Here is a 144,179-nt window from a genome sequence, read left to right on the forward strand (position 1 = left end):
ACCTCTATCTGCTTCTCAGTGACCAAGAAGGCAGCTCTAGGTGGAAAAATTTTCAACAAGGGAATATTCTCTCTTTTGGGAATGTCCCTTATTTAGCTGCCAGGCTTTCATAGCTTTTACTGAGTGAGAAACCTCCCATCATTTATTCAGCGGGATTTGCAAAACCAAAATGACACTCAGAGTTTGAACAACTAAAAGGGTCAAAAGCTTCTTTAAAATAGTAAAGGAAGTCTGAGCAGAAAGCCAGAAATCGATACAGAATTATCTGTTACAAGCAGAAGATGTGAGACCTCTGCTAATTCCAGAACACCTGGAGGAGCACCTGTGTTCCCTCATCTCCAGTATATCCAGTATATTCAGATATCTACATCTTTATGGCAAAAATCACTTCCAAAAGAAGAAGAAGGAAGCAGAGAAGAAAATTTCTCACACTCTACACATGCTGCAGTCAGAAACCAACTTTCCCTTTCCAATAATTCCCACTTTGCTTCATTCCCCATAGTTTTCAACTGCCACCAGAGTTTTAAAATATTTTTGCTATTTAAAAATTTAAAACCTGAAATTGCTGTATTGTCTTCTTCTGTGATTGCTGGTACCAGCTCCAAGGGCAGGACTGCTGGTACTAACAAGCCCTACTTAACTGCCAGCAGCCAGCCTTTGGAGGGGTCCATAAACACAGATAGGAAAGATGACTTCAGTCCTCTGCAGCCAGAGGGAAGATGCACTTGCTACCATATGAGCCATCATCCCCCTACATGCTGGAGGAATTAGTCTGACTGTTTGCAGCTATAAAATTTTTTTCCAACAGAAAAATTATCTGATATCATAGTATTTGGTGTCCTTGCTATATCTAGCATACATAATCAGTTGCTTTATTAACTAGTTATTAACAAGTTCAGTGATAGACACCCCTTACCCAGAATACAGAGTATCAAAGAAATTAGGACAAAGATGTTCAATTTGCCATGGTGTGATTTTTGAAGTGAGGCATGCAGAGGACAGGTATCCTGCTGGCACAGAGAGACCAATACTGTACTGGGAGGGGCTGTAGTAGGAAAAAGAGCAAGAAGTGGAAGATGGATGATGATACGGCTTATGAGGGAGGAGCGAAATCATGAGCCTTGCTAAGAAAAAAGTACCACAGGGCCAAACCAATAGATTCTCTGTAATATTCCCCAAGGAGTAATCTGATCTGTCTATTCAGCTGGCTCACTATGGAGATAGACATGGTAAAAGAAACACAGCCCCTAAAAATGCAGGTTTTTTGCTGATCCCACATGAGGAACATCGTGGTCAGGAAAGTTATATTCTAATTTCATCTCAGAGGGAATCACTTAATGAATTATTCCCAATCAGCTCAGCTGTGCTGCTCCATACATCACAAATGACTGAGTCATGATAGCTTGAACAAATAAACAAATAACAGTTGAGGAGAGAAATCAAAGGCACAATGCACTAATGAAAGTCAAGTTTCTAATTGTTTTTCATAGAAATCATCAGATGCTAAAAAAAGCCTAAAAAAAGGATTAAACTTTTTTTTTCCAGGTCTTGGATTAACTTTTGTGTGATATGCTAATTATGCTTCTTTTTGGTTTTTTTTAACAACAAATTTCAAATAATTTGCTATAAGCAGAGAGCAAGGAAAACATCTTGATTTTGCAGGTTATTTTATTTTGAAGGCAAATGAGCTAGTGGCATTTTACAAGAAGTGTTTACATTGTCTTTTTTTTTTTTAGGACCTTTTTCTCTAACTTGGCACTGCTGCCCTGCTTTCTTTCACAAGGGTTTTACTTCTCTCCATGGATGGCTTTGATACTGCAACAGCCTAAGAAACCCTTTCTTTAAGAAATTATTTTGACAAGAAACATGTAAGTGTATTCTTTCTGCATACTAATCTGGAAACTGTTCTTTTGACTTTGAGGTACAAGAAAACAAAGAAAATGTCAATTAAAAAAAAAAAAATTGTCCTAAAGCCAGTCCAGCCTGTTCAAGTAACCTTCTAGAATCATCAAGTCATTAAAGAAATGGTGTCAACAGATTAAAAAGCAAGCACAGCTTCCCTGCATGTCTTCCAACATGTACACAGGGATTTTTACTGCAATACCACTAGCAGGAAAACAAAAATCAAGCAGTTACTGCTATATTTCTTATAGAAAATTAGCTGCACAATTAACACAGAAAAGTAGATAGAAAGTTCCCATGTGTGTAGCACTATAGAAATATAGCTTGAAGTATTACTTTGCAAATAACAACTTTTTCAAACTTTTTCAAAAAGCCTAATGGTTGCATTAGGAAATTCAGGTCCAATTATGCTCCCATTAGTCAATACAAACTATAGGGTGAATGGAAAAGGATCCAGGATTTGCTTTGATGGACAGTTTTCAGTTAAAAGGATTTTACTGTCAACATTTGTGGCTGGAACAATTTAAATGAAGTTTTCATGACAGAAAAAAAAGAGTCAAACATTTGGGAAAGAGAACTAATTTTATTCTGCATTTTGGCAAAAAGCAGCCACAGAACCCGCTGAAAACTCGTCACTCACCTCTAGGTTAATAAAGGGTAGAATAAATGTTGCAGCAATAAGTTCACCAAAAATATATTACTGTTAAGCAGGCCAAAAAGTTTATTCCCTTTTTGTGAAGGTTAGTTCATTGAGTATCCTGTTCCAAACTGCATTAGAGCTCCAATTTCTAAACCAAATAGTTTTGCCTGGCAACAAGATCCTTAAAATGCATTTTTCCCAAATGTCTGCTTTAGATTCACATCCCATCCTTTTCCCTTAAGGCATCTGAAACCAGATTTCAACTTCTCTTGTATACACCTAGCCCATAAACAAAAGGGGTCGTGCACAGGATTCTGCAGCAAACACAAGGATCCCTTCCTCCTTCTGCCATGTCAAGATAACATCCCCACAGCACCCAGAGTATAATAGCATCACCTGGGATCAGCAACAAGAGGATAAAACTAAGTGTTTAAGAACACGCAACTTCCAGCAGAGATGGAGATGAGAACTAATTATCTCATTTAATTCCCATCATATTCCTCGGGATTCATTTGTAGTTGTTCTGTATGCAGACATCTGTAATCTTATATCTATAGTTTGTCTCCAAGTTGCCCAGGAATGCAATGTAGTGTTATATGAGGACTTCATTGTTGCTGAACCTTTGATGACCACAACAAAAAAAAGATTTAAGTTTATTGAACTGGTTTTGTTATAAACCTTTGCTTTCATCTCTACTGAGCATTCTATAGCTTTTACCTTTCAGTCAGAAATTTTCCAGGCTTGTCTTTTGACATAGTACTACATACTTAGAAAATTTGTTGGAGGAAGTAAATAGAAGAAAGTCTTCCCACATGCTTTAGAATGAAAAGGAAGTAGAAAACTATGCATTTGCCTCAATCACATGCAACAGTCATGGATTCATTTTTCACAGTTTCTGACTGGGAAGGTTAAAAATAAAAAAAAAAAAGAAAAAGAAAACCGAAATAGTATAAAAGGCCAAAAGTCAACATTTATCAGAGAGGAACTTAAATAAATGGTATCATGCCTGGGTGAACGTTAGTTTAGTTCTATGGAAAAAAACAAACACTCAAACTTCCCCTAGAGGACTCATATTTCAGGCATGAGATGTTACTCTTCTTCCTCTATCAGGTTTCAGGAGAGCAAAACAGAGCAAATCCCAGCTCTTTCAGCTCCCCACCCTGGCCCCAGGGGCACTTCATTGTGGCTCAGTCTCCCAGAGGATTGTCCCTCAATCTCCCAGGGGACAGCCACCACATCACCTTCCCAGTGGACTCTTGGACTTTGCTTTCCTTTCCTACAGACAGCCCTGTTTTGGTAGTGATGCCATGCAGTAAATTCACTTCCAAGGACAATCCCATTGATAGCAGCTCCCCAGGAAAGAGGGGTCCTCTCATCCAAGAGGGGGGTCTCCTGGCCCACTTGCAGCTCTGCTGGCTAAAGGTGCCAGGGTACTGCAGTTTGTCTGTTGGATTTCATCACTGCAGCCCTTTTAACTGGTGTTTGACTTGAAACTACCAATTTGCTTCCCAGCAAGGGATCACGAACAAGCCAATGGGTTATAACAACTCTTCATAATTGCCGAAAATGGCCAGCTGTCCAAACCAAGGAACTACATAAAAAGTGTTTTAGTCCAAAACAAATCCTTGACCTACCCAGACAACTTCTTTTGCTATGCCTGAGCTAATGAAAAGATGGCACAGCTCACAAAACAGTGGGATATTTGATTTTTAATGAAGGATGTTGTAATTCTTCCCTGCAGAGATGCAGCTCATTTGCATAGGAAAAACACTGCCTGGTTTACAGCATTGGCAAAATTTTTCTTGGCCTGAAAAGTTACTCAGTATTACATTGGAGAAGACTGAGCAGACAATCAACATGAATTAACTAGCAATTAAGTAAAATAATTAGTAAAATAAAAACTGGACCAAATATTGTCTCCAAATCACACCTGAATAAAAATTCTTCCTTCAGCTGATAAATACTTACATGGCATCCCACAAGCTGCCACTTCTCATGTGCAGATCCTACTGTTTAGAGATGATCAAAAATTTACCAACAGTGTTTTCCCTCCCACTCCACTGAAGTTATCAATTGCTTAAAACAACAACATTTTGTGGAAATATTCAGTACTAACATCAGCTCTCATGAAAAAAAGAAAGGGAAAGTATTTCCATTAACATTTTGTTGGACAAGTCCAGAATGGAGTAATTTAGTTTTCCATTTTGAAAATAAGTTTATATTAGGCTCACTTCAAAAATTTATTTGCATAGTGTTGACATATCATTTTGATTACCATAAAGAATTTTTTCATTATATTTATTTTCAAAACTTTCTGTTAAACTTGTAAAATTTGCTGCCAAATAGAAAGTCTGGTTCCTGTACAGTCACTGTCACTGAGTCTATTTTCTGCTCCACAAGGAATCTTCCCATGAAGGAGTGAACTGGATCTCAATCCATGGCTGGAAACATAGATAAAGTAACATAAATATTCTACAAACACTGTATTATTGTGATAATGTGATTATTTTCATGTTAGATGCAAACTCCTGTGATTTTAATTTTTTCTGCTTTATTAATAAAGTTCTGCAACTATTTATTTGTTGCTATATTTCATTGAATCAAATTAGTATGTTAGTTTGTGCCTGTAAGACATCCTAGCAAGTTAAAACACTGCTTCTATGAATCTTCTTGAAGAACAGAGTAATAGGAGCCTGCAGGGAAACTTCATGTCCATAAAAATTTTAAAGTCAAAGAAACATACTGCTGGGCATATCTCAGCAACATTTTAAAACACAGTACTTGCACAGAAGGATTTTTTTTATTCACTGATTTGGTAAAACATCCTAAATAATCTCTGAAGAACATGGTGAAGAAAGTCACAGATCTGCAGTACAAGGGCTATCTGTTGGTCTCTGCAGAGGTGGCTTATATGCAATTCTGACATTTTTTTCTCAAGTATTTGAGGGAATTTTTTGGCTTCTGTTTGCCATAAAATTAACAAAAATAATTCTAGGCCTATAGCCTGATGAGGACGTGGTTGGCCCTCCTGGCTGCCACAGCACTGCTGACTCATATTCAACTTGTCATTGACCAGGACTCCCAGGTACCTTTCCGTGGCATTGCTTTCCAGCATCTCATTCCCCAGTCTGTAGGTACATCCCAGGTGCAGAACCTGGCACTTCCCCTTGTTGAAGCTCATCTGGTTGGTGATTGCCCAGTCCTCTCATTTGTCGAGGTCTCTCTGCAGGGCCTCCCTGCCTTCGAGGGAGTCAGCAGCTCCTCCCAGTTTTGTGTCATCTGCAAACTTGCTTAGTGTCCCTTCCAGTCCTGTGTCCAAGTCATTTATGAAGATGTTGAAGAGCAGAGGGCCCAAGGTGGAGCCCTGTGGAACCCCAGTACTGACAGGTCACCAGCCTGATGTTACCCCATTCACTGTTACCCTCTGTGCTCGACCTGTGAGCCAATTGCTCACCCAGTACATGATGTGTTTATCCAGCTGTGTGCTGGACGTTTTGTCCAGAAGGATCCTGTGAGAGACAGTATTGAAAGCTTTGCTAAAGTCAAAAATTATTACGTCAACTGGCTTCCCTTGATCAACCAGGTGGATGACCTTGTCTTAAAAGGAAGTCAGGTTTGACAAGCAGGACTTTCCTCTCATGAAGCTGTGCTGGCTGTGACCAATGACTGCATTGTCTTTCAGGTGTTTTTCAATACCTCCCAGAAAAACCTTCTCCATAACTTTAGCAGACACTGAAGTGAGACTGACAGGCCTGTAGTTTCCAGGGTCCTCCTTCTTGCCCTTCTTAAAAATTGGGACAATGTTCACCAGCTTCCAGTGAGCTGGGACCTCTCCAGATTCCCAAGTCCGCTCAGAAATCATCAATAGAGGTTTTGTGATGACATCAGCTGGCTCTTTGAGGATTCTGGAATAAATCCAATCAGGGCTCATAGATTTGTAGGGATCCAACTGGAGCAGCAGATTCTGCACAGGTTCAGGATCAATTGGGAGTTGGTCATTCTCACAGTCATGGTCCTTCAGCTCAGGGCACTGAGACCCCCTTGGTCCATCATCTGTGTTGAAGACAGAGGCAAAGAAAGATTTGAACACTTCTGTCTTGTCTCCATCCCTGTTTGGGAGGTGACCATCCCCATCCTGTAATGAGATGATATTTGTATGATATTTCTATGCTCCCTATTGCCATTAATGTATTTTAAAAACCTCTTTATTGTCCCCCACATTTCTGCCCAGCTTTAACTCCAGCTGAGCTTTGGCTTCATGAATTTTCTCCCTACAGTGTTAGGCAGCATCTCTGAATTCTTCCCATGTCACTTGACATTGTTTCCACCAGGCATACACCTTCTTTTTTAGCCTTATTTCGAAGAGAAGATTCCTGTTCAGCCAAGCTGGCCTTCTGCCTCACCTGCTTGATTTCCGGCATTTGGGAATTGCCTGCTCCTGTGCCCTTAGAAGATGATGTTCAAAAAGTGACCAGCCCTGATTGACCCCAACATCTGCAAAAACGTTTTCCCAGGGGACCTTATTTACTAGTTCCCTGAGCAGCCTGAGCTGAGGTTTTGTTGGCACTTTTCCTCCTATCAGTAGAGGTTTTAAACTCAATCACTTTGTGGACACTGTGGCCAAGAAGGCCACCAATCTTCACTTCACTCATGAGATTCACTCTGTTGACAAGAAGCAGACCAAGGGGAGCATCTTACCCAGAGGCTCTCAACTGTGCAATTGCTCACTGTGAGCTCCATACATTCTAACCCCTCTATTACATACAGTGCCACCTCTCCACCTCTTCTGCCTTGCCTATCCCTCCTGAAGAGCCTGTAACCATCCAACAGAGCACTCCAGTCACAGGTCTCATCCGACCAGGTTTCACTTATGCTAATGATGTCGAATCTCTGGGGCTGGGCCAAAGCTTTGAGCTCCCTTTATTTGTTCTTCATGCTTTGTGCACTGGTGTAGAAACATTTCAGGTGTGGTACATTGTAGCCAATAAGCTGTGAAGCAGATTGACGGATCCCATTAGCGCTGCTTTTCTCAAGTTTTGGCACACTGTCCCACTGCTTATCACTGGCAAGCCTGGGTTTGTCCCTTTTCTCCTCCCAAGGTAGTTTAAAGCACCATCAATGAGCCCCACCAGCTCCTACACTAGAACTCTTTATCCCCTCCGAAAAAGGAGCATCCTGTCAGGAGTCAGTAGACCAAGTGTTGAGTAGATCATCCCATGGTCAAAAAACACAAAATTTTTCCTCTTACACCAGCCTTGGAGCCAGTCATTGACCTGATGGATCTGCCAATTAATACCAACATTATTCCTTATTACCAGAAGAATTGAGGAAATCACGACCTGTGCTCCTGATCCTTCTACAATCATCCCTGAAATCTCTTTTGGTTGACCTCAGACCTCTCTTTGTTGTTTCATTGCTGCCAGTTTGAACAACTAATAGTGGATAGTAATCAGAGGGCTTTATTAGATTGGAGAGTTTTCCAGCAATGTCCCTTACCTGAGCCCCTGGGAGTTAGCAGATGTCCCTTTGGGTCCAGTCTGCATAGTGGGCTCTTCATTCCCCTGAAAAGGGATCTGCTAAATGAGGGACAGAGCCTTACCACCCCCCACATTATCCGTCACAGATAATTACATTGTTGCCTGTAAATGAATAAGGTTTTTATCTTTTTCATTGCTTTTTCAAAAGCTTACAGCTGCGATGTCATAATCTTAATCTGCGACTTTCCTCTATTTACTACTAGATTAGAACAGCAATCCTGCACAAGTTAGTCAGGAGAAGAAACATTATTAAAGAGAATATTAAACACATACAGCCAGAATAATATGAAAGTGAAGACAGAGAATAATGAGAATATACATGTCCTAAGTGTTACACACTCTATGTTATGCATGGTTTATGAAACCCTGTGAAATAGAAAAAATGAGATTCCATAGACCTACAAAAGCTGTGGTAACCTTGATAAACCTTTTTAAAATACAAATACTTTCAGCAAGCCCTGAAATATGTTTTCTTAGTGAGTCTGGAGCAAACTGAAGCAGCTCTCAATTTGCAGCACATTGCAAATAACTGGTGCTGTTTTCCTCGCTGTATGGAGTTGTTTCATGAATTATGACTGACATGGTACAGTGCCTGTTAACTCATAGTAAAATAAATTCTGCTCTCATGAGAAAGCTTAGTGTAGCACAGTAGGGTTACAATATATTTGTCAGGCCCAGGGCATGTTCCATTATGCAATATAATTGACCTCAAACTTCTGAATTTTCTTCATATGCTTTATTATCCAGCATTTATAATAAGGTTCATTTCTCAGGTAGCATGTCTAGCAGTTTACTACATTAACCAGTCTTTCAGCAGTGTCCTTTCTAGTCAATTAGTGACACTGAAATTCTTATCAGCTACCTATGTCTCTGGCCATGGTATTGTTCATGCCTTAGCTGTACACAGGTTTCACTGTGGTGTTCTCCCCACTACAATGCTAATGTCCAGCAGGTGCTGGACATTGTTGTCCTGAATAAAGTACTAAAGGAACCTGTCAATTACAAAATAAAAGATTTGTTAGTATTTAATGCACAGATGTTTAGATGTTACACTTCCTTATATTTCATCTGTAATATGGTATGACAGAATTTATCACTGCTGCTATACTCCCTATACTCCTGCAATTGTAATAAAAACTGCAATTAAAAAATTGGAAGCCATAATATAAAATCAGATTATAAAACTTCAAAATTAAAGACTGCAGCAATGATAAAGAGGAGCAACAATGATTAATACCAATGGCTTCTTTAAGTGTTTATGCCATGATTTTTATAAATTTTCAAGAAAATAACATATCTAATAGGACAGAATGGGTTATAAAGTTTATTTTTTAGCAAAGCCTAGGCTGTACTGTTAACTCATAACATGCAATCATATGGTGATACTGTTTCTTACAAAGTTGTTATAGTAGAAATAATTTGTAAGAACAGTTCAAAGCAAAGAGGAAATATTTTTTATATGATAATCCTCCTCATCATCATCATGGCTGGGCTTCGCGAACGAAGATTTGGGAAGGCTCTATCCACATTTGCTACAGGCACGCTGGTGGCTTATGAGGCCAATACGTGACAGACATATCCGATTGCAAAAGGCACAGCAGAAAGACTCCTTAGATGGTGTATTCTGCAATACACGGTTCTTTCTGTGTTGCCTTTTTTCCTCGAGAGTGATCCTGCGTGTGTTCTCAAAGGAGACAGCTGCGTTATAGATGGTGTGTCTCCAGGCCTCCCGATTGGAGGCCAGAGTATGGCCAAGTTATAGTGACCAGTTGTAGACCAGTTATGGTGATCAATATGGCCAAGGCTAAGATGTTGTTTCAGGGAGTCCTTGTATCTTCTCTTTGGGGCTCCTCTCATGCGGCAGCCAGTGGCAAGTTCACCATAAAGCAGGATCTTAGGGAGGTGGTGGTCCTTCATCCTGGAGATGTGCCCTGCCCAGTGCAGCTGTGTTCTCAGCAACATGGCCTCAATACTTGTGACTGCTGCTTGTTCTAGAACAGATGTATTGGTCACATAATCTGACCAGTGGATGTTTAGGATTGAACAGAGGCAGCATTGATGGAAGTGTTCTAGGAGACGCAAGTGGTGGCGGTAAATGACCCATGATTCGGAACCATATAAAAGAGTAGACAGCACTATGGCTCTGTAAACACTGATCTTGGTGCTTTTCTTCAAGTGTTTATTACGCCATACTCTTTTGTGGAGTTTTCCAAAAGCACTATATGCCTTTGCCAACCTGTTGTCTATCTCTCCGTCAATCTTACCATCTGAGGAGATGAGGCTACCAAGGTAATTAAACTGTTGGACTGATTTGAGCTCTGATTGGCCAATGGTGATGTGAATGATAATCCTAATTCTGAGATAAAACTGCTCCAACTGTATAAACAATTCTCCCCTGGCAGATTAAAACCCAGAGTCTTATCAAAGAGTTTGGAATAACATCTATTTGCCTGCCAGCTTCTTAGCACCAATAGGTAAGGACAGCAAGGCTAGTAGCAAGCAGTCAGGCAATCTCTTAGTTCAGCTCATGGTTTTAAAACATAAACACAAAACTAAAATATAAGATGCTTCTTTTTTGTGAACAAAAATGACGGCTAGATTACTATGGAAATAAATTTAAAAGTTCTGACCTTGCCCTTTCCAGGAGAAGTTTCTTGTGGTAAATCAGAATCATCAGTAGGGTTATGCTTCCAAACCACAGCATCTTTCTTGATTTCCTTCAGATTAAAATTAGTTAATTAGTTTAATGAGAATCCTCCAATCTAAAGAAACAGAAAAAGAAACATAGAGCTAAACATCATATGAACTTTAAATCTTACCCCCACTTCCTATGACAGTAAGAGAGAACAGAGCAAAGTTCAAAAATAGCTGTTACAGGTCTAGAATATGCCCCAATCTGTTTCTCTCTTCTCCACATACTTGTCTACAAAAAGCTCTCCAGAGCTCAGTGCTTTTGGAAGAGTGTGCATGTGTCATGGAACCTTATCTTTGCACGTTATGCAATCATAAAGAAAAGAGACACACTAAGACACACATAAACAGAAGAGACACACTTGTTTGTCCCCAAACAAGTAATTTTTTTGTAAGAATGCTGAAGAAGATTGCACGAGAGTGAATATGAATTCTTCCTGATCCTGAGGAATGTGGTATGAACCCATGAGACCCCCTGAGTGCGGCCTGGCCTGCCCTGGCCGCTTTCTGCCTGCCTGCCTGCAGAGCCTTGTCCTGCTCTGCTTCCCCCCATTCCACTGTGTGCCTGGGGCATGCTGGACCTTGATATGGGAAGCTTGCCATCTCCAAAGTTCTTATCCAAGCCCCCAGGACATTCTTTCCCAAGACCTCTCTCTCTCTTGATGCCTGAAAAGCCAGAAAATAACTCTCTAAAACTCTTTTTGAGTATTAGAAAGCAAAAGCACATATTTATTACAGCATGCTGGATACACAGAAATATTTTCCAAAGTGTACATTCCAAACCACATAGGTGGTACAACTTTATACTATCATCTAATTACAATATTTGGACATTACCTCATCTGTTACACCAACTTCCAAAACCACCCCTTCCATAGTACCATCCTCAAACCACATCCCAGATTTGAGCTGGAGGTCCCAAAGACTCCTTATCTTCATCTTCTTCATCTTGCTTCTCATCTCCTCTGACTCTTCTGGAATGGTTGCAAGGCTTCTGAACAATTTTGATAGAGATAGAGAACTCTTCACCTCATTACAATCCCTTGCCTGTTGAAATTCTTAACAAAGAATGTTAAACGGTATTTTTAGGAATTTTGTACAAAGGTACTAGCAGGCTAATGGTACTAGCAAGCTATACTAAAATCTATATAATATAGATTTTAAGTCATCAATCCACATGCCCAGTTTGCTGTGCATGGCCCTGACTATGGGCAGGCAGCATTTGCCTGCTGTGCTGTGTTCTGCACATTACAGACCCCCAACTCCTGCGTCCTCTCCTGAGAGGGGATAGCATAGTTGTGACTGTCATCCCTCAGCCAGGGGAATCTGCTTTCTTCCTCTTTCTCTCTCCCTCTCTCTCTCTTTTTTTTTTTTTTTTTTTTTTTTTAAATCAAGGAAGAACCAAATTAAGTATTTTAAAGGAGCGAACTTGGTCAAGGGAACATCTACCCTCTGGAAAGCAGGCTTCACAAATTCCATTTCAATTCTCACCTTCTGTACTAGGTTGTTTGTATTACCATAGCATGATTTGGGTTGGAAAAGACCTTAAAGATCATGTAGTTCCAACTGCCCTGCCATGGGCAGGACACCTTCCACTGGACCATGTTGCTCAAAGCCCCATCCAACCTGGCCTTGAACAATTCAAGGAATAGGGAGTCCACAAAATCTCTGGGTGACCTGTTCCAGTGTCTCACCATCCTCACAGTAAAGAATTTCTCCTCACAGTAAAGAATCTAAACCTCCCTTCTTTTATTTTAAAAACATTCCCCATGTGAAAATCTTTTAAGTCTCAGAAGATACGGTAAGTAAAGCGAGAGCTATTTTTAAAAACTGAATTTTTAAAGTTCTGGCCAGGACCTAAATTCAGGACTAACAGCTTATTCTGCTTCCACTCAGAACACCTTTAACAGGATGTTGTATCCTCTGCAAAACTGAGAAAAGATGAGGACAGCAATTTCTTTGGCTTTTTGTTATAAAGCTACCAATGATCCCAGTCTTTGTTTTCAGCCATGATGAATGATCAAAAAGCACTGTTTCATATTTGTATATCTTCTGTATTTCTCTGGTATTTTTAGCAATTACTGTAGGGAAAAAATAAATGACAGACAGGAATTTCATTTTGCATGTTTGCATTACAGATATCCCAAGATTAATTCTTTCTGTGGTCCATTTCTAGGCTAATGAGGACCTAAATTACTTTTTTTTTAAACTATTTGTGACAGTCAAGAGAGCTTCTTGATGCTTCATAACTTCAATTATGATATCAAACAACAAAGACAGACTTCAAGTTTGCAATCTTCCTTCTGTTTTTTTGAACTTTGTATCTCCCAGAGTCTGTAGAACAAAAGAGCAATTATCCCTTTTTGCTTTAATATAAAAAGCAAACAAGAGTTTGACTAACAGCTTATTTAAAAACCTTTAAAATAAAAGCAATTTTTATTCAGAACAAATGAGGGATTTAACACTGGAAGTAAGTTTGCTTTTTGCAATTTTTTATTCTGCTTTAAACATAATTATTTTGCATTCTTGCCTTTGAAAATAAACACAAGATAAAAAGAATTGAATTCTTGCATGCAGATATTTTAGGAAACCTTGAGCTTTTTATTACACAAATAAACTAATTATATTTTACCATTATCCTGTCAAATTTTCTACATTCTCTACATATGTTAGTGTGGAGATGAAAAAGTTCCTGTGAGATTTTTTTATTCTTTCTTCAACACATATAAATTGATGAAATCATTTGAAGACAGTGAGACTGAAACAGCATTTACTGGTTGCTAGAATGCAGTGAAAGACTTGACTCTATGCTGCACATAAAATTACATTATTGTAATAATAAAACTGCATTCAAGAACTCCAAAAGTCCCTATACTGACTCTGTTCAGCACCCATATACTTGTAAATTATGATGCAATTTTAGCTATGAAGGTTTTTTGCCTTGTATCTGTGCCTTGTTCACTGCATGAAAGAGCCTCTGTACACTTAATGAGTGACTATTCAATATGTTGTTTTATACCTATTGTTCAGTGCAAAAGTTAATAGTTATTAACTTCACACTATTCACGGTATTCTGAAACCAAAATCCTTAAGTTCCTCACGGGACTCTTAGAAACATTTTTTTTTAAAATGGTGATGCTCATCATTGTTATTTTTATATAGCCAACTCAAAATGTTTAAGTAACAGAGTGCTTCTTTCCTGCTCTTCCATTGTTTAGATTCCTACCTGTTAATTCTGAATTCCCAGTAATAGTTTAATGGCATCGTTAGCACACCAATTAAGTGGATTTTCACTGGCTTGAGGCTTGTAGCCATTTCCACCTAGAAATACAAGAGGATTGTGGCCACCTACAGTCTCAGATAGAGCAAACAGATATTATTTAATAGGACAAAAAAACCTGTAGCACAAGAGTTTCACAGGGATAAAACTGTCACAGCACTTCATTGAAGTGAAGATATTAAACATTATTGAAAATAATGACATTGGCATACACTGGATAAGTACAGTCAATTAATGAAGGAAAACAAAACAAAGATCTTTTGCTGCAGGGTCTTAAATAACCTCTGTCTGCTAGATGCAATTATATTGTGGCTATATTAGCCAATAAGTGGCTCCTCATATCTTTCCTAGAGCTGTCGACACTTGCTGATGGCAGAGGTGAGGTTACAAACCCTTTCCCTGTTTCAGTATCACAGGTCCTGTATCTTTTCCAGACTGTGAGAAAAGAAAAATATTAACTGGAAATTGTGCCAATATATAGAAACATACTGGATATTTTTGCCATAATATAGATACCTCTTGTATCACCTCATTCATAGGTTAATCACAGATTATTAAATACAACAGCATTAATTGAAACAAACCAGAGGAAGAAGGTACAGGAAAAAAATATTGTAATGATTTCTGGTAGCATTTTGTGGTCAAAACCTATTGAAGGATACCTCCTTTACCACTCCATCAGGCTAAGGCTTGCCTCATCATTAAAGACACCCACTCAAAAAGAAGGTCACCAGGGAAACACAACATAAATATGACGTTTAGTTGCCATTCATAGGGCTGCCTGGAAAGTCCCCTGTCCATAAATGTGGTTTTCTCCTCCAACACTTCCACAGTTCTTGTGTGCGGTTTTCTGCTGTTTATTTTGTTCTAAGATATTTAACTGGCAGCCAGGTGTATATGGTGAAAATAATGAAATTTAAGAAGCATAGACAGGAACTCTGTATAAAAATAAGATACAGATTCTCCTCAGAACAGTCTTGCAGCTTTGAAACATTCTACACTCTGCAGAATGCTGTGTGGGCAGCTTTTTCACTTTTTTACAAGTTTTCTCAAGAGATTATTTTAATAACTGGCATCATGTGGGGATGAGAATCTTTTACATATGTAATACTATCAGGGTTCTCCCTCAAGAAGAACAAAGACTGGTTTGATGAAAACAATCAAGAAATCCAGGACTTGCTGAGGAAGAAGAGAACCACCCACCAAGCACACCTTGCACTGCCATCCTGTCACACAAGGAAAACAGCCTTTCGTCTTGCATGCAGCAAGCTCCAGCAGAAACTCCATGACATCCAGAACAAGTGGTGGATCAATCTAGCTGTAAGAACTCAACTATGCGCAGATACAGGTGATCATAAAGGATTCTATGAGGCCCTGAAAACAGCATACGGGCCTACATACCAGGTACAAAGCCCTCTACTCAGCACTGATGGCCAAACGCTTCTAACAGATAAAACCTCCATTCTGAATCGATGGTCTGAACATTTTCAGACTCTTTTCAGTACCAACCATGTAGTCCAAGACTCAGCAATTCAGTCCATCACACAACAACCAGTAAAGTATGATTTAGATACTGCCCCCACTTTAGGAGAAACCCTCAAGGCCATACAGCAGGTGACAATCAGCAAGGCAGCTGGGGTTGATGGAATTCCACCTGAAGTCTGGAAACATGGGGGCCAAGCACTCCATACCAAATTTCATGAGTTTGTGGTGCGCTGTTGGGAACTAGGTGAACTACCATCAGACCTTTGTGATGTAGTCATCATCACTTTGTATAAGAAGAAAGGAATTAAATCAGATTGCTCAAATTACCATGGTATTACTCTGCTCTCCATTGCTGACAAAATCCTGGCAAGAATACTCTTGAACAGACTAATACCCGCTACAGCAGAAGGAATTCTACCTGAAAGTCAGTGTGGTTTCAGAGCCAACAGGAGTACCACAGACATGGTATTTGTTCTCAGACAACTGCAAGAGAAGTGTAGGGAACAGAACAAAGGTCTCTATGTAACATTTGTCGACCTCACCAAGGCTTTTGATACTGTGAGCAGAAAAGGTCTGTGGCAGATTTTGGAACGTTTAGGTTGTCCCCCCAAGTTCCTAAAAATGATCATCTTACTTCATGAGGATCAGCACAGCCAAGTCAGATATGGCAACACACTTTCTGAACCTTTTCTAATTAAGAATGGTGTGAAACAAGGCTGCGTTCTTGCTCCAACCCTGTTCACAGTCTTTTTTAGCATGATGCTCCAAAGGGCCACAGCAGACCTCAATGATCAGGATGGTATCTACATTCGATATCGTACTGATGGAAGCCTTTTCAACCTGAGGCGACTGAAGGCCCACACTAAGACCTCAAACCATCTTGTCCGGGAGCTGCTTTGTGCTGATGACGCTGCCCTTGTTGCCCACACAGAAGTAGCTCTGCAGCGTTTAACATCCTGCTTTGCAGACGCTGCTGAGCTCTTTGGGCTGGAAGTCAGTTTAAAGAAGGCAGAAGTTCTCCATCAGCCTGCACCTCAGGAAGTCCCCCATCATCCCCACATCACCATTGGCCAATCAGAGCTCAAATCAGTCCAGCAGTTTAATTACCTCGGCAGCCTCATCTCCTTGGATGGTAAGATTGACGGGGAGATAGACAACAGGTTGGCAAAGGCATATAGTGCTTTCAGAAAGCTTCACAAGAGTTTGGCGAAATAAACACTTGAAGAAAAGTACGAAGATCAGTGTTTACAGAGCCATAGTGCTGTCGACTCTCTTATACAGTTCCGAATCATGGGTCATCTACCGCCACCACCTGAGTCTCCTAGAATGCTTCCATCAACGCTGCCTCTGTTCAATCCTAAACATCCACTGGTCAGATTATGTGACCGATACATCTGTTCTTGAACAAGCAGCAGTCACAAGCATTGAGGCCATGTTGATGAGAACGCAGCTGTGATGGGCAGGGCACGTCTCCAGGATGAAGGACCACTGCCTCCCTAAGATCTTGCTTTATGGTGAACTTGCCACTGGCTGCCGCAAGAGAGGAGCCCCAAAGAGAAGATACAAGGACTCCCTGAAACAACATCTCAACCTGGGCCATATTGATCATCATAACTGGTCTACTCTGGCCTCCAATCGGGAGGTCTGGAGACACACCATCTATAATGCTGCTGATGCCTTTGAGAACGCACGCAGGATCACTCTTGAGGAGAAAAGACAACGCAGAAAGAATCGTGTCCTGCAGAATATACCACCTGAGGAGTCTTTCTGTTGTGCCTTTTGCAATCGGACATGCCAATCTCGTATTGGCCTTTTTAGCCACCAACGCGCTTGTAACAAACGTGGGTAGTGCCTTCCTAAATCTTCGTTCGCGAAGCCCAGCCATGATGACTATCAGGCAATGCATTCTAAGTGTACTAACAGTCATCATAGCTTTTATTAGAGCAATCAATATTTTATATCCTTACATGATGTAATATAAATGCCCGTCCTAATTTACAAACCTTGGGCTTGAAAATGGTATGTTTCTTTCATAGTATTGGCCTATATTATGAATGTATTATGAAGTTTTAAAGGATGTCACTAAAAAGAAACATTAAAAGTGGGCTAGAGTTCATACTATACATGGCTGTAGCCTTGAAGTGGTAGGTGATCTTTTGTAGGAAACAGAACTGCTGCTTCTCTCAGCATACCAGGAAAAAAGTTTTTTCCTATCAAGACAATACTGAAATTTATTTAGCTTAAAAAATCATTGAGAAACTGAATTTTGGAAATTCAGAATTTTAGTGATTGCATAAATTGTACTGAATTTGCTGTACTTAAACTGTGGCATGTCCCACTCTTCGTCTTGTTTTTGGGCACTGAAAATAAGTACATTTAAGCTATTTGAAAATCCTTTACCATCTTCTTGCTTTGCCGTACCATAACCTTTTCTCTTCCTCTTTTGGCATAGTTTAAATCCTTAGCACTTAGAGGCATATAAAGACTTTCAGCTGGGAATGAGAAAATGTCTTTCCAAATTTCCTGAGGGTTAATCAGTCTCCAGCAGACACATTTGGCTTAAATGTCTCTCCCTGCAAACCCCATAGCTCAATAAATGCATAAGGCCTCCCACACATAAAGCTGGGATCTCAGACATATTCTTTCCACCCACAAATTTGAAAATGCTTCTAAAGTTTTGTTGACAGACTCCAGTTGCATTATTCCATTCATGTGTGCACCTTCTAAGGGTGAACATAAATCCTTGTGATGTAAATCATTAAATTTAACAGGATGACTTTGTAGATAGATCCTGGTTTCAAGGTGATGATTTTAAGTTACAAGGGAAGGCTTATATCCAATTTTCTTAGAAAATAATTGTTTTCTCAGATAGCTATTAATACAGCTGCCAGTAGTTAAAAATCTGCATGAATATAGAGGGACTATGGTAGAAATAGAATATGCTAGTGATAACCTAGATATATCCAATTACTTGGGATCCCTGGCCCTCCTGCTTACAGAACCATAAGCCCAAGGATCTTACATATGCAGACTGGTGGGTCTGTTCCTGAAGGGAAGATTCACCTAAGTGGGTTGTTCAGGTGTTGTATTATGACCCTTCTTTTGGGTCCATTTGTTCACACATCTTATTCTGTGTGCAAGAGACACTGCAAGCAGGATACACAGCTTAAAAGCCAATTACTCCCAGTCCTGTTTAATATGTTGTCTCAGTTTAATGAGACTGAAGTCTTTTGCTACGGAGGATGAGTTATGAGGGAAATCAAACTCCTCTTTCTGAGCAATTGTAAATCCAAAATTAAGAGATTCCAATTGAGGAAGTATGGAGAAAGGAAAAATAAAAGCCCTTTATTAAAGGATATATGTGTATTGGCAGAACAACAAAAGAACACCAAAAGCAGCCAAACAATAATCCTGTACCCAAAAATCCCCTTCAAAAAGGGAAACAGTTCAGTTCTTTTTGCTTTTTGGCGCAATTCCAACCACGGCCGGCAGGGGGCGCTGTTGGATGACTGGAGGAGCAGAGCCTGCAGTTGCTCAGCGTTGGCCGGCAGGGGGCGCTGTTGGGCTCTGGCGGTCGCTGTGTGAGGCCCGGGCGCGGGAGAAGCCGAAAATGGAGATGTCCCCCACACCGAGAAGGGGAAGGGGAAAAGGGGAAAAAAAACCTCTCCCCACAAAGCTCACTCTGTCTGCAGCTGGCTGTGACCGGGAATTCCCCCTTTGCGTCGATGAACACACACTGCTGCCACCACGGGAGCGGAGGAGGGAGAGGACGACCTCCTCCCAAAGAGTTCCTGTGCAGGAGGGTCAAACCTTTTGATGAAGATTGAATAGATCTGGGCTGGGGGCAGAACACGGCGCAGGCAAGCTGGGGCCAGAAAACAGCCAAATGACTAGGCTGAGAACAAAACAACCTCAGACCTTTCCCAACACATACCTTGCCTGAGTTAAGGCAAAAAGGGAGAGTCTCCTGTTTCCAAGGAGCGAAGAAAAAAACCTCATCACCCCTCCCCATCAGTCTTAGGAAGGGCCATCAGCTCGGAATGCAGGCCTGCTAGTTAGTTCTTTTGTAGGCAAAAGCCCTTCCCCCTCCCTCGTTCAGCATCTTTCTTTTAGAGCAGGCAGGGGAAAGAAAAAATTCCCTGCTTGTTTTTTTAGAACAAGTAAACCTATGATATATGTTTATCAGTGATCTGGACAAGAGGATCAAGTGTGCCCTCAGTAAGTTTGCAGTTTGCAGTTTGCAGATGACCCCAGGCTGGGTGGGAGTGTTGAGCTACTGGAGGGTAGAAATTCTCCACAGATGGATCTGAACAATGGGCTGAGACCACTTGCATGGGGTTCAACAAGTGAAGCACTGGATCCTGCCCTTGGGTCACAACAACCTCATGCACACTACAGGCTTGGGGAAGAACAGCTGGAAAGCTACCTGGCAGAAAAGTACCTGGGGATGCTGTTCGACAGCAGCTGAACATGAGCCAGCAGTGCCCAGGTAGCCAAGAAGGCCAATGGCATCCTGGCTTGTATCAGCAATAGTGTGGCCAGCAGGACCAGGACAGGGAACCTGTACTTGGGACTAGTGAGGCCACACCTCAAATCCTCTGTCCAGTTCTGGGCCCCTCACTACAAGAAGGGGTGCTGGAGTGTGTCCAAAGAAGGGCAACGGAGCTGGGGAAGGGTCTGGAGCACAAGTCCTATGAGGAGTGGCTGAGGGAGTTGGGGATGTTTAGTCTGGAGAAAAGGATGCTCAGGGGGTACCACCTTGCTCTCTATAACTACCTGAAAGGAGAGTGTAGCCAGTTGAGGGTATGAGAAATAAATAACCTGGTTTTATTATAAGTAAATGAATTTAGTAGGAGGATAGAAGGGGGTGGGGTTTTTCTTTTTTTTTTTTGGTTCCAAGAGCCTTTTTAGGCATACTGTGGAAGTTGTAAGGTGGACGGTCCTATCTGGACCTGACGCCAGGGAACCTTTTGTGGCCGGGAATAGGGGAAAATACAAAAATGCAGCCCATGGAGGAGCCAATGCTGGAGCAGGTGGATACATGAAGGAGGCTGTGACCCTGTGGGAGGCCCAAGATGCAGCTGGAGTCCTGCTGGAGACTTGCAGCCCGTGGAGAGGGAAGCCCATACTGGAGCAAGTTTTTCCTGGGTAGGACTTGTGGCTGCTGTGGGGGACCCACAGTGGAGCAGCTCATTCATTAAGGACTGCACCCCATGGAGGAGTGACCCATGGGACAGCAGTTTGGGAAGAACTGTTGCCCATGGGATGGACTCACGTTCAAGAGGTCCATCAAAGACTGTCTCCCGTGGGAGACGGGAAGGACTCCTCTCCCTGAGCAGTGGCAGAAACAACAACTGACTGTAACCCCCATTCCCTGTCTCCCTGCACTGCTGGAGGGGGAGGAGGTAGAGTTTGGAAGGAAGGAGGGGTGGGGGAAAGGTATTTTTAAGATTATTTTACTTCTCACTCTTTTGCTATGATCCTGTTTGTAATAAATTCAATTAATATCTTCAATTCTTTTGCCTGTGATGGAGACCTCTCCCAGCTCTTAACTCATGAATCCTTCATTGTTTTTTTTCTCTCCTCTGTCCAGTTGCAGATGGGAGTGAGCAGCTGTAGTGAGTACCTAGCACCCAGCCAGGGTCAAACGACTACACCTGTATAAAATTGTGCAGATCCTTTTGTACATTTATTATCTTACCTTTGTAAATCTGGAGGGACAGTGTATAGACGAGTCCTGTTTCAGGTTGTTATAAGTCAATCTCCCCTCTCCATGTTAACAGCAGCATTTCATGTATGGAAGTACTATTGTGGAATTTTATTAGAATTAGTCAGGTTCTTTTATTAGTTAGCATTCAGTCCAGTGAAAATTTACAGTAGTGCTATGTGGTGCTGCTAGTATATATCCTTCCAATCTACCATGAAAAATGATGCACGCTGAATAACCCCTTGCCAGAAAGAAGGGCAAACACTAAGCACAAACATCTTGTGGCAAGAATGTCGCAGAGGCAACAAAACAGAGCAGCTGGTTGGCATTTGGTAACCACATAATTTGGATCAACAAATCCTATGGTGTGCTGTTTTCTTTGTTGATAAACCCATATCTTCAAAAGTTGTATTAAGAATATTGTGCTTTTTTTTAAAGAAGTCATAAGGGAAGGCTTTTGTCCAGTTTTCTTAGAAAATAATTGTTTTCTTAGACTGAGACATTAGCACAGTTGTCAGCAGTTAAAGATCTGTTAAAAAAATATAAAAGGTAAAAAAATATAGCAGCTAACTTTTTCTAATAACGGAAGAAATAATGGGGTGTGTTTCATAGTTATGAGGTATATTACAGGGACTAAATAAATTCCTTATATGATACTGTTAAAAAGCCAAGACCTCCATAATTTAGGATAAGGTATTCTTTACTAGGTGTCAAAGCTGTTTGGCATTTTGTATTTAAAACCCATCTTTCAAAGCAATCTAGAGTTAGTTTACTTAAGCAAACAAGATGCAGGGTCACATCTCAAGTGCTTTGTATCCTGATGACCTTAGAAACTGTTGAGATGAAAGAAAGGCATCCTTAGACTGATTTAGGAATAAGTGTAACTCTTCTACAGCCTAAAAGAGTTTGGATAACAGAGCTTGTGAAGGAATTTGTTCATCTTGAAGTAACATGACAGGTATAGTTAAATAAACTGCAAATGTATTTGCAAATGTTACATTGATGATTCCTAGTAATCACTTGTTCTTTTCAAACAGCTGCACAGAACAAGATCTACCTAAAGTTTTCCCTCCAAAAATTGCTGAATTTTAAAATTGCTACTGCAAAAATATAAATAGTAAAAATAACTTAGTTCTCTACTGCAGTCTGAGTTGAATTGTAAAGTGGTGACTTATTGAGAATAAACTTATGCCTTTCATAGATCAGATTAATATTCTATTAGCTGTGTAGGAGGGAAAAACTCTCACCACCAGGCTCTTCTGTGTGCTCTGCAATGACCTTCATTGTGTTTCATCCAAAGCCTTCATAAGTTTTACAAACATTGATAAATATTAAACTTTTTAAGATAGTTATAATTCAGTCAATTAATATGCAAATGCTACTCTAAGCCTGCAGCACACTGACTTTGTTTTGACAGAGAACAAAAATATTCTCCTTTTAAAAATGCTAGGCACACTCCCATCCTTGTGGGTAGATACACTACTGCATATGCAATGATGAGAAATCCTTTAATCATTACTAACCAATAATAGGGAAGCAAAAGATTGTATTTAATTCTTTATTAAGCATTTTTATTAATAAGTATTGTTATTTGGGGCATGCATAACACTGCAAGAATTATATCTATCATAGCATTACAATAAGAAACTATCTGAAACCTTGCATTTTTGCATTTTGTGAGCAGTGTTTACTGCTTCTGCAGTCTTACTTGGGATTCAAACCAATTCTCCCTGGTAAGTCAGGCTGATAAAACAATACACCTTGAAAAATGACCAGGCAAGATTTTGGCACAAACTGCTGTAAGCTACATTACACCAGGGGATGTCACCAGTGAAGACACAATACCAAAATTTGTGCTGCAATTGGAATTACACCTGGAAAAGAAATAGCAATTATTTGGAAACAAGACAGTAAATAACACCGATATAATTATTGTTTATAATCTTATTTGTTGTTATTACTGGAGGAAGATATACAGATATGTTCTTTGCCTATACAGAACCAGTCATACTTATAGTAAACAGCATCATTTAAAAACAGAAACCTATTGAAATGCCAGTGCATAGAATAAAGACAGACAATTGTCTGGGACAAACCATGCTAGATGACTGATTTGTGACAGTCCAAGACGCTGCCATTCTTTGCTGTAATTCTACCCATTTATTTGGGGTAAATGCCACAGCAGCAGAATGGAGTGTGTGCTTAAGTGTTAGCTATTCCATTTTCAGCTAAACACCAGACTTCCCACCAAAACACATATATGCGGGCACCAGCATGTGTCTGCCAACACTGCTGCAACAATAGCAACATGTAGCAGAGAAGGGATAAACAGTGTGAAGCAGTTATCACTGCAGCAGTTCTTCCCGTGGACTGGCATCCCCGCAAGTACGAGTTGAGACTATATCTTTGGAAAGGCAAGTGCCGCAAAACATGTAAGAGGTAACAACCTTTGCATTTTCAGCAATGTGTAAGATAAGGACAAAGTTTCACCTCTTTTATTGGAACTGCACTGGTAGAAGCTCAGACCAGCAGCTGCCAGACTGACATCTAATGCATAAGTGAATTCTAATGCATAACTGCATCAGAATCTAATGTATAAACACATTATCCTGAGACGTTATATAAGCCATTCATAACTCTTTCTTTGCACAGACTAAAAGCTGTAGAAAACATGAGAAGAACATATATGCGTATTTACTGAGGAGGAAAAGATGATTTTGTACCACCAAGCCACAAGTCTTTCTAAATGGATGAAGTATATTTCTAGTCTTGCTTGTAGTATAAAAATGGTGTTTGGTAACACAAATTCAAATGAAAACTAAGAAAAAATGCACAATGGAGTTAACTAACATGGGCACCCTGCACTCCCTGAAATTTAAGTCAAATTATTTCTGAATAATTTTATTTTTGAATACTACTCCTACTGAAGTAGGACCCCTTAAGGATGAAAACCTATTTATATAGATAACTAGTATAAGACTGACAGGGCAATATGACCAATCTGAACTGCTGTCATTGGACTGACTTACGGATAATTCAAATTCCTCTACTTTCAATGCAGAGAGCTCCTGTTCAATGGGGTATTAAATGAATTTTCTTACAGTATGTAGTTCACAGAACACAAGGAAAGATAATTTTTACTAGAGAGAAAAACTTATAAAAGGACAAGAATGTAAATATTTCCATCTTTTCCACCTGTACATCTCAATATTGCATGTGTATTAATATAAATTTAAGCCTTTAAACAGAAACACAGTAGTGTATCAAAAGGGATCTAAAACCCTTCCCCAGTTTCAGAATCAGGGTGGTATGGACAGGCATTACCAAACAATGCTGCATTTGAAACAGCAGATCCTGGTGAAAATCTGTCTCCTGGCTCAAAATCATTGATACAGTTAATTCTCTTAAATTTTATCCTTTTTAAATCCTTCTATCAAAAGCAACCTTCCCCTCCAAAATACTTATTTGCAAGAGTAAACATACACAAAGTTCTCATCAGTTAAAAACCTGCTATAACTTAGAAATGTTATTCTTCATGCTTTTAAAGCCCTTGCACATGCAGCAGAAAATGAATGCTACAACTGGGTCACGTCACTCAAAAATAATGTTGGAAAAGTATTTTTCATTGCAAAACATGTCAATTCTGTAAACAACAGAGTACAACTTCATTTCTCTGTTAGGTCTGATCTTAAGCAGAAGCAAGAAGCAGTAAGAATTAGCAGACGATAGGAGAGAATGAAGTATCAACTCCGTATTTGACAGTTTGACTTTAAACATGAAAAATACAAAATCACAGAATAATTTTTCTGGCTGGAAGAGACCTCAGGAAGTTACAGTCCAATCTCCTTCTCAGAGCAGAGTTAACACTACACTGTGATCAGGCAAAAAAGGTTTAAACCAAAATGCACCTTCCCTATTAAAGCAATTGAACTGGGTATATAGTTATGTGACGCCAGTAAAATGAATACTTTTTAACTACGTGCATATTCAACAAGAAAAATTGAGCATCTGGGTAGCTGAACATACATAGTGTACATACCTAACCTCTTCTTGCAGTCATGTACACTTAATGAGAAAACTTCTTCAAATTAAACATGCCTATTCTATGGGAAAGTTTTATACAAGAGTCTATAGCTTTTCTAAGCACAGGCTGCATTGGTCACTGTGCAAAATTCCAGAACTCTGAAAAGATATTACATATTTTCACCTAATACTGTGGCAAAACCATATAATCATCAGAAGCAAGAAACAAGTGTGAAAATTCATACATCAAGTTCTCATTTTTAATTTAGTAATTATTGAATGTTTTCAGAGCAGGCACTACATTGCTTCAAACACAATCAAGTATCTTTGAAATAATGTTGAAAAATAACCTCTTCACCTCAGTATACACACGCGCATATACACACAAGTACACAAATTAATTTATAAAATCTGTACATACGTATTTTTTAGGAAGCAACTCAAAGAACCATACCACAAAAAATTACCTTCTGTACTCTGACACAGCATAAATTATAATCCATTTTTCTTAAGATAGGGTTTAAGGACACAAAATGCCATGCAGTACTATTTAGTAAAAAATGAACTAATAAATAAATTTATCTATTCAGTGCTAAAAGAAAACACAGAATTCCTTAAATAAAACAAATGGAAATTTGTCAGAAATAGTTATTATCCTTGAGCTAGGCAGGCCTCAGTTATTTGCATAAACTGAAGCTTTATCCCCTTTGTAGAAAACAGCAAGGAAGTGTCTGACTATGGAAATCCAGGATACTTTATTTCCTATTACTGGAGGCAAAGCTGGTTCAAGAAAGGAGTATCCTTGTTGAATCTGAGTCTGAAAGTCCATCATCTTGATTAGTTGCTTCATAATCACCCACATTATCAGCTAATTCAACATCTTGATCGTCATTGCTCTCTGCGCTGTAATCAACTTCTTCAAGGAAGCGAGGCTCATCTTCATCCAGAATGTAAGTAGTGGGGCTATAATGAACAAGAAGTTCAACATGAATCATGTTGGAAGTTTTACCTGGAGTAATGCATTCAGACTATGCCCTGTCCCTTTCCTGACATACAATAATACAAAAATTATCTCAGGAAAGCAGCAGTTTACCTGAAATAGTATTGATTTTTTAATTGTGTGCAAAACAACTGGGAGCCAAAGCCATGTTTGTAAGACCTTGAATTAATTAATCAGTCATATACAACTTGTTATTCAAATGTGCCATGACAAATTAGCTACACTAATGGCCGGTAAGAACTTGATGTAAATACAGCACTATCAGAAGTTGCTGCAGAAGCATATAACTACATAAAGACACAGCCATTGGTATAGAATATATAGCAAATTTAAAAACAGCCTAAAAATTCAATTGTGAAACCTTTGTATTAAAACATACATTTTACTGAAAAGCATTGTGAGCAATTACTTTATAAATATCAGAGATGACAAAATAAGGAGTCGTGGTTATAACTAATGTTAAGTTCCCACATGAATCCCTTAACTCATATCAGGTTCTCACACATATGCATGCAGGTAAAACTTAAAATTTGTTAAGCCTTGTAACTCTGAGGCAATGAACTAAGGAACTGAGCTACCACCTACAGAATGGTCTACGGCCTTAACTAATGGCCTACAAGAATAAGAGGATTAACACCTTTAGTGTTAACTGGAAAAAGGTTAGAATACAACTTCATGATGCTCTCACCTGCCTAGAACAGAAGTGGGGAAAAAGAAAAAGGGAAAAAAGTGTTTTCCAGACCCAGTTTTACTAACCTCACTTAGCACATAAAAAGCTATCTGCTTAAAAGCACTATAGTGCCTTCGGAAAGCTTCATAAAAGAGTTTGGCGAAATAAACACTTGAAGAAAAGCACCAAGATCAGTGTTTACAGAGCCATTGTGCTGTCTACTCTCTTATATGGATCTGAATCATGGGTCATCTACCACCACCACCTGAGTCTCCTAGAACGCTTCCATCAACACTGTCTCCGTACAATCCTAAACATCCACTGGTCAGATTATGTGACCAATACATCTGTTCTAGAACAAGCAGCAGTCACAAGTATTGAGGCCATGTTGATGAGAACACAGCTGCGCTGGGCAGGACACGTCTCCAGGATGAAGGACCATCGCCTCCCTAAGATCTTGCTTTATGGTGAACTTGCCACCGGCTGCCGCAAGAGAGGAAAACCCCAAAGAGAAGATACAAGGACTCCCTGAAACAACATCTCAGCCTGGGCCATATTGATCATCATAACTGGTCTACTCTGGCTTCCAATCGGGAGGTCTGGAGACACCATCTATAATGCTGCTGATGCCTTTGAGAATGCACGCAGGATCACTCTTGAGGAGAAAAGACAACGCAGAAAGAATCGTGTCCTGCAGAATATACCACCTAAGGAGTCTTTCTGCTGTGCCTTTTGCAACTGGACATGCCTGTCTTGTATTGGCCTTTTTAGCCACCAACGCACTTGCAACAAATGTGGGTAGAGCCCTTCCCAAATTTTCATTCACAAAGCCTAGCCATGATTCCTAAATACTTCGTAAGTATTTTTGTATTCAGATTAAGGCCTAAGAAGGTTTTGTAGTGCATTTTACCTAATAAACAAATCATACAGAACTCATACAAACAGTGAGGATGTTCTTATTGAAGAACATCACACAGAACTTGTAGAAATGCTTGCATATTAATTTTGATGAATTTTCTCTTAAGGCATACAAAAACCTAGCTTGGCTGTGGCTTTATAATTAAAAGGACTAATCACTGCTTCTTTCTAAACCTTAAGGAGCTTAAATGCACCACTTGAAATCTGCAATGCAATCTCTGTTGAATATAAATATATTTCACAGTATTCTTCCTCTACCTGTAGCCTCAATGACATGCACACTGTAATGTTCTGTGATGTCAATAGTTAATTCAAATATCAGGACAAGAATTGTCTCCTATCTTAGAGGAAAAAAAAATTATGTTCAAAACAATCTGTATCATGGTTCACTAAATAAGCTTGTACTCAATAAGCTATGCAAAAAGGAAAGCTCCACAAAACTAAATACTTTACAGATTATTTAAGCTGTACTAGGGCAACAACCCATTATGCTGGTTAACGAACTGGATGTTTAAAATAAAATTATTTCCATTTAGAAGAGACAAAGAATGAAGAAAATAATCAGAATCTTTGCTGAGTCTCTTTAATTTCACAAATGGGGAACCCAGCATACACTAAGGGTACATGCTTTGCATGAGGAATGTGTGGTAGAATCAGCAAAGGAATACAATTTTTCTGTGCTTTCATCCTGTGACACTTTCTGCCCTACGAAGTCACTACCTACCAACACTTTCTCTAAGGAAAAAAGAAGCTGGGAAAATAAAAAGTTTAAATGTTTCATTTGTTAAAAGAAACAAATGATAGGGACTTCACCAGATGTATCACAGTCTGACAAATCAACAGGTTTTTTGCAATTTCTGCTTCTAATCCCTTAACACAGGTATGGATTCATTAGCTTTTGTATGCAAGGAATTCACACTGCAGTTGGAGAACAGATTGTGTAATTCAACTGACAGGAAATAGAGCATTTAAATCTGAATGTTGGCCCAATATTAGTAATAATTCTGAACACTGAAACAGAAAACTACAATGAGCTATGAGAAGGACAAACATTTTACTAACCACTGACAATGGGATGTTTAATGCATTACTGTCATCACTTCTAAAAATTCATGCTAGTGAGGTATAATATAGGATATAAAGTTCTTAAAAATTCTATCCACTCTTTTTAATAAATGTCATTATTTGGATATTGAACTAACATAGCTGATTCAGTTAAAAGAGAGCAACCAACAAAGCCTACCTTAAGGAAAAAAACCTGGATGCAGAAGCAAACCACACAGTTTATCTCTTCAGTGTCCTGTCAGTTCATATAATATATCCTATGTTATACTGTCTTGAAAAACACACAGGTATATTTATTCAATACAACTTTTTTTATACTTGTATAAATTTATTTTACATACTTATGCATGTGTAAGCATGTAGGCATGCCCCTAACTTCTAGAAATTCAGGCACTTAGAACAGTTATAAAGTCAGAATGTCTGCTGTAACACATTTTAGACATTCACTCTGGCACATGTACATCCAAAACCGAGGGATGCTTTTGTTGTCATTTTACATTTAATAAAATAAAGATCATTATTATAGTTTATTTTCCTTCTTCAAGAAAAGTAGCATTAGAACAGATCAAAGATTAGAACGGATACTATTTAGAAAGCTAAATAAATCTTTAAAATAAAAACTGGCTCTTAAGTCTGCTTCATAATAATCCTACCTTTCTACTACCATATAAAGCAATACACCATGACTTCTCGATCATTTATTTCAGAAAATAAATGTTACCATAATATTTATTACGATTATTTTTCCATCGTCCCTTTCTTGAATTTTCATTCCTCACAAAATTGTATCCAAGTACTTTCTATATAAAGGAAAAACCTGTGTCACATACCACTCATGTATGTTTGCTTTCCTATGACGCATTTTCTTCTGATGTAGCAAATGTTAACCTTACATATTTAACTTTTGTGCAATCTCTATTCTAAAGGTTAGTATAAATCTGCAAAGTGTAATTATTACTCCGCTATTTTACTGAGGCTGGGTCACAAGAAATGCAGCAATCAAAACACCTGAAAAAATTTCTTGCTGTTTAATCAAATTCTTTATCTGTTTCCCTGCTGCTCCCCATCCTCACCATATCTTGTTACAATATATTTTTAGCTGCTATCATGCTGATTCTATGGGTTTTAATTTCCTAACCCTTCCCTTGGGGTCCTTCTAATTAACTTGCTCTATAATCCTTCTTCCTCTACCACTACACCTCCCGCTTTTCCTTTTAAAATGAAACTATTATTTTTCTCGGATTAGCAGAGGTTGTTTATCCCATAACTACAGTACTGTAATGTAAGGGATGCCACAATCTCTGTATTTTCTTTGAAGTCATGGCTGTTAAAAGAGAATACTATATGAAATTCTGAAGTTCTGCATATCTTAACTAAACAATATTTTATGGGTAAAAAGATGAACTCCTAAATACCTAACATATCAGATATAATACTACAGTCTTCATGCTTATGAAGAACGTTAAGAATACCCCTTTCATTTAAAAGAGTACTTTCTCTATCACCTGCCGTTGAATACACCAAGAATTAATATAACTGTTTTCTAAAATGTATTTTAATTATTAATTAAAACATACTTTAGTTATTAAGGTCAGTGAGGGACACAGAAACAGCAGTGACAGCGGTAACAGCAGCAGCAGCTGTAGTACGTTCTGGAGGCTGAGCGCTAGAACAAGCTGGGCAGGGCATTCCTGCAGTCAGGGAAATGTGATTAAGAGCTGAGAGACCCAAGAGGAACTGTCAGCTCTCAAGAGGCTGATGTGGCACGAGTGTTGCCAGCAGATTTAAATGGCCTCAGAGAGTGGCAGAAGTCAATGCTGCAGCAGTCAGAGCATGGCACAGCAGTTCTCAAGGAAGGGCATGTTGGAAGTGCCACTTAATCCTATTCAGGAAGGAAGAGGAAGGAGCCTTCTTCTGTAACAGAAATGGCACCTACATGTCACAGCTGCCAGGCTGGAGATGAAACCCAGAGAAACCACGGCCACCTTGGTACAAGTCTAGACCCAAACAGACTTGAAGACCAAAAGACTCAGCTGCAGGGAACTCCAGAATCTGAAAGTCCCCTGGCACCTGAAGGCAGAGATGGGTATCATGGGTGCAAGTGTGCCCAGACAGATCACATGCTTTTGAGCAGGTTGACGTGTTGTGTGAGGAGCTCGCCAGGCAGCATACTATCTGGGAATCCAATGACACTGACAGTGAGACCAAGTCCATGCTCAGCAAGTTTGCAGATGACACAAATCTGAGCAGTGCAGTTGACACAACAGAAGGATGAGACGCCATCTAGAGGGACTCAGAAAGTTTGAGAATTGGGCCCATGAGAACCTCATGAAGTCTAACAAGTCCAAGTGCAAGATGCTGCACTGGGGACAGGTGAGGCACTGGAACAGGTTGACCAGAGAAGCTGTAAATGCCTCATCCCTGGAAGTGTTCAAGGCCAGGCTGGATGAGGCTTTGAGCAACCTGATCTAGTGGGTTGCATCCCTGTCCATGGCAGGGGGGTTGGAACTAGATGATTTTTAATGTCCCTTCCAATTCAAACCATCCTATGACTCTATGATTTTTTATATTACAATACCTTCCTATGTGTTTTCTTATTTACATTAATGCTCCAAACATACTAAAATTTAATAAACCTGTTCACTAACATAAGTATGATCTTTCAAAGTAAAATTTTAATTGTCCCTTAAAAGATATAGTTGGGTTTTTCATTATCCATATGACTCAATTACAGAGAAATTAATCCACAAGGAAGACACAACCATTACCAACTTCAATCCCCATGCAGTCCAGAAGTTTTCTGAAACTACAGGGGATGTGTCTACATTTTAAAACTTTGGAACAAAAGATTAAGAAATATTCCCTATCAAAGTACGGAGAGTTGCAGCTACCTGGGGAGTTGGGAAAGGAAGGAGAGAAAAATCTGAAGAACAAATGATTCCTTTTGAAACTATATTGTCAGGGAGAAAAAAATCTTAGATGAGAAAGAAAGTTAGGACGTATCACAAAGGAATTGTTTCTCCATACTCTCCCTTTCAATTTCTTTTTAGGGTCTATATTCTCCTTTAGGGATCAGCAATGCTGCTACAGTAGGCAACATCACACATGCAATTGCATGTGCTGTCCCCTTCAGCAGCTCTCCTCCATGTGTTTTTCATAAGTAGTAAGGATATTTTCTCAAGGGAATTTCCAAGGCTAAAGAGGAGAACATATGCAACTCTTTTCTAAGCCCTAAGAAACTAGATATCCAAATCCCATTTAAGTTGTATTTTTAAGTATCTTCACTTTTAGAGTTACAAAATTTTACTCCACACTTTCTTTGTGCTGTCACTCTGAAATACATTTTTTGATACTAAATACTGAATCAAATTAGTTGGGATTCATCAATCACTGAACATAGCCTATAGTAATATCTGGATCATACCACCAGGAGTAAAAGAAAAGCTTAAAGAATGGTATGAAGAATATACAACCTGTTCATCATACTTACTTTTTTTTATTTGTTTGTTTGGTTTTTTCCTAGGTTATTAGTTTCTTTATTTTGCCCTATAGAAGACAAACAGTACTCTGACGCCACAGTCTACACAGAACTAAAAGCAATCACATTCATTTAGGCCAGAGAAGGGGCCTGGTGCATGGGCACTGCTACCAGACCTACCAGTGGAATGAATTCTGGGTCTAATTTTTAATAGCTTTTTTTCCTAGCATTTTGAAAGGGATACACAGCACAAAAGCTGCAGCATAAGATGCCATGTTTTTTACATCGTGGTACTCCTAAGGTACTGGAAGAAAGGCCAAGAAAAGCTCAAACCTTGCAGCAGAGTAAGAAGGAAAAAACTTTTACTCCTAGATGAAGGAGATTAGATGTATGCAAATGTCTGGGCAAAGTTTAGGAGTTATTAAGGGGGAGCAAAATACAATAGGACAAATCCAGTTTCCTTCTGACAGCCTAGAGAGAAATGCTTTGCAAGACCTTGGACGCACTCTCACTCCTTGCCTCACCAGTCTGTTGTGCTTTCTTAAGTGTAAGACTACGGGCAGGAAATGGATTTTTCATCAAGTTTTTCCTTTCCCACAGCTCCTTTTGGCTGTCTGCTTTTTCTACCATTTTCTAGACATGCTGAGTCCCAAAGCTCAGACTGCTTCGCTGCTATAATTAAATCAAATTAACAAACAAAACCACACCATGTTCTAGAACACATCAATGAGCCTCAAAAGAATCACTGAAATGGCCAGCATTTCCAAAAAAGGTCAACTTTTTGAGCAAAGGATAAGTCTAGTAAAGTCCTAACAGTTATGACTGCAGTCATGTGTTTTTGTTTCATTGCATACAGACCCTAACAAACCTGTCAGCACAACAACTGTAATTCTTAATACAATATTAGTATTACGTTTAGTTTAATCTTTTCCATTTGGAACTGGGGGGAAAACATGCAAAGGGAACAGGAGCTTGACTGCATAAGTTCTGAGGGAGACAAGTGCAAGTAGACTGTGATTTTTAGAACCTTGTATTCCAATTACTTAAATTAGCACTCAAATTTGAAGTGCCCACAATACCAGCATTAAGTGCCTTTTGAGAATAGACTTAAAAATGGTTCCCCCTTTTCACAGAATGGCTGAAGTTGGATGAGACCTCTGGAGGTCATCTAGTCCAACACCCCTGCTCAAGGAGGGTCACCTACAGCAGGTTGCCAAGGATGACATCCAGACAGCTTTTGAGCATCCCTAGTGATAAGGACTCTATATTCTCAATGGGAAGCTTGTTCCACTATTTCAGCATCCTCACAATAAAAGTATAGATAACCATTTTTCATGGTTTAGGAACACTACTCCCCAGTTCAGTGCCCCCCAACAAGACTCTCCCAAACCAGATGCCACTTGCTTGCTCCCCACTCCCTCCTGCTCAGGTTGAGATAAGAACAATTTACTGGAAACAGCAATGTGATATGAAAGGAACAATAGCAGCAATAATGTTATTAACAAAAGGTACAAGACAAAGAAACAATTTACATGGAAAGTGAAATACCACCAAACCCCCTGTCATGCCTTCTCTCCTCCCAGCTGGAAAAGAGAGTCCCTTACTCCTGACTCTGGCAAATCACAAGAGACAGTACTGAATAACAGTGGGATCTGGCCATGCCCCCTTCCACCTATTGTAAAAAATTAACCCTGTCCTGGCCAAAACTAGGACACACCATTATATGTACATAATGGTTAAATGGAATTTCCTCTGTAGTTTGTGCTCATTGCCTCTTAGCCTGTCATCAGACATCACTGGAAAGCACCTGGCTCTACCTTCTTTACAACCTCCCTTTAAGTATCTGTACACATAGATAATATGCCTCCTGAGCCTTCTCTACTCCAGACTAACAGTCCCCGCTCTCCCAGCCTTTCCTCCTATGGAAGGTACATCAGTCCCTTCACCAACTTAGGGGGCCCTCACTGGACTCTCTCCAAGACACTCCTGTACTGAGGAATCCAGAGTTGGACACAGTATTCCAGCTGTGCAGGCCTTGTCAGTGCTGAGGAGAGGGGAAGGATCACGTTCCTTGAATCACCATGTTAAACTCCTCCTAATGCAGCCCAGGATATCATTAGCCTTCTTTGAAGCCAGGGCATATTGCTGCCTCATGTTCAACTATGGTCGTGGTCTCCACTATGACCCCCACTGCCTTTTCTGCAAAGCTGTTTTCCAGCTGGTCAGCCCCCATAATGTACTAGTCCCTGGGTTTGTTCCTCCTTATGTGCAGGACTTCACACTCAGTGTTGAACTTCATGAAATTTCTGTCAGTCCACTTTTACAGCCTGTGAAGATTCCACTGGATTAGCCACTTCTATTTTGGTGTCATCTGGATACTTCGGATGGAATATTCCACCTCAGTGTCCAGGTCATTAATGCAAATGTTGAACAGGGCAGTAGCCAGTATAGTGCCCCTGGGTACAAAGCTAGTTACTGGCCTCCAGCTAGACTTTGTGCTACTGATCACTGTCCTCTGGGCTCAGTCATTGAGTCGGTTTTTTAATGCATCTCACTGTTTGCCCATCCAGCCCATACTTCATCAAGTTCTCTATAAGGATTCCATGGCAGAGAGTGTCAAAAAACTTACTGTAATCAGGGCTGACAATATCCACTTTATCCCCCGTGTCTAACAAGCCAGTCATTTCATTGTAGAAGGTTATTAGGTTGGTCAAGTATGACTTCCTTTAGTGAATCCATGTTGATTATTCATGAACACCTCCTCTTCATGTGACTGGAAATACTTTCCGGAATTAGTTCTTTCATTACCTTACCAGGGATCAAGGTGAGACTGACCAGCTTGTAGTTTCCTGCATCCTCCTCCTTGTTCATAGGTATGACATTTTCTTTCCTCCAGTCTTTAGGCACCTGGCCCAGTCATCACGATCATTCAAAAATGGCTTCACGTCAACATCACCCAACATCAGTGAGCTCCCTTAGTACTTACAGGTGCAGCAGGACCTCTGGACTTACATAAGACTAGTTTGCCTAAGTATTCTCCAACTGGCTTCTCCCACCATGGGTATGCCTTTCTTGCTCCAGACTTCCCCAGCCTCCGGGTCCTTAAGAGTACTGAAAGCTGAACTTTCTAGTCTTTCTAGTAAAGACTGTGATGAAGTACTTGGCCTTTTTCATGTCCTGTGTCATCAGGGCTCCCGCCCCATTCATCTGTGATCTCGTATTTTCTTTAGTGTTCCTTTCACTACTTACACACTTATAAAAGCCCCTCTTTGGTTAGTCCCAAACTGCCTTCTGATCCTGTCTCTTTCAGGAATCACTAACTCACCTTTATCCATGCACAAACTTTTTCTGAACGTAAAAATCCAGCCATTACAAGCATCCTGATGTTGTACAAATGAGCAAATGACATTGGGGGATCCAACCACCACTGGACTGAGAGATACCTACACATCACAGCTAATCTTCATACACTTTTATTCACCTCCTTAAGACACTCTTCTACTGTTACTCCTATTGTTCTTATCACCTTCACTTTTCATTATTAACTGTAAATGCTAAGCATGAACACAAGGTCCAGTTATTGTTAGTACTCAACATTCCAGTATAACACTTTAGTGTTTAAATACTGGAAATAAACACAATCTCCCCCTTCAATAGGGTGCCACAGATGGCCTCCCATAGCTCTGCTAGTTTTTCACCATCTACAGACAAATTGCTCATTAATCTTACTTCCAAAGCAAGTCTTAGTTTCAAGCACTTGCTTGTGTCAGCCACAAAAAACAGTAATAAATTTCATTTTTTTCCCAAATTTCCACTCTATTTTCTTAATTAAGTTGGAGCTACAGCCAATTCAATTATTTCATCTCTTAGTATGCCAAGTGGAAACATTATAGTGTGTAAACCTTACTCTTTCCCAACGTAATGCTTTTCTGAAGTCTGGAACTTTGCTTTATTGGTTCTTTAACCGTATTTTCATAAAGAGATGCTTGCACATTTGAAATCACACTTCACTGTGCATCCCTAGTTACTATGTACATGTGTATACTTGAGTGATGAATTACATGAATGGAAACATGCAATAATATGCATACATTTGCAAGCCCATCAACAGCTTTAAGAACTGGCAACTTAATAACCTAGTTACTGAGCATATAAATTTCTTTTGTGACCCAGACTTTATTTCTCATGTTTTAAATTCTCTAAGTCTTGTTATATATCTCCACCAGAGGAGATACATAAAAAAAAAAGTTTGGAATAAAAACTTACAGTTCTTAGTGCTCTAACTCATACTTAAAAGTTCATTTAAACACATTTTTAATACTGTATAGAGTAACAAAAAACCCAAACCAAACCAAACAAACAAAAAACCCCCAAACTTTCAAAGAGACAATTGAGACTTAAGACCTACTACTGAGTTTTATGGCCTATAATAACCCCGCAATGACATTAAAATTGGCAGTGTTTATCCCAGCAACAAATGTGACCCAGCCTGTACTGTTTTCTTTCAAAGTTTGAAGCAATTGACACAATAGGTCTCCAATATATTCAGATTATTGTTACAGTAAGAGGTTACAACACATCAACATTATTTTTGATGAGTGGAAGAACATTTTTGAAAGAATCTTTACGTCACTTGAGAAACTGCAATTTTCCCCCCTCCCCTCAAAGAAAGAAAATATAATAAATGTGTACTACCTTGTCACTTTACAGCTTGACTCAATCAGCTCATTTTCAATATCCAACAGACTAGAAGGCAAATTGTATTCCAAGGATGAGGCCATTCTTTTTAAACGCAGTAAGCCAACACAGAATTTTGCTCCCATCTCTTCCAGTTCTCTTGTCCCTATCTGCAATCCCTAATTTGAAAATGAGATTTAAAAAATACAAAATAGTACATGCAGATGGAACCACACATGCTGCAGAATTATTCTACATCAACATTTTGTTATTTTATTCAATAGTCTCCTGGTTTAAAGACAGAACAAATAAGAACTGTAGAGTAAACTCTTAACAAGAATAACAGAAGAGATTCAGAAATAACTAATGATTCCTCTAAGTCTGAACAGAGACACCCACGTTTTTTGGAGCTTTCTAGTCTACTTCTAGCACATCAGTATTAACAGTTCTTTACCCAGTAGCATTTGAAGAGAGACAGAGATCATGTCCAAATTTATAAGCATAAATAATTTTTAAAAATAGAGACAAAATTTATAAAAATTAATTTCAAATACAAGATTCTTCAAAGTAAGTTCCATTAATAAGAAGGAAGAAAGACAAAATTCATATTGTAGCTGTGATTAAGTTCATTGCTATGTTCTGACACATATATATGACCATTTAAGACATCAAAGTTACTCCTTGACACAGATATCTCTTCTCCCCTATAAGTTAGAGGCTATGTGTTAATTCTGAAAGCATTTATTCACACATTTAGTAATTAAAACTAACAAACAAATTATCAAAGGCCATAGCTGTTTTCTAACTTGAATGATATACCCAGGCATTTTCCTCTGCAAAGACTATTTAGGAGGTAGAATTTTTGGAATGCTCTCCAAGTTCACATATGTGATAAAGCCTCCCATCAGATAATACTACACTTTTAATTTAGTCAGGAGTGCAGTATACAGAGACATAACATCTGACCTCAACTACTTTATGAAAAGAGCATAGTCTAGAGTGACCCTCAACTGTCATGGAATTGGCTAGTTGTAACCGTATATACACTAACAAATTCAATGGCACAACCCAGCTCCATCTCCCCCTTTGCAACTTCTGTATCTCTGAAGAATTTAAAAGGGTTTTAGTTTGGATCTTCTAAACCTCTTAATGTAAAGATTAGTTAAGAAGAAGCTTTGACAAAACAAACAGGGAAGCAGAGGAGCCAGGAATTGGTAGTAAGCTAAGTCATCAAGTAGGAAAAATACATGAAGCAAAAAGAATGGAGTAGAAAACTTTTTACCAAAAGCTAAAAAAAAAAAACCACACATAAGCTTTGTATGTGTTGCCACACTGACAATGTGTTTTAAAATGCAAGGTTTAAAAGAAAGTATGTTGCTCCAGAAATGGTTCATCCCACACATTGTTCATGTACTGTTTTGAACATACACACAATTAATAGATGGAAAGTTTGATTTTCTTGTGAGTTCTTTTCTTCCCTTAGTAGTCTTCATAAACAAGGTGCTTTACAGCAACAAGAAAGATAAAGCTATATCCACCATTCTAAACAGTGCCATCCTCCACCCAAATGGTACTGAAACCTGTTAGCAGTGAAGAAGAGTTGGATATTTGAGTATTATTCTTAATAGTAATGCTACTTACCTCTTTTATAATGCTTTTGTGCTGTAGGTTTCAAAGCACTTATTAATAAAGGAAGAATTATCCTCACTTTACTGATGGAGAAATGGAGGCAGAGAGGGTTGAAGCGATTTGCACAGTGTCTCACAGCATGTCACTGACCCCGCTGGGAACAGAAATCAGTTCTCCTCACTCAGTGTAGTACCTTATCCACAGAGGCCAATTTTTTGTTTTTGTTTTATATTTGTTTGCACATCATTAACTTTCAAAGGCCCCAAACATAGCTGGGGCTCCACTATGCTAATCACAGGAAGACACAGTCCCTGCCCTAAAGAGATTAAAATAACATTAAGGACAAGAGGCAACAAGTATGCAGAAGAGGAAGGAGAAGTGTAACAGTAATCTATCTCACTGTTACAAAGATTACTAATGTGCACAACTTGATGGTTCAGAAACTTTTCCAATCAGTGTCTACATTTGTTGCTGAAGAACTTATCATTAGTTGGTAGGTTCCTTATAGATAGGATATGTATAACAGGAGGCTCTCTAAGTTGAAAAAGGAGTAAGAGTACAGTATGACGGAAAGTGCAAAGACAATTGTTAGAAAGATAAATAGCGTGCACATGTTCTATGGCTGCTATTTTCAGCAGAGCAGAAATAGGATACAACTAAGAGAAAACTAAATGGATCAGGTTGGAGGTGGATAACTGTGGAACACTGGGAGAATAAACTTCGAACTTACTACCCTGAAGGGTCTACATAATTGTGGTAAAAGCCCGTGGTAAAGTCTAGATTTGCTTCTCTCATTTCTTTAAATGATAAGGGGAATGTAATACCACACAACTGCCAAATACTGAATTTCTTAATCCACTGTTATTCTTCCAGCAGCCCAACCTCATAATTTCCATGAAACAAGACACTCAAAGTGTGTTTCAGGAATTAACAATAATAATCATCGTCATCAGTTGCCATCACTAAGGAACCTGAGGTGAAGTTCAGTTTCACTGAAGCCATAATTACACTCCTTTTCTTGATCTTGTAATTATCCTCAACTGTTGTTCTAGCACTTTTAACTGTAGCCTATTAAAGACGTTGCTTTTAAGCACAAGCCACCTGGAAGTAGCTGCTTTTTTTTTAAACATGTGCTAAATGTCATTCCTTTTCCTTTACATTTTATACTGTCTTTCTTCTAGACAGTAACATTTTAGAGGGAAGGTTGAAGTCTTTCTTACTAACCGTGTAATGAAGATACCTTCATATGAATAGAGCGTTTCAGTGATTAACTTTGCTACCTGAAAGCAAAGAGACAAAGCAAAGGCACAAGAGACTGTGACCTCAAGTTGAGAAAAATGTTCCTGTAATATGTACTTAACCAAATTAAGATTTGGAGAAGTCAGTTGCACAGCAAAACATCATGCTGATCTTCTGTGTTCAGCAGAGGCTACAAAGACATAATCATTCTTGAGAACTCAAAATCTAAAGACAGAAGAATCATCATAACTGAGAAGTTTGTTGACTGAATCCTTACTTCCTGAAGTCTTCTCTTCATGTACATCATAAAATTTCCACATAACAAAATCTTTTCCATTAACTTCAAAACTGATCAATACTCCTAAACTTAGTAAATTCTAATCAGGAAAGGGACTGATTTCAGTTTTCAGGTGGCTTAAATTATCAAAAACATTGCTCTTTTGTCTGCCATATTAATTACGCCCCATAGTAGATCCTGGAGAATCTTTTCCCCTCAAAGTTTGTTTTTCAACATCTTGAATTGCAGACGACTGAGCAATATTTGCAGCACTAATTCTCAACACACTACAAAGACTCCATGTAATCAGTTGAAAAAAGATTGCTTCCAGAGATACTCTGTTATTAGAGATCCTAAATTCAGGTAAGAATTGCTAACTTCAATTCCACAGCTTCCCGGCTGGAAATAGTCTGGCATCACCATTGTCCAAGTAAAATGAATAAAAAGAAAAACTGATGTTCAGATATTACCCAGCTTTGGCAAAGACTCAGTATTTCTTCCACAGAGAACTAAATTGTTCAGTAATCCTCTTTGTATTTTGAACGAAATTCACCAATGACGCCAAACCAGAATAAGACTGGAAAAGTGCTTCAGACCTTTACACAGTCCAGTCTGTGTATCTGAGAGTCTGAACTCTCATGCTCTTTGGGATGGGAAGTAGGAGGGAAGGGAATTTCTACAGTTCAATTTCTATTTTGAAATAACATATTATGACATATATAATTTAATTTATACCCCAAGTTTATTGACAGAGTTGCTGGCCCCATTCCCTCCACAAAAAAACCCAAACAACAAAACCCCAAAAAAAAAACCCCAAGCCTGAGCCTTTTTATCTCTTTCAGCTTCTCATTGGGGAAATGCTGTTCTTTTCCTGTTCAGTCCAGTCAACTTGGCTTTTTAGATATATTTTCTTAGTAAGTCTGAGCATTATCCTAGTGAAAAAATAATTAAGATTCTTCCTGTACGTTCAGAGGATGACTAAGACCTCACAAATTGTTTTATGCCAAATAAAATGAATGGCAGAACAGCAATTTTATCTCATCAGCTACTTTATATTACACAGAGGAATGCTCTTTCCTTTTCAGTAAATGATTCTTCCACAGAATCCAGCCATTTTTTTCCTTCATTGCAGAAGAAGGGCTTTGGAGGTTTAAGCATCTTGAAAGTTTGTCCACAAAGCTCTTCACTTTTCTTAAGTACTTTCTGTAGCAACACTGCATGAAGATTCATGTTTAAGAATATTCTGGAAATTTCAAAATAAGCAAGTTGGATCAGTTATCCTTCTTTAAAGCTCCGTAATGATGTCATCTGAGGAATAATGGAATATTCTGACAATAGCAGGAATGCTTCTGTATTAATTGACAAAATTTAGTACTTACAGACCTACCAAAATTCCTGCCAAAATGTCTGTCTTCCTGCTGTCTAGGGAGACAAGCATGGATGTTGGAACATACATTAATATACTAAATATACCTTGTTCCAACTTTTTTTTGTCCCACCCTATCCTTGATCCTGGCCTTCTGATCCTCTTTCTGTCAAGCACCTTATTTGAGGCTTGTCATCATTTTCTTGATTAGCATTCCTAAGCTGTATTTTCAGGTAGAGGAAACCAACTTCTTCCATAAACGTTGTCTACTATTGACACACTAAAAACAAGGTCACATTTTGTTTTCAAATACCCAGCCCTGTTAATACTTTTCAAGAAGAGAAAATGAAAACAAATTTTAAGTCAAGAAGTCAAACAACTGTAATTAGTTCAGAGATGATGTGTAATTTATAATGCTGGTAACCTGATATGAAAGTGTTTTAATTTATAAGCCTGTTTCTTCAGCTACACAGGAAGTTCTGTGAGGGATACTACTAAATACCTGCTGAAGAATCATGAACTGCCATGGTGAAGTCTGAAATTGCCATGTATTAAGGAAATTTTTATTATAGTATTGTCATTGATTATTACCCAATTTTAATAATCTATTGGACAGAACAGTTCTGGGGTTTTTTAACTACATGTATGTGTTACAAGCAATGATTAATAATTATCTTGTTAAAACAGCCCATAAGCATAACTGTTATGCAACTTACAATATTGCAAGCTATGTAATTTCATCCTGCCATTAGTGTACCCAGACCTCAGAAGGTTTTAGAAGGTTTTAGAAGTTAAAGCAAGCAAGCAAGCAAATGGGGTTATAGAATAAGATACCGATGCAAATGGAAGAAATTAAAAAGAAAGAAAAGTTTAACTGAGATATCTTCTTACCTTATATTTGCCCTGGTCACATCCACATAACGTGCTTTCCATTGTGTAGCTCCTTTGTACTCCTATCTCTCTCCAGACAACAACCCGTGCTGTAGATTCCTTGGACTTTTCCACTACAAAGCTGCAGCTGCCCATGCAGAATGCTGGAGCAATCTGACTCAGGATCTTGGGGAGTGCCTGCAGGACAGCAATTTGAAATTATTTCCTTTACAGAAGGAGATGATAGGGGGCCACGTAATCACAAACCGTTACGAGAAAATTTTACTGCAGTTTGAATTAAAGTAACAAGAAAACGAATCTCCATCTTAAGTTTTAAAAACAGTGTCTTCAGGTTTGCCTTTTCCTACTTAATAAAATCCTTTTTTTCAGATTCAGTCACTCAAATTGTTAGTTATGTGGGTAAGAATCAGGATACAAGAGAATTCTTCAGCTGATCATCATCTTCTCCCTAATTCAGGAAGCTAAGCTTGCTTAAATTAAGTGTACCACTCTTTGCATAAAGTTATTTTAATTCAGTTTCAACTGTTTCAACAATTCCATTTACAGACCTAACAAAACTAGTACTTTATTAATACATAAAATTAATTTGTATACAGCAAAGCACTAGGTGCATATTCAACTTCAAGAATGTGAATCAAAATTTAGTATAACTGTTTACATGACAGCTTCAAGGAATAGTTGCACAAATATATGTGTTTGACTAATGCTAAATGAGTATTCTTTCCAGCTTTTACTTGTTTCAGTTAAAACAAAACATGACTGCTTCAAATTTATTATTTTAGTAGTACATACACCATTAGTAGTATAACCTTGCCCAAACATTTCAGTCCACCTTTTTGAAATCAAAAGGTTTTTTCCCCACAACTCTTATTGACTGTTGTCTTCTGTACAGTATAGTAGTGCAGGTTGAAGTGACAAAACCTCATATAAATGTGTTATAGCAGCAGGATGTGAATGGCATCCGATTCAGCATCCTGGAAATCACACAAGAAAATCAAGAAGTGATAGATTTTGGTTTTTGTAAATGAGGGATTACAGAAAGCACCTCTACTCGTTTACACTCATGGATGTATAACAAGCATTTTATCATGTATTCACATGTTTGTCGAGCTTAACTCTGCATTTCCTAAAAAAAACCAGCGGGGGCCTGGATGCATTTAGGTTGCACGGGTTTGCAGTTGCCACGAGGTGGCAGTGGAGATTCACAGAAGAAACAGGTAACATGCAATCCTCTAAATTTTTGACATTTTTGAAAGTTTATACAATGCAGTGGCTGTTTTTGTGGAAGTTGATTATGTATATGTAATTAGGGGTACATGTCTTACCTACAAATCTGTATAAGAGGAATCTTCCCTATTTCCACACACAAAAATGAGTATTTCTCAGAACAATCCTGTATCTTTTCTTGTTCTAGAATATTGTTTGCCATGCTTAAATGACTATACGCTCATCTAGTAATTATGAATGCACAGAAGTATATTTTCCACCTACTGTCTCTAACAGTAATATTAAACACACACAAAAAAGCACTTATTGGTAAAACGAAACAACAAAAAAAAATTAAGCACTCTATGTAAATATTTAAAGCTCTCAAAATACTTAAAAGTACACTCATGAACTAAAAAGAGATCATTTTAAATAAGTCTGCTTATGTTATAGAGTCATTACTTGCACAGAATATTATCAGGAAGTTATTTTAAAAGTATATCCATGCCCAATGAAAGAGGTAGAAATGTCAAACTTACCCTGTAACCAGGGTCTTCCATCAGGTCACAAGAGGCAGCATTAACACTCGTATGCCACATTGTCTCTTTGATGCTGCAGCCATACATAAATACATTCTTTTTACGAGAATGACCATGATAATCACAGTAGACCTACAATAAATCATTTGGCAAAATAAAACTAAGGCATACGGAGTTAACATTTTATGAAAGTAACATAAGGCAAAATTTTTTTATTATTTGTATTATTGTTCAAAGTTCAAAAGAATTAAGCAACACAATTCCTTATATAATTAACTTGTGTACTATGACAAAAATCATGGGATTTGTCTAAGGAAGGTTTAACCTTCTATCCTAGCCAATGTAACAGATTTACATCTACAGGTTTGCAGAAGACCAGTTCTCCAAGTTAAATTTAAGTGTGACACGGTTTACAAGACCACATTAAAATGTTTAATTCATAGACTAGCTACACAGATAAAGTTAAAAAAAATCAGAATTGCTTACACACACATACTTACCAAAGGTAAACGTTTTATAGCAGCCAGATATTGCAGTAACCCTTTAGCATGGTAAATAGTGGGATGCAGATCTGGATTTGGATTTTGCCACTGTCTGTTTAAATCTTCTCCACTTAAAGAGCAACGGTGGCTATTGCGGGGGGGTGGAAAAACGCATGATGTAGTCTGTATTATCATACTTTTAAATAAGCCTCCCCCCCACCTCAAGATTTCCTCATCACCACTGCTTCTTTGGAAGGAGTCTGGCAAGAAACAAACTTCAATTTTCTAACATGCCATGTAATAGAATTGTTTGGGGTATTTTAAGTTATGTTACAGAGAAACTAAAAATAAATTAGAAGTAGCTTCTTATGTGAAGTCACTTGTAATATTGTTTATTTGCTGTTGAAACTGATGGCTTGAAATTCTATTCAAATGTTAGTTCAAAATCAGTAATTAAAAATTTAAGGCATCTTTACATTTTGGGTGTCTTGACTTCTGTAATTTAAAGACTAATGTCAACTAGAAATCTAATACTTGAAACAGGAAACTGTTAGGAGACAAGGAGCTGTGAGAAAAAGAAGACAGAAAAAAAACAAACAAAAACCCAGCAAACAAATAAAGATCATCTCTGCATTCAGTCAGCTATCAGCAAGAACTTTTAAACTTGCAGAAATTCATGACTGTGTAGTCATCTTCATTACATTTGCCTTTAGATTGTGTCTGTTTGGACATATTTCTTAATTGTCCCTGTATCCTGAATTATTTCATTAGAAGTGTTTCAGTATATACATGCTCTTACATTTAAAGACAGAGTTCTACTGAAATCCATAATTGGTTTTATTTTTATTATTTTGTTCACAAAACTCTTTAAAATATTACCCATAACTAGATGAGAAGAAAATGTAGATTCATCATAGCAAAATTTCCATTTCATTTGAATTCTAGTAACCAAGTAAATGGAGACTGCTGAATGCTTACTCACAGCAGTTTCAAAAGGTTCTGAAATATCCCTTAAATCTATTAAGAAAAGTAGCAGTAAGTGAAATAATTACTATGAATAACTTTAATCAAACCAGGATACTCTCTTACCCTTTCTCTTGCACACCTATTAACTTTCCACTTTTAACAACATATGACAACAGCCAAAAGACATATTTACGTAAAAAGCTTTCTCAAATATGAGGCTTTTTTTTTTCATTAGGACTAGGAAGTTGTTTAGCTTTTCCTAAATGTCAGGTGTGGTCTCATATAACACTGTTACACATATCCAAGACTGCTGTTCAGAGAGACAATTAAAATGTCATGTCAAATCACATAGCAATGATTATTATCCATTGAAAACTAAAAATATTTTTTATAAAACTGAAAATTGTGACACAATGCAACCACATTTTAAAAAGAAAAAAATGAAAAAGTCCTAGCAATATTGCAACTGTTGGTTGGATTTTATCTCATTAAGTACTGCATTTTTATCTTTCCAGGATTACTTTAGATTATTCTTTTTAAAATAATGATGTAAAGAATTAGTAGTGCAGGCTACATATTTGTAAGTAAATGTATGCTTACTTTCCATTGATGACACCATCCGGATTGAGCATGGGAATAATTTTGAAAATGTAAGATTCCCGTAAACATTGGGCATTTGGACTATTACTCATAAGGTATTCCAGTGTTCCCTTCATAACCCAGCTTGCATTAGTCTCTCCAGGATGTACACGTGCAGACAGGAAAACATAAGGACGATTCCCTAAAAGAAGTATGCGTAGAAATTGCAAAATATGATTTAAGCTAAGTAAACAGTTTGTTAAATTGAAAAAAGAGCCAATAGACAGCTACATTCATTACGATGCAAAAAACTCAGTATTTGTGATTTGAGTATTACTGAGTATGAGTATTATTGATCGAGATTGCCATAATATTTTTTAAAGGACTGCTAATTACAGAACTATCACAGTGGAGCTTTAAATTAAATCAGACAATTATACAGTCACAACTAGTTTGAGCTGGCAGTTATGATAGGACTTTCACAACTTTTTTCCCAACAGCCAAGAAAAACACTGGGGTGGACAAACAAATCAGGAATGCTATTACAGCCAAAGCTCACTTCGCATCACAGTAGCTTACATATTGGCTTTATGAAAGATTTTTTGACAAGCAAAAAACCTCAGCATTTGGAGAAAAACGTTACTCATCAGGCACTCTTTTCCAAGAAGTGTTGTCTGCAAAATGTAACATACAAAACCATCTAGCAACAAAAATTTTAAATATATTAATATATACTCTTATATTTCCAAATATAAATAACTTTATTTGACTACTACAAATAAATATTACTAAATAGATAGCAAATCCTAACTACTGGTGCCTCTTAATTTCAAGAAAGTTATTAACCTTATTTTAAATTGCTGTTTTTACAATGCATAGCAGCTAATACTAATTTTTTTTTTCTATAAATACCTAGTTTTGCATTATTTTCAGATGATGATAAAGAGAAGTCATACTTACTGAACTGACAGACATGTTCATAGTAACTGGATTCTGGCATGGCTGTAATAGTGATTAATGGACAACTGTTGCCAGCCAGGGTCTTGCAGAGAACATCTTGTCTAAAATATATCTGTTGAGGGTTGTGCATAGATTCCAGCTTCTGAAGATGCATCTTCATCCAAAAAATAATGAAAAAATACTTCAAATCCTTCAAATCACATGACAGCATACTTCAAAGGTACTATTTAACAGATCTTTCTTATTATTCTAAATAATGCACAAGTTTCCATCATAATTCTGACCATGAAATATCATTCTCTACATCTCTGACTGATTGAATACTTCTCTTTACAGATTCTGTTTTTCCAACTGCTTCAAGAAGGATGAAGGCAGAGAGGGTACATTATTGTACACAGATGTTACTGTAAGGGTATATGGAAGGTAAGAACCTCTACTGCATTAAGGTTATCTGATAAATGACCTTTCCACTGCAAAAAGTGATAACAAGTAAAGGAAGAATCAACAAACAGCAACAGAGAGCTGAGACACAGCCGAAACAATAGCAAAGACCAAAGTCACCAGTTTCTCACTGACAGGCCATTAGGAATCTACAAAGATTTGGAGTCACCTGGGTAATAAGGAGGAAACAAGAGGAACCTGAGGATTCAGGAAATTCAAGAGGGGGGCTGCGGTACCATACAAAAATCAAGCACCTGATCCCTGCAGTATGCCTTAGCTCGCTCTCTCTTTTTAGCAGCCTCACTCTATTCTGTGCATGCACGTGCTATGTAGACTAGTGCAACTAACAAGACAGGTGTAGGTGGATTTGGGAATGATCAAGGGTCTCAGCATCATTAACTGGAGACGACACACCTCTTGGGAGCATCTTTGTGGATACCAGAGACTCTGTGTCCCATGTCCCAGCTGCTGTTGGAATCAAAGCAGATTCCAGCAGATGGAGCTGTAGGCACTGCAGGCACCCTTCAGTCAGTGGTATCAGCAATGAAAGTGTCTCAGTGCCAGCTACTGCACTAGGTAAAGGCTGCTGGTGTTCAACCAGCAAACAGTATGGGGTCCCAGGTCAAGGAATGGGTATCAGGTGGGCAGAGAGTCCATGCCGGCATCTGGGCAGAACCACAAGTACAGAGTGCCTGTGAGATGAGTGAGATTATCTTAATTATAATAACTTCAGTTATCAAGAAGTATATGTAGAACAGCAGGATACAAGTCATTTGACCCAAATTTGACTCAAACACAAATACTTCATCCAATTAGCACTGTTTCCAATCAATTATCACAGAATGGGTAAGGTTGGAAGGAACGACAGTGGGTCTCCTGCTCCAATCTCCCTCCTCAAAGAGGGCCATCCTAGAGCAAATAGAACAGGATTGTGTCCAGACGGTTCTTGAATATCCCCAGTGAGGGAGATTCTACAACTTCTCTGGGCAACCTGTTCCAATGCACAGTCACCTGCACAGTAGGGAAGTTCTTCCTCATGTTAAGGAGGAACTTCCTGGGCGTCAGTTTCTGCCTGTTGCCTCTTGTCCTGTTGCTTGGCACCACAGAGCAGAGCTGGGCTCCATCCTCTTGGTACCCTCCCTTCAGATACTTACAGACTGACAGAGGTGTCTTCTCTGTCATCTCTTCTTGAGGCTGAAAAGACCCAGTTCCCTCAGCCTTTCCTCATAAAAGAGATGCTCCAGTTCCATAATCATTTTTATGACTCCTAGAAAACCCATTTAGCCTGCAAGCATCAATTCTTTTTTTCCAGGACTGTTTTTTAGAACAACCTATACACTTTGCAGTCTAAACACTAACATTACGAACATTTTCAAATTTTAAGGAGCATTTTAAATTTTATTAAAAGAAACAAAAAAATGCACTTATGAATGCTTATATTTCACACTTTCTAAAACTATAAATATTTATCTATGTAACATACCATAATCTTCTTACCTTTAAAGTTGAGTATGTATATGGATAATGGTAAGCAAAGTAGCACACATCATCTTTATGTTGGAAAGTCACTGTGAACGTAATTGTGTAATAGGATTTTCCTTTCTGACCTCCAGCAGCAATTGAACTTCTTGAAAAGTGATTCCTAAAGCAAAAATAAAGGTAGCATACATTTTAATTTTTTTCATACCATTGATTATTTCTGAGCACACATTTTAAATGTCAGAAGGATTTTTAGAAATTCTGCGTACATTCAGGTTAAATACACAGATTCCCACCAACTGTAAAGATCCTGTCTTACAGCAGTGATACACACATTCATCCACATTGGAAAAAGGTGAGCAAACAAAACCAAGCAACGCAATAAAACAAACAAAACCAAACAAAAAAAAGTAAGCAAACAGCTATCAACCTAGAAGGATTGCATATGGATATGCTGTACCATGTCATCCTGTGTTCCAGGATTGCTCTACACTGATTGCACCATAGATTACAGGAGGCTCATCAAAAGGACCATGTGGTCAGTATTAGCCAAAGTCAGTAAGAAGATTTCAAGTAAGCATGCATATATACAGTCTCTTAAAAGCTTCTCTGAAACAGTGTGCAGTTTCTGAGAAAAGTATAAAATATGAAGAGCTTAAATATTAGCAGTGTGCTTGCAAAATAAGACCCTGTATATTTCTATCACTTCTATTATTCTCCTTAGTAACTTGGGAAGAAAACTCTGTTCACAACAGAATAACGCAATTATCAAATGCAGAAACAAATGTTTCTCCTCATAAATTGTACCTCCTGCTAAACTTCAGTTAAGATTTGCTATATGTTTGATTCACATACTTACTTATAGTAACAAATATCTGTCCCAACACGAGTCCAACATGGTTGAGAATTTAGTGCTTCTTGAACAGAATACATGAGGGGCTGCATACCTGAAAGAAAACGTGCATCTCACTTTAATGCTTAACATTAAACAGAAAGATCTTAGCACTAATGGACCACATCAACACATACATACAAGTCTACAAATTACCTATACCTATTCACTCACTATCATAGAGTATATTTTCATGAATGCCTGGGTATTGTATGCTCTTTCAACCAGGTGACAAAAGATTCCTGATTTTCAGAAAATAACAATTAAAGAAAAGAACCAGATCCATGGAAGACCAAAATGAAATGTTTAAATGAAAGATGAGGTTAGCATAAACAGTAATCTACAAAAAATCCTGGGTCCCACTCCATCCAACTCATGCAATAAAAAGGCTTCAAAGAGAATATAAAAAATTATACTATTATCCATTCGCATAAATAACTGAAAAATAACTAAATTTCAGGACAACTTTTTTAACAGTTAACTCTTTAAATTATGTATTTTTGGATAATATACTTAATTTGAATACTTAATATGAAGTTAAAGCAGAATATAACACATAGTAATTGAACATCATTTACTGATTGAGTAATTAGCCAACCACATAGACTGATTTAGTCAATGTACTTAAAAAAACCAAAAGTAACTATCAAGTAAGTATATGCAACATGAAAGAAGATTTAAGACAACTGATGAGGATTACTAAATAATTTAGAAGCATCTTATTACTGGTTAAACTACTTGGTATTCTGTGACTTGATCAATGTGAATGTTATGTGTATGACAAAGAAGAATATAATATTACTCTGTACAAAGAGTTGAATTTGGGGGGGGGAAGGAATTTCTCTTCTTCCTTCTTTAAGGACAGATTTCAGAACATATAGCAAGAAAAAAAAGAAACTTCACGAAACAAACGGTTTTAAACTGAACAACACACACCACATACACACTCCCAGAGAAGAGGAAGAAAGGCATATTCACTAAGCCAGTACTTTTGAATGAGGTACATGCTTCAGACTTGCTAAAGACTTCAAGGATCACTTAGGAAGCCCAGCAATTCAAAGGCAAAACTGTTTTAGAATGTCTCTGCTTATTTTCACATCTGAAAATATACCTCTATGCAGAAATAGACTTATGATGTCATTCTTCCTGACCTCTGTCAATCAACAGGCTTTGGTGCTGTCCACCCCACCCAATGGTCTTAAATCACTTTTAATTGCACCAGTAAATTTCTTCCACTTTGGCCTCACTTACAACAGAACTTCACTTTAAAAACTGACAGCTCGTGGTTTAAGATACATTTTGAGTTTTTAACTGAAGCTGTCAAAACATCTTCATTAAAATAGTATTAAAATAAAGCATGTAAACTGACAACATGAATACTACTGATCCTGTGGAGAAGGGAAGGAAACAGCTGAGATGTCTAGTATAGATATTTTTTAAGTATTTCTTCTCGAAGTATGGGAAATGTATCTTACCGTAGTTAAACTGACTGTTTGACTTTTCACAGTTGATGATGTTAAATCGGTAACCAATGCCAGTTTTCATTCCACTGACTTCAAAGTAAAACCACTGATGATAATGATTGCTATTTATATCCGAGTTCAGAATTAGATCATATTCATTTCTGAAGATCAACAAAAACAAATCAATCTTTTTTTTTAAGAAGCAGAAATAAAAGGCCTAAAGTATGAAAAGAAGAGCTGAAATATCTTACTTTCTGATCTGAATAACTTTGCGCAGGTTTCCAGATTCAAATTTGGAATTAAACTTCAAAACATCTGCCTCCTCTGGTATGGAACAACTATGAGTAGAAAATGAGTCCAAAATGAATAAAACAAACTTAACTAAAACAAATTGATTTCTTTCAGTCCTCACTTGGCAGTTCAGAAACTACTTTGAATCTTCCTCTAAATACAGCCTGGATAGCAGAAACACTGTTACATCAGATAAAACTTTCAATGAAATCTGCTTTAAATATTGCAAATCATATTACAGAGTAAGTAGAATAGACTTGGGGACCCCTGGTGGTCTAGTGGTTAGGATGCAGCACTCTCACCGCTGCAGCCCAGGTTTGATTCCCAGTCAGGGAACTCCCCCGGGCAGATGGAGCTCGTCAGCCCTGTAAGGCCATCCATCTAAGAGAAGGTCACTCTAAACAAACCTACGTCCTGAGGACCTCGCTGCCACCGTCCGAGCGTCACTTGGCCCCAGCAGATGAACCTCAGGATTAAAGGGTGGGCTCAGTTCAGCACACACTGTGTCTCACCTAAAAAATCCACTGCACAGGCTCGAAGGGTAATGACCTTTCCCAAATCTTCGCTCGCAAAGACTGGCCATACACACAGAATAGACTTAGAGTATGAGTCAAATATTCTTTTCAGAAAGGTAAACACTTACCTCAGATTATCAAGGTCATACACAACTCTGTCTATAATGTCATTTTGATAAATCAGCCTTTCAATATCTTGAGAGATTTTTGTCCTAAAATAAAAGACAGAGTTCTCATTTAAACTTTCACATAGTGTTCTCAATTACAAAAGAGGAATTAACTCATAAAGGAATGAAAACTAACAAAGTTGACATGAAGATAGTGGTATAGTTCAGAGAGATCTCAGCCTCACCCTCACTTATGTGTACTTCAGTTTAAACACCTGCATTCACAGCTGACTGAATCCAATATTTATATGTGAGGGAACTGAGTTTTCATGCAGACAACCCACTGGGTTTTATCTTATGGAAAAAAATGCAGTTTCATACTTTATAATAGAAGCAGGAATAACTCAAACGTTACTTATGTTAATGCTTTAATCCAGGACAACACTTGATAACATTAGTAACTTATATGAGTCCTACCATAAGCAAAATTAAGGAGGTTTAGAGAGTAGGTCGTACAGTGAGCGTGTTAGTGAACTAGCTTTTCACCTCTGGAGATCTAGGTTCATTTAGCGACTAGGTAACAAATAAAAATTAATTTGGTGATGTCAGCCAAATGTCAGGTGTATGCTTATCCAGATCATAAAACCATTGCACAACTGGCAGTATCTAGGTCCTGGTTTGGAAAAGTAAGAATGTGTTGCAGTTCAAGAATGAAATATAGTGGCAGAGCTGTGTGGAAAAGCTTGCACAGCACCTGCAATAAGAAGAAAAGGAGGCAGATTAACAATGAAGAATACAAAAACAGAGCAGTAAAGTATTCATGCTGGAAATTCGCAATTTAATTAAAATAAATACTGTTAACAAATGAGAAAGAGAAGGTAAGTGCACAACTCTAGAACCCCCTTTTTAAATTTAAACTAACTGGAAAAGAAAACAATTCACAAGTCCAATGTACTGACAAAATTGTGATGAGGTTGACTCATCACAATCTATCTGAACAGGTTCAGCTCAGGACAGAACCACAAATTTTTCATCTTGCACTTGATCTTACAGAACTCTTCAGACCTCAGCATGCCTCAGCTCTAAAAGGTCATAACACTTCCTATCATCACAGGAGTTTTGCCAAGGCAAACCTCCATCAATGAAAATACTTAATAAATACTATATAAATAATAATGGCATTCAAATACCATTATAATGACCAATGTATAAGAAAGGAAGAAGAAACAGTATTCAAGGAAACACTAAAAGGAAAAGGAGAACTAGACATTTTCAGGTTCCAAGAAAATCAAGATAAGCTATATCAAGATAATTAAAGAAAAAAAATCTGGAACCAACACTGTTGATGTGAGCTGTGTTCTTATAGACTAGTCCTTTGTGGATCCCGATGATTAGAAAATACAAAAGTGTACAGAAAAAAAAAAGAACTAAATTTTTAAGGAATGGAAGAAAAAAAGTAGGAATTTAAACTCAAATTTATACGGTATTGAACTATATCATAATTTTCTTCTCTAAAACAGAGTAACATAAAACACTTCAGTTATTCTCAATTTCATTTTTCCAAACAATAATAACCTGGTGAGACATTTGGTGATAATTACATGCTACTGAACTTAAAAGAAAAAGTACTCCAAAACACTAATTCAAAAACATTTCATCTCTTGGCAAACTGCAAGACTAAAGAAAAAACCCCAAACCCTGCACCACATTGCTCTAACAAAAGTATGAAGAAAACCTACTCAATCACACCTTAGACCCCGCAATGTTTTCTTAAATTACATGGATGGATTAAAGCAACCATTGGTTTTCTAAAGAAGACTTAGCTGATTAGCAGTAACTAACTGCTTGCATTAAGGAGAACATAAATCCCACTGAATGTCAAAAGAGCTTGGACACACCTTTGTAGAAGGCTTTAAAGTTTTTACATTCCCCTATCGAACTCACTTTACCACTTTCCTAAAAAATATGAATTCCTAAAAAGATTAAGCCCTTTTTAAACAGGTTCCCTTCTCAGAAGTTTGTTATGTTGAAGTAACAAGACTTGACTCATTTGTAGAAAACTGAATTCTTAAAATAGTGTATCTTAAAAATGTGATGTAGGATTTTTGATTCAAGGTTAGCAGTACTATCTGATATTTCATTCTTGTTTCACACAAGACTTAAAGAAGTTACTTTCAACATACGAAATATAACAAACCCAAAATATTTTAAAGTTAAAATATACCCTGAAATTATGTTCTACAAATCAGCTTTATGTATAACCACACAAGGTTCGTTATTACAGTTCTTTATATCTAAGAACAAGCACTGGAATGACAAATTGTATCTGACTTCACTCAGTTTTATTCAGGAAATTTCAGAATAATTAGTTAGTACAAAAACATACTTGAGGATTTGCAAGATTTTTTTACAATGCAGTTCTTAGGTGATTCCTGACTAAAGACTATCTCTCTTCTAAACTGACTATCTAATAAAGAACTTACAGGGAAGATTCTCTTCCTTCAACACTGAACGGTATATTCATTATGTCATTAGTTTTCAGCACTTGTTCATTTCACTGGCAAGATCACTGTTTTACAACAGGTATGAAACAGCTAAAGGATTTTAATTATACCACCTAAACACACGTAATCTCTTAATCATTTTAAAATCTAAATGTAAATATGAAGAATCTCATTAAGTTGGTTATAGTTACAAATATAAGGCCAAAGGCATTCAACCTCATAATAAGGCAGGTGGCAAGGTCTCATAGCTACTATTGTATGTTCTGCTAACATGCGCATTTGTCTACAGTAACCTACTATGTATGAACCAACCCTTCATACCAACTCTGCAAATTATCTTAAGAGTCTCATCAGTCTTCATCACTCCTCATCATCTCAGAGAAGAAATAAATGGGTGTGTTGATGTATTGTTTTCTGTTGGTTTGCTCTATTTTTCCTTCTGTGTTTATTGTGTGCCATTCTGCAGGACCTAACACAAACTGCATTCTCAGCACTTGTTACCTCTAAAGTCTGTTATACTACAAACACCAAAACCAAATACTTCAGAGTATTAATTTTTTAACTTTTTCCACTACATTTTCCTAAAAGATAGCTTTTTAGCACAGCAGAGAGAAAAGCTGAAGCATCTTCGAACTGTCCTAGCTTTGCTAAGACCTCGAGAGCATTCAGTTGGGGATTTTTTTGTTTATTTGGTGGTGTTTTTCTGTGGATTGGTATGTTATTTTGCAAACCACAAAATTTAGATGGGAGATGGTGGGAAGGTAGAAAGAGAAGGTATAAATTAAACTTAGTATTTAGAAACTGAATTACAGAATTAGCAATTACAGATCAGATTGTGTTCTTCTCTATGGCTCTGCACTGATCAGTACCTATTCACCTACCTTCAAACTGCTTTTCACTGAAAACAGTTTTACATGCCAAAGTAAACTGTGTAACATGGCCTGGTAACCACAGAATCACAAACAGTCAGGGTTGGAAAGGATCTCTGGAGATTATCTAGTTAATCTCATCCTAAAAACTGTTCCTCAAGGGAACAATAACAACAACAAAAATGAGTATGGTAACTCACCTCTGCACCCCATATGGCCTTTCCAGAATAGGTTCCTTAAATGGGGGTGGAATATGGCCAAAATAATCTGGATAGGCCACTTCTGAGTATTCCGGAATAGATTTTGTGCTTTTTACCATTTCAATATAAAGATCACAGTCATGAACTGATGATACATCGGAAACCTCAAGCATGACTTGTTCCCCTGATGAACTAGATCTGGAATCCTCCTCTTCCTCTGAATCCACTCCAGTGCAGCAGAGTTTTCCCAGCTGGACAGATGATCCTTCAAATAGGCTACTTCCACAGGGTGAAACATGTTCACAAGGCTTACCACAAGCAAGTGTGGTAAGGCTAGCTATGCTTTCCTTCTTTACTACACACCCTGGACCATAATACTGATCATTTTTTGCACTGTTCTGCAGACTGATTCTGTCTAAGCCTTTTACAATTTCTTGGCTTAGACACTGGCATGATGGAAGTATGTTTCTTTGATCATTTTGGTGATGTGAACTACTGTCTTTCATACCATCTTTCTTTGGTAGTTCCAGAAAGACTGGCCTTCTATTATATTCCTCTCTCAAAAAAGGATTGCTTTCCTTCAAAGCAACCCCTTTCGTTGACTGGTTTGCTTCAGCAGAGTGCTCCTCGCTGGCTGTAGGAACAACAATAGGTCCACTCAGATTTGCATCAGGTACAAAAGGCTTTGGTTCCTTGGAAACTAAGTCCCATTCCTTAAAAAAAAGGTGAAAAAATAATTTAAAAAAATTTTAACAGTTCCTAAGTTCCATTTACATTAGAAACATTTCTCTTTCCCTGTTCCTGAGGTAAGTTTTTGAATAATCCAAAAGAAATATAATTTAAAAGATAACAGTTGTTATAAGCTATCATAGCAATTAAGGTTCATCTTTTACAAGATGAAAGCTTTAAAGCCATAAACAAGTAGTTCATCAATAACAAAGTATCAAGTCAATGCAATTGACCCAGATATTTTAACCACTGATTTTAAGTAGATGCACAGCATAAAGGAAATACCTAATACAATGAAGCTCTCAGAAATCTCATGTCCTTTCTTACTATTTTATTTCTGCAATGTCCAATAATTAGACATCAGAAAACAGTTTTGTTTACATCTGCCCACAGTTCCCTTCTCAGTCAGACTGAAGTAACCATAACATTTAACTAAGTTACTTAGTATATATCACTCTCATATGTAGAACTAGAACTGCAGACCCATGTTTCTTGGCTAGAGGAACTATCCATCAAAAAAAGAACTTCAAAGTGTATTCCAGAGTCAACCTGACATAACAAGAAATGTCCTGAGAATCATATACTTTACCTGAAAGTTTTCTGAAAGCTCTGGGAAAAACTGCTCATACATTTTCAATTCTTCTATGGGTCTTCCCAATTCCTGTCTAGGTTTCAGTTTATTAATATCAGTCTCAATATCATCATTCTGAAAGATCATCAGAACAAATTAATCTTGCATCCAGAATAAATACACTTCTAAAACATTAATCTGAAACATTCGCTTCTTATGCCTGACACAGCCACGCTTTAAAAGCTGCATACCCCTATTTGAAAATTAGCTGAACTGCAGCTTTCTCATGAAGATTTAAGCAGCTCAGTTTTATTAGTATGCCTAAGTTTCTATTTCAACAGAAATACTAAAACATCTCAATTTTCTTCCTTTTACACAAATTTATTATATACAGATATCAGACTACACTTTACATGAGATCTGTGCATATTTTGACTATTGCAACTTGGAATGTGGAGACTTCAACTGATTGCAGTGACAAAGCAATGCTGCTTCCGTAGAAGACACTACTTTCATCAGGGCTCATCAGATCCTTGAATAAAAGTTGTCTTTCCAGTCTATGGACAGACAATTCAATTAACTCCTAAATACCTGTAATATAAAAATACTGAATAAGGCAGTTCTGACCAAATATCCATCCGTGTTCCAAGTGGCAGGTGGAGAGCAGGATAATAACTTCCCAAAGTGGTACAACAGTGAAAGATCTATCTGTGCCTCTACAGTTGCCTGAACTTACTACCTTGCTGAAACACTGATCTACTCAATCCCAGTCCAGAATGATCAAAAAAGTCAGAGCAGCTCCTACGTAACTGAGCAGCTTATGTAGGAGAAGTGGGCTGAGAGAAATACAAGTGGGGAACAGAACACTGCCAAAAGACTTTGCAGTTCTGTTCTACCGTACTCCAGACACATTAAGTGTGAAGTAAACAGATTTTGATAAAAATCTTGAAGCCATCTGAACAAGAAAGGCTGATATTTCCAAGCAGCACCTGCTTCCTTTAAGTTTCAGGAGCTTTTTTGATTAATTTTGTCTCTACCAACCTTAAAATGTTGGTCTTTATCATCATCATTTTCAGTTTCAATTTCAGATTCTGTTTCAGCATCATCGTTATCATCACTTTCATCCACTACATCATCCACTACAATACAAAAAAGTTTGGTAAGGCAGATTATACATTTAATCCAATATACAAGTTCAAAGAAGAACTCCTCTGTTCTGGGTTTATTTTCTTTTTCACTTACCACAAGAAAAAAAATTTGAAAATCAACTCATTAACTAGTCCTGTTTGTTATGTTTTCATTATGTTTTCTCATAAAGCGTTTCCCATGCAGGAAATCTGCTGATTGTCAATAAAAGGCTCACTCAGAAGTTTACAAATCATACTGACTTTCTAGTGTATTCAGAATAACTACATGTATTGCTTTTAAAATACTGACCACAGAAGATTGCACTTTTAAAAAACACAGACCTCTACCCACTCCACATTCTACATGTCTTTTAACACAGAAGTTTTTCCTTTTAAAGCAAATCCTATGTATTCTATTTCCTTAGGTTTTTCTCTTCTTTTTATAGAAGATAACAAAACCATTTGAAAACACATATCAGTAGTTCACTTCACCAGACTAGGAAGTTTCTAAATAGGTATTATAGAGTACCAAACATACTGTATTAAGTGGAGATTTATTTTCTGTGAATTTTGAAACACACTTCTAGATCTATTTTATATGTGAAGACAAAACATATACTCCTTACTCCTGGAGTTTGAGTCTGACCCACTTAAACTCCAATAGGATAGCTTACTTCTTTCAGACCACGATGACATTTTGTTTTAGGAGATACTGTGAATAAGAAGATATTAATAAATCTGACTTTGCCTCTTCGTTTTAGAGTAACTTTTTGACAGCAACTTTATTAGTTGCCTACCCAGGTCCAAAGCTGTTTCACCATATCCGAATATGCATTAAACATTAATTCTCTGAAAATAATGAAAGATGCTCACAATGGGCTGAATCCATTTCCTACAAAGCAGCATACAAATGCTTTGCAGACAAGTGTTTCCTAAGAGACTGCAACAGTCCAAGAAAGCAGCTTCACTTTTTCATCATGCAAATGAAGGAAAAACCACAATAATTTAAAAACGCCAATGCTTCAAGTGGCACATGCTAATCTGAATTCACCACACCCTGAGTTATCAGGATAACAGAAAGAAAGGAATACATGCTCCTGTAAAGCAGGATGTACACTACATCACATTTCACACAGCAGCATGTATATAAGTGAGTTAAAAGGAGAGACCATTTAAGTTTGTATACAGCCTATTCTTTACACTTCAGACTTTGATGAACATCACCTTTTAGTTCCTGTTTTCTTTTTTATTTTATAACCACAGGTGTGGACAAAGTTTTCATCACTTAAAACCTACAATTAGAAACCAGTGCTCCACACTTACAGTCACAGACCCTTTCCTAGTTAAGAAGAGCATCAGAGTCCAAGTTTTAGGTGAAAACACAAATAACTGCAATTGATTCCACTTCACACAAAGCAGCAATAGACATACTCAAAGACAAAGTATTACAAAACTACCATACCACCAGGAGGCAAACTGTACAGCTGAGCCACAGGACCGCTGGCAGGAATAATTGGGAGTTGGAAATGGAAAGCACTTTTAATAGTTGGTAAAGGAAGACGATTTTTAGGAAAACATTTTCTCATTATTAGGCTGGATGTGTTGACGAGAGGATCAAGAGTTCTTACTGCAAGGCACTCCTATGAACAGAGAATAACAAAAGTATTTATCAAACTAACAGTCAAACTACATTTGTTACACTATTAATAAATTCTAGAAATCTGTACTTTGTTTACAAAAAATTTGCTAATGTCTCCTTTGAAGGCCAGAAAAACTTCTACCAACTCATATTCACATCTTTTTAAAAAATCTAAACTTCAAAATTAAAAGGTATTTTTACCTCATCTTTTTTTAAATTAAGTTCAACCACGCCTTCCAGAGATAGTCACAGCAAAATAATAGCAAATATTAATTTAATTGTGTACTCTTTTACTCTGTTTCAGGCTGGTACAGAAAATAATGCTTACTTCCATAATCAGGACTGACCACAAATCTCATAAAAGAAATATGACGAACTTGAGGTCAGGATCTTTTTAAAGCTAAAGAGGCAAAAACACCAACATAAGAAAAACCAAATACGATAAACTTACTTGTGAAGTGTTGTAAAGAATTTTCATCCCATTGGCATCAATGAATGCTTTTCTTCCCAGTTTGATGTTTGTAACACTTTTAATGCACTGCAGAACTCCTTTACGTATCAGCATGTATCTGTGACGACTATCATGACGGTGCCAATCAACATAAATCGTTAAAAGCACTTGCACATATCCTCTGTCTACTGCTCTCCTGGCATTTGTTTCTTTGCAAAAAAAGTTAGGAAAGAAAATTAAAAATTGACCAAATGACTTCAGTATTACTTTCAAATCAACGTTTAAGTTACTCTTTTTACGCAAGAGAGTTGTTTCATTTTAAGTAGTGTTTTAGCCACACTTAGCAGAGTTTTACATCAACCTAAACAGAAATGACTGAACAATTGAGACCAGTAGTCTAAACTTCATTCTTAGAATAATACCACATGTAATTTTCGTGGTTTACCAGAAGAACAGTGTGCATTACACTTAAAGGTAATGGTAAGATGATGTCATCCGCAAATTTAAAAAAATAAAAATTCAACAAAGCATATCTATGTCTATCCACACACACTTTGTAGACAAAATATTTGAAACAAACTTCTTTTCACTTGCAATCCATACAGTTTTGCAGCAACTATCACTCAAATTTGATAAACTTATAATACCTCAACCCCAAATACTGGATAATCAGTATGACAACTGCACTATACACATCATAGATTAGTGTTTTTATGAAGAGATTTACTTACATAAAGTGTAAGAAGTTACAATGTCAAAACCCCTAAGGAGAAGACATCCCTAAATAAATGCACAAGATCTAGGAATGCTGCAGCTTTAACAGAACTGTTTGGAGAAAATGAGCTTTTAATTCCCTTCTAGTTACAATCCTGGTTCAACATCTGCAGAGACAACATTTGTTGCTTGCTGCTGGATGAGACAGCCCATGCCTGGAAACAGACTATTGTTTTGTTACCCTTAATTCCACTTTGTGAGCATCACTGACAGACTTGTCATTAGGACCCAAGTCCTAATTACTCAGAAGAATTACTGAAGAATACCTACATTTTCCCCTGTCATCCACAGATATTTTCATATATATATATATATATAAAAGATGCACAGGAGTTAAGTTATAGACATCTATTACTGAAGGGCTGAGATGAGTGAATGTAAAAGGCTATTCCTCTACCTCAGATCCAGATCAGTTTTGCAGAAGCAGTGAAGCCCTTCTGCTGCATAACTGAAGAAACACTAACCAATTATTAAACATATAGCTATATACAACATAAATAAAGCACCACAGACTGCAGATAAAACTGTACCTTATTTCTAGCTTTCCTCACCTTGATTTTGTTTAGGCCACAGACTTAATGTTAGTTTTACTCTGTCTATACACACACACATATATATAGCTCAAGTAGACAAACAGTTTCTTGTAGTCAAACACTTACTTGATTTTAGCAATGCAGCAAGTGTGTCTAAAGCAACCCTGTCAATATAACAAGAAAAGTCAAAACAGCAACCAACCAGTAAGCTTAATCTACAATACTATAAAACTAGACAAGATATTTACTGCTAACAGACATATAAAGTCTAGCCTCATCTTTTCCTGGTTGCATTGTATCACAGACTTCACTTTTAAGATTTGATTTTACTAAGAGATCACATAAATCTGCTGTATCTGAAGTCTGATGGTAAAACTTAAAAAATATCAATGCAATGGCTATCCAAACTTCCAGCTTTTGCAAAAACACTGTGACTATGTAATGTTTATGACCAACACTCAGTGGTTGTGACAGTTCTGAAATTCATGTTCTTGTTAGCAACAGAACAAGTATTTCCACAAAGGACATTTTCAAGAACTGTAGGTCAGTATTGGTGGTGTATTAATATATTGAGAAGCAACACCTGTCAATCTGTACTACCATACATGATGGTCGGTGTGAGAGTTTTCTTGTACACAAAGAAATTTTTTCAATTAACTCAAATGTACAACTAGAAAACATATAGACTTATTTTTCCCCTCTTTGTGAAGACAGACTTCATGTATATGATCTTACATCATAAACACGGATATCATGATTACTCACATCATAGAATAGTAAGTTCCTATGTCTAATTTTAGGCTGGGGCTTAAAGGAGCAGGGCTGTTTTTTTTTTTAGTCTGCCACAGGTAGGTACTTCAAAAAGGTGCAGTGTATAAAGAAAGGCTATCTTCAGTTAGATCCACTTAGCTAATTTTTACCGTAAATTCACCAAAAAAAACCAAAACAAACCCCGAAAAGAACCCCAAACAATCAAAAAAACCCATAAAACCTATCTACCACCATGGGGCTGGGAATCTAAAGTCATCACTTTCAGTTACACAGTGAATTTTATGGTTTTTTAAACACAACAGCACAATGGCCAACTAGACAAATATTGCTGGGACTTCCTACTCTATATTTTATGTTCTTGCTCTGAGAGTCTATAACTGATTTGAAATAAAACAGAAAGAAAATTTTATTACCAAATAAAAGGGATAGTGTCACACCAAAAGCACAAAGCTGATGCAGAAGCCAATTAAACAAACTGAAAAACAATGGGACTGTCTTAATCTGTTTGTCGTGATTTGGGGATAATTATTGTACAGTTTCCATTCAGGAATATTAGAGACAGAAAAATAATACTTATATTATTTTACCAGTACTTCAAACAGACATTCCAATATTTTGTGTTACTCTACTGGGTAAAATTAAACTTCCCATCTCCTTTCACTTTATTAATATTTAGTATTCAAATATTAATTGTTTGATTTCTCTAATACTATTTTTAATTTACAAGTAATTTTTGAAACATATACAAGGTTTTACCATACACTATATTAAAGAGACCTTACTTACTTCATAAGGCTAGTGTTCTTTTTACTAAAAGGGCCAATGATCTTAAACATCAGTTCTACTACTCCATTCTTTCCCAAAGATACTGCATTTACAGCTGGAAGAGTTAAAAGCAATCCATTTTAAGATAATGTAATAAGAACGGCAAAAGAAAAAAAATCAGTATACTCAAACTAAAATTGACACAAGTTAATTTTGAAGTACAAAAAATGCTTGTGCTTTAAGACATACAATGACAAGCAGACACACTACACATAATCAGCATGACAATCCAATCTTGATAGAACTTGGAAAAGAAAAAAAAGTAATTACTACTATACAAATTAAATCATGCACTACTTCCAACACAGGCTTCTGCTTTCTTTGTTATTAAAATGCATTTTAAAAAGAATTTTCTTAATTCAGTTTATCAAAACAACAGGCTTTCTAAAATTTCAAGTCTAATAAGTTCTATGACTTGCTACTATAATTTAGTATTAGGATAGACAGGTACATTCACCAGGGTTTGAAAGCCAAGAGTCTACTATAAAATTTAAAAATGCCAATTGGTATAAGCTTTCCTGAACTACATGTTATGAACATATGTTCTCAGAAAAAAAAAGTATAAAATTAACCCATCTGAAAGGGAGAAAATGAAAAGAAATTATGCTAAGACTTATTAAGTTCAAGAAATATGCACTGAAAGTATACCTCGCTAAAGTCCAACAGCCACTGAAAATAGAAACTGCTGAAATAGGCACAGAAATTCAATTCCTGACTGAGTTTAGCAATATGTGCCCATGACAAAGCAGGAAGACAGTAGCTAAGACTTCAACATAACAAATGCTGTTATTAGTGTAGACTTTAGTATGTGAACCTCAGTTGCAATTTCATCATCATTAGCAGAAATATTACACCAGAACCTAAGAAAAGTTAGGACTTATTCTAACAGTAACTGTACTCAAACTTTAAACAGTTCTACGCACCAGAATGTTATGAACTACTACTTTTTGTGTTTCTAAGGAGTGGGAAACACAGAAAGACAGAACTGATCTTAGCAGAAGCCAAATTGGAGACTCAGTTCAATATGCCATTTTCAGGATGAAGCAAGTTTTCAGCTAAGCAATGTTAACTAATGTAACTATCTGTATTAGACTCCTCAGTTTGGAAGCGCTTTACCTCATTATCAGTCAGCTCAACAGAAATAAAGCTTCCAAATTTTGAAAGTATTAAGGCTTTATGAATTATATCTGCTCATGAGAATGTCCTGGAAACATAATCTCACAGATCATCAAATCAGTTCTCTGGGTCAAACATGGCTATGTTTTCAATTTCTTGCACTTATTTAAGATGTTTAATGACCATTTTGAGCTCAAATGAAAAACTTAAGAGCATCTAACCAACAGCAGAAATACAGCAAGAACCACACTATTTTGATCAACTTCCTACTGCCTGTCTGAACAATTAGGCTCTTGTGGAAGAATATTACCCCAATAGTAGAGCACTTGTACACAAGGATTAAGGAAAAAGTTAAATTAAGAAATATAATATTTCCTGTGTGAACCAAGTGTTAAATTAGCAATAAAGAGATAAAATAAAGAAACAAAAATAAAAAAAACACGAGCATGAATAATAAAGAGAATAATTATTTACTTCTAAGTGCTTTCGCAAGCACAATGTTAGCATTTCCGGTTTACATCTTCACACATCAGCATTTATGCAAATTAGATAGCTCAAAATTCCACACATTCCATAAGATTGGTTAAAAAAAAAAATCAGCTTCTTCCAGAGTTTAAGCAATTTTAGGATATAAAAAGCGAGTTCTCACAAAGAAAGTATTTTAAACACTTTAATATTAAACAAGCATCCAAATCTGGTATTTTAAGCTTATTTAGGTAAAAAACTTTATATTACACAGAGAATAAAATAATCACAAAGAAAGTATTTTAAACACTTTAATATTAAACAAGCATCCAAATCTGGTATTTTAAGCTTATTTAGGTAAAAAACTTTATATTACACAGAGAATAAAATAATTATCTGCAATACTTACAGTTGGTTGAGTAAACTCTTAATACTTGAAGACATGGCAATATTAGCCTGTGGTTCTGCAAATTCTGCTTCACTAAAGTCAATGGTATGTTTAGGACACCATTTATTCTTGCTTTCATGCCAATCTTTTTGTCTGATGTCAAAGAAATACAAGATCAATCACACTAATTTTGAAATTATTATTAAAAAATAGAAGTTAAATGGCTGAATTTCCTCTAGTCATAGAAGTAGATGTCAGCTCTGTGTATCTACTTTGCACCACTCTTCCCCCCCATCTCACTCCTCCTTTTGCTCTCCTCTATCAATTCTGAATACATAGATGCTTACACAATAAGAAGAAATTTTTTTTTAAGTTTCAATTATAAAACTTCAATGTATTATGCCATAATATCACCTTTTGGACCAATTTTTGCAAGAAGAGTATGAAGAAGCACCATTAATTCTTCATTTGGTGGAGAGTCTTTGCTGGCAGTCAAAAGCAGCTGTAGTAAGATCTGTGTCCCTCCTTTGGTAACTAAGACACTTGCTCTCCGACCGCCACCTAGAAATTAAAATTGAGCTGATATCTCTAAAGCCAAAGGACAATGAAATATCTAAGCTACAGTTATCATAAGTCTTTAGAACAGCAATATTTTAATATTTTATTCATATGTGACTGCACTATGCAAGAACATGCTGGACTTAAACTTATTATTTGTGTAGGATTACTTGCAAGGTGACTTCAGTCTTTACGTTCTTTTAATTCTGCATATCAGTCCGCCTTAGCAAATGCCAACAAACAAAAAACCAAAACAATAATAATAAAAAGCCTCACAAAACCCCCAAGCCCAATAAAAAATAACCAACCAAAACAAACAAAAAAAGGCCTGAAGAATAATGTACAAATATAATCATATATGACTCCTTAAGGAAAACTTACCAACTGAGATTACCTCAATGAGAATATTCAATATATTTAGAATAGTTTGAGGATCTTTTGTATTCTGCAACAAAAAAGACAGCGATGTTTCCCTAACGTAGCAATCTATTACAATGGCTTAGATACTTAAAGCTAGGAGAAATTGCCACCACCAAATCAAGTAGAACTTAGGATGTATAACCACCCAGCTAAACATCCCACTACGCACTTGAATTAACCACAGAAGCAAATAAAATCTACTTTGTAGTATGACACAACAATTAGAACTGATAGGTGACAAGAAATTCATAAGTAGGTTACTTAAAGACAGTATCTAATCATTACAGACCAACACCACAAGTTTTGGAGACTCCAAAGGATAACACAACATATTTCATAATAAAAAGCCCAGTGATAAAATGCAAAACTCACTGTGCACCCATAACCACAGAGATTAAAAGATTTTACCTCTAGGGTTGCCAGGATAACTTCTATTCCAGTGGAGCCCTTAGAAGTCATCTCCTTCCTGGTTTTTTCTGTCAGTGAGAAAAAGACTAATACTAGCTTGCAGAAATAAAATATGTGATCAGAATGATCAGAATATCTAAACTGTAAATAATAAAACCTATTAAAAACTATATAAAACTAAATAAAAAACTTAAGCAATTCTAAAACTCATTTTTGCTTTCACTTGTTGAACAATCTTGTCATGTCCTAGAAAAAAAAGACTGTAAAGAAAAAAAAGCTCTCTTCCAGAAACTTCTGCTTCTCATAGATATACATATATACGCACATACATATATCAAATGAATTATTACTTAAATTACAGCTGTTTGACAATAAAAAATTAACTTAGAGTAACCAACACTATACCAGATAGCATTAAACGTGGACTTAAACAGATGCTGTCAATGGCGAAAAAACCAGATGGACAGTCAAGTTCACTAAACAAAAACAAAAATTCAAGTCCAGCAAGGAAGATACACAATAAGGAAGGCTCAAAAGGGAAACTACTAAAACTACAAAACTTAGATAATTACCTTGACTCTGAACCAGATGAAGGATCTTAGAGGTAACATATCTGGCATTGTCTGATTCTCCTAATACAGAGTCCAAATTGATCTTCTCCAACTGTGACAGCAGGGACATAGTCCGAGAATTGGCAGAAACGCTACAAGAAGGATTTTTTACATTTTTTTTTGGTCTAGATCAGAGAAAGAAAACCACTAACAACAGAAACTCCATCTCAGAGTAATGGCAGTGGCTAATTCACCTTCATATTTTATCTTGACTGTAAAACAGTCTTAATCCTCCTTAATTCTGGCAAATTTACAGATTTTGCAAAGCCTGAATTGCAGCAGACTAATTATATGTAACAGCATCTCCAAGAGCAACTATGAACAGAGAAATCAGTTGCACCAAGTAAAATGCAGATATAGGTACAGATGTTGTTTATCTATGTCACTTAGAGTAATTTATATTTAATAATTTGCATTAAGTGACAGGATACTGTATCAAACCTGCCACTCAAGGAAAAACTGGCTACAAACAATCCCAAAGACTGTCTCACAGGCTGGCATTTTGAAGTGGGAGAAAAGACTGTCATTCATGAAATGAGCAAACTAGCACCCACCAGCTGAAGAAAAAGAACACCATTTTGAACGAGAAAGCTTTGGAACATTTCCAAAGTTATCATCAGGGTTTGGATTCATTTTGAACACAAGGGTATTGTGGCCTGCCAACAAAAAAATTGCCTTGAAAATGTATTTTAATAGAAGACACAGTTTTAAACCAGTCATTCATATAGGTAGGTAATTACAAAGAAAGAATTACTGTAAATATTTATAGTATTCTAAACAGAGTCAGCCTAGAAACTGTTTATTTGCTCTCTAGTTTAACATCATAACAATTATTCAGAATAGTTTAGAGATTCACATTCCTACATGAAAGTAATCTTTAGACAAATGTTTGACATTTTAATTACAGTCATGCAGTTAACTACAGGAAATTATGACTTCCAAGAATTAACTACATTGACTTTTCACTTCTGTAACATTAGGGTCCCACAATAATCAACAATAATTCATTTTACACTGACATTGTTCTGACTCCCTACAATAAAACTGAAGTCTACAACATTGCTTTATAAATTCTGTCAGTTTTGTTTAAAACAATGAGGAATTATTACTCCTTGATTTGTATTTTACATCGGTGTAAAGGTTTCACACTTACAGTTAACTCTATTAAAATGTTAAAATCAAGGCAGTAAGGTAGCCAAGGCCAAAGATTATACTGCCAAGAAAGCAAATTGATATTAAGAGCTGCTGAGGAAACTCCTTTTACCACTTTCACTTTTCCGTATTGACATCTAAATGAGAAACATAGCCAAAATCTATTTCAGACTACAGATGATACTTACAAGCTGCTAACAACAAGAATAAGAAATGGTTATATTAACTATAGACTTAAATCAAAGCCATTTTATATTGTGAAGTAAGCATATCACCTTCTCAGTTATTTGCTAGACTTTGATTTCAGAATATTTCTTTAATCTAAAACAAATCTGTCTTGGGTGCTGAAACACTAATTTCCTTGTTTAAGTAAAGCAGAATCACTCCAATACTTTCTCATCATCCAAAAGCAGGCTTAGTATAACGGTATTTTTATTTGCGTAACCTTTTTTTGTGTATTTCTCCTCCTCCGTTTATCCATTTGAAATGCTCCAAAATTAACCCAAGATTTTAATGAAATCCATAAGCTCTGTTGATCTAGTATACAAACTGACAAACTTACACAAGGTGTTATCTTCACCAGCTCCAGTCAAAACAAGCAAGAGTCCCGCCAAACAACACATAAGCCAGTGTGTATGAGAACTGCTGCTTCAACTTCCATATGTGTGTGTATATGTATAATTTCCATTGTGGTATATCCCTAGTCTTACCATGAAATAAATGTAGTTTGAAAGCTGAAAACAAGCCAAGAAAGCAAAGCTGATCCTTAGAAATAATAAAGATTTTTTGAAAAATGAGGAAAAAAACTTTTTGCAAAGATAAAACTCACATGTAGACATTAGAATGTCAAAGCAAACCTAATTTTTGACCGCTACAGCCTGCAAAATTCAAGCAACACTGGTGCCTGTAAACAATTTACCATGTACAGGAAGTTGGCATCTAACATAGTTTCTCCATACTTACTAAAAGCTTTAAGAGGTTTAGGAAGGGTAAGTCATTCTCATTACTGGGTGGTATAACAATTTAAGTTTTAAGATTTGGAATTACAATCTCCGCCTGGGGACAGAGCTCCTATCAAGAGCAATAAGCACTTATTGCTGCAGAGATATCTTCAGAATGGTTTTCGGCTATTTGTCCTGCACAAAGTCTTCCAATATAAATATAGCCAAATAAACTTCATGTCTTCACCATACCCAATCAAGCATACTTGAAACTGTCATCAGCTAACACTGAAATATACATTAAAGTCTTGATATCCTCTTAGTTATGACTGAGTTTTCATCTTAAACTAAGATTTGTACTCTTATTTATTAATATTCTACACTAATATACACAGTGGTTGTAAAACTGTGACAGTTTTCAATGTCTGCACAGTAAATTAAAAAGACTGTAGGACAGGAATTATGGCAGCCAGCCAGACATACAGGAGTAGAATCAGTAGTACTGCTGTGACAACCCATTTGACCTAAGAACAAAATGAAAGCCTAATTTGTAATGAGACTCTTTCTCATATCTGTAATGCAAATACATATGTTTTGATCAACAAACCATTCAGGATCCAAATCTAGAAGACAGTTCTCCAAAACAGAGAGGCACCATGGAATCCAATATTTTTAACAGCAAAAAACCAGAATGGCACAATAAAAACTGTGTCTTATCAGAGCTGTGTTTTCTCTCAAGCTGCTGACATTGCAGAACCTCACACAAATACTCTGAAAACTGTGTCCTGACTTTCATGGTGACCTGACAATGACAGACACAGCAGGAGCCAAAGACTCAGGAGGAAGAGCCAAGACCTTCCTGTGCTTAGATTGTGAAGGTATAAAAGCCCAGGGGTTCCTTTGCTCAAGGTCCCTCCTTGGAGGCACCAGCTTGAGCTGTTTCTGTGCTGCTACAGCATGAATAAATTGCTTTGGGAAACGAGACATCTGAGACTCTGCCATGGGAAACCTGGGGTCAAATTAGTATGCAGGCAGTGTAGACCAGTCACAAGAATTCTGATTGGAGTATCCAATATACACTGGAGTCATCAACCATCAAACTAGAAGAGCACTAACTAGGACTCCAGCTCAGTCAAAAGCCACTGTCAGAAGGAATGTGATGACCCAAACAGATCTCACACACCAACATGCAGGCTATCCAGGTCTCCAGCTGCCATGAGTGCCTGAGTTTGTCACTGATGAGGAGGGCAGCGGAGACAAGATGAAACTAGTTTTCCCACAATATGAATAACCCTTTTTTTATTAGAAGTCGCATTTTTCACCTCACTCATTCTAAATCCTTCTCACAAGAGCACTCTGTAATCACCGAGTTACATACAGTCTCTATAATCTTTAGTTATTAAAAAATTCTGACGAAGAAGCACCAGAAGAAACTTCATAACACCATAAAAACTATTCTCTTCAGAGTTCGATAAAGACCACAGCTGCTCTTCATGGCATACATATGCCAAACCAGTCCTTAAAGACCTATAAAAATGATGATTGAATAACCAAAGGCAATTTCATTCTAACGCTTTGTATCCCTTCATTTGAAAGTTTTTCTCCCTGAAGTTTAATCTTAATATTTCTGGCACTTCTTACTACCAATGTGACTGTCCTTTACCTGTTCCAGTCATATACCTCTCTAAGCACAGTATCTTGCACATATTTCCATCAAATATTCTTAACCATTTTCTGCATTTCACGAGAGTATTTTGAAATTATTTGGTCCTGCAGTAGTTTTACAGATCTTTCCAGCTTCAAGGTGTCTGCAATTTTAACAAGAATTTCCTTCTGATCATTAGTCAAAACCCAGAATATTTCCAATCATTAGCTGTAAGCAGAAGGAGAAAGAAAGAGCAGAAATAAACTGTGCAGAAATAAACTGTGCACCGTTTCCTTCTGACAGCCATCAACCACCACTAGTCTAGTAGCCAGTCAGTGCTTTATTCTGTCCAAAAACAACCAATAATTATTCTTCTGGGATGGATTTAGACTTTCTTTAAGTGTCTTGGGGTAAAAGTTTACCAGTTTTATTTGATCCTGTACAGTTCCTGTCTCCATAGGCAGGAAACTCTTTCTTCATCCCACATTCAAATGCTGCAGCTCAAAATGCCCCTCACACCACCACTTAGCTTGCAGAAGGGAAGCACTGAACACCCTTGCCATCATTTCAACTGCTGCCAAAGCTTACAGCATTACTCAAGGTAGCCAGAGAGCTTTGTGGATTTCCTCCTTCTCTGGTTAGGAAAGCTACAAGTAGATACAGAGGATGCATGCCCAGACAGTGAGAACAGAGGACTTCAGGGGCTCACATTTGAAAAAGAATTCCCTCAACAAGAAAACATTTTCTCGAAGAAAGATCCCTCACTGCAGGGACACTTCTTCCATTCCCAAAAGGTTTAAGCGTTCTAACTCTGATTATGAAGAAGTGCTAGACTCACAACTCTCCATTACTCACTGTATGCCACTTTCATTATGCAAATGCTAGAACACATCATCATAGTTTTCTGGTTGTCTACTCACAATGAGAAAGATAACTCTAATGGCTGCCAAGGCAGCTTATAAAAATTCCCTTATCTTAGCATGGTTTTCAGCTATTCATCTTGCAAAAAGCCTTACAAAATATAATAGTCGAATGAAGGATATAACCACTTTCCCAACTGTACCTACTTCCTCTGAAACTGCTGTATGCAGTCAGCCAGCACAATGATGCATAAGGGAGTTTCTTCTTCCCCCACAGTAAACAGGTCTTCTGTATTTTGGTATGTTCCAATGAGCCTTTAAAAACCTATTTTAAAATAGGCAGGCTTTTCATGAGTTTGTTCTGATTTTATTCCAATGCAAATAAATTCAAACTATTTTTTTTCTCAACCATTTCCACAGTTACCGAATAATCTTTAGAGAGCTAATACTTCTTATTAGTTCAGAGCTATCTCTGTAAACAGAGTCACCACAACTTATTGAAGATTTAGGGAACAACTGTTTTGAATTGCAGAGATAAAACGTTTATTTTATCTCTATAACTAAAGAAGAATAAATGGCACTTAAGTGGCCACTCTGCAAAAACCTAATATTCTTCGTGATAGTATATTTCATGTATTATAATTTGTAGTGTTTTCATGAATGCTCATTGTTAACAGAGAGTTTGCTTTCCTTATCATAATGCCTAAGGAGCTAATATACTATAAGGAGAAAACGTAATTGTTTCTTTACTATTTCTTTTGACCCACCCCTCACACAAGTAGGAACAACCAGTCTCTGATATCGAGCCATTCTACTTCTAGTCAGCAACAGCAAAGATGATACTACACACAAGAATTTAAATTCAAATTTTAAATAGATTCCAAGACACAAAACTAATGCACAGTAGAGCAGATTCTTCATGCAAATTCACCCACTCACTTAGAAAATAATGAGTACTTCAGAGAACTAAGACTGAAGCCAAAATTCCGTATTTTGCTGCCTGTACATATTTTTTTAATCTGATTAGATCATTTGACTTAACAAGATGGTATAACCTATGCTATCTTAAGAAAAAGACTGAAAGCCTTTCAGTAGTTTCCCGATGCTTAGCAGCCCTCCAGAAACAATCTCATAAACTTTTCAAATGCTTGCTAAAACAAGTTAACATGTAATAAACACAACTTTTCAACTCAACATCTTCTACAATCCCACTCTTGTTTGTTCTAGCTATGTGTTGGATTCCAGGATTGTTGCAGAATGACACACATTTTATGACAAAATCATGGCTTCTTACACAGTATTATAAACTTGTTCTTTAATTCCTTCCGCAGAGATCATTTTATGCTTTGCCAATATGTGCAGTGAAATTATTAATATACTTTTCAATTAAATTTAATGTATACTTTATATTTGAACATATCTAACAGTAACTTAAAATTTAAATTTTGCAAGTTATTTATTAATTAAGCTACTTCATGATATCAATATTGATTTCTTCAGTGTTTCAGGACATCAACTTAAACAGTCTTACCATGGACCCATAATAATGGAAGTTTCTCCAACGCTAGTCTCAGCTTCATATATTTTATTTATCTTATTATTTAGATAAAGACTGTTTTTTCACAGATCTCAAATAGCTTCATGTTGAGAGGTCACTATAGTTTTTGCAAATTTACCTTTTTTCAGATGATGTTTTTACTTTGTTCATATCGAAAGATGATTCTTCAAATTGCCATTTCTGATAACCTGGAAGATATTAAACAACTACATATCGTCAACATCTTTTGTCCTTTAATGATGAAATGCTACCACCACACTGAATGTCTCTACACTAGAAATGCTAAAGAAGTTAATTCACATTAATTGCATTTCTCCACACTGTCACAAGCTCTTCTCTCTTCAAACTATTTGATCCAGCTTTTAAAATAAATTATTGCATTGTAAGTATGGAGTATGATTCTGCATTATAATTCAGTCTTACCAAAGCTCAGAAAATCTGATTATAATAGAACAGAAATTTGTATAAGTCATTTAATAGACATTATTTTCCTGTCCATGTGGAATTTTATCAAGTAAAGTTTTTGCTGAAGCCAGTAAATACACTTTTTTAAACCTACTTGACAATGTTATAAGATGCCACAACATACTTATTTCTGACTACCATTTCAGGTATCTATAGAGTAATTAAGTCTAGAGGTACAGTGAGAAACATGGAGTATTTGGTGTTCTTATTTAAGCAAGACCTGAATATATTTCCTGGACAGAAACCATATCATGCTAAGAACTCAATTTTCCTATCCTTTTAAGGACGTAGTGTCCTCAGGGCACAACACTTCCTCAAATGGTGCCTCCAAGGTTGCAGTCTACAAGACCATTAACTGAACCTCAGTACCCATTTGAGATCTACTATGAATGACAAATACTCCCACTGTGACAAAAAATAGTATCCTCCAAGAGCACAGTTGTTAGTTTAAAGATAGAAGACAGAGCAAAGGGGAAAACGGATGTTCAAAGATATGGGTGCTGAGAATGAATATGACAAAGCACTTTTCTTTTGGGAAATGCAGGCAATAAATTCAGCCAACTACACACACAGAGCTGCCCCCCATCCCCTTCTCCCCAAAGAAATGTGTAATACCTCTCAAAAATCTTTGTTGTTCAGCACCTAAAGTAATCAGATTTTTATTACTGGTAAGTTCCATGCCGCAACTGCTAAAAGCCTAAAGAAGATGAAGTAAGAAGCAAGCTTATTTCCAGACTTACCTGAAAGCAGAATCTTTTCCCAGCAGCCAGGAAGCAAATGCTTAGCTTTTCACCAGAATTCCAGCTTGACTCAAGTTAACAGGTGTCCTAGGTTTCTCCAAGTACCCTTCAAGTGTAAAGTATCTCGAAATCCTTTAAAGAAAATAAATAGTTACAAGACAATAGCTGTGCCCACCACAATACACAAAATTTCATGAATTATAAAGTCTGGACTATCTGAACCAGGTTGCAGGTTGCAAGTCTTACTGGGGGGAAAATATTAGACTCTTGAATGCAAGTAGCCAGGTCTGTTTTGCTTGCAGCGTTGACCCACTGTCATACAGATGATGAACGGTCTGCCAGTGCCAAGACTGTCTATATATTATAGTGTACTGAACTGCTGTACAAGTCGAGCCAGCTACTGAGCTGAACTATCTTGAACTGCAAGATCTTAATTTGTTTGTCTAAATTCACCACAAAGTATTTAATAAGTGCTAAAGTGCTTACTAATACTCCAGGTCAAAGGGAAAAGTCAAGCAGATAAGAAAAAGTACAAGAACCTCTGAAAAAAACCAAACCAAACCAAAAACCCCAAAAAACAACAACCAGGGAGGAGCATGGAAAAAATGAAAAGAGATAGAAATGCACACAGTAGCAATCCAGAGAGTTGTGGTGAAACATTTATGCATACTAAAGCAAAAAAGTTTCTCTAACATTTTAGCAGGTAATGCAAAATTACTAATTTAAAATTACTAATTTAAAACTTTTAATATTATCGTTATTTTGAATAAAGGATTGATAGAAAGGTAAAGGCACAAGGTGAATGAGTCTCAATTTAAATATACATTTTAAATTTAATACCACTTGCCTGAGAGTGGTAGTCGAGCAGAGGAAAAACTAGTAGCAGTTTTGCTTTTAAAGGAACAACAACAATAACTGAATAAAAGCACCTCAAGTTGAAGGGGAGCAGAAGAAAGAAAGAAGTGTTGACTAGTTAAAATTCCAAGCTAGGATATGCTCGATTCTCTGCAATCTCCCTCTGCCTTTTCACATTGCCTGTGAATCCTCTCACCTACACAGTGGAAACAGGCAGCGTCTTCACGGGAAATTTCTCCAGATGCGTGAAGTTCCAAATCAGAAAGCTGCATTCACTGTAATAGTGCTACCAACAGTACAACAAATTAAATGGACTGCAAGAAATTATATATAATTTTCACCTCTTCCTTTCTCTTCAGAAAAGCATATAATTGCCTCACTCCAAGGTCAATTCGGTGTCACTGAGCCACTGACTCACCTTCTCGCTGATCCACCTTTTCAATGCTATGAAATTTTGACATTGGCAAGGTTCATGCAAAAGGGAAGAGTATAACCCCTCCTACAGTTACCTTCCATATAAAGTTTTCACATTTGCCAAAACGTAACAGAATAGCATGGAACAGAGTCTCCTACTTCTTGGATAAATATTCTAACCACGAAACTACTGCACAAAATGGCAAGCACTATCACAAAGCAATTTTCTTTTGCTCAAAATAATGGCTAAAGAAATGAACTTGTACCATTTCATTCAGACCTCATATTTGGACATGACTATTAGGCATTGCTGTGAGTGCCTGTTAGACTACAGAGGACTTGTAAGGACACCATCTTCCTGAACACTATATTGACATACCTGTATTAGATGGACACCCAGACACTCAGCCTCTTCAAGGCAGTAATAATTCTGGTCAGACATTGTAACAGGATTCAGAGGAAATTTTACTGATGTAAGTTCTGGGGCTCTCAACATAACTGGGATGTGGACTTCCTGAAGCAAGTCCAGAGCAGGGCAATAAAAATGACTGGGGTAATGGAACAACTCTCCTATGAAGACAAGCTACACGAATTGGGACTGTTCAGCCTGAAGATGAAAAGGCTCTGGGGATACCTTATAGTAGCTTTCCAGTACCTAGAGGGGGCCTCCAAAAGAGCTGGAAAGGGACTTTTTACAAGGGCATGTAGTGGTAGTACAAGAAGCAATAACTTTAAACTGTTTAGGTTAGATGTGAGGAAGAAATTCTTTACTGTGAGGGGGTTCCCCCAGTCCAGTACAGATTAAACCAGAAGCAAACTGACCTTTCATTTCACATACCCTAGTCTCAGAAGCTGTTCATAGGTCAAAAACATTCTTTTTCAAGGTACTTGTGAGTCTGTTTAAACAAAACCATCTAAAAAGACTTCTGTACTCTTCATTCTGTAGGCTATCTTAATTCCAAAATACTACTTATGATTTACATTTTTAAACATAGCAGCAAAGTATTTGCAGGAACTATTTACCTAAGCACATTTACACTTGCAGGAATAAGGTCTGTGTTCAAAATTTAGAATAAGCAGCAACATGTGACAGCAACAGCCACTGTCTCAGTACCAAAAGCAACCTATCCAAAAAGCTTGCAGAGAGCAAAACACCGTGACAACCAGCATTCTAAATGTGGCAAAACCACATGAATACCCCACACAATATGGAAAACAGCAGTATATTACTTGACATTATACAAAAAAACATTCACCAGGACAGCAGAATGCTCATCCTTTGACAGCAGTAAGAACTGGCCACTGCTACTGATACAGTAATGCTGCCTCTACCATCTCATCCTCCTGTACCTTAAGGAGGACTGGCCCTTTGCAAAAGGCTTAGCAATTATACCTTAAGTAGTGCCTCTGGCTATTTAATCTTTTACTCTTTCACGCATGACATATTGTTTTCCAGTTCAGCATCCCAAGCGACAACTTCCACAAGTATCTTTTCAAAAAACTGGTTGTTTATGCTTTTTTTCAGGGAAAGCAGTTCTATTTTAAAGTCATACAAATCAGCAAGGTTATCAGATGTGAAAAATTTCCCTAATAAAAACATAAGATCTAATGTTGGAATAAAAAATCTCACAGGCTAATTGGGGATGCCAGAGTTATTTATACAAACTGCTTTGAATCCTGAAAGTTTAATCCAATACATACATGTTTTGGTTACCTATAAACCAACTCAAAACTCTAGTGATTGAAAACCTGGGGAAATCCTTCAAGCTTTACAACTAAGTTTCAAGTTGGTAAACACTACATCATACTCAACCACAATCTAGTAAACAGAACCATATACATAAATAACTATAACTGATGTGGTAGTGAAAATTTGTTTTCTGAAGTTGACTATTCCTAGCCCAGTTCCTGAACCTTCTTCTACAAGAACTGGAAAACAAAAACATAGACTTCCTACTCCAGGACAAATCTTACTTTTCATAGGAAGTTTCATAGGAATTAAAGTCCTAGTCAATAGGCCAGAGGGAGACAATTTTCAGAATCAGCTATTTCTTTAATTAAATTCTAAAGTAGGATGGAATGGCTTTGAATACACACTAAACAGTTATTGCTTCCTAATACTTTAACATGCAGCCATACAAAAAACTTTTACTGCCATCAAAATATTATAATATCCCTAAAGGTACATTAGAAGTATTTCTTCTATGAAAAGAATTTTGTTCAAGATAGTAGAAAAACTAGAGATACTGTTCCTCCAGACATAATTGCAAGACTTTATGTGGAAAGGGTAGAAAGTAGTCCTTCATCTAATGACTAAATCTACCCAACACTTCTAAGTAGAAAAAAAAATCTGAAGTTTTTGGTCAAAGAGAGTCTAATTTTTAAATCCAAAACAAAATGAAAAGACTAACAACCTTTACCAGTCAAAGAAAAAATACTTCTGAAAATCAGCTATGCCTTTCCCTTGTACCGTTTGCTATAAATATTTATAGTAGGGAACAAAAAAGTCAGCTGATTAGCTCACCCATTGCTGCATTATAGCAAACTGCTGACTTTTTGACGTGACTAGGTAAACTGCAACATACAATCAGACATTCAAAACGACATACATAAAGCTTCACAGAAGACTGAAGCAGCAAAGTCCTTTACAGCAGCTTGCCAACTATGTCACGCAGCCATTACCACCAGTCCACTTAACTGTAAAAAGAAGGCCTGACACATGTAGCCAAAAAAGCTGTAAATACCCAATAATGATTATGAAAGAAAGAAAAGCATTGGCCAAGAAAAGGCAAAATAAAAAATAGTACTTCATTTCTTGCCTGGAAAGAAGCTCCTAGAAAGTTACTGGCATTGCAAGCATAAGATTACTTCAAGATATGACAAACTTGCTATCACCAGGGTCACATGGGATCACGTTCAAAGCTGACATGATTTAAGCTGACAAAAATACTGCAGAAGTCAGCTACTTCTTACCCCACTAGCATAACCCTTTCATCAGGTAGAAAGTGAATGGCACAGGGAGGGAGAAGGGAGCAACAAAAATAGCCAGAAGGAAAAGGACAATCATAGCAGAAATTAAGCATTTCCCTACACCAGAAACTGAACAAGAACTGGAAACCTTGTAACTTTAGCCAGCTCTTGGAAATGCTCCATTAATACAGTGGGAAATGTCAGAGGTGCTTTCCAGCACCTAACCCAGTGACTGCTCCTTTGGTTTACACTGTCTCGATGGTTAAGGTCAGCCTGTAAAAAAATCAACCCAAACATCTAAACTTGCTAGTTCTAAATGAGTTAAAGCAAACCCTCAATCCTGGTTTTAATCTAGACGAAAAAAAAAGAAAAGAAAAAAAAATCCATGGTTCTATGTTGCAGATTTATCTATTCAAATACCTTCAAGCCCTTCAACCTCTTTAGTGCACAGAAACACAATCACCACAACCCATAATACTCTCAGCAACTGTTCTCACTTTTAAAATCTTAATTTTGATCGTTTTGCTTATGAATTATACTTGGAGCAATTAAAACAGTATTGCCTACCTCCAGTATGCAAAAGCCTGGACATTCTGTTTCTCATAAATTTTAAGTTGTACAGAAGTTGTAGTGAAAACGTATATGTGCCTTGTAATGCATTGAATGTTTTAGGACTGTCACCTTTGCGGTTGTTGCAAAAAAGAGGAAGGATGTTTGGGTGCTCCACTCCTCCCCACTACTTCCAGTCTTTCTATGCTTAACTGTTACAAAACTGTATTTTCAAATGTAAACAATGCTGAATCATCCATGTATCCAGGCCACACACTGGACAGTTCATAATCTTCTTGATGCGTAGCACAGGATATTGGACAGTTAAGCTGTGGAGAGTGGCAGGACCTGAAAACATACCCAGAGACACACTGCCATTATAAATCCCTCCTATGCACTCACACAAGCAGCTGCCCTGTTCAGCACACTCACACTCACTCCAAGAAAATTGACTTCCCGCCTATGTTGTTTAAGGAGTTTCAACATTTCAATTACTGCAGTTATATTCCAGAGTCAAGGTGACTCAAGCAGCATTCAGTTCTTTCAGACATTAGCAATTTGTATCATAGGAGCAATATCCTAAGAGCACACAGCTCACAGATAACAGGAATTAAAGATGTTTCAAATAACACACTGAGAGCCAAAAAACAAGTGATCCCCAGCTATGTCTAGCAGAGTATCATCATAAATTTTAAAGACTGTGAAGTCTCTAATCATAAGACACACTGCTGACAAGCTGTTGAGTGACAAGCTGAACACCTTTCCTAAACTAAAAGCTAAAAATGAGGTGAAATAGCAATCTCCTTCTGTAAGCCAAGAGGACTTCAGAGAGCCCTTCTCCTGATTTTTTCCCTTTTAATTGTAGCTTCTAACACATAATTTCAGTGAATTTGCTCCCAGCAGCAGTAAGCTAACCAATATAAATCTTCTACCAAGAAACCTGAATATTTTTCAAGTTCAAAAGCTTGTAGTTGGAAGACGATCTGTGAACTTCCTGAACATGAAACCTAAAATATGAGCACTGTCACCTCCAACACCTAAACTGAAAGTTAAGCCTGAGATCAGGTATCATTTCACACATAGATCAGGTGTCACTTCACACACCAAGACTACTCCTTGGTTTAGTATCATTTCCTTGCTTTCTGAAAAAAATAAAAATACTTTTTTTGAAGCTTAAAATAAAAAAAGTACTTCCCTTAATTTATGCTGGCATAAAAAAAAATTCCCAGTAGTGAACTGAAACATCAGAAACTATGTGTTAAAATTATTTTAATGGTAAATAAGAACATCTCCATAAAAAGAGATTGTCTTGCCCCTCTTCCACCCAAGAAATAAAAAAATATTCCAACACAGACTTGCACTCACAACACATAGCATGAGATATAATTTCCAGAAAAACTCTTCCGTCTCAATTATGATTTCACTGAAGGATTAACCAGAAGGTGGGGCTATCCCACTAGCAACATCCAGTCACCCAGCATAATACAAAATACACACTGAAAGCTACAAGCAAAACAAGGAAGATTTTCAAGAAATATAACCTACAAAGGTAGTGCACACATGTATTTCTCTAAAGGAACAACATTTGTGGGAATATTCGTTGGAGAGCTAATTCCCTCATGACAGAAAAATAAATACACAAAAATCAACATTCATATCACAAGACTATACAGAAGTTTCATAGTGTTTTTACACTATACAGTTACACAGATGAATTCAATCTCTGCCTGTAGATATTAAAGAAAGCCTACCACTCTAAGTATCTGTAATAATAGTTCATCCAGCTCAGGACTCCTAAACATCTGACAAAGCTCAGTGCCTGAAAACAGTTTACACTGAAGAAATACACCACACCACCCCCTGATATGCAACCTATTTCTCAAACCTTCTCTGTCGAGTATTTGAACTGACACCTAGAGAAGAATACGTGATATGACAGATTTCCATCACTGCAAGAGGAGGCAGGAAAAGGAGGGGGCAGAAGGGGAAGAAAAACCAAACCCTAAATATAACAAACCCCTATACACGGAGCGTTAAGTTAGGCAGACGTTGGGTAGGCCAAGTCGCACGGTACATGAGGCAAGTGTTATTCCAACCGTCGTGTTTTCCATGCAATGCCCGCGCTGGGTCACCCCTCCAGCGGGACAGGGGGCACGGAGCCGCAGCGTTCGGAGGCCGGAAAGGCCGGGGGTCACCTGCAGCCTTTGCAGCAGCAGGACTGCCCGGCAGTGCCCCCCGTAGGCGCGGCGCGGAGGAAGCAGCTCGCCCCGCGGCCAGCGCCGGCCTCCGTGCGGCTCCACCCCGCGCTGCGGACAGACCCGACCCCGCCGGGCCCGGACACCAGGCACCGCTCCTACCGTAGGGCCCGCACCCACCTCCGCGGGTGGGAGCGCGCGGCCCAGGCTGACCCGCCGCTCCCCGGCAGGTACGCGCCCCGCAGCCGCGGGGAGCCGGCACGGAGGAGCCCCGCCCCGCCCCGCCCCAGTCCCGGCTCCGGCGCCGGCCCCGCCCCGCTGCGGCCCGCTCCGCGCTGCCGGGGACGATGCTCGGCCGCGGGGCTTCACCTTCGCGGCAGGCGGGGAACCCCTCACTCACCCCGCGGCGCTCAAGCGGGGGCGCCGTGCGGCGGCGGCTCCGCGCTGCGCCCCCGCCGTCCTCACGCGCGGCGGCAGGACCTGCCCGCACCGCAGCGCGTCACCGGCCCCGCCGCGCCCCGCCCGCGCGCAAGCGCCGCCACCGCCGCCGCGGGGGGGGAGCAGTGCCCGGGCCGCCCGGCGGGGGGGAGCCCACGGCTGTAGGATCAGCCGGACGAGTAGCGTGAATCCGCCGGGCCGGCCGCGCCCGCCGCCCCACCCGCTCACGTCCGAGCTGTCCATACCCGTATAAGATATACAGGTACCTAAGGGCGGGTGCCAAGAGGACGGAGCCAGGCTCTGCTCGGTGATGCCAAAAAATTGGACAGGAGACCACGGGCAGAAACTGATGCACAGGAAGTTCCACCTGAACATGAGGAAGAACTTCCTTACTGTGCAGCTGACCAAGAACTGGGAGGATTGCCCAGAGAGGTTGTAGGGTCTTCCTCACTGGAGCCCGAGATTAGCTCAGTTGGTTAGAGCATAGTGCTAATAAGGCCAAGGTCAAAAGTTTGATCCCGGTACAGGCTGTCCACTTAAGAGTTGAACTTGATGACCCTTGAGGGTCTCTTCTAACTCAAAATATTCTGTGATCCTGTGAGATACTCAAGAACTACCTCGATGCAATCCTGTGCCACATGCTCTGTGATAACCCTGCTTTGAGCAGGGAGATTGGACCTGATGACCTACTGTGGTCCCTTCCAACCGGATGGATTCTGTGACTTTGAATTCCACAACTCCATTGGGTGCTTCTCCACAGCCCAACCTTCACCTGCTTTTTATGGCAATCACAGTGAAACCAAGGAATCCCACTGCCCAGGACACTGAGGAATCATGGAAGCAAGGAAGAAAACTCAGTGATTTGTAACTGTCAAAGGCTTCAATTCCCCACACACACACGTTTTCTGCTCCAAATCTTTGCAAAAGAGAAATAATACCTCATACACACCAGAACATTCTATGGCAAATTAACCTTCACATGCCTGGCTCCTGGTTTTCAACTGCTCAGTATCACTGATGACCTCTAGAAATGGGCAATTTAATCTCCCTCTCTGACACTTGTTAAGGTGGAACAACCAAGAACAGTATTTCTTTTTTCATTAAGTTCCTCAAATGAAGAAACTGCTAAGAATACCAAGGGCAAATCCATATACTGATAGTTGTTTACAAAACTTATATGGGAGAAGCAGCCTTTAGTGAAGGCTGCTAAACTGAAATCCAGTTCAGATCTCACACTAATAATAGCCAAAAATAAAGGCACAATCCCTAATAGAAATATGCAAAGTTAATTTTCCAATAACATTGTGTATCCATGGAGTCGGCCATTCTTAGTCTTGTTCAGTACAAAGCAGATTTCAGATCCTTAAAACTACACACTTTTATTCATCTTCCCTTTCAAAGTACATATACTTGGCTACCGCATTTGCAATTCCTGTCCTACGCACATCATTCATTCCACTCACAAAGACAAGAGCAAAGACAGCCAAGACTTTTCTACTGCCTAGGAAGTAGCTGTGTGTTTTGTGTGATAATTTGCTACTCTTCCATGGGGCTGATTCACCTGAAGAATTGTTTATAGTTACTGTTTGTTAGTCCTTTAACTTGGGTGGTGTTGCAGTGTTAGAAAGGTAAGTTCTGCTTATCGTCCATGCAACAGTCCACAGATGATCCCTGCAGAAAACATACACATCTAAACCTTATGGACACAGAACAAAGCTGCTTTACTGGCAAGTCAGAAGAAACCACGCAGGTGAGGAGCAGTGGACTACTTTTGTGTAGATATGACAGATGGGAGATCCTGGTCCTCCTATCTCCTGTTTATGCATAAATGCTTTAATAAATTTTCTTAAGTCCCCATCCCACCATACTAACAAAAATGGATAGTCAGTTGTCCATTTATTCTGTTATTCACTTGGTCTTTCTTTGGCAAATAATTCAACATTAATTATGCTTCCTAGAACTTGTAAACCTATGGATTATGATCATAAAACATACATGTATTGGGAAGGAGATTCCTCCCTCTCTTACAAGGTTCTCCAGTTATCTAGCACAAATGAGAAGAATGCAGGTTGTCAGAATGCAGGTTATCAGAATGCAAGACTTTACCGGTACATTGGCAACAGATAGGAACAGAAAACAGTACAGCTACAAGGTGTCTGTGAATTCTATTAATAGAATTATTTTAAATGCATAGTTCTGTCTGAAGCAAGGCAGAAGACATGGAATAAATTCAAATATGACTCAGGCAAAGACAAAAATAGTGTCAGCCAGGCTCGGGTAAGTAAAGAGCAAATAAGGGGGGTGTAGATAAAAATCTCTTGAATTTTTTTAAAGCTGAAGTCAGAGTAAGTGTACTTAAGTTAGTTATGAAAACAATGTTTTAAACAGCTCTGTATGTGTCCTGACACATGACAAAAATAAATCGGTTCAAAATATGAGAATTCATAACTGAAGAAAGAGGACACAGCAGAAGCTCCAATTAATTTAACACTGCTAAAAAGTGTGATTTCATTTAAGAAAAAATGAATTAAAATACTTTTTCAGTTACTGAAACCCATTTACTTTTCTCACTGTTAATGTAAACAAAGAATGCAGAACATAATTGGATGGGGAGGTTGCATTTATCTTGATTATTCCACCCAAAAGATTGCTCTATGGAGAACCATTTTTACTAGCTAAACATTTGTTTATGGAAAGTTAAAGGTCACTGAATGATTGAACCTAGATTTTCTTTTTTTGGTAGATAAATTGATTCCAAGTTTAGGATTTATTTGTACAGAGAACAAGTTTACCTTTAAAAAACCGGACTCTGATGTACAAAGGCAGTAGCAGGCCACTGCCGTTCTTATAACAATTCTCACAAATTCAGATGCATTTTACTTACATGAGACTGAAGGAATCTGCCCTAGCTTTGTTTGTTTTCAAACATAATACTGTGTGCAAAAGTGAGTTGTTTATCCATTGAATCTCTTATAAAGACATAGTTTAAAATCATGTTAAATCAAATACAATTCTAAACAGTTATCTGATGCTATGTAGTTAATATAATGGTTCATTATTCTTTTGATTTCACAAAATTTTGCAACATTTCAACTAAAATCTTTAATAGACATTGTGCTGGTTTAAAGATAAACCAGCAGGGGAAATGGACTCAACTCAAAAGAGAGATTATAAGTCAGAATAACAATTTAATAAAATAATACAATAAGTACGATTATACAGACAAACAATTGCTTTTAACCCACAAAACCCAAATATATAACCCAGCACCCTGGGGCATGAACAGAGTGGTGTTCTTTGGGCCCCCTGAGTCCAAAGTAAAAGGAGAGGGGAAAACCTGTTGGTGAGAGTGCTGTTGCAGTCTGGTCAAGAGTGATGGTTGCAGTCTGGTTGAAAAGTGGTGGTTGCAGTCCAGTCGAGAGTGGTGGTCTGCAGTCTGGTTGAGAGCGGTGAGCTGCAGTCTTCCTCTGGATCCCACGAGTGGTAAAAAAAGTTCCAAGACTCCAAGATTATATATTCTTGGCAGTTCAGGCAGGAATGCTCAGTACTTTCCTCAGGGCGGGGAGTTTCACAAAGGGTGTGAGGAACAGGGAGGCACCCTTCTATATCGCAGGCCTCTTAACACCTACTCTGTAGACTGAGGAGTCAGGCTGCTCTGGGCAGAGGGTGTAAATAATCTATTGAAAACAGTTTCTGGGAAATGGCATGGAAGGCTATAGAATACACAGTTTTGGGTTACACCCATCCAGTGATGAACTGGTCTCAGCTGTCCTAACTAGGACAGGCATACAAAACTACTGCAAACAATTTACATTTTTGCTTAGAGCAAATCATAAATCTGTGGTGTTTTGAAAAAAGTGATTGCAAATTATACGGCCATTAAGTAAATGTTTGATGGGGAGCCAGGCATGCATCTCTGAAAACAGCAGCAACAGTAATACTGTCTTGTGGAGCAGAATTTCACACAAAATTAAGTCTCTAGGTTTGACCAAGTGACCCATCTAGGGGATGAGGGAAAGGCTGTAGATGTAGTCTACCTGGGCCTTTGATACTCTCTCCCACAGCATTCTCCTGGAGAAACTGCCTGCTCATGGAGTGCACAGGTGCAGTTTGCTGGGTTAAAAAATGGCTGGATGGCTGGGCTGAGAGTGGTGGTGAATGGAGTAACTTCCAGCTGGTGGCTGGTCACTAGGGGTGTTCCCCAGGGCTCAGTGCTGGGCCAGTCCTATTTAATATCTTTACCAATTATTTAGATGAGGAGATCAAGTGCCCCCTCCGTTTGCAGATGACACCAAGTTGGGTGGGAGTGTTCATCTGTTGGAGGGCAAGAAGGCTCTACAGAGGGATCTGGATTGGCTGGATCCATGGGCTGAGAACTAGAGTTTGAGGTTCAAAAAAGCAAAGTGCTGCGTCCTGCCTTTGCATCACAACAGCCCCAGGCAGCACTACAGGCTTGGGGAAGAGTGGCTGGAAAGCTGCCCAGCAGAAAAGAACCTTCCAGTTGCCAGCTGGCTGAATGAGGCAGCAGTGTGCCCAGCTGGCCAAGGAGGCCAGTGGCATACTGGCTTTTATCAGAAATAGTGTGGCCAGCAGGACAGGACTAGGGAAGAGACGGTCCCTCTGTACTCGGTGTGTACTGTGAGGCTGCACCTCAAATCCTGTGTTTGGTACTGGGCCCCTCACTTCAGGAAGGACATTGGGGTGCTGGAGCTTGTACAGAGAAAGGCAAGGGAGCTGGGAAAGGATCTGGAGCACATGTCCTATGAGCAGTGACTGAGGAAGCTGGAGTTTTTTAGCCTGGAGAAAACGAGGCTCAGTGGTAACCTAATCACTCTCTACAACTACCTAAAATAAGGTGTAACTTGCTCTACTCCCAGGCAAGTAGCAACAGGACAAAAGGACACAGCCTCAAGCTGTGCCAGAGGAAGTTCAGGCTGGAACATCAGGAAGGATTTTTTCACTGAAAGGGTAGTTAAGCATTGGAACCAGCTTCTCAGGGAGGTGGTGGACTCACCATCCCAGGAAGCGTTCAATAAATGACTGGACATGCAACTTAGTGCTAGGGTTTAGTTGGCATGGTAGTGTTTGGTCAAAGGTTGGACCTGGAGGTCTTTTCCAACATCAATGATTCTATGATTTGTAGAGCATTTGGTCAAAGGAATATACCTTTTAATGGAACAACCTAAGCACTTAGGAAAGAATTAAAAAATATATGCCAATCTACACTCTATGTGGAAAGACAAGGACATTAGAGCTTTCATAAGATAAAAAGGCAGCTTACATTTTTACATAAATCACATTGCATTCATTTAGTATTACTGACAAGGCAATACAAGCAATGAATTAAGTGACATTTTGCAGAGACACAAGTTTTCAGACAAGAACAGGCATCTCACTCCCAACTGCATGTTTATAATCTGTTAAAAAACATTTACTACTAAGTAAGCAATACAGTATGACTTCCAGGATCAGACATACAGCTAAATAATCACAAGTAATTTCAAAAGTTAATAGTTATCCCCCTGGGAGCAGGAAGCAGGAAAGGGATGTAAAGCATTAGAACAGACTGACCATGGAAGAGGTGGAGCCACCATCTCTAGAAGTGTTCAAAAACATGTGGATATGGCACTCGAGGACATGGTGTAATGATGAGCACGGCAGTGGTGCTAAATTAGTTGATAGCTGGACTTGAAGTACTTTTCCAGCTTTAATAATTCTCTGATTCTAGGATAAAAGCAAGGAGTACAAGAAAAAGCTCTGCAAAATAATTTAATGGGTTGCAGCATATAAGCATTTTTAGATCCTATCCTGTTCCTTTCAAATTATCAACTAGCTAATCATTGTTTCCTATTAAAACTTAACCTCTGTTAGTTAAATCTACCTTGCCTGTTGCTATACTTCCATGTACTCAACATATCCAGTTAGTTCCAGATAATGAATACTGCTAACAGCTCTCCTTAACTCTGAAAGCCAATCACGCCTTCATGTGGGAGCCAGCACTTGTCTACATACACATTGGAGAATTTGGTTTTGGCTCTTTATCTCTAGATTTCTCATTCCCTGATAACCATTAGAACTTGGCACTTCTCCAGCATTGGCTCTGTTCTTTTTCACCTTTGAGATCTTTTGTGCTCTATTACAGGTGTATTTCAATGCATACAAAAACATTTCAGTTCAACTTTATATCTGTGGTTCATTCAGCTACTTTTCTTTTGTAATGCTGAAAATGAGATAACCTACCAATATTCTTCATACAGAATTAAGAATGTATAGGTTTGTATCCTGATGGATAATGTTCATCTAACTGTTGTGGAGAGTGGGGGTCAGAAAGAGTGGGTTTTTCAGGGTAGGAAGGGGACAGGTTTCTAAAGTGATGCACTGTGTTTCACAGGTTCATACCAAGTCAGCCACTTTTTTTTCCATATGCCCAGTGACAATCACATTTAATGTGTATGTGTAGGATGTTAACAAACCCACTATGACCTAACCAAACTCAAGAGTGAATCTCATCTGTTTCAGTTAAACAAGAATGTCAGTACTCACAGCATAAAAAAAAATTAATTAAAAAAATTATGTGTATCATTTTTAGCCTATCTGAAGGTTACCTTCTTTCTATTTAGGAAAGTATTTGCTTACTGTGAGGCAGCTCCCTTTTCCTTATCTCTCTGCACCAATTGCTTCCATTAACAAGGAGATCCAAAGCAATGATAAGTTCCTGAAAAATCAGTTGTACTTTCAGCAAGGCAAAAGATAAAGAATTATTTTCAGAAATGATTATGAAATACCTTCTCCTTGGGGGAAAGCTATAAAGGTATCTTACAGCAGATGACCATTTTCACAATTGACTTCTTGAGGGAGAGGAGGGTTCTCTGTGTTATTCATAAAATGATAAACAAATGATTTAATTTTGTACAAACAGGTCAATAAGTAATTCTACATGCTTTAGATTTCTTGATCTTTAGAGTAAACTAGGGAAACTTATCTCTTAAATCTGCTTCCATTTAGCATGCTTTAAGAACAGCATCCAGAGCACGAGGAGACTACATTATTAATAGAACTTACTCATAAATCACGTTTTTTCATTTGATTTAATTGACCTTTGTGCAAACAGTACTTCAAAGGCTGCAGATGCCTTTTTGCTTATGCCAGTCAAAATTCCTTTTACAGGATTTTTTGTTTTTAAGACACAGTAGAGGACAAGTTTGCTCATTTCTTCTCTTAAGTATTCTTTAAAGATTCATAATGCTTTAGTATGAGTTTCTGCAGTGTAAAAATAGGCATCCTGTATTACAAACTCATACAAAATACATCACTAGCTTCAACATTAATGTAATATCATTCTGGAAAGACAAAAATAGCAGGCAGTCAACTGACTATACCCTAAGCTGGTACGTGGTTAGCTGAAGTATTCTTAAACAAAGCAGCCTATTTAAGTCAAATACATGATGGCATGTTCTTACTGTATTACAGGAACAAAGGTACTCCATAAGTAATACTGAAGCAAGTTCCTTATAATTCTTAACCTACTCCCACTTCAAAAAGAAGGAAGCAAAAACATGTTTTGGTCACACTACAAAGAATTATCTGGAGGTTGCTCTTCTTCTCTGTTTTGCTTAATGTTGAGAACTACTTTGTGGAGCTTACACATATGTGCTTGACTAAGAAAAGAAGAGATACTTTTGTAATAAACTCCAAGGCATTTTAAATACTAGTGACTTTTGTAAACCATCCCCACAAAAAAAAAATTGTGTGTGTAATCTAAAAATAACTAAAAAGCAATTTTATTTTTATGGATGTTCCCATGCACCTATCACATGTGCCAGAAGTTAGATCAGTCTTTCACAGAATTCTGTCAGTGTGCTTCATTGTATCATTTCAGGTTGAAGTGCTTTGATATTCTCAAAGCAAAGCATCTCAACTTAGGGGTTACTGCAGTGAGCATATGTTAACTTTTTTAACCGCTATAGTCCTTTCACACAGATATAAACAAGCTGCTGTTCATGTTTGATGCCTGGTATTTTTGCCAAGAGAAGTGGTAATTCTTACATTTATTTACAATGGATCCATCGCCATGATGACTTCATAAAAATCAGCTTATAATTGCAACCACTTAGTCTGCACAGAACCACAATTAGATAATTTTTAATGGAAGCATCCGTGACAAACTTCAAACAAACTACTTTTTCAGAAAGTAATTTTTGTAAAATATTGGGGTTTTTTAAAAAAAATTTCATCGTTAAATGATTATTAGAGATTATATGGACTACAGCCCTTCTCTCTTGAAATTAAAAATGGAATTCACCAAAAAAATCAACTGTCTTTCTACAGAACAGAGTGCCGGTCAAGGTATCACTGTCTGCTCTATTAAAGACAGCTAGCTTTCATTTACAAATGTTTTAACCCCTATCAGGTTTAATAATAATGATCTGTTCTTTGCTACCATAACATTAGGATCATTACAAGATGTCTGTTATATAGTGTTGCATATCACCCCTTAAATTACTTATGAGTGCAGCGGTGAACCACCAGACATTTCAACAGCCATCGAGCTGAGGACATTTCTTTCAGATAAAAGTAGGTGCTGTCATTGGTTTAACAGAAGCTCTCACTAAGATTTCTGCTCATGCTTTCCACCAAGGACAAATGTTCTGTACTTCATGCATGTTGAATAGAAAGGGTGATGGATAAAGTTAGTGTTTTTATTTTGAAATCTAACTCCTTTTGCAAAACCTTGGAAATAAAATCTACTTAAGGCAGCCCGTACTTGGTGAGTAAAGCTGCTTTTACATTGGTGATCTTGGCCAGAAACTCTGTAAGCATTCAGTCTATGTTCTAAAACCGCAGTTCCCTAAAACATCATCCCTCATCTCACGTCATCTGGCTTCCCTCCCAACAAGAGATAAACAGCACATCTCGGTAAACCGTACAGAAAACACACAGGTAACCTCTAGCAGAGAACGTAAGGGAGATGGTAAAAGGAAAGAGAGGGAACGTCTGACATAGGAAAAAAACCAACCAACCAACCAAAAAAAAAAAAACTCAAAACGCTTCGAGTCTGCTTCCAGTTCAGCAAACTGCCGGAACGAGACCCGCGCCGGCCGCTCCGCGCCGACCTCGCCCCGACCCCGTGCCCTGACCCGCACTGGGCGGGCATCGGCCGGCACCGGAGCCCGGCCCGGATGGGCACCGCAGGGGCGGCGCCGCGCCCCCGCCGGCAGCGGCTCACAGAAACACAGAACGGGTGAAGTTGGAAGGAACCACTGTGGGTCATCTGGTCCAACCTCCCTGCTCAAGCAGGGTCATCCCAGAGCACATGGCACAGGATTGCGTCCAGACGGTTCTTGGACATCTCCAGCGAGGGAGACTCCACAACCTCTCTGGGCAATCTGTTCAGTGCTCTGTCACCTGCACAGTAGGGAAGTTCTTCCTCGTGTCTAGGTGAAACTTCTTGTGCATCAGTTGCTGCCCGTTGCCTCTTGTCCTGTTGCCTGGCACCACCGAACAGAACCTAGCTCCATCCTCTTGTCCCTCCCCCTTTAGATATTTATACAGAGTTCGCAACAGACCCGGAGACTGAAGCCCCGCACTCGCTGAGCGGCTGAGCAAGAGCACTCGCCCCCTGGCGGTCTCCGCACGCCCTCAGGCCCCTTACCAGCCCTCCTCCCGCCGCCTCCCGCACCACCCGGGCCTCAGGGAGCCCGGGCCGACACCGAAAGGGGTGGGGCCGACACCGAAAGGGGTGGAGCCGCCACTGCTCCCCCCACCCCCAGGCGCTTATCATCGGCGCTGATCATCGGCGCGCCGGCCGCTCTTGCCCCGCCCGCCGTCACGTGTGCGGCTGCGCGGGGCGCTGGGGCCTGGCCGCGGGGGGTGGTGGCGGCGACCGTGGGTGTGCGCGTGTGCGGCGGCCCAGGCGGGCGGCCCAGGCAGGCGCGTCCGGCTGTCGGCGGAACGGCGCAGAGCGGGTGAGGCCCGGGGAGGGCGCGGGGTGGGGGGCGCAGGCAGAGCCAGACTCGCGGAGGGACGGAGGGATGGAGTCAGTCCGCGGCGGCGGTGCCGGTGCCCCGGGGCGGGCGGCGCGCTGGCCCTTCCCCTGCGGCGGGGCAGAGGAGCCGTGCGGCCGGGCGGCAGTTCCCGGTGCCCCCGGTGAGCTGCGCGGTGCTGGCAGCGGCCAGAGTTCGGAGGACCTGCTGGAAGAGGAGAGCCCAGGAGGCCTAAATGTCCCGAAATCCAGTGGGGAATTTAATTTAACTTATTTTAATTGTTTTCCCACGTATTTCCTCATCCCAGCCTGCTGAGCCTGGCAGTCCCTGCGGTCTCTTGAGAACTGATGCCATCCTGACGCCCCTGGCGGGGAGCTGGGGCGAGGGGACCCCTGGGCTGGTGTTCAAAGGCCTTTCGATGCCCCCGCTCCCCATTTGTTTGTGTTAATTCCCCATGCCCGGGCGGTCTCCTGCCACGGAGGCCTTTGTTCAAAGCTTCCGTGGCGGCTGTGATTAAGCTGTTCAGAGCTTGCCTTGCTCCCAGTTATCTCTTGTGAGGCACATGAGGTGAGTTCAGCGTTGCTGGTGTCTCACAGGCAGGCTGATCGCGAAGGCATGAAATTCCTCGGGGCTGCCCCGCATGCTGGGAGGTTGAGAAAGCACAAAACCAGTTCGAAAGAACTGATCGGCGGACTTTAAGACCTGTGTTCCACTCTGAAGTTGCTTAACATTCGAGCTGTAATTTTGATACTGCTTTCTGCTGAAGAAATCAGAGGAAATAAACCCTCCTTCACAAATTCGTTCGAATACACTTCATATGAATAACACTCGCTTGTGATCAGTTTTACAGTTCCCTGTTTTTAATTCGTTTTGCAGGACAATAGGAGGATGTACAGTTTAATAGCATAAAAGAACAAAAAATCCCTGTGATATCTGCATCTGTTGTAAGGGAGGACTTCTTTATGCTTCCTATTTTATTTCTAATTTGACAGTACACTATGTGGCTCTGTACAGCTGATGTTTTGGTGTCCTTAGGTTTTGACGTTTCACAGCCCACAGGCTAGTTGTAGAGAAATGATGAATAAGAAAATGATTTTTTAAAATATTCTTCTATTAGTAAGGTTGGATTTGTTGGTTTTATGTGACAGTAGCTGTTTAAATAAAATCGGGTTAGTAAGTATCTCTTTCTCACCTAATTCTTGAAAAAAGATATTCCCATGAAGCACTTTCTCTAATTTGTGGAAATGTACGGTGTCTCTGGTAGGGATTTAAAGGTGCAGCATCATGGTTATGAAAGCTTCAGTAGAAGATGATGATTCAGGATGGGAACTCGGTATGCCTGACAAGATGGAAAAGAGTAATACAAGCTGGATAGATATAACCCAGGATTTTGAAGAAGCTTGTAGAGGTGAGTTGTATTCCTTGTGTTCTCAGAAAACTTGGAATCCTTTGGAGTACCAGGCATAGTGATTTGAGGTCTTCTGGTCTATAGTTTGACCCAGATTCAAGCCTCAGATGAATGAGCTACATTGATTCTGTGTTAACTGTGAGGATAGAAATGCCAGAACCACCCCACCTTGCTCCTTTTTCCATATTACATAAATATCTTTTTAATTCACTTTTTGTCTTACACATTTTTTCACCTGCTTTTTTTCCTTTGCAAAGATTTCTTCTTATCTCTTCTGCCAAGTGGAAATATTGTTCATGCATGCGGAATCAAGACTTTTTTTCCTGTATATTTTTGGATCTATAGGGTCCAAGAATTCATTTAATTCATCTTGTCATCTCTGAAGCAAGGCTGAGTTTCTGAAATGATGTAATGCATCCCAGTAACAGGGAAATAGTTGCTTGCATTTAAACAGTGCCTTTATTGTTGTTAGATGCTACTGCTAGTTTACAGTTCTTCAACTGATTTAATGATGACAGTAGTGAAAAATAAATACAAAACTGCAGCTTACCACATGCATTGTTACATGATGATAAACACAATTTCTGTATGCCATCAGATAATTTCTGTATATTACTTATATCTGTATACTTATCAAATGTATCTAAAGACTTCTTTAAAAGTAATGAGGAAAAGCAAGCCTTTCAGTAGTCTCCCCTGGAAAAGATTAAGACACCTGCACAAAGGAGCACAGGAAACAGCTCATGCTGCTATTTCATAGAATAATCATCATAGAATGATTTGGGTTTGAAGGGACCATCTTGTTACAAATCCCCTGCCATGAACAGGAGCATCGCCTACCAGAACACGTTGTTCAAAGCTTCATCCAGCCTCATCTTAAATGCTTGCAGGGATGGGGCATTCATGACTTTTCTGGGCAACCTGTTCCAATACCTCACCACTCTCACAGTGAAGAATTTCTTCAAATATCTAAAACTCTTTTAGCTTAAGAGCATTCCCCCTTGTCCTATCACTGCATGCCCTTGTAAAAAGTCCTGTCAGCTCTCTTGTAGCCCTCTTTCAGGTACTGAAAGGCTGTTAGAACGTCTCCCTGGAGCTGTCTTTTCTCCAGGCTGAGCAGCCCCAGTTCTTTCAGCCTGTCTTCATAGGAAAGGTGCTCCAGCCCTCAAGTCATTTTTGTTATTCTCATCTGAAGTCACTCAACAGGTCCCTGGTGTTCTGTGCTGGGGACCCCAGACTTAGACGCAGCACTCCAGGTGAGGTCTCACGAGAGCAGAGCAGAGGGGCAGAATCATTTCCCTCTACCTGCTGGCCATGCTGCTTTTGATGCAGCCCAGGATATCAGGTTTCTGGACTGCAACTGCACAGGGTGTTTAGTAATTCTAAACTCTCTTTTAACTATTAGAATAACAGAGAGAAATGAGGGCAGACTCTGAACCACTGGGTTTCTTATAGTCTTTCAGTCTTGAAAGTGCTTTGTAAGTAGAAGCAAACGAGGGTCGAATAGAAATGTCTGATCTGCTTCCCAGACCTTGTTTCTTAGCATCAGAGGGTTTGGTGAGTGACAAGACTATGCTGGAAAAGTTATGCTAGCAGGATGATTGTAACTGTTTATTCTGTCCTGTTCCTTTATAGAACTGAAGTTAGGAGAACTGCTTCATGACAAGCTGTAAGTATGCATGGGGGATAGTTTTTTCATTTTTAGGTAGGATCAGTTCAAGTATGTTAATATTTCCTGGTAACTAATCTTTTTTAAATTTCAAATAAAATATTTGAAGTATTCAGAGTATCATTTATCCTCAGCAGTATGTATAAGCTGCACATGTATGAATGCTGAACAGTTCTCATGGTGTCAGTATAACATGACATTTTCAATGAATCAATACATTTTAGAAGTTCATTGCACATCTTATGATCAGTGGTGATGACACTTCTGAACCTATTGAACTATTTTATGTGGACGTGCTTTTATAAAAAAATACCAGAAAGACTTTAATACTTTTAATTTGGTTGCCTCAGATGTCATTATCAAGTTTAGTATGAACAATCCACATGCTTTAATATAACTTAAATGACATTGTAAAACAGAAAGTGAGAACTCTACAGATTGAGAAAAAGTATATTTCAAAAAAAAGCATGTGCGAAAGGCTTGCTGAATTCATTAAAGAAAAGATTAAATTGTTTAGCCACACGAATCTATTCACTTGCATAAAGCAAAAAGTGCTTATTTGAGACTAATAGCTCAGAAAACAGAAGCACACCTGTTCAAAAATATGTGCAAGGATGTCACCATGCTCTGTAGAATTAAAGCACATTTTCAGGTTTAATTTTATACATAACAGCATTTCAGAGCAAATCCACTTCTCAGAATTTAAGTGTGCCACATGCAATAACCTTTTTAGATTATAAAGACTCGTGCAGCAGTTCTGATAAATGTCATATGTACCAGAAGCGAGACACTGTACCCCTTTTTCTATAGTTGTCTTTATTTGATGTGGTTCTTCTGCAAGCTCCTATGCCCTGACTGCAAGTTCAATATACTGCTGAATATGCTAGCCTGTGTCAGATATATATTGTCATTAGTTTGTGGGGGACGTATCTTATTTGGTTTTTTGGATGTGGTGTAATAAAGAACAGCTTGTTCAGTTAATACTCGTTTATTATGTTAGGTGATCTTTAAAAAGGTGCTGTCATTATGAGGTGTATAGAAACAAGTATGCATAGATGTAGTAGTGGGATATTTAGCTCAGGAGTGGTTTTCAGCTTTAAAGAAAGACAAATAGTTTTCTTCTACTTTCAGCTATCTGTTTTCCTACTGACTTGTTGAGAGATCCTCAAGTTGTGATGATCTGAAAACCATGATCTCTGAAGATCAGTACTAAAGTTCACATACCTTATTGTCTGTGGTCAGAATCTAGTGTACTCAGTTTGTCATCATATGCTTTTACATTAGTTTTTGAAGACTGTTTTGTATAAAACAGTTACATTCAGCATGTTTTTTTTTAATCTGTGTTCTTAGTTTTGGTCTCTTTGAAGCCATGTCTGCCATTGAAATGATGGATCCCAAGATGGATGCTGGGATGATTGGAAACCAAGTTAACAGAAAGGTTCTTAACTTTGAGCAAGCTATTAAGGTTCGTGTGAATTTCCTAGTTTTGCATACCCTGTCTGTGAAAATATGATACAGTTTTATCAAATTACAGTTAAGCATAATTCAGCATAATTAATGTTTTCAATCTTTACTTGTTTTTTTATTTTAATTTTGGGTAATAAAAAAAAATAAAGTAAGAAATAGCTTGTGATGTTTACTTTTTCTTTTTTTAATTTTGTTTCCTGCATTGTCATGATGCTAACTCTTCAGTGAAAAGTACTGTGAAACTGTTGTGTATTGATAACTCAAGTAAATATATTTTAGAAATGGTTTTGCAAGTCACCCTATGCATTCCCAAAATGTGTCTTCTATGTGAAGATGTGTTTGTTAGCCCCTATTTAGCTGAATGGAAGCCAGCTTCCTTACAAAAGTCAGAATTAACACTTCATGATATTATCAGTTTATTAGCTTTGAACACAAGCTGAGTAATTTGACAACATTGACAGTAGTGATTAACTTTTGATTTATGGTCAAGATAAATTGGTTTAGGGCAGATTGAAAGACTTTCTGTTATTTTGGGGAAAAAAAAATGCACTCAAAGGCAAAATTATTTTTTATGGTGGACTTTGTTTCAAATGGACTAAGAGAACTTAGAATGTATGCAGGATTGTATGCACTGGACAAATAAAATGATCAGAGTACAGCTGCAGCCTTTTTGGTCCTGACAGTAAAACTGTACGAGTGTTTGCAGTTTAAAAAGCAGTTTTCAAAGAATTGGTCCTGCATATTATCCCTTGTTCAATCTTTAATATGATTATACATACTATTTTGTGATTTTAGTGTTGACAGTTAACTGGTTTTAAACTTCTATTGTCTATTTATAAGTCAGAAATGGTACTTTAGCATTCTCTTTGAGTAGCTTTATGTTTGTTCAATGTTTAACACAATGATAGGAAGGCAAAGTTTTTCAGAATTTGAGACATTGTGAAGCTGATCAGTAAAGCTAGTGACATACAATTACTCTGAAATCTTAAGAAAATTTTAATTTTTGGCTGTACAAATAAGTTGTATTTTGCCTATATGCTTCCATAGTGTTTAGGGTTTTTTCCTTGTTTTTTAAGGATGGCACCATTAAAATAAAGGATCTCACTTCACCTGAGCTGGTAGGAATAATGGATACGTGTTTTTGTTGTTTGGTAAGCATTTCTCTGTTCTTCAAATTAGGTGGTTAGGCTTAGAAAATATATGCATTTTATTTTAATTTCCACTTAGTTATTTGCATTGGCTATTATAAAAGGTATAATATTGATTTCTTGTTGTTTTACTATAGGAAATATGAATAATTTTAAATTATTTAAAAGAAGGTTTTATAGTTTCTTGTTTTATGAATGTGCGTTATCCGATTGCCTACTGTGTTTTGGTGTTTGACTGTGTTGGAAGCCGAGTGTGCAGTAACTTGTAGCACTTTGTTGCTCCTTTCTGTACAGCCATAATTGGCTGAGCTTACAGGGGCATTTTGAAGAATGAAAATAAATCCATTTAGAAAAAACAAGTAAAGTATCACTTACTTGCTAATTGTGAATTTTTTTCCCTAGGTATGTGTTTTAATTACCTCAGTAAATGATACTAATTTTCAGTTACCCTTTAAAATTATATCCATAACATTACTTTGTTTTTTAAAACATTTCAAATCAGTTTAGTCCAAAAGACATCTAAGGATGACTGTACATCTGATACGGTGTAATGTAATTTGTCTTCTGCCCCTAGCCCCTGAAGTGCACTTTTTTTGAAAAGGGACAGTGATCATATTAAAAATATGGTCCTACTTTAGAAATTTAAATTTAGATTACGGAAGCTTTCCCTGTAGCTTAAAGCAATGTGAAAGTAGAGAGGGGGGATTGTGAAAGAAGCTCTAAGTCACAGAAGAGAAAGAACATGCAGAATATTAGTGAGTCGTTTCATAGCCACTTGCATTTCTTCATTCAGTATTTGTATAGAAAAAGCTTTTAAATCTGATGGTCTCTTAACTTAATGTCATGTCTAGATTGCAGAGATTAGACCTGAACTTTATTGAACACTAGAATTTTAGGCTTGTTATAGGCTTTAGTAACTTATTATCTGCCACAGCCATCAGATGGATAAAGGTTGAAACACCTTCATTTGCCCTTTTTTGGTAGATGGAAAGTTGCCATAGTAAGGAGTTCTTTAATGAGTCTTTGAAGCACAGTAAGATGGAAAAAGAATGGATCTATAAAAATGAGGACTTGACTGTCATGAGTAAAACACCTAATTTTCTTTTCTCTAGATAACATGGTTAGAAGGACATTCCTTGGCACAGACAGTATTCACTTGCCTTTATATTCATAATCCAGACTTCATAGAAGATCCTGCTATGAAGGCTTTTGCTCTTGGGATCCTAAAAATCTGTGATATTGCCAGAGAAAAGGTTAACAAAGCAGCTGTTTTTGAGGAGGTATGTGTTTTAGTATCTCCTATGGTTAAGTACATAAACAGTCTGGTAGGATGTCACTTGATGAAAATATGAAAGGCATATTGGTATTAAGGATTTATGCAGAAAATAGTTACCTCAAACTGGATTTGGGCAAGAAAGTCACCCAAGCCATTGAGTATATTCAGTTGCATAGAATAAAACTGGACATTTATACTTGACGGAGTTAAACAAAAGCACACCCTGTGCACACACCCACCCATCCCCCCAAAAAAGAAAAACCAACAAAAGACCCAAAACCCAAGAGGAAAACAACCCACCAAAACCGAAAACAAACAAAAAGACAATCCCAAATCCTAACCTGATAATGTAGCTACAATTTTTTATATTTCACTACGTATTTTCCTTGATTATTTTTTTTCAGGAAGATTTTCAGTCAATGACTTACGGATTTAAAATGGCCAACAGTGTGACAGATCTTAGAGTTACAGGTACAGTTTGTGCTTTCTGCATATCTGTCCATCAGTCACTTTCTCTTTTGAGCATCTGATTACTTTCAGCCACACCTGATGAATTGGTATGAGTCTCAGCTGTTAAGTTTTTCTATTAGTCATATGGAAATTGCTGACTAGGTAAAAAGAGATCAAATTATTTTTCCTTGAAGAAAAGATTCAGCTGTCTAATTGTTATGAGAAAAAGAAGTGCTTTTAGATACAATGACAAAGTGACTGGGCATGAGCTCATCATGAGATGGATACAGGTGACTGTAAAGTGCGCTGCTTGAATTCTGCTTTTTTGCCTTACAATTTGTTGTCTTCAAAACAGGTTGCTTTAGAATAAAGTGCAATCTAGTAGTTCTACAACTATAAATACGTATGTTATTAGGTACATAAGTATGCATTTTAGTCTTTTGATGCACCTTTTTTCATACCTACATTAGTTTGCTATTGATTTATTTTTGAGAAATTTGTGAACACTTTAGCTTTGAATCAGTTGGTCTATACTCTGATTTTTCAGTTGTTGCATGACATCCCTACCCATCCCTACAAGAACATTTTTTGTCTAGTCTCTGGCTAATATAAAGCACTCCTAAACTTGACTTTCCCCTCAAAACTTTTTTCCTCTGGGTGCTGTAGGTGCGCATGGGAGTGCTTCTCAGCTTTTAATTCTTCTGTGACTTTTTCCAGGTATGCTGAAAGATGTAGAAGAGGACATGCAAAGACGAGTGAAGGTATTGTTTTCACATTCACCTTGTCAATTATATTTCAAGTGTACTTAACATAGGTTTGGGAGAGGGAGTTGGATTATGAGGAATGCAGGAGGTTTGTGTCATTAAATGGTGGGGTTTTTGAAGAACTGCCATAATAGTTTGTGTAACATGCTTTTAGTGTGACTTTTAGCTAAAGATAGTGAAGTCTTCAGACTTTTCTGTACTCTTTAGTAGTTGCTTCACTAGTAGAAGGTGGAATCATATGTAGAAGATAACACTGGGCTGGGGCACAGAAAGGATGAATGTAACTTCTGGTTTCTAGGCAGATATATTATGTAATGTTAAAGAAGTTATGTAATTTTTCTTTACCACAGTTTACACTATAAAATGCTCATGCACTTTCCTTGCTTATTTGCAGAGTTTACTGAGGTACATCTCAATACTGTAGGAGAGTCATTCAAATACCTGGACTATATATTAAGGAATTTTGAACTTGAGAACTGATTTTTGGGTTATTTAACAGATGGACGTTCTGGAGAGGGTAAAGGGATTTTATCAGTAGGTTGCCTTTGCAATTCTTGATAAATTATTTGAAACTTCTTTACCTTCTAGAGCACTCGAAGTCGACAAGGAGAAGAGAGAGATCCAGAAGTTGAACTTGAAGTAATTAATTGTTTGCTTTTTCCCCTGGATTTCCTGGATGTAAATGGGAGATCTAAATGTGATAGAACCACACCCCTGCATATAAAAAGCAGCCTGGGAAGTGTGATCAACCAGTAACATGTGGAAGAGCTGGCAAACAGAGCAGGCACATTAGCCAGGGCATGCTGAGGCAGTTGGTGTGACAGTTCATGCAGGGAGGGCAGGAGTCCTCTGGGCAGTTTTGGGTGTCACAATATAAAAAGGTTATAAAGCTCTTAGAAAGCATCCAAAGGAGGGCAGTGAAGATGGTAAAGGGCCTTGAGGGGAAGCCATATGAGAAGCAGCTGAGGTCACTTAGTCTGCTCAGCCTGGAGAAGAGGAGACTGAGGGGAGACCTCATTGCATTCCTTGTGAGGGGAAGAAGAGGGGCAGACACTGATCTCTTCTCCATAGTGGTCAGTGACAGGACCTGAGGGAATGGCCTGAAGCTGGGTCAGGGAAGTTTTGGCTGGATATTAGGAAACGACTTTACGACTTTTCATGCAGAGGGTAGTTGGGTACTGCAACAAGCTCCTTAGGGAAGTCACAGCACCAAGTCTGACAGAGTTCAAGAAGTGTTTGGACAACATTCTTGACATGTGGTGTCATTCTTTGGGTGCTCCTGTGCAGGGCCAGGAGTTGGGCTGGCTGATCCTTGTGGGTCCCTTTCAATTCAGTATATTCTATGATTCTAGATTTAATGCCTATTGCTTAGTAATTAGCAGTATAATTTTATTACAGCATCAACAATGTTTAGCTGTGTTCAGCAGAGTCAAGTTTACCCGGGTACTGCTGACTGTTCTAATAGCATTTACAAAAAAAGAGGTATGTTCATTTGGTGTTTCTGTGTTCACGTTGTGATCTTGTGAAATAATCATTTTCGTGAAGATCAGGCAATTATTCTCTAGATTAAGGAGATTTGAATTGATGGGGGTGCAGGTAAAGTGTTGAAAAAGGCCTTACGGCGGCAAACATTCAGTTTTTGTTCAAACACAGGGAAGGCTAGTAGCTGACGTTAATATGGCCTTGCAGAAAGACAGAGTATTCATTGTAAAACACTTAAAAATATTTATGGATTTCAAATTATGCTTTTCACACACATGAACAAAACTTTTCTTACTTGATTTCAGTCCCCTCCTATGGATTTACCTGACATTGAAGTGTTTTGCCCATCTCTAAAGAACTATTAGCTTTTCCTTGCATGCGATACTGAATTTGTACCTAGACATCTTTGGTCTGAGAAGAGGAATTAAAATAGCATTCCATGAAATTTGCCTATTTTTTTGAATATATGATTTCCTTATTGCTGAAAGGGGAAGGAACTTCGTGAGTTAAGGCAAAGGGATGGAATCACGTGCTCCCAAAGAGTAGTCTTTCACATAGTGAATAAAGACTGCCAGTTGTAATTATTGTAAAGTCTTATACAGTGTTGAATGTATGTATTGATATGTAAAATAGAAAGAATGTTATTGCGCAGAAATGTTACATTTATTGTTCAGAATTGGTTGTATAAGAACATCAGAACCCTAATATTCTTTTTTCTTATACTAGCATTAGTTATATAGTCAAAATATGTTGGTTCATAATGTGAATAATTGTTTCCTGCCTTTCAGATGAGTGCAGTTGTGGAAGCTCAGAAACTAATGACTCAGGCAGCTGACTTGCTTTCTGCTATCCACAATTCATTGCATCACGGTATGCAGGCACAGAACGATACCACTAAAGGAGGTATGTATCAAATTATACCATTTTTTCCTTTCTGAAATATGCTCTCTTCATAAATGTAAATATCTTTGTGTATTTAAAAGAAGTTAAAATCACTGTTTACTTTGAAATAATAACACTCATTATACAAGTTGTTACACATTTGCATTCTTTGATTTTAATTTTATTTCACTAAATGGTGGTTCTCCTGAAAGCAATACTGTCAATTCATAGCCAGAGATAATGTGAACTTTTGGTTAAGTGCATTGCACTTCAAATCAGTGCATATGTTATTTTAAAATAGGGAACAGCACCTCACTGTTTCTACAGGTATGTGTGGAGGGTTGAGGGTTTTTTTTGAATAGTAATCAGTGTCTTAATTGGGTAGTTAGAGTCTCTGTAAGTTAACTCACAGATAAAAACGTCATTTTGGCCAGTTGAATTATTTGTATTATACTTGCAAGTTTGAAGTAAGTTCCGAAAACATGGCTTATATGCACCTTTTCTCTGTCTCTATCCCTTTCTCCTTCATTAGATCATCCTATTATGATGGGCTTTGAGCCCCTGGTTAATCAGAGATTGCTGCCACCAACTTTCCCTCGATATGCAAAAATAATTAAAAGGGAAGAAATGGTCAGTTATTTTTCCAAACTAATAGACCGAATAAAAACTGTATGTGAAGTAGTCAACTTAACTAATTTGCACTGTATACTGGTAAGCATTAATATTTCTTACTTATTGCCAAATATAAGATCTGAAAATGTAACTTGCAAAAAATCATTTCACATATGCATGGTGTTGCTCACTGGAGAGAAAACTGAACGCTGTATATGTATTTGGTGTTTCTCGTAGTGTACAATTCCAAAGTTTACTGTCTTTCCTGATATTTTTTTCTTTTTTTGACAAAGACCTTTTCTCCTCTCAAACCTCCCACTTTTCCTGTAATTTATGAGGTAATTATACATGTTAGTGGTAGAGGCCAAGCAAGTTTCTTTGGTTGAAGAGCTGCATTTATAGCATTAGATTGTAATTCTTTGCTATATGCCTGATTTTTTCAGATTGATTAAGCATACTCTGCGAATGTGCTTACAACATGAGAGCACTTAATACACACTTGTTTAAGTGTGTAATTTCCTAGATAGGCATAAAGTTAAGCACCTGCTTATGTTTTTTCTTGAGTAGGTGATGTTACTCTCAGTTACTGCCTACAATTATGAGAAGACACTTGAATGCTTGAAATATTTTTTACTACACGTGTGGTCACTGACTGAGAAAACAGACACAGTTAAATAAGTTCAAAGATCAAAAAAGATCTTTTGTCTTCCTATTTCCCGTTAAATTAATTAAAGCAGTGTTTGCATGAAGCATCTGGTATCAATTAAACATTACAGTTTTGTTCAATACCTGGTTTGGTCATGTCAAGATCTTAAAGGTCTCACAGTGGTTTTCTTCTGTACTATAATCATCTTTCCAGTTGTTACATTTGAAAATTCAGAAACCTTTTTGTTCTATTAAATAACAAGTAATTGCAGAAAAAAATGGATTTTATCTTCATAATCTGTTCTGTTCAAATTATTCATGGTCACTTTCTTACAAGTTGTATAAGCTATGTTATGTTTGCATGTACTTTATACAAAATATAGGTGTATCTACACAGTTACATATATGTGTTTATAAGAGATGCAAATGTGTGTGTGTGTATAAAAATGTCACTCTGTGTGTTTATATATACATAGCTAAACTGACATATTAACATGAATTGTCTTTTTTTTTCCTAAATATAAATTAGGACTTCTTCTGTGAGTTTAGTGAGCAATCACCATGTGTTCTTTCAAGATCCCTGTTACAGGCAAGTCCTAATCTATGTCTTTGAATAAAATACTTTTGCATTCATTATAAATATGGATTTTCTGGTGATGTTTAAGTATTAGGTATTATGGAAGGAAACCTTTGTTGTGAGGATGATGAAGAGTTGGAACAGGTTGTCTAAAGAAGTTGTGGATGCCCCATCAAGTGTTCAGGGCCAGGAAGGTGTCCCTGCCCATGGCAGAGGAGTTGGAACTAGGTGATACTTAAGGTCCCTTCCAATGCAAAGCATTCTCTGATTGTATACATGGAGGCTTATGATCTGATCTAATATTTTAAAACATTTTTAAATACTGTTGCTTAGATCATTTTAACACATGCTAATTTAAAACAGAAAGTGTTAAAATTTTTCACTGCCATAATGCTGTGCCTGTACATACATTTTTATACTGTTCTCCACATGCTGTCTTAGTTTGGGGCTAGTGTTTGTATTCATCACCATTTGGACAGAATTTAATGTATAGATGGCCTCTATTGCTACAACAGTAAACCTGATGGCTAGTGCAGAACTTCTCACTGCTTTACTTACCTTAAAAGTGCATTCCTCAGTTCTGAATAAATAATTCCTTTTAGGAGGTTTTGATTATAGTAGGGTGTCCCTTGATGTCAGAACTTCTTTACATTTGATCCCTGTTAAGCCATGTATAGAGCCAGTGGAATATAACTATTGGCAAGTAGAATGTGTTCATAGTGTGTGTGTTCTGCCTTTCTGCCACATGAGTTTGTGTGGTCCTTGTGGGTGCAGAGATTTATCTCCAACTGCTGAAGAAACATGTAAGAAAGGGGCACAGCGCTTGTGGAGGGAAGTTAAATAAGGATCAGACATGACCAATGAAAGCAGTAGTATCCATTGGGGTAGAAAAAAGTCTGCAGTAGTCTGTAGATTTATTTTTATCTGCCTCCAGAGAAGGCAGATAATCTATTTCATGCCAATCTTCAGAAATATCTGTCTGATTTATCATCTTCAAAGTGGAAGAAATAAAATAATTTTGCGTGCATTGTCTTACGCAAGTAGCAGAGCTACTTTTTGTCCTGGGAATACCATAAAAGTGTCAGATCTCAATATGCCTCTATTTCTGAGTCTGTAGCCTTGGACCTAGTTGAACCATTTCAATTCTAAAAGGAATCTTACAAGTTTCTTATATATAATATATACTGTAAGAGCTTTCTATTAGTAATTCCTAGTGCATTACTTTTGACTTAAAATACATTCCTAAAAACACATTTTTACTTTCAGACAACCTTCCTAGTAGATAATAAGAAGGTGTTTGGCACTCACCTCATGCAAGACATGGTGAAAGATGCTTTAAGGTCTTTTGTCAGTCCTCCAGTCCTTTCTCCAAAGTAAGTGGATCTTGAGTTTACACATTTGTTTACATCTCTGTTGAAAAAATATTTCTGCTTACAAGAGCAAGGACAAATGCACAAAAAAATATTAATTTTGTATTTAGTGATTATGTATGAAGGAGTCAGTTGCTGTTGCTGCAACTGTTGCTGTTCCTTTTTTAATTTTGTACTACTTAGACTGATGACATTTATAAAAGTATGTATGTACATGGATATTTCTCTTTTAGATGTTGTCTTTATAATAATCACCAGGCGAAGGACTACATTGATTCCTTTGTGACACATTGTGTTCGGGTAAGTGATCATTCAAGTTACAGCATGTTTATGTGTATATGAACACCTTGAAGATTTGCATACATTTGAACATGAGACCAATTAATTTAGATACCTGACATGATGGCAAAATTGCAGAAGTTGGCCATTTTAAAATGGTAACACTTTTTAAAAAGCCAGTCTAATTATTGATGCTTTTTTCCTGTGTTCTTCTTCTAGATTTTTATTTAACATTTTACTTTGTTAAAAATCTGCACCTTCTACCTCTTTACAAGGTAGTTTCATGTAACAAAACAAATGCATAGCATGTGTAAAAACAAAGTTATTTTTACCTTCTCTCAAATTTAATTTTTTTAAAAACTTGTTTTAAAAGATTCAGTTGTTGAATATGGCACGGTAAAAATCTCAAGAAAATCACAGAATTATTTAGGTTGGAAAAGACCTCTTTAAGATCATCGAGTCTAACCCAGCACTGCCAAGTCCACCACTAAACCATGTCACTAAGTGCCATTGACCACCTAGGTGCATGGATTTAGGCATAAGAAATATCTCATTTACACCAGGCATTTTGTTCTGATCACATTCCTAAAGGATGCTCACTCAATCTCACGTTGACTTGTGTACAGAGATATGGGTTCTTGCATCCCTCCAGAGACCTTGCTTTCCTGCTGCTTGCGCTCTGTAGGGAGCGTTAAGTAACACACCTCCTGATACAGATATATAGAGCAGGTGTCTAAATAGACATCATAGTACTCCTCCTTTACTTTCAAAGTTGTGTTGATAATTTAAAATGATGCTTTGCTTCTTTCAGCCATTCTGTAGTTTGATTCAAATCCATGGACACAATAGAGCTCGTCAGAGAGATAAACTGGGTCACATTCTTGAGGAATTTGCCACCCTACAGGATGAGGTAATGTCCTAGGCAGCAGGCCAGTAAAGTTTCTTTCCAGATATCTTCCTACTGGAGTGAAGCATGTGGTATTAGATCCTAGCTGCATGAAGCAAGTCCTCTGTTTGTCCTAAAATCTTTAGGACAAGGATTCCTAAAATTTAGCCCAAGAAATCAGTAGGATTTCTGTTAGATCTGTTAACAAAAACATTACATTTTTTGAGATTAACTTTGTCCAGTACGTAGACTTCAGGGAAACCTGTTGTGATGTAATGTGATGGTAACTCCACTGCATTTAGTCTCTATCCTGCTTGTGACTGTCAGTCTGGAAGATATAACCAGGGGGAGATAGACAAGCCATGCTGACAATATACCTTTGAAAACTTAGCCTTATAGCTATGTCAGATGTAAACTGCAAAAGTAAAAAATAACCCTTCAAAATACGTGCTCTGACTGATTTTGAACATTTCTGAAGAATGAGAAGGGAATCATGAGTTAAAAATATGTTTTCACTTGCTGGAAATCTTTTTCCAGCAGCGAGAGTCATAAAATAATAAAATATTTCCCAAGATATGCACAGTAAGAACAATTGAGGACCTTGAAGGTGGGGATGAAATTTTGTGTGCTCCAGCTTTTCTCAAGATAGTTTGATTGAGTTTGTTACAGTACTGCAGCTGAGACACTGGTTTTTCATTTTGTAGCCAGTTACATGAATTGTTCTGTTCAGGACTACTGTTAACGTTCCAACTGTGGGAGACTTCATGTCTTCCATACAATTCTTAGGACAAAATTGGTCTTAGCAATATTTTAGTTAATCTGATGGGACACATCCTGTTTCTTGCATGTTAAGCTTACAAATAAATTTAATGTTTCAATGCAGCTAGGCTAAAAAAAAAAAGAGAGAGAAGTAATTATTGCCAATATAGAAAAATAAACAACAGTGTGTAATGGGTTCAGTGCTCACGTGACTGCTAATGATCTAGATACCAATACTTTAAAAATTTGAAATTTAAAATACCTAATGTTCTTGCTACACTACTATTTGAATATTGTTAATCTGTGCAGCAGAATTTAATTATGTGAATATCTTTCCAGTTTTCTGACAGTTCTAGACTATAGAAGTGGCAGTATCTGTAAAGGCATATTTCAGTCTTGTAATCTGGAGCATGACTTTACTGACCCAAGTTGTATTCAGATTTTGTTAGGATTTTATTTCTGGCAGAACCTGGATATTGTTTCAGTCAAATGTTCTTCCTCCCCGTCTGTTACCTTGCTGTCTTTTTATTGATAGGCAGAGAAAGTAGATGCAGCGCTTCATAGTATGTTACTGAAGCAGGAACCACAAAGACAACATTTGGCTTGCTTGGGCACCTGGGTCCTATATCATAACCTTCGTATTATGATACAGTATCTTCTCAGTGGCTTTGAGTTGGAACTTTACAGTATGCATGAATATTACTACATATATTGGTAAGAAGATTCTTTATTGGCAGCTGTTCAAGGAGGGATGCTCCCACAGAGCTATAATTGCAAATATTTGACGGAGGGACTCCAAATATGATTTTATAATCTCAAGGTTGCTCAACACTGTTTGGTTTATCTATTTATAATATTACAGAAGGAGAAAAAAATGTTGTTAGTCTCTTTTCTAGGCTTACTAAGTAGTGTATTTTTTTTCCTGAAATAGTAATTGACTCTCTCTTTAGCTTTTTAAAACAATTGTATAGACAATGAATGAAAAATATGTTGACTTTTGGCAGACAAGAGCATGCAGGAGAAAAGCGATTTCTTTTATTCTTTTATGTTGTTATAGTACCAAGATCACTAGTCTTGTTGATCTCTAGTATTTTTGAAAAGGTCTCCAGTTTTAAGTTATGACTGTAATTTGAAAATTGACTAGTTAGTTAACATCTTATTCTGTGAATATATTTGAAGAGACGTCTGCCTTTAGTGAAAATGATTGCACTACATGGAGACAAAATACTTTTTACTTTTCCACTTTCATTCACATTAATTATTTGTCATAGTTGATTGCTTGGTCCAAAAGATAAATTATTTTCAGATGGTTCATTTTTGAATTAGTATTAAAAATCTGATGATGAACCTTCCTCTGCTGAATATTTCTATACTTTGGTGGTTTGTTTTTTGCTCTAATTTGTTTGAGTTTCTTTTTTTTTTTCTGTAAAGCTACCGAAAGAATCCTTTGTAAGCTGCAAGCCTTCTTATCGAGAGATTAAAATAGTTGAAATTACATAAACTTCAGTGCATTTCATTATGTTTCTATGTTGTTTCAGTAGTGGATTAAGTATTAAATGAGAACATTAATACTAGTTACCAGAAGATGGCAATATTAGGTAATACCTCAATAAGTAATGCCAAATTTTTTGTGAGACAATATTTGTTATACCTGCCTGTATTTCTCTTACCATTTTAATAAAATCCCTTTTAATTGGAATTGTCATGTCAGCTGCTTTATCTCTTTAATGTAAGCGAAGAACAAAAAGTAGAAGAAATTTCAGAGGGAAATGTGCAAATGAAACTCAAATTTCTCAGTAATTTTTCTTCTGAATTGTGACTTCTTATGAAGTATTACTTATTTTTCATTGTGCTCCAAATCTGTATTTTTTTCTACTCTCTTTTTTCCCCTCTTATTCCTTTTGAAGTCAATCAAGATATTTATTGAATCAGCTTCCACTATTGCTCTTAAAGATGTATCTTAAATCTGAAAGAATTGCATGTGGATGTTGTGTTTCTGTGGGCTTTGCCTCTTTATGTAATAATTCATGGCTTTTTAATGCCTGAAAAAAAATCAGTAATAATCTTGTCTCTCAAAATAATGCATAGCAAAAGTAGAAAAGGTATTAACATAGTATTTTTTTAAAAAATACTTCATTTGCTGGGAGAAGGAAGAGTTCTAGAAAAATTTGATCTTAAATAGGTTTTGAAATAATAAGAAGCTTAGACTTCACTTAGTAAATATGTAAGAAACTTGTATACTTTGAGCTGTCTGTGGTAGAATGTGTACGAAGTCTTGTTTAAAACAGAAAAAAACACAAAACAGAATAGGAAGGTAGACTGATCTGTTGATTTCAGCCATGCAAAACAAAGAGTTTTAATTGCCCGTGAAACCTGTCCTTTACTAGGACAGGTGCTTTACATCTTGGAGCAGATGACTTGGCATTGAGCAGGTGTATGTGCATTATGAGTACATTCTGCACTGCAATATGTAACACTCCAAACCATTTTCACTCTAGGTACCTGTCAGAGTTCCTTTATGCCTGGTTGATGTCAACACTGAGCCGCGCTGACAGCGCTCAAATGACAGAGGAAAGAATAATGGAGGAGCAACAGAAAGGACGTAGTAGTAAGAAAACAAAGAAAAAGAAGAAAGGTACTTAGGTCTAGAGTGTAACTCGAGACTTTTTTTTTTCCCCTTTTATGCAGCCATGTAGAATTCAAATTAAAAATTTACAGATTCAGCACTGATATGAGTAGAAAAAATGTCCTAAAGTTTAAAGGCTGAATGTAAAACTTTTTTAGTTAAGAAGTCAGTTGTTGCATAAGAATTTCCTATTTGTTTTCTTTTAAATAGGTGTTTCAGAAAAACCCAACTCACTCATATTTACAGCTTCATCAGTTGTGTTAATGTGATGGATCGTGTGAAATGTAATTAACAGTTCCAGAGCTATTATCTTTGAAAAATACTTCCTTTCTACCTTCTATAATTCCTGCAGTATTGTGCTTTTTTTGACTGTAGCTAGATTCAAACACTAAATTTTCAGTGTATTTCTGTAATTTCTATTTGACTTCAGAAGGTCCTAAAGCATGTTTCTTAATTTTACAGCAGTGAGTTGCCCATTCTTTTCCTTGCTTTCTTTCCAAGGGGAGCAAACAATGGGATATGAACAGCTCAGGATCATATCCACTGAATTCCCTTGTCTCTAGAAATGCAGAAAATTACTACTGTACTTTATTAAGTTAGGTGCCAAATGTTGGGCAGTTTGGCAGTAGTTAAGCACTGGAAGCAAGAAGGAAACCTACAAGAACACTATCAGAATAAAGTTTTTCTTATTAGGGTAAAAATATGCTTTAACCTTTTAGTCTTTAGAAGTCAAAAGAAATCAATGAACTAAGCAAACAGGCCTCTCAGCTAGAGACTGTAAGTTCGAGGCTGTTTGGTGTTGTATAGTGTCATACAAAAACCATTGAGCAATTTATTTCATTGACAGTAGTATGGTGTTCATGTTAAGTATATCTTGAGGTATTTTGTGTAATTAGGAGCCAGGTGAGCAAAAATGCATGTCCATGCTTTGGATGCTTCAGTTATTTTAAAATATAGTTGAGAGTTTTGCCACTTTCTGGAGACTTGGAAAAACTGTTTTGATCTGAAATTAATATATTGAACTAAACTGAACTAAAATTGAACTAAACTTTTTATTTGAAATTTGCAGTTCGTCCTCTCAGCAGGGAGATCACCATGAGTCAGGCATACCAAAATATGTGCGCTGGGATGTACAAGGTAACTTATATTCTGTTTGTTCCAATTTTTTTTGTAACAGGGATCATGTATGCATTGCATGCCTTTGTTTTTAGTGGGCCTGGAAATTAGGTTCAGGTTTATAATTTGATATGGTAAATTCTCCACTGTTTTTTTGTCCTTCCAGTTATAGCTAAATCATAACTTTGATCTTCCTCGCAGCAAAATATGACATGAAGCTAACACTTCTTACTGTATTTATCCTTTTCTTCTAGACAATGATCGCATTTGATATGGATGGCAAAGTAAGAAAACCTAAGTTTGAACTGGATAGTGAACAAGTTCGATATGAGCACAGGTTTGCTCCATTCAACAGTGTTATAACGCCACCCCCAGTGCACTACCTGCAATTTAAAGTGAGTAATCTTAAAACGTGGTGCTGTCCATGCTTTTATAGAAGTCATTTACTCACCTGCTTTAGACATTGTTGTCATTGTAAAAAGAGCTTTAATGTCCTAAAGTTCATACTAAAGCTAAGTCCAAATGGCAAGGAGTTCTAGCTTGGTTATGTGCAAGGAAGATACATTGCTTTGAATTTTTACTAAACTTAGATGCTTAGATTTTTTAAAATTGGTCTGATGTGGCAGTCTGAGATGCTGGTGTTGGTTTGCATGAAAATAAAATCTCTTGGAAGTCCATTGACAGACTTTTTGGCTGTGGTTAATTATAGCAGCATGTTTTTATTAGTGCAGCAAGCAAATGGAAAAACTGAAAGTAATATTGAGTGTTGGAAGGGACCAGTGGAGGCTTGTTTTGTCCAGTCTCCTCCCTGAAGTAGCATAATAGATCACATTAGCTCTATCTTTGTCTGAAAAAATCAAAGGTTGGAGATTTTCTAACTTTTTTGATTAACCTGATGCAGTTACTTTTTCTGTTCCGTTAAGTCTTTGGATAACCTGATTGAGGGCTGTACTATTCTCCTTTTTTCCTAATGTCCAGTCTGAATTACCCAAACCACAAACTGTGGCCTCTCATGTTATATTGTGTACCATTATTAACAAGGAGCCTTTGCCTTCTGGCAACTTTATAACTGTCTTTCAGGTAGTTGTGGGCTGCAATTAAGATGACCCATTAGCATCCTTTTTGCCTAACTGAGAAAGTCCAGGTCCATTGATCTCTCCTTGTGGCTCATATGCTGTAATCCCCCAGCCACCTCCGTATCTCAATGTCTTTCTTAAACTGAGTGGATCCAGCCCCAGATGCAGCATTTCAAATATTAAGACACAAATATGGAGTATAGGATGATAACCTTCCTTGATCTGCTGGCCATACTCCTGCTTGTTTATTCCTATACAAGGCTTGTATAAGAGCACCTTGTTGGCTTGTATTCAAGTTGGTGTTTGCAATAACCCTGCTGCTCACCTACCTGGTTATTAGCCTCTATTATTTGGGGGGTTAGTCTGAACTGAAACAGTGCTATTTTGTATGCCAGTCACTCTTCCCAGTTTAATGTTATGAACAGCTGTAGTGGAAATTAAGACTATCATGACTTCCTCCTTGTCACTGAAGTTTGGTGGGGGTTTTTTATCCCTAGTCAAAAAACCAAAAAGTTGAAAGAATTAAAATTATATAAAATGAAGTTTTGAACAGCTTCAGCACTTTGCTTGTGGTAACCTTGATTTGAGTAAACAACATAATATACTTTTTTTTTCTCCTATTTTTTTCCTGTAATTTCATACCCTGCTGCATGGCACTATTAAAGCAAATGAATGACAAGTTGTTGAAGCGAAGGATTTTTTTATAAATAATATAAGAACTTCGTTGCATTTTGTAGCACTAGAAAGTAGTCATTGAGCACTGCATTGTTGCTTGGGTTCTGCCATTTCATATGAATGTTTTCAACTTCAGTTTTTATTCTTAAAATAGTATTTAGTTGATGTAAGTTTTCTTGAATATAGTAATTTGCTTTCATTTCAGGTGATGAAAATAAAATTTTCTGGCAACTGATTTTAATATATATTTATATATTTCTATTAACACACTAGGAAATGTCTGATTTAAATAAGTATAGCCCACCTCCCCAGTCATCAGATCTCTACATGGCAGCTAGCAAACACTACCAGCAAGCTAAAATGATTCTTGAGAATATTCCGAATCCAGACAATGAGGTAAGACTGAAATACTGAGAAAAGGAGCATTTGCTCAAACTAGTGTTTGTTTTCAGCTCGATCTGCTTGAGATCCAAAATGTACTTCATCAAAATGCTGAACAAAGCTGAGTGCTTTGATTAGAGAGTGGACAGAGAAGAATGGTGGCATCTTGCACAGTGATCTGTTTCAGTACATCAGACAACATAATCAAGGTTGTGCCCACTGCTGCCAAAGCTCTCTTTGCTGAGGATCTTAGACGCTGGATAGCAACATATTTCCTTCTTCCATATTGACTTCTAACCCCTTTCTCATAGCTGTTTTAACTGATACATGCCCACCCCACTTATCTGGAATCTACTAATTCAGATAGACTCTTGGAAGGTGGGAAAAATAGGTTTGAATATCATCAGGATGAAAAGAGCATTGAGTCTCACATGTGTTCCCTGGAGCAGTGTTCTCAGCACTGAGCTGTAAATATGGATAAGAATTTTTCCATCTTTGTCCATAGCCTAAAAGCTTAAGTGTCTATGACTGTATTTTGGAGGAAGGAGGATGCTTTTTCTGTCACATCTGAGCAGGTTAAGAATAGTTACAGGATTAGGTCCTCCTGAGCATTTAGGAATCAATTCCTGTTCTCTGGATCCTGATGGTATTCACACATAAGCTGTCTACTTGTGGCTAACCAAGATAGTTCAGAGGTAGTTTTGAGGATGTCGAGAGCACTTCCATGCAAAAAGCCACCAGTTTCATACTTGAGTTTACCATTCTCAGGGTGCTGTAATGTTGAAGATAGATGCCTAGAGTCTATCTATACCTTATTTGTGAGAGTGCTACAAAACCTGCCATAGTTGCCATTTTTATGTTCCAGAATTTTTAAAGCAGTGGTTTCTATGATTTGTTGAATTTAATAAAAAGTGACTGAAAATAAATGCACCTTTCATTAAATTTAATTATTCCAGTTCTTTGCTTATTCCAGCAAATCCAAAATGCTGTGATATCTGTTCAATTGGTCTTGTAAGAGAAATGCTGTAGTGTTGGAGTATATAAACATTAGAGTATTATCTTTGAAATAGTTTGAAATTGGTCATATGCTTTCAGTTGAAGACTTGCTGTTTTGTGTTTAGGTCAGTCGAATTCTAAAAGTTGCAAAACCCAATATTGTGGTCATGAAGCTGCTGGCAGGAGGCCACAAGAAAGACTCTAAGGTAAGGAAATGCCAGCTGAATTGAATGTAAAATATAGTATTATATACATTAATGTTGAACTCAATGATCTTTTCCAACCTGAATGATCCTGTGATTCTATGCGAAGCCACCACAGGTCTCTTGGGAGCCAAATGAACAGATTCAAGCCATAATTACTCTAACTGTTAAAAGAACAGGGAAAAGAAACTTAATTCATTTTCCCCTTGGAAATAGTTTGTTGTAGTTATTTAAATATGAAAAACTCGCATCTCTAAATGTTTTGAGGAAAAAAAATTGGGAAAAGCATGTGGGATAATACAGAAAAATATGGATATTCTTCAAGAGCAGGAACAAGTACACGTGTATCAGCAGCTTGTGTGAACAAAATCATGAGAGTGCTGGCTGTCAGAATTAGTGAGTGCCACTGCATGAGTCAAGGCACAGAAGGATGAAGGAACACACCTAAGAGGCACACCAGCATTCTAAAACTTTGTGGCCATCACTGCTGAATAATGATTGACATATCCAGAAATGGGTTGGAGTATTTTTCAGATAATAATTTAAAGAGCTAGGACTATTTGTTTTTCAATCTTCTGCTGTTAGAGATTTTTTTTTCTGTCTGCAGGGTATTTTCATTATGAGTATCAAATGCAGTAGTACTGCTGTGTAATGTTTAAATCTTTTCTTTCTAGGTTCCTCCAGAATTTGATTTCTCTCCTCATAAATACTTCCCAGTTGTGAAGCTTGTTTGAAGGACAAGAAATTATTGTTAGGATACCTGAAGATACCTGTGTAGCAGATACCAGCTGTAAGAGGGAATATCTAGGCTTACACTCAGACTGCAAGGGACCTCCAGGATACAAGTACTGTTACGTGGAATATGTGTAGTCTGCTGCCTTCATCTGATCTGACAACTGCTGTTTGAAAGTGGTTTGTATAAAGTTTAATGCATTGTATGTGTGAAGCTGATTTTAATCAACTGTATTGTTGAAGAATGCCATACCTTAATTGATTTTATTACAGAGTTAATCATAATTTTTATTAATGTGATCTGAGAGAAAATGGTGGCTTAGGGACTGAATAAAAATCGTGCAAAATTCTCCATTCAGCAAAGTCACTTAGAGAGATTGTGAGTTTCCATATTTTTGTTTAAATTGTATCAAAATTGCTCACTTTGTTTTAGTATAAAACCATTCTCTCTACTTGCAATCTTTACAGAAATCAAGGGCAGATGAAAACTAGGCATTTAGTTCCTACTGCACTGAATTCAGTGATTTTTGTTTTGTTTTACCAAAGTCACTTTTCTCAGAGGTGTTTTGTCTGAAATGTAGAAGAAGCCTGTGAAGACAGTGAGAAACGGAGTGATTCCTAGTTGGAGTTTGTTCCTTTGTCTTTATTCTCATGGTACTGGAGAATCTGCCCAGCAAACACTGCCATAGTCACTAGCAATAGCACCAGACATTGAGGGGTATTTTTACTCTGCAACTTTGTTTCAATCATGCTACTTGCCTTGGAAAGCAGAGATTGCTGCTTTGTTACATCACTCAGTTCTTAAATTACCTTTTTTCCCCACTTTGACTCTAGTGGGGCTGCTAGATCCTACTGTGTTCTGTAGTGATAGACAGAGATAGATATCCAAAACAGGAGAGGCCCCAAACCTCCCCTTTCCTTCCTAGAATAGTTCTGCCTCCTGTGCTTTCAGAAATAACAGAGGTAAGCTGTTGAGAAACCTCCTACTACAAGAGGGGAAAAAATGTTCAAAAAGGTGACTTGTTCTTTGATAAACCCCCTACTTAAGGCCAAACAATACTTAGGCTATATAAGCAAATCCTTTGTTGGACAGGACAATTCTTATTTTGGTGTAAAATTACTTCCTCTGTAGGGCTGAGCTTTTAATTCCTTCTTGACCATGCAAGACCCTTTTCTGTGTTTGCTCTATCACCTAATTTTACTGTAGAGTAATATCACTGCAGCTGCATATCCTGAGCAGCAGCACTGATATTACTGAGGCAGAGCTTGAAAAGAATGAGGAACCTCTGAAGTGGAACACCCACTTCTCTGCCTGCAATTTGCAGCTTCTTGAAATAAGCAGAAGCACTGCCCTGAAGACATGATTTTCCCAATTTCTCTGCTAAGGAGACTGCATATCACATTACTTGTTTGCTTATCATCATGATTAATATACCTGGATACTTCTGTGTAGCTGCCAAAGGAATACAAAGCCTAAAATATGTAGATGTAAAATAGCACTGAGAATTCATCTGGCCATCACAAAAATTTTTCTTGTCGTTAAAATCTTGAACTACATGACAGTAGCTCCAGGACAGCTTTTGATATTTCTCCAAAGCAAGCAGCCAGTAAAGGAGAACTCCATCATGTATGGAACTAAGAAAAGAGTAACAATCATCTTTCCCATTTTCACTAAAATTAGAAGTGGATGAACTGTACAGAATAAGGCAAATACTCACTAGACAAGATTATTTTGATTTTAAAATGCGTACTTAAAAAGGCTCAGGCTTAGTTAAGAAAAAAAAAATCAAGGATGTGTTAATTTAATGCCAAGATGATCACAGAAAAGAAGTAATATCACCCTAGTTATATTCCTGTAGCACTTGAAGCCATTGCAAATAAAATTGTAGTCCTTCATGCTTTTGAACATTGCTTTTATGCAGGTTTTCAGAGGTTTACAAGTGTGCCTTGTACAAGGATGGTCTTGTTTATGGAGCACAGTGTCCAGGTGGCTCAGAGAAACCCAAAGATGTACAGAAATACAGCCAAAACAGTTTTAAAAAAGAACTCTCTGGCAATATACTAATTACTCTAAGTAGTTTTTCTTTGGGATTCTTAACTTGATAATGGTAAAGCTGTTAATTCAACTTGAATACAGCATTTCACTGTGTATTTTATACTCGTAGAACATATGCTCTTTAGCAATCAATATTAAATTCCTGATCAACTTAATCTGAGAGGCATAACTGTTTACAGATAAAGTCCTATGAAAATGCTGAGAAGATGGGTAAATAATTTTATCATCCAGAATATGGGTAAACATTTTGATGTTAAAACATGCCATTATTTGCAAAAAAAAAAAAAAAAAAAAAGCCAATGATCCAAGTTTCCCAATACCAGAACAGATGTTCATACCTCTTCTCTTCTGCTTACAAGCATTTGCTTTTCCCTGCTCTGTTGACTGTAGTGGCCTAGACCTGTCTGACTTAGATGGTGAAAAACTATTAGTAAAAGTGTTTCTGTGTTTGGGGTTAATAGGCAGCATTTGACTTAAGCTCTGACCTTCACTTGATGAGAACTAACACTTTTTTCATACACAAAAAAGCCAACCTTCCACTTGCATATTTAGGTATCTTAAGGTTCAGGAGTTGTAAAGTAGTACACTGAGGAGTGACACATCACAAAAGGAGTTAGTTACAAAATGAAAGGGAAAGTAAAGACAAATTTATATTTTCTTAGATGGAATTGCTCATTGGCAAGTTAGGCACAGCTGTCTGCTGTCTAAATAGAGGTTGGTTCATACTCACAAAGACAGCTCTAAACACAGATGTCAGTCTTGGGAACAGACACAAATACAAAAATTCTGCAAAACAGCTGGCTACGGACATGGAGGTTGGACTGCAATAAAGGGTGCCCTAGTGGTAAGTAGAGGATATTTCTAGGTTAGTGCAAGTAAACTAGTTTCTAGTTTACATTGAACAAGTTACAGAAAAGACAAGACTACAGAAAATTAACAAGATGATAGATTGTGATAAACACAGGACTTTACGACTACCGCTTCACCTGTAGGAGTCACTGCCATATCTTCTAAATGCTTAGTCTGGTTTACTTCCTTCAAAAGTCCAGCAGAGAGGAATATTCACATTGAACAGCTGAGATGATTGCTGTTCTACAAAGCAAGTGTTTGCCTTCCTACATTTTAGCGGAAGATAGTGGTTGGGTGGACTAAAGGGTAGCACACCATTTCAGAGGGCTTCTGTCACAAAAAGTTTGTGAGTTTGAATTTTTATGCTAAACTTATGCAAGTTAGTGGTAACTGAATCATACTGTATTACTGAACTTGTGAACAAGAGTCCAACAAAGCTTTCAGAAAAATCTTCCTGTCTAATCTCTTAAAAAGAAGGCACTATTATCAGAATTGTTTTGATTATTTTTTTTTAACCTTGAAGCTAAGAACTCACCTAGACAGTGTAAACTAAAAACTTAGTTCAGAAGGCCCAGGTGAAATATATCATTCTGTTTTCTGCGTATATTTATGTTGCAGTAAAAAAGTGCCAGAATAGGCACAAGGGTAGATTGCAGCATGGACTGTTTTTCATCCTTCCCATGTTCGGTGGCTTAGCTCCTCTTAAGTTCTTACAACTAGGCTGGGTATTTCTCTGTTGTGCGTTGCTCAGGGGAGAGATCCATCCTTGGCAGAGGACTGTTGTTCATGTACCAACAATCCACATATACCATTACTGTAGTATGACTATAGCCAACTTCAAAGTTACTACATTTATTGCTTACTGATTTCAGTTTTATAATCAGTAGGAAGGAGAGAGTCAGTGCAGACGTCAACTGCTTTAACAAGCCTCCAGAGATTTCAGATTGCTTTTTTCCCCACTGAAACAGTACCAAAACTTCACAGGAAGATACTACTTCATTTGGGCCGTTATTCAAGCCTCAAAACATTCTCAGATTACTTTGCTCCCATCATTGCTGCATATAGACGAAGAGGTGACTAAGTTGCATCATGAACCTCCTTTGTTCACAACTGTCCTCCTTCACCGTGGTCAGTTAAGTGGTTCTTCATATCTTCAGGGTTTTGAACTAATGAGGATAAAAAAGGTAAAGAAATCTCTTAAACAGGCAGAAGTGATAGTTTTTCATAAAAAAAGTTCTTCTATGTAGAAAAACTACAGGAGAAATTTTGTAAAGACTATTAAATACTGTATAGTAAAGTTACAGATACCACACCCTCATGCCCCCCATTAAAGAGTAGCTTCAGTGATGCTATACAGAAAATAAATCACACTATCAACATGAGGGAAAGCTCAAAGAGAAAACAGAAATTAACTCGGTATATCTTACTACAGAATACCATGCAAAATACCATCTTAAAATTTTCAGCACATGGTATTTGGCTTTAAATGTTTTTTTTTTTCCTTTTTTACCATTTTCAATCCCTGCAAGTGCTGCTTGCTTGTCTGTTTCTGATTCAGCTTCATTCTCATCTAAATTGTAATCAACATCCTTGTCCTGGTTCATTGCTTCATGTTCCTGTTTTTCTGAAAAGATTTAAAATTAAGTAGTTTTATGCTATACCATAGGGTCATTGCACAGAGAAACAGTGACTGTAATCATCTTCCATGTAATTTACTTTGCTGCTGAATGAATTGCTGTTCAGAGTAGGTTTTCATATTATTTTTCATTTTGAATGTTAAATTTCAGAGCAACTTTTGCTGTAAATCTTGTCTAAAGAACCAGATAAAAGCCAGAATCTTTTGGGATTTGGAAAGTGCGATAAAATTCAGCCAACATTCAGATGGACAGAAAGAAAAAGCATTGAACAATTTCAGAATACATTAAGGGACAGCCTAAGGAAGAGCAAAAGCTGAAGCCAATGCTGAAAACTTGACTGTGATATTGCTTTTAAATGTATTGCCACTACCACCAAAACGTCTCAGCTTCTGCCCTTCTTGTTTTAGTTTGTCCCGCAAGGGAAAAGCTGTGAATATAGCATAAAAAAGAGTAGTTTGATGTGCTAACCTGACACAAAAGTACTTTCCTAGAAGAGATTTTCTTTACTCAGTCATTAACTCATCTCAAGCAACTTTTATTGACTATCTTAGATAGAGAGCTCAAAAGTAAATGGAAACATTATTTCTGACTGCCAAATGACTGTCCTTATTTTTCAAATAATCAGCCAGAAAAAAACATAACAGCAGAGAGGTATAAGCATATCCCACAAGAGGTATAAACATACTCCACTCAAGATAGATTAGAGCTTCTGGTTCAAAATATTCTTAAGCCAAGCCCTCCAGTTAGTAAGTGGCTTAGAAACAGGCTTGAAAATTTAAGCTTTAAGCCTTACGTTGTCCATATTCAGACCACCACATCAAATAGATTTCTATAGTTACAGACCTAAAGCTGTGTAACTTTCAGAAGCAGCTCTTCCTGAAAGACAGAGAATGCACAGAAAATACTGAAGTATTTCTGCCTTAGGGCTCCTTTGGCTACAAGGAACCTGTGCAGTAATTATGGTATTTTTGTTGAACAATCAGCCTGAAGAACATACCGCTAGTCTTTTTTGCTCACAGAAATGCAGACTTTTCACAGGCTGCATGGCAGAGCTTTTCTTTGCTCCAATTGTTGGATGATTTTTTTAACCTAATCTTTTTGCTATTTATTTCTGTTAAAATGGCAGCATTTGAGGTAACTTTTAATTACATCTCTTTGGGGTGCAGCCTGCTCTGGCCAGCATCTTTTTGGAGCAGTTGGAAAAATACTAGTTTATTAATGCTGTTAGTTTATCGGGGATTATTTATCCCTGCCAAGTTAGCAACAATGTTAACACTCAGACAACTCATAACTCATGATTCTAAGAATGTCTTTACTAGAAAACCATACACAGCATTTTTTGTGGGCATCAATTCCTGCTCTGACTGCCATAAGGTTTTGTCTTTTGATTACTCTGGGCTACTGAGTCCACCTGAGACCAAATCCCTCTAGAAATAGACAGAGGGATGTCTAGATACTGGTCAGGTTTAGATACATCAATACTCTGCTGCTCCATGCCATGGAGATGTGATTCAAGGCCACATAGTAGATACCAGAAACCAGCACCTGTACAACATCTGATCCATGTTTTTGCAGACTCACAATAATAAACTTCAGATACCTGAAGTCGTAAGAGTTTTAGTCGTATCTTATTTTTAAATGCTGATAGCTAGTCTTTTTACAGTGTCAATGGTAATGCTAACTGCAAAACATCCATGCATAAGTAACGCTCTACTCATCCATCAGTGCTTTGAAGGGTTAACATCTCATCCTTTTCAAATGCATCCTATTCTTAAAAAGCCCCAGTACCAAAACATTTTGGGGCTAATTTCCCCAAATGCCTTGTACAGCCTAATGGAGAGAAAGCCAGTAAGGCTGCTGTGGAACCCAGCCTGCTAGCTCCATGTTGCACAAACAGAAGCCTCCGTCTTTACCCATGGACTGCAGAAGACTGCTGGTGACTGACACCTTTCCCATATCACACCAACCTTTGTGAAAACTTGTACTCAAATCTGGACAGCTGCCACTGCTGTTGCAGAAATCATGCCCTATTCCACAGTTTCATTTCTTTACTGTTCTTAACAATACTGTTCTTAACATGCTACGAACCAGCCTTTCCCAGGGACAAGTCGTCCTGCTTAGCATCGTAGTTTAGGAGCTGTTCCCTCTCAACTTCCTCACTGGCAGTCTGCTCTGGTGCTGGCTGTGACACATCTTGCCCAGCTATGTGTTTTTCATTTCCAGATGGATTTGGCTCCTTCTCTGATTCAGGTAGCATCTCCTTGTGACCTGCAGCAGCCTTGAGGGGATCTTGTGGTTTTTTCAACTGACTAAAAAGCTGCTCCTCTTCTGCCTTAGGCTCCTGTTTTCTGATGTCAGCTGGGCCATCTATTCTTTCTGAAAACAATAAAAATTATTCTGAGTGAAAAAAATAATGCCTTTCAGTCATGGCACAAGTTAAAAACCTTTAATAAATAATGCTTTATATTTCTCATTCGATTCTTGTTTTTCCTCTGAAATAATATCTTTCAACCGCCTCAGTTCCAAAGATAAAAAGAAGATAATTCATGTTTTTCCTACTGGGAACCGCTAAAGGAGGAGACTTTGTTTACCATCATCAGATTCATGCTTCTACATCCTGTAAAATTTTGGGGTGTGTGGTTAATAACTCGGGCAAGTGAAATAAAGCAGTTTAAATAAAAATTGCGGTGTGCTATATAAACATCAGGTTTCTGTGTATTACATTTTGTTACAAACAATAAAATTGACTCTGTATTTAAAAGTAGCTCAGGACAAAGCAGTCACATAGGCAGCTTTGCAGGTAAACCACGGCTGTTCTTATTTTTAAATATGAAGAGGAAGTACAGGAGTGCTATCATTTTTGGCAGACATTAACTTATCTTTTTTCCCGTGTATCTGCATTTGTAACTAAAAAAGATAAAATTTGCCCAAATAAACTATATGTAATGTTGTCTTCAATTGCTAGCTCTCTAAAATGAGAGTTGCATGTGGACAAGATTGTAATTTAAGATAGCATATAAGAATAACTAAATAGGGAATCAAAATTCTGTCACACTACTGTGCAAGATGGACACACACGGTCCACTCAAATTAACAGTTTCTGAAATTTAGTACCAAAAGCAATCACTAAACCATTAACTAAACCATTAGGTTAACTAACCAGATCGCCTATGTATTACTGTCCTTACTTGCATTTTGCTCAGTGACAAGTGGGAAGCATATATGTGTGTTTGTTTTAAGCCTAACTTTCAGCTATTCCTTAGGGAGGAGTAGCAGGCTGGATGTGTCAAACTTTCTAAGCAGGCAGATTTTAAGTGTGCTTGAAAATCATGCCTTCCAGAAGTGTAGGGTATTTTCTCCATATTAAATGAGAAATATGACTCCAGAATTGTAAATATTTGTATTTTCCTTCATATGCAACATGTCAATTACAACAAAACTGAACCAGTAGAAATGCCAGCAATAAAAATGCTTCAGTAGTGCTTCTCCAAGGCTGAAAAACTACCTAAAGTTCAGACTCTTGGTGTCACTTTTTTCCATCTTGATCTTGTGTACAAAAATATTTTTAAATGTTCAATTAAATTACAACTGTTCTTAATCAGTTGTTAGTAAGACAGTGATTTCCATCTCACCTTTAGCCTTCATCAAGTCTGTCTGTCTTAGTGTAGGTACTGCTTTAGGTACATCTTCAGTGGGTTTCTGCTGTTCCAAGTCAATGTGCTTGAACTCAGTTTGCTTCAAGGCTGGCAGTTGAATATTGACCTATAAAGTGAATGCACACAAGATAAGCATTGGTCTATGTAACTGCTCCTGGATTTGGAAAGGGAAATGGAACAGAGGTAAGAATTCAGTAGGGGGAAAAAAAATCCCAACACATTTGGAAATATTTGCACTGAAATTTTTTATTGGTGATGGAAGTACCACACAATTTTGAATATGCAGTAATGTTTCTATGTAACAGCATGACACATTAGGAGAATTTTAACAGACCTTCTTTAACTGTGGGTAAGAATGAGCTCACTGCTGTCGATTATTCTCTGAGCGTCACAGAACTGTAACACCCCACATTTATCCACTGTTACCCTGCTACTGCCTCAGGGTCAGCAGAGCAAAAAAACAGATGGCATTAACTACTATTAGTAATCTGTTGGGCAGGAAAACTGTGTTTGGACATAATAAGACTTCAGTTACGTAAGGCTTGTATGGGAACTGGTCCGTAACTATGCTGAATGCAGGATTAAGAAAAGAAAACATAAATTACCAACTAGACAATAGTACCTGTTTAAAATGATAGAGCTTACTTAAGAATGTATTAAGTTCTGGCAGTAGACTGCTCTCAGCATCTGACCCACTTAAAGATTAAGGCTAACATATACATGATCTTGAAGATCTTCCAATTTAGCAATTAAAATTCCATGTACTGCTTTTACTCACATTGGCATTGGCCTTCCTCACATGGCCATGGTCTCCCTGTATGTCAGTGGTGGCCTGTTTGCATACCTGAGGCCCCCTTCCATCTCCTCCCCATCCCCTAGATCTCGTGTTTGACAGTCCTGTGCTTGGTGGTGTCTTCATCAGTGGATCCCCTTATCTACAGCATAGGGAACAGGGAGCTCGAGGATGCCATTAAGAAAGTGAGTCCCATATGTTTTCACAGCAATAAGATTACCACCTCTCTCCATAAATGACTCCCAGATTATCTGAATTAAGTATTTTGGTAGGGGGCCGAGGGAGGGGAGTTTGTTTGTATTAAATTTGTTTGTTTCAATATCATTATAATTATCATTATTGCTTTGGTTGTTGTCATTAATGGTTATTAAGTTTTTTATTAATTATTAAATTTTTGCATTTGCTTCACTACATTTGAGTCATGCACCATCCTTCTGTCACCTCCTACCCTGATGCTCTGTTGTGTGTCTAACACTGGCTCAGAAGGACCTCTGTAATAAAACAGGATCTCCCCCAGTGCATCACTTTCAGCCTGAGCTCTTCCTCCAAAGAGGCCTGAGAAACTGCAGCACTGAAATTTCATTTCCTCCATGTGTTCAGGACTGAAAAGCTCAGACCTCTTGAGAAATACAGGATTTAACTAACAATTCACCATTAGTTCCTGGTGAAAATGAAAGATGAACTGAGGGATGTACCCAGGGCTTTGAAAACACCCATCCTCTATGAAGGGAACCTGGAGCTGCCTGTAGAGAATGGTGATTGTCCAGCTACAGCACAGCACATTTCTAGGGTTGAATGGAGGTTGAAGAGATTTAAAAAGATGGGGTGGCCATGGTACTCCTAATGCAACCCCATACACAGTTGACCTTGCACCACTGGCTCATGTGGCAGCCCTTGTAGCACCCAGGCTCTCCCCTTCACAGTCACTGCTCAAGCAAGTCAGGACCCCACCTGCGCTGACATACAGAGTTATTCTTCCCCCTAATGTCATCTCAGAAAACACCAAATGAGGGTGCAAAGCCAGGGCCAGTGGGGAAAGAGCAGAGTGGAGCTGTTTGTAGAGGAATTTATGAGAATGATCAGAGAGAAAGACTTGAGAGGAAAAAGAAAGAAAAAGAAAAGTTAAGCTTAGATATGATGAGGCCTGCTTGAGGTTACCTGCCTGGCAGCTCTGCATCAGTAACTTCAGTGGGACAAAGAAGCCACAGTTGATTGCTCCAAACTGATATCTGCTTACTTCCATGGTCATGGGAATCTGATGCTCTCCCAACCATCATCAGCTCATTGCTGCACTTCCATCATCACTTTCTACAACTCCCTGAAAGGAGGCTGCACCAAGGTGGGGGGGGTGGCTTCTTCTCCCAGGCAACAAGTGACAGGACCACAGAAAATGGCCCCAAGTTGCACCAGAGGAAGTTCAGATAGGATATTAGGAAAAATATCTTCACTAAAGGGCTGTCCTTGGAATCACACTATTTCTGACAGATCATAAAGATTTAAAAAATGTTGAAGCAGAGCAAAACTTAATGAGCTGGGCTAATGTTAGTTGGAGACAGCAGAAAGGTGGAGAAATACTTAAGAATTGCAAAAAAAAAATTTTTTTCAAGAAATTATCCAAACAATACCTGGCTATATTTTTTTGAATCTTCTGAGAATTCTTTGTTTTCTTTGATTTGTGGTACATCCTTTTTTGTAAGTTCATCTATCCTTTCTTCACATTGTTCTTTTAATTCTTTCATCTGGTTGATGCACTGTGACCTGCAGAAAACATGAATAAGACAGTTAACTTTCATCCACACTCTTCTGAAACGTTCTTTTGTAAAATTATATATTTTTTAAACATGTTATTATTTCCTTAGTTCTTACAATTGAGAAGTCAGTAGGGAAAAGTGTTAACCTAAGTCCTAAGGACAAACTCATAGTGCAAGTGGTCCAAGTTCTATTGGGAGAAATTAATTTAAACAGCTTTTGTCTGACCAGCTCAACAAGCTACATGATTTTTTTGTGTGTGTGTGTGTCTTCCATGAACCACTCAATTTCAGTTAAGTTAATTTTGATCCTTGAAGCATTTCTAGTATGATAACAGAAATTCATACTTTGATTTTAGCCAAGAAGAGGAAACAGCGAAGTGCTAATTGAAATAAAAAACAGGTTGTTGATCTACTGTTAGCAAACTGGACACCCTTTCTCAATATTTCAGCAAAGTGCAGCACTGCAAGACATACATTACAGAAATGGAGTTCATCAGTAGCTAATACAAGTTCCAAAAGGATATTCCCTAAAGATGCAAGCACAGTGTATCTTTTACATACTTTTAATATTTACACAGTGCCATTAAAATCTTAACCTTTGTGACAGCAGGGGTCTTCTGTTTGCATTTCTGCATCCTGCCCTTCCCTTACAGCTCCATAACTCCAAGGTAAGTCTTGGGCTGTTGCTGCAGTGTTTTTCCTAAAGCTGCCAGGGCAGTCTTTTCCCTTGCTGTGGTTGTGCTGGAGATTCTGTGCAAAGCTCAGGAGTGTTGTCTATGTCAGTGTCTCAGGGGAAGTGCTGCAATTGGAGCAAGATCACCCTTTCTCCCCCGCTCTCTTCATAACTTGTAACTTTCCGTTTATATCAGAGGAAGAACAAGACCAAGACCTAGTGAGTAACAAAGCAGATAAGTATTACCCTGTAACACACAAACAGAAGGCTTATAAACTAGCCATCATATGACCCCAACTATGCTTTGATCCCACTGCAAACAGGAACGAGCAGTAGTGTGATCAAGTGGATCCCACTGAGAAGTGCATCACATTAAGAGGCAAATGTGGCGAAAAAGCACCATCATTGTCAGTACCCACTGCCCTGGAAAGCCTACCCGATCAAGAGTTTTGGCTGGGGACCACACTCTTTCTTTTCCCCGCTGGTCGTAGCAGCAAAAGAGTTCGTTGCAGGGTTTAAACCTTTTTTCCTTTCTCTCTCTCCTTTGTTTTTTCCACTCAAAAGTAACTATGTCAGCTTAAGACCCTACAAACACATCTTTCTGCATCCAAAATCTCTCTCAACATCCTTTGTATAACACCACGGTCAACACACTGCAAGTTTCTCCTCCCTTTCACTTGGACAGAAGGCGGGTAAATGTCTTCTGATTCTGGCTCTGACCAGTGTTATTGCAAGTGTTAATACCCCCAGTGTGGCAGCAGCTGGCTCAGACAGGCACATTCCAGTTTCTCAAGCTGCAAATAAGCTACTAACTAATCCAAAGGAATTCTCAGGGTATGTGCACTCATTTTTATTGCACTCTCACCCTTCTCCACCCCTGTTTTTCAAAAACAAAAGATCTGTTCTGTAGTTCACACCCAGAAAGGAAGAACAGTAGCAGATCGCTACACTATGAACTGACGAATTAATTACCCTTATTACCATCTCTTCTTCACTAGCGCCATTGTTCAAAAGTTTGATTTTACTAATGCTAATACGAGGAAGAATCACCAAAATAAGCAGCGCTTCCCAAGCTGGTGAACATCAGAGATAATAAAACAACATGGGCTTGAGTTATGCACACGTTCATTAATTTCTAGGAAATTAAAGGACATCAGAATTACCTGTACCTCTTTGCAAGCTTAAGAAAGACGCACTATACAGACAACCTAAAGTTGGCGATAATGCAGCCTTCCACAAATGCTCTTTCATCCCACATTACAAATGAAAATGAAGTTCATTTAACATCTGTGACAAATACTCACTGTTTAAAATCTATTATCTGCAACAGAAATCACTTCTTTTAAAAGGGATTTCTGGAGATGTGAATACTCTACTCGTGCATACAAAAACAACTGTAGTACAGGGACAGCACTAGTTTCTGTCTCATCCAATCAACATGACATATTTCAAATGTGCAAAACCAATGCTCTTAAATTCAGTCTCTGTGGCATGTTTTCTCCCTCACAAGATTACATAGAGTAAATTTCTGGGTGACAGAGATCACCTGCACACACAGAAAGGAGCCCAAGTAATACCCTCCCCAGCTGCTCCCAGGACTATCAAAGGAGACATCAGCCCATTCAAGACTCATCTCCATGAGCTCAAAGGAGCACAGAGGCACAAAGGTGGAGACAGCCTAAACTACAGACTCAGATCTGACAGCCTGACCAGACCATCCCCACAGCACATTTTGCACTAGTGGACAGCCACTCTCAGGGGAGAGGGATGCAGCTACTGGTGTTGTCTGTGCTCATACTTCATGTGTCTGTGTTAACCTGCATACCTGGCGCGTACAGATGTGCTCTGCATGCACAGGGACAGATGTGCAGCCTCTCCCCTCCTGGTCTGCTGGATTTGCCAAACCCCAGCAAGAGAAACAGAGTACCTTTGTTCTTCAGGAGCATATATCATTAGCTCCTTTCATCCCTGCCAAGAAAGATTGCTCATGCACTCACACTCTTGCACTTGTCAGGTCTGCAAATACCAAACTAATTAATCAGATTTTTTACACGTAGCAAAATTTCCAAAGAAGTAATTACATAAAAAACAAAGCTCTTGGGAATCAAAATGCATCTGAATATTGAAATGTATTTAACAGATCAGTCCAGTGTTTCTTTCTAGGTGCCACAGGAGAGAAGGGTCAATGTGCCAGTCAGCCTTTGCTGAAGAAGCTCTACCATGAGCAGACAGCACTTGGCACAGTGTGCACCAAGGCTATCCCATGAAGTTGACTGCTGAGGAAAGTGCACTATTTTGGCACATAACACCAGTAAGTTCACATAGCTCCTGCTGACTTCTTTATGGAAAACACTAAGCTTGCTCAAAAAAAAAATGCTAAGATGAAACTTCAAGACTTGGGTACAAGAAAAAAACAATGATTTTTTTTTTCTAAGTTCATAGACTTTGTTCCTATGCATTCCACATGTACAACTGTTTTTACCACTACCTTCTACAGAGTAGTATCTGAATGTTTAAAAAGAGTGATCCACAATGTGTACAGTTAAAAAAGGCATTTGACTTCTGTCATCTTTTTATAACACTTTCAATTAGACAAATAATACTCTCTTCACTTTTGCACTGGGTAAACTGTACTTGATACATAAGGTGCAAAACCTTCATCCGTACAAATCCAGGTAAAACAAAGAAGCACATAATCAGGTCTAATGCCCACTCCTGGCAAGGCAGATGAACAGAGAGGCAACATATCGGTTTATTTCTAATGCTGACAGGAGGAAGGCAGACAGATTAAAACTAAAGTTTGGAATCTAATAATTTTTATTTTTCTAGGCCCATAATTGCATTGGGAAAAGCTTGTTTCTAAGCATTTAAAGTGACAGCATTAAGTGAGCATTTAGGAAAGAAGAACATACGTAACGAAGTACAATCGAATATCCATTTCTACAACTACCAGAACACAATGTAAAGTTATTTATTCTACTAAACACAACAATGAAATATTAATGTTCCAGCATCCTCCCTAAAGGCACACAACAAGTAATATCTTAAAAATACATTTATACATGTTCCTAACAGAACTGTGTGAATGCTGCACAGTACCCAAGCTATAAATTACTTCACGAAAATTTGAGTGCAAAGTTTATTTTCCTCACTTGTACAGTTACAATAAACATCTAGAAACAGAAAACAAACATTTAGGTATTATTCAGCAAAGCTAGTGAAGAAAGCATAGCTCCTTGACTGAGATAACTGCCTTTATGGACTCCCATGGAGACACTGCAGGAAATGGTGCACCTGCCTCAGGACCAACTGGAGGCAGCTAGCTGAGTCCCTGTGCAGCTCCCACATGGCTGATTTATCACGTCTGTCTCTACATCTACCCTGACAAAAGAAACTCATCTTTACCACTGTAACATGCTTAGCTCTTCACCTTGAGCCAGCCCTGACCTTCCATTAAATGAAGAGGGATTCCCTTTAGTACACTACCACAAGTAGGGATACTCTGTCAGTGATTTCCTCAACAGAGCTGAACACATTTCACCAATGAAAACATTTCACCAGATACGGGTAATAAATGAGTTTTCAGAAGTCAGACTCACTACAGTTGCTTTGTATCACTTCTCTGCACATGTTATCAATCCATTGCTTCATAGATGCACCTGTCATGTGGAGCATGACTGTACAGCACATACAGGTACCTAAGGATCCATTCATTCTTGCTGATCTCAGACTTAAAAGGAAGACACCAGCAAACAGATTCACTGACTAGCACCTGAGGTTCCACGAGTCCCAGGTCTGCCATTTAACTAAACAGCAAACAGATGGTGCTTAACAAGTGTGGTACGCCACAAGTGTAGAGAGGAAAAAGCACCTTGACACATAGGCAATGTGGCTTAATGAAAAGTTGGTACAAACTGAAGTTTCCAACTTCCTTCTACTTTTCTGTTAGAAGTCTTAAATTACAACTCTGCTAATACAATCCATCTGGGTCATCATTATTAAATGAGTAATAACCAAAAAAAAAAAAAGTCACAACCAACTGGTAATCAGTAAGTATTGCAAAAGAAGTAATAATAATCCTTCATTCTAAGGTGGGGAAAAAAAAGGAAGAAAATAGGTACTTCAAGTTTAGCCTGCAGAATTCAAGTTCTTTGATTGCCATGTTCAGCTTTTAGTCATAATTCCTACAAAATCTGGCTAAACAATGGAAAAATACCTATCACTAAAACAGTTATATTCTTGATAGAAAATCGTTATGAGAACATGCAAACAGCAAATTCTATTGCTTTTTTTGTCTATACACCAGAGGAGAGATATAATAGAATGTGAAGGCAGGCAGAGGGAACAAGAATATTACTGAACAGAAAGAACCCAGGAGAAATTCACAGAAATACCAGAAATGTGTATTTAGGGTAAGGATACTGGTAAGTACTTTTTTTTCAGTTATCCATGCTTTATAATTCAGTGGTATGTCTCAAGAAAAACATGTGACTAGCTATGAACTGTAATGTAGAATACATGGTCTGATCAGTATGGTACCAGAAATAACCCAAGATCTCTGGCAGCTCAGTGAAGTACAGCTTCTCATCAGGTACTCCCCTATCTGAATTCAAACTTCATCAGAGTTTAGCCTCTTCATGTTTTAGTTTTCCCCCCAACTCTTAGGTGATTATACTCCTACCTTAGACCTCCTGCAATAGAAGGAACATCAAGAAGTGTGGGAGAAGCCTGTGGATACTGAGATTCCAAGATTGCAAGGTTTGCACTCTTCTCACAGCTGTGAGCAATTTTAGAAGATGTGTCAGATGTTACTTTCTCCTTAAAAACATACATTTACCAACAGTACTATAGCTAACACAAGAATACTCTAGGTTATAACCAAGTCACCTACAACTTGGGAAGTCATCTTTTATAAAGCACATACTTACAGGTCATATGAGAACTTCCTCTGAAGGTTAGTCTGGTTCTTCTGAAACCAATAAACATCCAACTGCAACTTTCCATATTCTGTCTGTAACTCTTTCAAGTGTTCTGATAAAAACAGGATTAAAATACATAGTAAAATACACCCAAATAAACATATACCTACACATACAACAACAGAAATCTCAACAAATCAATAGTAAGCACACTAAATTAATTCACCTGTCATGCTAACTACATTTTGCATAAAAATGCATAGATGATTGTTGAATTTATTCAACAAGGATTCTCAGGGTTGGGCAAAAATAGCCTTTCAGCAAAATATACTAGCAAAAACAGTGTAACATATCTTTTCACCTACTTTTCTTCATCAGGAATATTCTGATTTGCAAACCCTGCTGGGTTTCAGCCCAGAAAATCTTTAGGTCTATGAAATCACAATCAGAACACAGCAAGAAACAGTATTCATGTTTATCGGCATCTAAAGACAAGCTTACAATGCTTCCCAAAATAATACGCAATTTACAGCTACGTTCCTGTATAAGAAACGGAAACAACAGAGGCACCTATAATTTAGAGTTTTCTTCCTGATAGAAAGCTCTGCATGAGGGCACCAGCAGGCGGCACAGAACATATTTACTTGTTTATAGGACTTAGAATTCATTTTCCAGACCTCCTGAGGAATACATTGCTAGTAACAACTCTGAAGCACCAACATGAATAGAAATGAATTAGACTGAGTTTTCTTATTTAATATAGGCGTTTGTGAATTCCTCCAGAGCTAAAATGCATGACCCAACATCTAGGGAAAAATGCAAGAATATGCTGCAAAAGGTAGAATAGAGAATAAATACATTAATCTAGGTTTATTCTGTATTATTTTATATAGTAAGAGTAAGAAGTACTACATGGACAAATCCTTCTACCGTTGAGGTAGATTATTCTCACACTGGAACTATGGTTCTCACCTAACTGGAACTACGCAGAAGAAGTATCTAAGTCATCACAGCTCCTGCACCATCCCCATGACTTGAAGAAAGGCAGCATTCTCAGATGACCCCAGAAAGATGCAAGGCTTAAAAACAGAGGGCCTAAAAAACAGCATGAGAGAGATGCACAGGGATATTACAACATACCTCGTAGATTCTGAATCAGTCGATCATTTACTGTGATGTTTCTCAGCAGTATTGCCTGAAAGAAGCAAAACAAAAAACAGTGTTTTAACTGCAAAGGACTTGTATTACCATTAATATTATAAACAACACCTACCAAAGCACTTGTAACGATCTGTTTTTTGTGAAGTGCTGTGTTACAGTCAAACAGAAACTTTTAGCTGTTTTACAGATCTACTATTGCAAACAGCAAACATTCATTTTAACCCAGATTCCCCACTAAAGAGGGCATGGGGAACGTACTACTGCACAGATGCAAAGAGGAAGGATTTAAAAGTTAAAGATACTAAAATTGCTTGCTGCTTTATTGTACTTTAATCTCCTTGTACTTTAATTGACTGCAGTCACAGTCAAATTTACTGTATTTATCTCTTGAAAAAGAATACAGCATAGTACAGCTCACTATCAATTACCCTCTTACTCAGGAATCAATACACCTGCATTCAGGCATGCAAAGATGAGCTATGAAAGCATTAATGATTGAGCATAAAGGAACTTCACAAAAGCAATGTGAAGCCCTTGCATTGTATCCCTTTTCTAACTATCATCTCCACTGCTTTTGTGCTGGAGTGGTCTTCCATTCCCTCATTTTGCTCTCTCTCTCTCATTCTGAAGAGGTAGTCAACATAGGAATGTGTTTTGTCCATTCTTTCATCAACCTTCGTCTACCATTTCATATACGCACATGCCCCACAACACTGAAAACTGACGGAACCAAATCAAGACTAAATGAAATTAACTGCTGTGAGCAAAATACCAGGATAACTCAAATTCATATTTAACATTTAGCAAGTGTGGTGTAGAAGAGTTCTTAAGACTACAAAAAGAAAGAAACCCACCTATTCTTCAGAAACAATCCAGTCCAGTCTTAGGAGAATATTTCTTAGGATTCAGTGCCTATTTCCTCATTATTCTTGTCCTGGGAAACCTCAGTGTTCAAGGGTCCCAGATCAGGATATACCAAGTCTCCAGTTCCCCAAAGTTTCTGCTCTAGTAGTGATGTGTACATATGTCCACACCACCCAATTGCGAAGAAACAGCAGCATCCATTCTGTCTGCCCAAGTCACCCTGAAACACTGACAACATCATCAGTGCGCCTTTTTTCACACAGGCTACAGTAATAAGAGTTGATTAGCTACAGTAATAAGAGTTGATTAGCTGAAGTGCAGCGTTCAATCAGAGTGGGCAGGCTAGCATCCAGCAGAAGAGCAGATTTGTCTTTGGTTGACCCTTTAAAGAGTCCCACTTCAAAGAGGCAGTCATCTACCTGTTACCGAAGTATTTCTACACCATTCTGTATGTAAAGCTGGTATGTGAAAACCACTGTGAAAACTCAAGAGCAAAGATCTTGCTCATTTGTTAAAAAGGAAAATGAAAACCAAGTAACACTAATAACAGCATATATGTTTAATATATCTCCCTCTCCTTTCCTATAGGTAAACAAAAAATGAATTTGCTTTCAATGGTTTATTGGAGAAAGGAAGCTAATATTTCAGTGGAATTCCAAGTTTTGTTAATGCATGAACCATGTAGCCAGGTTGTTCCACGATTATCATCTTCAGGGTTGTGGCAGTTTGAGCCACGTTAGAAATCTAAAAAACACCAATTTTCAGGCTTCCCCCCACTCTTTACCACAATGTATCCTAACATCGGAGAGAAACTTTCAGGCCAGAGGCTTCTGTAGGGGAAGGGGGAAATATATACATTTATTTACACAAATAAATACCATACAAACTAAAGGCAACTATATATATATATATATAACATTACTATCAGTCAGTCCTTTCAAGCCTCTCCTTTAACTTTAGTCCAGGAGCAGCCTTTAAGGTTGATATGTAACACAGTCTGCCGTGGGAGTGTTCTGGGCTCCTGAACACTCCCCCCTCACCAAGTTCCAGCAGTTGTTTGTTGCAGTCTCTCCTCACGAGGTCTAAGAAGATAGCTTTGAGTCCTTGCTCTTCTACTGCTGGTGATTTCTCCCTAGTATAGCTTAGCTTATCAAGCATCCACATCCTAGAATCTTCATTCCTCCATATCAGTTCTCAGCTGCCCCGGTCAGCTTCGACAGGCAACTCTTGAGCTCTTGGCTCGTCTCCAATTTCACCTGGGACTCTTCTCCCAAGCACCGAGCTGATTTATCAGCCTGTCCACTTGGCTCTGCTCAAAATGCCAAGGCTCAAAATCCACCCCCCACCAGCCTAAATGCAGTGGGGGGAAAAAGCCCGCTAGCCTTGGCCACAGGCAGCTCAGTTCAGTTATGCACTGTCCCAAGCGTCCCACAGCTGCAGGGGGGGAAAGAAGGCCTAGCCTCCTCCCTCTTACCTCAGGTGCTGTGAATCTCTTCCTTCACAGCACACACTCCAAATGCTGACTCTAACTCTAGCTAAAGGATGAGTTGGGGGGTCGCAGGGCTCCCCTCTCCCCCCCGGAGGGGAAGAGAGGGAGCCCAGCCACCCCCTGGCCTTGTCCACCTACACCCAGCAGACACCAACAGCAAAACAACCAAGACAGAACTGCCAACAGCTTCCGGTGCTGTGATACATGATTTTGAGCAGAAGCGAACAACATGAGTGGTGACTGGCTCTCCAGGGAACACTGTCCTGGCACCCAATCACCTCTGAGCCCCCACAGCCTCTCAGGGAGGCCAATTTCAAACTATGACAGGGTATACAGCATTGGCCATTACTAGAAACTGTCAACGGACCAGAAAAATCAGTAGGATGTAGCAATTTTATGTTCCTACAGTTTGTTGTGCTTTGGTTTTTTTGGTTTGTTGGGTTTGGGTTTTTTTTTTGGTTGGTTGGTTGGGGTTTTATTGGAGTGGAGCTTTGTTGGTTGTGGAGTTTTTTTCTTAAAATGAAACTCCCAAATACCAGGAGTGCTTATGTGACAGCAAAACAGACAAGTGTCAAATATTTTGCACATCTGGACAATAATAACTGTGATTAGCTGAAGTGAGTAGAATTATTTGCCATGTATTTGCTCTTTGAATCACAACAGGGGAAAAAAGTGCGTCTTGGTCTTTCTGGATTGCATATAAAACTTTCTTTTGGCAATGCCACACCTATCTCCCTGAATGTGTGGGCAAGAGTCCAAGAAAAAAGTACTAAAATATGGTTAGCTGTTTAACTTGAGCAGGAAATACTGTTTAATAATTTATAGGACCATATTGCAACTGCCAGCTTCCAATCTGATTGTCTCTCCAGTGTTAAGTAATCTTCACATCAAGGCTGTGAATTAAGCAAACATTGTTTTCTTTGGGGTTTTTATGCAGGTCAAGAAAGAAAACTGCTGGCAAGCACTGATCAGACATATGGCAATACTCAGTTCTAGAAAGCAACTCACATTTTAAACTTCATTTAGCCCACAAAACAATAGCTATCATCCCCAGAAAATCCAGCTTTTGGAAAATAACTATCACCACATCAAAATCTCATGTTCTGTGACAGAGTGACTCTGAAACATAGAACCAGCTTCTTATATTTCCAAATATGTCTTGCACAAAAGTCCCTGTGACTGCCACAGAGATAAAAATCAGTCTCCTGACTGAAGACAATGTTGTGGACAGCAAGTCTTCAGAAACCAAAAAAATCAAAAGTCACACTTCCACCATCAGTGAGGGAAAAATCTTGCTCCAGCTGTATGGCAAATTTTTTAATGACAACTGACAGAGATTTTGTCATTATTATTCACCATAGAATATGTCTACATTAGTCACATTCCACTTAAGAAACACAAAGATAAAGCTACTGTTTAAAGTTACTGTTTAAAACCATAATGCAGAAATACACGAGGGAGATTATTTCAAAACTTATGTTTTGAGCACATGCTCTGGACTATGTACATGCATTTGATCCAACTAACACCTTACACAGTATTCTCCATAGATATATGCCTTGGAGGAATTACTGCAATTACTCCTTCAGCATTTGCTACAATCATAAATCAAACTAATCCAAGTACACCAAACTGACATGTGCTTTCTAACACTGATTGCAGGTGCTGTATACAGAAGCATGAGATATTGCAACAGGATAAAGAATTAAAACAGCAAAGAACCTGATGAGCGTAAACACTGATTTTAAAACTAACACCTACGAAAAAAAGGGCTTTGAATTTACAAATATAGCACAAAGGAGACAAAGATGAGCCACAGGATCAGTAACTCACCTGCTAAGAACGAAACCAACTGGGAATAAAGCAAGATGGGAGGCTAAGATTTATACATGCAGTAACAGACATCTATAATTAATCAGGGAGAAGCAGGGCATAATTAACTCGAAGTGATTTAAGTTCTTACTGCAAAGAAAAAGAGTAGACCCATCTCGCATGTTCCCACTGCTCCCCAACACCATGCTGGTATTAGCACGAAAATAATGTTGGTAACACACCGATGTCTTAGTTGTTGCCAAGTAGTGCTTACCCTGAGTCAATGAGTTGCCAGTTTCCCATGCTCTGCCAGTGAGCAGTTGCATACGAAGCCAGGAGGGAGCACAGCCAGGACAGCTGGCCAAAGAGATACTCCACACCATAGAATGTCATATCCAGTATATAAACTGAGGGGGTTGGTCGGGAGGCATTGATCACTGCTGGGGGATGGGATGGGCATTTGTCAGCTGGTGCTGAGCAATTGTATTGTGCGTCTCTTGTTTCTCTTGGGTTTTATTCCTCTCTCTCTCCTTTTCATTTCTATCATTATTTCATTTTGATTCAGTTACTAAACTGTTCTTATATCAAGCCATGTGTTTTCTTCAAAAATCTAGGGAAAGGTGTGGGGACTGAGCAAGTGACTGCACGGTATTTAGTTACCAGCTGGGGTTAAACCATGACAACGAGCCACAACAAGGCTTTTTCATTCTAGGCCAAGATATTAATGGCTAACTACATATTAGTATGTGGGAAAAAAAGTTCATAAATAAGATTCCTAAGAAATATTTCTCCTTTAGGTTGGCCTGGGTGCTGCACACTCCTGTATACTTTAGTAGAGGCACATCAATTGAAGCAAGACTTAAAACAAATTTCAAGCCCAAAATGGAGGAGACATTGTTCATGTAAATCTATATTTCACTGAACTGAACTCCATTCACAAATTGTAGACTTTTTCTCATCCTCAATAAACATAAAAAAATCCCACCAAACCAACAAAAAAAATTCCAAACAAGCAAAAAAACAAACCAACCAAAGAAACGAACAACCCACCCAGCCAACAAAACCCAAAACCAAAAACCAGCTCTGTTCTTAAAGAGTGATCATGGCAAAGGTCAGAGACTCAAACTTGTTTCACATCCTATGCTACAAGCAATTTAGACTCTCCTTTTTTGTCATGAAAGACATGTGCACCATGACACAGTGTAGTTCAGCCTTCAAAACTGCAGAAACCACCAAAATTACAAGATTAACAATTTCTTACACTCTCAGCAGAAGAGAGGGGAAGTTAACACATATTAAAAAGAAATTACTTTTACGGGTGCAGTGCACTAGCAAACAGATCGGAGAAAAGAAGCCCTGTAGAGCTACAGGAATTTCAAGATATTGTTATATTTAACTAAAACCCAAATAGTAGACAGCATAAGGAAAACAAAAACCTATGATACGAGATTCTTAATATAAAGCTTGTACAGATACATCTAAGGTACCTTCTGCGTTTCTTTTTGTCCATTCATTTTGCTATGAAGAGGTAGAAACATTCCACTAGTTAACTCTTAAACTACGCATACTATAAATTCCCACTCTCAGGGTGCCTACAGTTGCAGCAAGTCTCGGATGATGATTTTGCTTCTCCCCACCATGGGGAAGATACATTTTGAACAGAGGTGGTCTTCTAGGCTTCTGCTGTGCCAGTTATGAGTAATCAGACTGATTTCTTTTGCTAATTTAGCAAGATCATGTTATGGAAAGTATGGAATGTTCCTCAAAGCCTTTCCAAAACTAGAATATGCAAGATTGTTTGGTTTGAAAACAAACACCACAAAACAAAATACACATAGGCACCTTTTCCTTTTCACAGAAGGCTTTCTTCTCACTCCCTGCTGATTTACTGTAATTCCTTTTCAGTGGAGTTGACTCCTTGCATACCAATAGGTATTTTGTCTCAGAAGACTGTGCTGGGAATTGAAATTTTCACAGAGGGAGGGGACCAGAGAGAAGCTGTGGCCTGTGTTAAAAAACACTGAGCAACAAGATAGTGACGTGCTTCACAGAGAACATACACACCTTTGTCAGAGACTGAAACAGTTAATGATTTATGCATTCTAAGAGAGTTCTGCAGGCTTTTGACTTTCTGATGGGCAACTGGGCCCATCCCCCCCCTCCTCCAGTGCAGAAGATGTCAAGCCCCGAAAAGGCAGGAAGAGCCGAGTTTACCACACCCTCCACATGAACTCCGCACCAAAAAGGGGGACACCACCCTATGAAAACAACTCCCCGCCCTGGGGGAGGTGCAAAGGATATGGATTTTGACTGGTGACTTTGGGGGTTTGGCGGGGTTTTTGCTTTTCCTTCTCCCCCCACCACCTGCGGATCAAGACATCGCTGGATCCAGTGGGCGGTGATTATCTCATCTTTTTTTTCTTGGTCTCCCTTACTCTTACCCTGTCTCTCTCTCCCTTATGCATTTTTCTCCTCCCCAGAAAGGTTATGACAGCACCCAAAATGTTAACATACCTACTGATACAAAATTGTTAAAATAAATCTTGTCAATATATGTTTTCAGACACCGATTATTTAGTGTCGTTTCACTTTAATCCACCCCAAAGGAATTATTGATAAAAACCCCCCCTTTTTCCTGGGGTGGGTCGTAACAACCTTGGCCCCTCTCCTCAGTAAAACAAGATATGGGCTGGGGAAGAATTTTGTAAATTCAAAGAAAATTATCAACTGCAAAAGCATGTTCTTTCAGTTAAAGTAAGAGATATTACATATATTGTTGTCCTGATACGCTCTTCAAATAGACAGCTGTCGCTGTATACATCCCAATAGCTACAAGTCCCAAATAACAACCACAGAGAATATTCTTCTTTAGCAAATTGCTTACAGATTGTAAACAACCCTTTTGCACTCCTGATTCCTTATCTGCTGTTATCAAGTGTTCAGGTAAGATTTCTTGATCTCTTCATTCTATTTCTGTAGAGCTTTCCAAAAGCCATTTCCTAAATCTACACTATTCCTTAAAATTTCAAGCAGGTTTTTTAAAAACAAACTGACAGTAGTGTTTTATACATACTCAGACCTAAGAGAATAATTACAACTGCAGTTTTCCAGAATTACATTGCTTCAGTGAAAGGTGAGCCCCCAGGGTATTTCCAGCTCAGATTACATCCTACTTTTTATGCCCTCATCCTTTAAGTAGCCAGAGACAGTTCTACTTCAAAAGAAGGCAGATTTAACTCAAAATGATTACTGCACTGCCACCAACAATGACTTTAACAGGGCAAGTACGTTATTGGTGTATCAGTTTGGTATGAAACTAAATCAGTGGCATAATTATTCTGTATTTTATCAGCAGAGTAATAAGACACAGTGAGCAGAGACGAACTGCAATTAAGATGGGTCTCAAATATTACTTTAAAGTTGCTTTTGCTAAGAAGACCAGATTGTGAAAGTATCCTTGCACACAAATTTCTTCTATAACCAGAAAACCCACCATTTCTCCCTGAAGACTTGGAGGGTTTGATAGAGACCATTCATTCCTACACATCTGCTGAAAGCATTTTCATTTTTCTTTATGAACAACAACAAGAACTAAGCAAATCTCATTTATGACTCAAAGACCTCTCCAGTTAGTTATACAGTTTGTATCACTTGTAAAACAAGTTGAGAAACTCAGGATTTGGATTTGCATTCATTCTTCCTGAATAGGTAAATACTTGCTGCTAATCTTTATGGAGTAAATAAAGCTAAGTTCAAGGAGCAAGCTTCCCATAACCAGAAAGATTGAATTCATTACTCGCCTCCCAGGAATCCCAGATTCCACTGGAATCCATGGAGCCGAAAACCAGGGATTTCAGACACACTTATACATAGATACAGATATGCACAAACAAAAAAGCACTCAGAAACCATCTTTCCTTATATTCCACATCACTCTGTGGAATAACCTCTGAACCCAGACAGCTTCTTCAGATAAAGGCCATTAGTGAGGAGAACTAAACTTTCCCTCTCTTCCCTGCCACCATATCAAAGGAATTCCTAAATTACAATGGATAAATCGATGAGAACTTGGCTGATGGCAACTTTGACACATACACAGGTTCCCAGTAACACAACCCTCTCTACTGTTAAATTAAGAGTTGAAAAACAAACAGCACCTGTGCAGGATATTTGCTCATGTGCTACAACAAAAGCAAATTTTGAATTTGACACATGATGGTGCACAGGCACATACAGACTCGTCCTACCACTTCAGGCTCCTCAGACATGCACTTCTCCAGGCACAAAACACAGAAAACAGGAAATTAGTCCAATGCACCACTTTCATGTTATGCTTCCTAAAGCATCAGCTCCTGGGGTTTCAAAGAAAGCTTCAAAGACTGTTCCGTTACTGAACAACCGTATTTTACAGTGATGGAGGGAAAAGGACTGAAGAAGGATGGGCTACTAGATTGGCCCCAAAATCCACCTTTCCCAGCATCCCATCTCTAACACTGGAATGCCAAATTAATTCCATGGCAGCCATAAAACACAGTATTTTCCAAGCAGCAGCTGAGGAATGCTTCAAAACAGAATAAACACCTTGGTATTGGGTGGTGGGGCAGGTGCTTGTCCCAGGTTATCCAGTTGTTTTTAACCTACACAGACTCACTGCAACTGCATATTATGGATGTCACACAACTGCAGCTTCAACATCTACTGCATGAAGAGCACTACCTTCTGTCCAGCCTGAACTACAACTTGATGACGGCCTTTGAAGGCCATCAGTGGATGGAGAACAACCCTGCCATGTCTCTCCTAGCCACAAACATTTTCTGCTCCATTTTGAATCCTGGAGATGACTGTGATGACTCCTCCACTGATTCCTGTCCAGCCTGTAACCTACACTGTGGATTCCTGTAGAAAAACTACTGCATAGCTTTGGTTATCCTCCTTGTTCTCCTCTGTGTGCCTTTCCCACCACTCCAAAACTCCACTGGTAACCTTCCCACAGTACAAAAACTAACCCAGTGTATTTCTAAGCTGCTTTGTAACTTTTGCTTTATCATTCACCCCTGAGATAGCCCTGTGTTACTGCATGGCTGCTTAGTATCTCTACAAACTATGCACATATTGACTTTTGCAATTTCAGGTGTGAATGCTTTCGTTTGTCTTCCTCATCCTTGTCACTGATTCACTCAGAAAAAACTCCAAGAGACTTCAGAAGAAAGAACTTTCTTTGCCAGAAGCTGCTTTGACTCTTCCCCAGGCTACCACATTCTCCCCCACGTCCAACAGCAGTTCTGGTTTTGTAAAATACTTTTCACCACTTTTCCTGGCATAGATGACAGATGAGCTCCTGTCAATCTCTCAGCATCACCCATCTGGCTAGTCTGTGCTGTAAACTCCGTGGTCAGCACTTACACTTCCAGTGTCTTTTAATAACTTTGGCTATATCTGCTTATGAAAAGGAAGCATAATACTCTGTTACATTTGCCCTTTTCTTACCTTTGAATCTTTTGGGTTGGGGTTTTTTTTCCCCACTCATGCATGTGTTTTCACTCCTTGTAAGACAAAAGTAGAACGCAAAACAATGCCACGACACTCAGCAGCAACACCCAATACTAGGAGGCAGAAGCAACAAGAAGATTACCCACTCAAATGCTGTCTGACTATCCTGGGATATTGTTTTAATATACACATACATGAAAAAATAAATAGACGAACTATACCTCATCTTTTTTTAAGTATATGCAAAGACTGAACCCAAAGAGAAGAGAGACATTATCAAAGAAACGTATTTGTCTCAAAAGAAGTAAAAAGAATTGGTTTAGTATTTCTTTTAAGACTTTGGGTAAAAATTATTTCAAAATAAAGACATATACCACTGATGTGCATACTCCACTTTCCATTTTTACTCAACTTCTGTTCCTCTAAATCCTTCAAAGATTATTCTGGTGATATTTTGCTCAGTCACCACAAGTTTGGAACAGCAAACCATCCTCTCATGGTGAACCCACTACCTGAAGAACACCTACTACTATCATGTGTTGTGTCTGTTCAGCCTGCTGGAAGTAATAGTCCTGGAAAGCTGATCTATAAACTTCAGTCAAGAGACTCTACAGGAGAAGCAACTGAACACTTTCAACTAAATATTTCTACTAACAGGGAGAAAAGTGATATCAATGACTAACAACCACATTACCACATTAAAATGGTATCAGCAACAGGAGGAAAATACACAACAAAACAGTTTGCAGGATACTACACAGCAGCAATTGTACACACTGCTATTTAACTAGCTAAGTTCACATTCTTCACAAAGGACTTCCATCTCGCTGGCAACACTGTACAGTCAGGAGCTCTGCCATGAAAGTCTAACCTTCTCATGTCTTCCCAGCACTACTGAGTTTTGGAGGCAAAAGGCCAAGGTCCCACAAAATTTGTAACGCGTTTAGAAATGAACGTCAACCATTTATGCTTACAAACATATTTGGAAATACAAATGTATATCTTGGTGCATTTTCCTCTTTTCTTTAATTATTAAAACATTAGTACACAGGAAAGAAAACCAGAAGCCAACCCAAGATTGGTAACCACGATTTACAAAGGGGATAGGGGTTTTAGTCAGAAGTGCCATTACTTGCAGCTTCTAGTATTTCATATATTACACAGCGAATGCTATAACATGCCTTCAATGTCCATTTTCTAAATATCATAAAATGACAGATAAATGTTTTGGCATACCAACACTGACCGTATGCCCATCAGTTGGAACATGTGAGAAACATTTTCTGTTGCAGAGATTGTCTTGGTAATTCACAGTCTCACAGAAAACTGGCTAGAAGAAACCCTACCTTCTCTTCCTGATGGGCTCTGTCGGCATTTTCCATCTGAAAGCTGTGCAAGGACTGGATTTTGTAAATCTGCTGTCGCTGCTTC

General features: G+C 38.1%; 3 protein-coding genes and 1 long non-coding RNA gene across 27 annotated transcripts in view; 1 reads left to right on the forward strand and 3 right to left on the reverse strand.

Annotated features, from left to right (window-relative positions):
* Window positions 1-6,067: 6,067 nt before the first annotated feature.
* Window positions 6,068-7,180, reverse strand: LOC135406955 (uncharacterized). The gene is made up of 2 exons (XR_010426599.1): window positions 6,946-7,180; window positions 6,068-6,595 (listed from the first exon to the last, which is right to left on the reverse strand). It is a non-coding gene; the product is annotated as an uncharacterized LOC135406955 (long non-coding RNA).
* Window positions 7,181-22,786: 15,606 nt separating this feature from the next.
* On the reverse strand, window positions 22,787-82,209 carry AGTPBP1 (ATP/GTP binding carboxypeptidase 1). 13 transcript variants are annotated; one of them, XM_064641186.1, is made up of 27 exons: window positions 82,099-82,209; window positions 74,716-74,847; window positions 73,629-73,698; window positions 67,316-67,446; window positions 66,744-66,811; window positions 66,297-66,360; window positions 65,772-65,918; window positions 65,379-65,510; window positions 63,350-63,443; window positions 61,919-61,956; window positions 60,486-60,694; window positions 59,858-60,035; window positions 58,310-58,407; window positions 57,287-57,403; window positions 55,969-56,681; window positions 52,417-52,500; window positions 51,734-51,820; window positions 51,495-51,643; window positions 49,987-50,074; window positions 49,146-49,290; window positions 47,208-47,361; window positions 46,269-46,449; window positions 44,721-44,850; window positions 44,221-44,352; window positions 42,476-42,652; window positions 37,092-37,252; window positions 22,787-26,228 (listed from the first exon to the last, which is right to left on the reverse strand). In XM_064641186.1, exons 3-27 carry the CDS (start codon window positions 73,658-73,660, stop codon window positions 26,051-26,053), a joined length of 3,687 nt encoding a protein of 1,228 aa, XP_064497256.1. In that variant the 5' UTR covers window positions 73,661-73,698; window positions 74,716-74,847; window positions 82,099-82,209; the 3' UTR covers window positions 22,787-26,050. The 13 variants fall into 13 exon arrangements, 11 of the variants coding, with proteins under 11 accessions (XP_064497256.1, XP_064497258.1, XP_064497259.1 ...); XM_064641188.1 differs by lacking the exon at window positions 82,099-82,209 and adding an exon at window positions 81,861-81,938; XM_064641189.1 differs by lacking the exon at window positions 82,099-82,209 and adding an exon at window positions 81,531-81,757.
* A 9,764-nt stretch (window positions 82,210-91,973) lies between these two features.
* On the forward strand, window positions 91,974-115,965 carry NAA35 (N-alpha-acetyltransferase 35, NatC auxiliary subunit). 3 transcript variants are annotated; one of them, XM_064643084.1, is made up of 23 exons: window positions 91,974-92,101; window positions 93,384-93,527; window positions 95,163-95,196; window positions 96,547-96,661; window positions 97,740-97,814; window positions 98,924-99,091; window positions 99,492-99,558; window positions 100,255-100,298; window positions 100,890-100,940; window positions 101,700-101,783; window positions 102,572-102,686; window positions 103,198-103,376; window positions 104,452-104,511; window positions 105,766-105,872; window positions 106,103-106,169; window positions 106,960-107,058; window positions 108,329-108,507; window positions 110,292-110,428; window positions 111,489-111,556; window positions 111,790-111,930; window positions 113,560-113,682; window positions 114,789-114,869; window positions 115,541-115,965. In XM_064643084.1, the coding sequence occupies exons 2-23, from the start codon at window positions 93,404-93,406 to the stop codon at window positions 115,598-115,600; spliced, it is 2,178 nt and encodes a 725-aa protein (XP_064499154.1). In that variant the 5' UTR covers window positions 91,974-92,101; window positions 93,384-93,403; the 3' UTR covers window positions 115,601-115,965. The 3 variants fall into 3 exon arrangements, with proteins under 3 accessions (XP_064499154.1, XP_064499156.1, XP_064499155.1); XM_064643085.1 differs by lacking the exon at window positions 91,974-92,101 and adding an exon at window positions 92,409-92,686; XM_064643086.1 differs by lacking the exon at window positions 101,700-101,783.
* Window positions 115,966-116,226: 261 nt separating this feature from the next.
* The window catches only part of GOLM1 (golgi membrane protein 1), a 39,095-nt gene continuing 11,142 nt past the window's right edge, over window positions 116,227-144,179 (reverse strand). For 7 of the 10 annotated variants that reach the window (XM_064643095.1, XM_064643089.1, XM_064643091.1 and 4 more), the window contains 7 exons: window positions 144,095-144,179; window positions 133,073-133,127; window positions 131,942-132,044; window positions 126,215-126,347; window positions 123,773-123,902; window positions 122,229-122,516; window positions 116,227-120,127 (listed from right to left, as the gene is read on the reverse strand). The exon at window positions 144,095-144,179 is cut by the window's right edge and continues 95 nt beyond it. In XM_064643095.1, coding sequence (XP_064499165.1) covers window positions 119,877-120,127; window positions 122,229-122,516; window positions 123,773-123,902; window positions 126,215-126,347; window positions 131,942-132,044; window positions 133,073-133,127; window positions 144,095-144,179 — 1,045 coding nt within the window. In that variant the 3' untranslated portion in view covers window positions 116,227-119,876. The remainder of the gene's footprint in view (window positions 120,128-122,228; window positions 122,517-123,772; window positions 123,903-126,214; window positions 126,348-131,941; window positions 132,045-133,072; window positions 133,128-144,094) is intronic. The other 3 variants (XM_064643097.1, XM_064643093.1, XM_064643096.1) reach the window with 2 other exon arrangements.

Source organism: Pseudopipra pipra, chromosome Z, assembly GCF_036250125.1.
Source record: "Pseudopipra pipra isolate bDixPip1 chromosome Z, bDixPip1.hap1, whole genome shotgun sequence".
NCBI lineage: Eukaryota > Metazoa > Chordata > Aves > Passeriformes > Pipridae > Pseudopipra > Pseudopipra pipra.

Coding starts and splice junctions, on each gene's coding strand:
- AGTPBP1 (XM_064641186.1), bottom strand. CDS start 73,660: ATGAACAAAGTAAAAACATCATCTGAAAAAAG. Junction 65,919..66,296: donor CATTGAGGTAATCTCAGTTG/GTAAGTTTTCCT, acceptor TTTAATTTCTAG/GTGGCGGTCGGAGAGCAAGT. Junction 46,450..47,207: donor TGAACATGTCTGTCAGTTCA/GTAAGTATGACT, acceptor TACTTCTTTTAG/GGAATCGTCCTTATGTTTTC.
- NAA35 (XM_064643084.1), top strand. CDS start 93,404: ATGGTTATGAAAGCTTCAGTAGAAGATGATGATTCAGGATGGGAACTC. Junction 99,559..100,254: donor GACAGATCTTAGAGTTACAG/GTACAGTTTGTG, acceptor GACTTTTTCCAG/GTATGCTGAAAGATGTAGAA. Junction 104,512..105,765: donor TTTCAAGATCCCTGTTACAG/GCAAGTCCTAAT, acceptor TTTTACTTTCAG/ACAACCTTCCTAGTAGATAA.